The sequence below is a fragment of the Bemisia tabaci genome, chromosome 4, assembly GCF_918797505.1.
Source record: "Bemisia tabaci chromosome 4, PGI_BMITA_v3".
Classification (NCBI taxonomy): domain Eukaryota; kingdom Metazoa; phylum Arthropoda; class Insecta; order Hemiptera; family Aleyrodidae; genus Bemisia; species Bemisia tabaci.
The window spans coordinates 52878395-53022573 of record NC_092796.1 but is presented as its reverse complement, the minus strand read 5'-3'; the positions used below and the strand labels follow the sequence as shown (position 1 = coordinate 53022573).

Below are 144179 nucleotides of genomic sequence, written 5' to 3'. Positions count from 1 at the left end.
TTATTTTTTATTTTTCTGATTTTCATATTTTAACGTGTCTCGCAATTTTCGAACGCACACAATGTAAAAGTGCTGGTCAAAAAATTTTGTGGCCTGAAGAAGGAAATAATTTTTCCGAAATGTACATCGCCTAAGGACAAGGAATTACTGAAGAAAAACCGGGATGAAAAGATAACTTACAGGTAATAATTATTGTTATATCTCTCAATTTATTTATTTTCTTTTTTCAAAGAAAAAGGTTGTTGTATTCTGAAAGATTTGCTTGGTCTCATGAAATATGATGATCTGCAGTTGTTATTATCTGATGTCTCTTAAAATGTTGTTACAATCTTGTCTGCTCTCTATTGCACCTACCAGACACAAATTCACAATCGTGCTTAACTGATTTGGTAAAATTGCCAATCCGTTACGATTAACTAGTAATTTTTAGCAATTAATCGAACTTTTGGTAAGAAGACCGATGGTAACTCCTCGTTGAATCGGAAAGGAATCAAATAGATTACCTATACTTGGTAATTGTTGAGGATTCATCAAAGAATACTACGCGTCTATCCAAAGTAGTATGGCGGTGGTCGTAAACGAGGAGGAAGGGCTGAAAAAAAGAGAGAAGAGTACAAATGTAAAATTTAAGGATGAATTATTTGCTGAATTTACAATTTTGGAGTAAACCCTCAAGAAAGTTGCACAAATTCTGCGCCATTCCCATTGTAAGCCGCTAAAAAATAGTTGCTTCAAGCGCCGTGGTACGCTGCGGCGCTGCGCGGCGGGCATGCAGCCAGCGCGAAACGCGCATTGGTGCCTTCAAACCTAACAGGGATACTTCACGCATTGCGCTAGGCGTGAAGTATCCCTGTTAGGTTTGTAGGCGCCAGTGCGTCGCCGCTCCGCTTTGTTTTAGAGGCTCTAATATTTAATCTCGCGGAGTCAGGTACGTACCGCGTTCCAGGCGGAGTCATTCCAGACGGTTATTGAAAAAGTCCAGCAACAATCATTTCTGAATAATTTTTTGACCAAATTTTTCTCTAAAACCGCGAATTTAGGTGTTTATTTCGTCACATTTTACGTTTGAAAGGCTTATTTTTTAGTGCTGGGAATTTTACTAGAAACCCGGGGGGCTACGTAGAAACGTCGCCGTTTTGCAGTTTTTAAAGCTTCCAAATACGGGGCCGTCCATAAATTACGACACCAATTTTTCATGAATTTTTGACCCAACCCTCCCTCTTTGTCACCTACATGTCACTCACCTCCAGCCCCCCCCCCCCCTCCATCAGGGGGTAACGTGATTTATGGATGGCCACCACGATGTCCGACCTCTTCCATTTGACTCGCTCCGCTGTGAAACGTCTTGTTTATATACGTGTAATGAGGAAGAGAGTTCACCTGAAAAATTTTGAAGGAGTAGTGTAGCAGGGAGGTACTTACGCGGTCGTCGGAATGGCGGTGGCCCAAAAAATCGTGGCGGTCCTAAAGGCGGAGGCTGGCGATGTGGAGGCATGATGCAGAATGGTGCTGGCGGTGGGCCTCGGTGCATCGGATGCACCGGCCTCAGTTGATGCATCAATGGAACAATTATTTCCCTCACAGTATGAGTTTCTCGCTCACGGTGTTGTTGTTGGTTGTTGTTGTTGTTGTTGTTCGTTGTTGTTGTTGGTGTGGTGTTGTTGCTGCTGCTGATCATTTCACGAGTTGTGTTGCTGCTGCTGCTCATTTCACGGATCATGTTGTTGTTGTTAGTGGTGGCGGTTTTGCTCTCTCGTGTCGTATCTTGTTTACGACTAGGAGTTGCATCGTGTGTCGTTGTCTCATTTTCTCTACAGTTCGAGGACCTATGCTCCTTGGATCTCGATCGGTTGGTTTTTGACTGTTTATCCTCATGGTTCTGAAAGAAAATGAAGTAAAAATCACATTTATATCATGATGCATGCGGTCTTAGTTAATAATAATGCGTCTAATGGCACTTTGCATTTAATGTTTCATAAAAATTTAAAATACGTTTAAGGAAATTTATAGTAGTTTTCCTTGCAAAATCGTATGTAAATTTTATCAGACGTGAAGCTCTTTTTGGTTTTTTATGGGTTTTTTTAAAGGTGTTTTCAGGGTATTTTTATTGTTAACGGTTTTTTTAGTTGTTAGGAAGCGCGCTTTCCAACAGCCGCTGCCACTAGGGCAGTTTTCTTAAAGTCGAACTCCGCAAGAATGCAACACACACACATATTTAATGGCTAGAAACCCGAGTTGACACGCTCGACTTTAATCCTGGGAAGCTCGAGCTCACAACAATAAATAACATAACTCATTATAGTGCCCACGGGACGGGAATGACCAACTGATTAGCTGATATATTCGATTTGTTTTAGCGATGAAGCAAATAAAACGTTTTATGAGGGCAGGTATAGACATGGAAAACAACATTGAACTAGAAATACTCACGGAAATCTCGTTTCGAGTCGACGAGGAGGAGGAGACTGCTTCCTCATCATTGGAAACTTTTCTTTTTCTACGCTCAAGAGATTTGCCCGAACATGATGACGAACTACGGCTTTTGCTATAGCTTTTGTCTGTAATCAAAACGAAACAAGCAGTTACACATTTATACATTAAGCCCTTCTTTCTTCACATTTCTCGCTCCCCTTGCACGTAGAGGAATTCTTTTTTTGCGAATTGGCAACACCGGGCCTCCTGCATTTAGATCCATTAAAAATATCCATACTTTGTGAGAGTTGGATAAGTAGAATCTATTCTGCCGTGCTAAGGAAGGACGTCGCATGAACATTCGAAAGTTGCCAGACTTCTCCGGATAAATCAGGTATTTATGACAAAATTTATGCATATTCTTCCTTGAAATTTTCAGATGTTTTAGATTGAATTGCGAACACAATAGTCTGAAAATGTTGAAGAAAAATATTTAAAACTTCCCCAATAAATTCGTATTATATCGGAGGAAATTTGGCAACGCCTGAAGGTTCATACGGTGTTTTTCCTCAGCACGGCAGTATTCCCTGGTAAAAGGTGGCAGTAGAATCTGTGTCCAAAAATACCATAGACCTAAAGCCGGCTGTAAGATTTTCAATAGCTTCTGGAGCCGACGCGGCGTTCTGTAGCGATTTATTTTGCGAGGAAAGCTCCGTACTTTTGAAGGATGCCTGTCATTCTTAATATGTTGGAGCGCCTTCAATTTCTTATGATACTGTGCAATACTTCTGGTGTGAAATAGTTGCTTCAGACGCCGTGGCACGCGGCGCGGCGCGGCGGACGGGCAGAAATCGCGGAACGCGCATTGGCGCCTACAAACCTAACAGGGATACTTCACGCATTGCGCAATGCGTGAAGTATCCCTGTTAGGTTTGTAGGCGCCAGTGGATCGCAGCTCCGCTTTGTGTTAGGCCCTAATATTTAATCTCGCGGAGTCAGCGTTTTTCAACTCATGATTTTGAAATGTTTGCACACTCTGTATGGACTATTCTCACTTTAATTGATGAAAAAAAAAATATGTTTTAAGGAAAATATAATGTGTGTTTTGTAAATATCAAGGTAGTTCCGTATCAAACTTAATGATTTCCGAAGCACAGTTATTCCTGCAGTGGCAACAATTCTTTTTAACACTAATTTCTACACAATTTCTTATAGCTTTTTATAGGCAATGGCGATAAAGTGTAAAGCCCGGCGGTAGGAACTGTAGCCCGACTGTATACTTTTTTATAGCTTCGTATAGCCCGGCTGTATGATTTGCTCCGCTTTCTACAGCCATCTACATGATTTTCAATAGCCTTTTTTAGTCGGTCATAAGAACTCCTATGGTATTTTGAAACGCTGCTCCTATCGCCAATTTTTACCAGAGTTGTTTTACATACTTTTGAATGCAGAGATAACTGTGTTGCCACTTTCGTAAGAATCGCTACTGGACGAGTTAAAAGTTGTTCGTCAATAAGTTAATAAAATAAAAACGAATCTGCTATCGTTGTATAAAGAGGTGTCACAGAGTAAAGCAAAACAAAAAATTTCTTGCTTACTTTGAGAAACTTTCGGACTCTTCCGAATTGTAGTCGAGCACTGGTGTTTTGCGAAGAATAATCGATATTTGTGCCTTCGGTAATAGATTACTGCTCACCCATGCAAATAAATGGCCAAATCAATAGGCCTCTTACCTGTAACTTTAACGACTTGTCGACAGTCCACAATGCGAGATGTCTCATCTTTGGAGTTCTGATAAAGCTCAACTCGATCAAAAATAGGCCGCGAGCCTTCTCCTATAAAAATGAGACAAAAAAATAATATTATTATAAAATATGAAAGAAATTAATGTGTGATGAACGTAAGCTTTCGAATTTTGACGCCGAAAGTTTCGAGACATGTTCATCGGTGGCTATATAAGTCTCAAAATTTCTGCAGGAATTTTATTCCATTCATTTTTTTTAAATCAGAAAAGAAGAACCAATGAATGTCGTAGTTTCATCGCTTCAAGATTCGTATCACAATTTTGAAAATGTTCCGTGAGGGAGGATCATAATATATAAAATGAAAGATGACAGGATAGACCAAGAACATGTATACACGCAAAAAAAAGCGCACGGCGTCACTCCTATCCCGCGGTTGTAATTTTCCAGATGATCTACTCGGCAATGTTACACGTCTAGGTTACCAAGTCACTCGTTAAGGTTACTATGCTACGCGCATCGGTACCTGTGCTGCAACTGCTACACGCACAGGATACACCTAGGTATGCGCTTCATAGTTACCTTAACGAGTGATTCGGTAACCTAGACGTGTAACATTGCCGAGCAGATCATCTGGAAAATGACAATCGCGGGAGGAGTGACGCCGTGCGCTTTTTTTTTGCGTGTACCAACCCCCAACCCTTTGAAAAGAAAATATATATTTAATAATTGAAAGAAGCTGTCTGAAAAATCTGTTCGCATGGTCTGCAACGATTTTTGAAAACAAGCAAGATTTTCTCGAAGATCAAATCAAAAGGTCCAGGATTTCTAAAATTAAAAAAAAAAAAAAAAAAAAAAAAAAAAAAAAAAAAAAAATTACAAACGTCAAGTAGTTTGAGCTACGGAGCTTTTGAATTCATAAAGAAAAAATTAAAGTAAATGAAAGCAGCACAGAAAAGAGAAGGAAGGAATACCAATAATACATAGGAGTGGAAAAATATTTCATAATAGAAAAATCTTTATAGTTTTTAGATGATCATTTATCCTACCCCAAGACAATTCATGACCTGTAACTTACAAAAATAATTCATTAATGCACACATAAAGAACAAAGAAAATACAGTATATGCCGTAATATGTCTTTTTAATGTTTACTTTCTGACGAAGAAGCAATGTAATGAGAAGTGCTCCTGAATCTATACCACTAAAAGTTGAAAATGTAGTTACATGACGTAGTTACTTGATTCATATGGACATGACAGCATAATAATTTTCTCTTTAAAAATTTTGAAAAAATTAAGTGATCCTACCCATTTTCAGGGTTTCTTGTAAATGGATCCATCTAAAATGAGAATCTAGGACTATAGTGTACCTATTCTTACGGTTGATCCTTAAAAAATCAAGGGCACTATGGAACATATCTGCAGACTGTGAATTATCAATTTAAAACACGATTGAAACATCAGCCCCGAAAAAAATAATGTGCGAGACATGTGTGTACATTTAAAAGGAAGTGACACGTCAATTTCCTCGACCGGATTTTTTGCCCGAAAAATGTTTTTGAGGGTTTTTGTAGTTTTATGTTTCAAGAATGCAATGATGAGAAGGAAAAACTCGGTAGTGTTGCATTTGATACCGATAAAACTGACCAACAAAGCAACCACAGCTGCTGCGCTCGTCGACGATTAAGAGCACACAAAGCGCCTTCACTGGATGCCTATGCCTACGATGTAAATGCTGTGATACAACTATTCGTACTCATTGACTGCCAATTTTGCCTACGCGCTCATTTGAAGGCGCGCTGCATTTCATCAAATTTGAGTCATGCTGCGGAGTGCGGCAACGCTTGCGCCTTGATCAAGCGCCTGAAGTTGTGAACAAGACAGTGCTGCAAGTCAATATTATAGCTACCTAACCGCGTATCTCGGTTTGCGACGTTGCAAACTTCCTGCCGTATTAAAATTTTCTGGAGGAAAACTGATCATCGTTTTTGGACAGACTATTTTTGCGTTTCCTCTTTACCCTTTCAAAATTGCTCCCTTACAGTCCCTTGTCAAAATGTCCGATCATTTCTTTTTTAAAAAAAAAAAATTAAAAAAGAGCGGAAATTATGAAACACCGCAACATACATTCACTTTAAAAAAATCATTTTTATTGTTAAAGAAAATGAGTGTAAATACAAAGGGGGGTCTGATTAATATCATTTGATGTAGTTTGCTTACTCCTTTTTTTCTCTCCCCCCCTCCCTTTTTTTTGGTAGCTAATCGTTTATTTCAACCATCGCAGCAACACTGCTATATACATAAAAATTAAATTCAAGAAATAATCTTTTACTTCAAACTCTTAAAATAGATACGTAGATAAATACTGTCATAGAAACTCGGCCGTTAATTTCGTTACCTAATCTGCACGAAAAATTGTGTTTTGACACATTTATTAAAACGGAATTACATCGTGGACTCAGATGCAAAATTATTTAACTAAAGATTTGACAAATGGCTTATACTTACAGTTTTATAAAACTGGGAATTCTTGTCAGTTTCACTTTTCAGCAGTTTTTTATGTGCGTGGAATTCTTCTCTGAGCATCTCTCAAAGTCTGGGCAATCGTTGGTTGTGCTAGTTTCCAGCCTTTTTTGCAGCTCGTCTCACTTTCTAAGCTTTTTCGGCCTCTTTTTTGTGACAGTTTTGTGTTATCAACTAGTTTTACAACGGATGGTCCTCCTGACGAAATAAAAGAAAAATAATATACATCCTAATTATTTTAGAAAAGAGACGTCTCTTACCTCTCAACCTCAAGGATGAGACTCAAATTTTTCATATTTGTTGGAATAAAATTTATAAAATAGTAAAAGATATTATTAGAATTATCTTATCATCAGAAGACATAAAGTAATTCCAGCAATTAGAAAGGATCGAAAAGGTTGAAACACCGTTGCTGAGATGGGTATCTCCGCCAATTCTGCCGTGCTAAGGAAGAACGCCGTATGAACATTCGAGAGTTGCCAAATTTCCCTTGTTAATACATGTACTTTTGACGATATTTATGCACATATTTCTTAGGAATTTCTGATATTTTAGATTAAATTGCGTACAAAATAGTGTGAAAATTTTGGAAAAAAATATTCACAATTTTCCCAAAGAATTAGATTCTTATCGAAAGAAACTTGGCAACGTCCAAAGGTTCGTACGACGTTTTTCCTTAGCACGGCAGAATTCGGCCATGCACGCGTCCACCTCTAGGACAGGTATTTTTGTTACGACATTTTATTGTGCTGTCTCGGTAAAGTTAGAACTGCTCTTGAAACCACCTCTGCTTTTTCTCGTGATCCACCGAACAATACCCCTGTCCTCCTAGGAAAATTGTCGCTGACTTGACGGCGCGATAGCGAGAAAAGCTGCTACGCCTCATCCCCCTCCCCCTTCACGTTACCTATTCAACCGTCCCGAATCCTTGCGTAGGAGAATAAGGGATCGGATGCGAAAAAGCAGTCTGAAACTAGCGATGAAAAGGCCCGCTCGTTGTAATTCTGCGAGATCTGGAGCCCTCTAAGAATCACACATGTTCCACAACTTCACTCATCTTCCCGGCTCAACTTCCATAATGGGGAAGCTCTTTCGCAAGTCGCTCAACTCAGCGGCCGGCCGTATTTGCAGTTTGACCCACGTAGCAGTAACGGCGCCCGGGCCCTAACTTTCCTCCCATCGGATACTTACCCCTCCCTCTCAATCATACTACCGCGCTGGAAAGTTTTCTCTCGGGTTTTCCGTCCTGAAAGTTCCTATTCAAACATCGACATGTCAGAGTGCCCCACCTTTTTGCGAGTATTTTTCAATGTGCAGGAAAGGTGTGCATCTGGATCGGAAGTGCGGACTAAATGGGCGTATTTCTATCAAACGGAACTACCTTTGTGCATTGAGGTATGAGCCCTGAGACCAATAAAATATTTGCATAACAGGGCTCATGTCATAATGCACATAGTTCCGTTTGATAGAAATACGTCCAAATATAGATCGAATGTATACATTTCTTCGCTGCGGCCAGCGATCGTCGAGCGGTAGCTATTAGAGTACCTGTATTCGGGAGAATATTGCATTGCCATCTCAATCCTTTTACTATAAGAAAAAGTGTGCCGCTCTCTGATTGGTTGGCTATCATGGAGCCCCAAAGTTGTCCCCATGTAAACAAACCCCAGCCCCTCCCCTCCTAGTTTGGCCCAATGTTTGTCTCTGAATGTAAACAATGTAAACAAGATGGCGACAAAGTTCTAGACGTGATTTTGGATGTGATAGAAATTTTTTTACATCCAACTTCTGAATTGAGTTCGGATCGAACTTTGACGAATATTTTTCCGAAAATTAAGCTTTGAGTGTGATTATCATTCATTTCTCAGCCGATAACGCGTGTTCCTTCAGGTCGGGTTTATTTGCATTGGGCCAACTTTGGAGCTCCATGAAAGCCTAAAACTGATGAGCCAATCAGAAAGCGGCGCAGAGATGGCAATTAATACTCTCCCGTTTATAGGTAGGTACTCTAGTAGCTATTTCTGAAGAGCTGTTGCATGCAATTTTAACTTGCGTTCAGAGTACGTTGATTATCGGCAATGCCATTCAATATCGGGAGGGACAATTCATTTTTACAATTTTATCTGTTTTCTGACCGATCATCATTTCCTTGTTCTTTTCCGGTTCCGTTCCGGTTCCTTTCCAAAGGAGTTCAAATAAAAACGGAGATTTGCTTCTGTGATGTAGCGTGAGCGCAGCTAATTTTTTTTAGACATTTGTTAATTTCATTCAGTCAGCACATTGCGATATACTTTAAAAATGAATGCAAGAAATCGTTCTTTTCAAACTCTTAAAATGCAATACAGCAGTGCAAAATGTGCATTGTTCCTTGCAATGGAAACTCGAATTTCCAGCTAAGCAGGAAGTTTTCCTTTTCGCGTGTATCACACAATTACAGATCTAGGTATAGCATTTCTTCGCGGGATCAATCGAGTTTTAGAAACAAATAAGAAACACTTAGCACAGAAACAATTTAGAAAAAATAAAAACAAAAGAAGTTTCACCTTGTATCTCCAAGCAGCATACAGATCCGTCTTCGTCGCAATTATTCCAGTTGTCCTTTTACTGTTATGTGGCTAAATTCAAGGATAAAACAACGAAAAAAAATACCATTAAAGGTGAAAGACAGACATGAAGAGAATCATTACCAAAGCCAAATAAAACCAAATAAAAGCTGAGAGCGTTAGTATGAGAACAAATTGTGAGATGGTCATGCTATGACAACTGTCCCGCCTGAATAAATCAACCGCTCGACAGAGACTCGGCGAAGTTAATCGGCCGTTTAAGTGAGGAAGGGTTACGTTTCACGAGAACGCGGGGGTGGTACCAGCAGGTAGCTATCAAAAGAGTAACGTTGCATGGTGACAACGATCATGGTGTCAACAAACCAAAAACCTGATCATGGAGTGAACGGAATCGGTTTCTGTTAGACGGGCGTAAGTCCAAAAACTCGTAAGCCCTAGCGTCCTGCGTGATTAACGAAAGCTAGGGCTCATGAGCTTTTGGACTTACGCCCGTCTAACAGAAACCGATTCTGTTGACGTCGTGCTCAGGCAGTTAAACGCAAAAATGGGCCCTGAGCATGGTGTCAACAAACGGAAAAATATCTTCCTTATGAAAAAAATGACCTTTTGTTTTCTGTTTGTTTTTGTTTTTTGCAAAGTGTAAGAAAGTCCGAAAATGGAAAGTTGCTGTCTTTTAGTTTTCACGTCACTTTTTGTTACTTTTATCTTCTGTTTTGAAATGATTTAGGCAAATTCTTGGAAAATTTTGAGAGAAGCTGTTGTTTGACTGTAAATTTCGAAATTAATTTGGGTCAAAATTAAGATAAAACATGATTTGAGAAATTTACTTCGGCCACAACCCCTCACACTGAAGTACTGTGCGACAACGCGATTAAATTCAGATTATCTAACTTTCAGAGAGGTATACCTATCTCTTGAAAATATTTTTTATGGAGACGCGCCTCTCCTTCGTACTTAAGGTGTTGGTACTTCTTAAACAGTTTCCTCACATAAACTCTGTCGAATCGGCTGAAAAGACTTGTCAATAAGCAGGATGATAGAGTTGCAAAATAAAGATGAGGTGGAAAAGCAGGGATTTTAAAATTGAAGCGGCCGTCTCCCACAGATTCCACCAGGCGGAAAAGCGGCGACGCAAAGTGACAACGTGCTAAAGTTTTCGAAACATTTTGTGCTCTACCCGGTTGAGCACAATTGAATTATAGGAAAATTAATTTCAACATTTTGCCAAGGGTTTTGCATTAAAATGAATTATGAAGGCCCGAGCAAATATTTTCAAAGCGGGTTTTCCCTCCTTTCTTTCATCCCTCCTCTCTTTTCGGTATGACAGAAGAACCCTCAAGCAGGCTCTGACTGAGAAAAAATTAATCTTCGATTAAGGGTTGGTGATCCCTCTGAAAGACTGCCACTTACGAATCCCGTTATAATAATTTAAGTCTTGAATACATTCTTTAAGTTAAAAAAGCCTTAAAAAGATCCACGGCTGATGTAATGAAATCATGCATAGGAGCTATCTCCATTATGACCTGAGCCTTTAGACCCGTGGGCATTTTATATGTATGACAGGGCCCACTACCTAATGGCGATGGTTCGCCTTTGGCTTTGAATAAGCTCATCTTCTCACCGCTTTGAAACTAACACTGATGGAAAAATATAAGTAATCACGAAAAAGTCGATGGCGGCCCAATAATCTCACAGACCCTCCTAAGGCCGTGTCCACACGAGCCCAGTTCGCGGAACTTATTCCGCGAACTGCTCAGTTCCCGGAACTTATTCCTTGAAACGAGGCATGCTGTCCACACGAGTTCGCCCGAACTGGAACCGGAACTTCAATAAAACTATACAATTATTGCAAAATAATAGATTATTACGACCGCCAAAGTAACAAAAATAAATGTCAAGATATGTAAAGGACGTAAAAAACAAAAACAAGCAAATTCACATCAAAAGAAACATATGTAGAAGTTCGGAGTGCTGGGGAAGTTCCGGGTTCTGGAGGAATAAGTTTTAGCTCAGCTAAAAACTTGTTCCGGGAGCAAGTTCCTCGAAATAAGTTCTGCGAACCGCGCTCGTGTGGACAAGGCCTAAATGTGTATCGTTGGGTTGACTGAATATTGAAATTAATTGATGGGACCTATCGCTGGGCGTGAAATGTTACCTGGTTTCCGGGGGATGACGATCCTTTCCGGACAGGAAACGCTGCGTCTGACTAGAGCCAAAGATTGTCGCTCTGGGGTGATCCTCCGTTGAATCCTCACCGTGATTTTTTGCAGCTCGTTCTCGTCGTAGTCCCGTTTCTTCCCCGGGTGACAGTACAACGCGCCCTCACTTCCCAGAGGCGAGGCACTCCTTTTGCTCATCGTATTTTTCCTCAAGAGAACTAGAACAATTAAACATCATGCTTAGACTCCAAAAGAGTAAAGGTAGCTTGGCTCATCATCATATTTTTTCATTTTTCTTTTTTTTATTGTAGTCTTAAAATTGAACAAATTTACACAGACATTTACAGACTGCCTTAGTCTTTACAATTCGGGTTTTATCATGATATTATCAAATATGAATATAGGTCCCGCCAAGAATTTAGAATGCTGAAATTTTTCAATACCGTGCCGAGTAATTGGACGTATTTCTACCCAACGGAACTATCTGCATTATGACGTGAGCCACCTGTATCCTGATGGGTCTCAGGGCTCATGTATTAATGCACATAGTTCCGTTTGATAGGAATACGTCCATACATGAAAATTAGCGCAAACAGCGCACCAAGTCAACACAATAAGACTCATCTCTCCGTAGATCGCGGTCGGACCACTATAAAACGCCTTCAATTGCGCGTGATACTGTGCAACACACCAAAGTCGAAATAGTTGTATTCTTGGGTTGGAACCTAACTCTAAGATAATTGCTGTACCAAGTAAGGCACGTTAACCTGTTAACTGCTGTGTTTCAAGTTACCTTTCATATTTTATGACCATTACCGCCCGTGACAAATAATCTAAGCCTCAATTGACCTTCAAAGAAAGAATTATTGTGTAAATGTGGCCAACGAAAGAGGCTCGCTCTCGCAATAGGGTAGGTACACGTGTAGGTGGGATCAAACCGTGTGCCTCTCAGAAATGTCTTTAACTCAGGAAAGAGCCATTCTATAGCCGAGATCAGAACCGCTCCTTAAAAATTATTCAAAACCCTCCATCAAGAAGACTTCGAAAAGACGATCCTTGTGAAGTGGCCAAAACCGCTGAAGCTTTGTGTTCAAAGTGGTAGAAAATACTTCGAAAAACAGCCGAATGTTGAGTCAGCCGTGTCATCCAACGAAGAAGCTCGGAATTCGTCAATTTTCGTAAGATTTTGCAAGTTTTTTCAATAAAAACACTCAATTCTCATTTAATTTTTTTTTCTTGACAAACATATTTGTTGCTGAAAATCCTGGAGGCGGTCACGCTTCATATATCATTCTTAAAACCCTGTATCTCTGTCATTTTTTAGCTAGAGAGTTGTTCTTAGTCTTGTTTTATTGGCAATTACGTCTACTTTAAGCACATACAAACTGCAAATCGATGGGTGCTTTTGTTCGCTCAAAACCCGGAAATGTGCAAAACTTCTTGAACACCCTGTGTATTAACCCTAGTCTGCCAAACAAGTTTTTTCCACTAGTTTGCCAATACCGGGTCAGTTTAGACCCGTAATTAAAATACACAGGATCTTCTTTTTTATTAGTTTTTTTAATGCATGCACGTATTTTAAACGATATTTTACATCAGGAAAACCTAAAATTAGACTTATAGGCCTAATAGTATCTTTTTCGTCCAAAGTTTAGATTAGCCAACATTCAACATATTCATGAAAAACGCAAATGGCCACGTCGCGTCCGTCGTCTGGCCGTATAGCACCTGACCATTTGAGCCATCGTATAAACCCCTGTTTTAGTTTTGTTGTTGTATAGGATGATCCCTGGCTTCGATTTTACCTTAGGGATGATAGCAGCATTATCATGGGTCGTTGAAATAAAAAAAAAAAAAAAAAAAAAAAAAAAAAAAAAAAAAAAAAAAAAAAAAAAAAAAAAAAAACGAAAATTCCGCAGGAAATGGGAGACTGGTCAAAACTGACCCGGTATTGTCATTCTCGTGGTAGTCGTGTAAAAAAAGCTCTAGCTACTCGAAAGTTTTATTTTTCAGTGGTTTTTCTTTTAAATTCATGTAATTCAATGTTTTTGTAGAGCTATATTTGTGAAGGTAAAGTTTCCAGGGGCAGCAGGTGAAAAATGGGCGTTCTCTTACGAAGCGCCGGGTCAAAAATGACCCATGTTTGGCAGACTAGGATTAAATGTAGATATTTGAGTCTCTGAAAGTACATAAACAGCATTGTCTCCCCTCCCTATCAATGCTGTTTTATGCGTTTACTTATTTGGCGACCGAGCTATAAAATATGTTCTTAGCTCCAAAAAGGGGGGAACAACAGAAGCCGCTAAGATTACACTTAGTTTGTGGCAAGTTGAAGATTTGGATTGATTTCCCCCAGATCCACTCAACACCGAGGATTCTCAAGAGACGAGCATGAAATAAGAAAGGCAAAAAGTAATAAATCCACTCGTGTGGATACAACTCTTGACCAAGGAATTGAGAATAGCCGAATGAATAAATCATCGCGGCATTACTCGAAACTTTTCGAAGTGAAACAAGTATTCCAAACCCTCGAAAGATCTGAGGGAGCGTGGAAATCACGAGCTCGCGTCATAATTTCGCGGAGCCGCGCATCACACGGCGGCGCGGGCGGTGCCGGCCGGCATGATAGTATCATGTCCAGATCGTATTTCATCAAAGGCCCAGAGTACAGAACAGGCCTTTGCCTATCTACGCTGCCGGCTGGTCCAACGGGAAAGGTCGCTGACCTTGTGGCAGAAGTCAAGGCCGAGATTTTCGCGAGAGGGGCGGTGGGGATTATACCGGCCCAGTTTCCCCATTCACGGAGTTGTAAATTCGAGCTCTCCGTTCGATGAATTGTCGATCGGTTCACGTTTTCATTTTTCGATCCATTCATGTCGATCGAATCGACGCCGCTTCTTTTCAAATGAACTGTCAATCGAATCGGTGTCGATGGATTCACGTTTTCATTTTTCGATCGATTCATGTCGATCAAGTCCATACCCTCACCCTCCGAAATGCAGCTGATGGGCGTTTTAACCTTCCCTGGCATGGTGTTAATTCGTAACAACGCATTTACTTTTTCTTTTTTTTTTGATTGTTCAAAGTTTCGTCGATGTTAGCTCTTTTGAAAAAATTATCGGAAAAAATGTGGAATTTGGGACTCTATGTTTTTACGGAGACTACAACACAGCGACGGTGTAGGTTTACAACCACGTGTCTCGTTGGAGGTGCTTGAAAATCTCCGCTCCCTTTTATTTTTTTGGAAGGAGAACTAATCGACACCATTCATTGGGGTTTTGGCGGAATTTTATTCGTACAAAGATACACGGGGTGTCACAAACCGAGATGCGTGGTGGCGGACCTACAACGTCGATAGATGTGTCCTTTAGAATCCAAGATGGAAACTTAACTCATGCCGAAAAGGGTTCAGCGCACTCAGATTCGGTGCCAGATAAATGCATCACCCTTGGCACGAGCTCGAATAAGAACAAATTTTCAATGCTGCAAACCGAGAAAATTGTGTAAGATCATCCCTGAATTCTGCTGCCGTACTAAGCAGGCTCGGACTGGCCATAAGGCCAATCTGTCATTGGCAGATACGCCCCCTTGGTGCACCAAAAACGCGCCCCTCTGACAGATAGCAAAATAAGAAGAGAAAAAAAATTACTACCGAGAATATGTGCCGAAAATTCCTTAAGTGAACGGAAGAAGAGAGTTAGGGGTAAAGAAAGGTGCTTTTACGCATGATGTGGTGAACAGAGGTCCAAGAACTACTTTCTGAAGCGTTAACACTTTCCTGTGAATTTTTCACCTTTTTGTTGACATACAGGCGCTTTATTACCCCCCTCCTCCATTCGCTATCGTAACTCTCCTAAAAGCGATATTCGGTTTGATTTTTAGACATATCCACCCTTTATGGAATTCTTAAGAGACCTTTAAACATATTTTAAAAGTTAAAAAAGAGGCCCGAACACATCTCTCCTACCTTCGGCTGTGTTACTCTCGTAGTGCTTGAAGCACCATAATAAATAAGACAAACGCAAATAAACACAATATGGAAATAAAACGAGGGAAAGGATACGCGTTTACGAAGGCGCAGAGATACAACTATTCGTACTTGTCGGACGTCCGTGCTGTATCTGAAAAATTGAAGGCGCGATGACGCGAGGCGTGAGCTCTCAATGCTCTGCTGCATGCTGTCAATGAGGTGTCGCTCAGATTCGGGGAAAAAGTTAAAAAAGAGGCCCGAATACGATTTTTCTGTATTCGACTGTGTTGATACGCGTTCTTTTTTTTCAGGTTCTTGTCTGATTCTTTTCAGTATGGATTTGCAGACCCACGTCCTAAGCTCGTGTAAACCGCAGCACTGGCTCGCTTTTTTGGAGATAACGGTGCTTGGACGCGTCTAGTGGCTTTAATTTTTCATGTTTTCTATAATTTCAGAAGCCTGTCGGTTACTTCAATACGTTCAATTTTGCAATTTTTACTCCGTACGATTAATAAACGTTGAACCTGAGAATAGCGTAAACTTGTGCCGCTTTGCCAAAATTTTCTGAACCCCGCTCCACGCAGGAGATGCCCTACCACGAAATATCACATTGTGCCTCCTTAGCCAGCCAAGGGTCTACGCCTTCAGATGCGAGCCAGTCCGACCCTGGTACTAAGGGAAAACGCCGTATGAACCTTCAGGCGTTGCCAAATTTCCTGGAAAACTTATGAAAATTTTCCTCCCAATTTTTCAGATAATTTTGTTCGCAGTTTCACCTAAACATTCTGATTTAAAGGCAAAAAACTCATAACTTTCCTCGAAAATAAACATTTTATCAAAGGAAATTCGGCAACTCTTGAATGTTCATACGGCGTTTTTCGTTAGCACGGCAATATGGTTCGTAGTATGGAGTGAGAGAAGTGGGGATTTAGGTTCCTGCCACGTTGCTTAGCGATGTATAGGGGGTGGGAAGTTTGGAGAGTTAAATAAAGCCTCACGTACCTAACAATTGATGCATTGGGTGCAAAAAGGGCACTTCTCGATTGCGGTGTTTCAGAATCTCTATTGCTAGTTAATCCCTTGGAGAAGACTTTAATGGGTGATTTTTCCAGAATTCTTGCCATAGAATATTGTAGAATCATAAGGAATATTCAGTAGAATTTTTAGTGAAATGGATGCATTCACTTTCCTTACAATGAATGAAATATTAGTGGAGACTCTGAAACACTGCAACCGAGAAGTGCCCTTTTCGCATCCAGTGCCTCAATTTTAAGTGCTTTTTTAGGGGCTTAGCAGGAGTCCGCTTGTTGCTCCAGCGATGTTGATTATCAGCACAAATAAATTAGTTGATTATTTTCCAAAATTTCCCCCAATTTTCTACCCACTTCATGTGATAATGCGGACTTTTGCGTCATGGGTGATGAGAGATACGTGAAATTCTTAAGGCAGGGCGCAGGGGGCCCGACGCAGCATTATGAAGCTTTGTTTTGCTTGTAAACAAGAATGTGAGAGGTTGGGAAACTGGAAATCTATCGTTGCATTATTCTGGAATGGCATGATCCGCTGGTTTAGCATTCTACGGATGGTTTCGGAACGAAAAAATTGTTCGATAAAAATTATCGATCTCTGAAGTTAAAAACTCATATCTTCATTCAAAGGTGTGAAGACCTCAGATTGTGCAGTATTCGACTCTTAAATTAAAACCAACCGTAGCATAATATCTCGTATAATGGCTTCAAATAAGAAGCAAAATTCACAGATACTTTCAAAAATTGGCGGATCCAGTAATTTGGCAACACCGGATTTCCTCCATTTAAACCTATGCAAATGTATCGATTCTTGGATGGGCCAGGTACTCCGACAGAACCGATTATTTAGCATAGGTTTAAATTGAGAAAATCCGGTGTTGCCAAATTGCTGAATCCGCCCCTGCCTTCAAGAAAATCTGATTGTAGTTTCCTCCGGGGGGGGGGGGGGGGTGTTGGACACACGAGCAGAGATTTGCAACGTTGCAATCACACATACGCATTTTCAACTAGAATCATCGATAACTAACTTCAGTGCTGTCGTGCTAAGCCAAAAACGCCGTATGAACATGCGAGAGTTGCCGAATTTCCCGTGATGAAACCTATATTTTTGACGACATGCATGCACATTTTTCTTTGAAATTTTCAGATGTTTTAGATTAAATTGCGTACAAAATTGAAAGTTTGGGAAAAAATATTCACAATTTTCCCTGTAAATTCAGTTTATATCGAAGGCAACTTGGCAACATCTGAAGGCGGGAGGCTGTAAACTGCCACCCATTTCCTGGAAACATGGACAACTGCCCCCCGTATAAATTTGAAAACTGCCACCCGACTTGACAACTGCCCCCCGTGTAAATTTGACAACTGCCACCGGTAGTGACAACTGCCACCCGTTGAAATTTGACCAAGGAGCGCGATTGAGCGGGGTCGCACAGTTTACCAAACTTTCCTTCACACTTGGACAGGCTGAGGACTGTCTACTGAAAATCAACACATGATAAGAAATTGAGCAGTGTCTATGATGATTTTTAATAGGCGTGTTTAATAGTTATTTTTCAATACAATTTTTTTAAAAAATTTTAATATGGTGAAAAGAGGTCAATGGGCTCTTAGTTGAAAGTAGTGAAAAATTGTAAAAAGTATTTTTACAGTAATTTACAGTATTTTTATAGTAAAAAATAGTTAAAAGTAGTAAAATTTTAGTAAAATTACAGTCAAAGAGTACATCACTACTAGGAGCTTTTTTCATCATTTGGCATTACTCTTAGTTAAAGTAGTGAAAAATTGTAAAAAGTATTTTTCACAGTAATTTACAGTATGTTTTTTTTTTGAAAAACAAACTTATAATCGCCCCGAAAAATCACGTCATTTCCCCTTTGGCTCCCGCCTTGAACCATAGAATCATCGCACATCTTGTTATGATGCTTGCACGAAACGCTGCACTGACTGTGAGTCCTAACCCACAAACTACTTGTAAACAGACATTATCTTCTTCACTCGGACGTTCCACTGATTGTGAGTCCTAACCCACAAACTGATTGTGCACAGACATTATCTTATTATTTCTACTTCTCCTGGCTTGAGATTCACAATCAGTCTTCCCATAATACCGCTTCGACCCTCTGTGCGCCGAAATTCATGTGGGTGGCAGTTGTCAAATTTACACGGGTGGCAGTTTTCACTACCGGTGGCAGTTTTCAAATTTATACGGGTGGCAGTTTTCATACAAATTTCTTGAAAACTGCCACCCGGGTGGCAGTTTGCCGTCGCCCCTGAAGGCTCATACGGCGTTCTTCCTTAGCACGGCAGTGTGTTACTAGTGCACCGGCTTCAGATCCATTTGACTCTGACCTCACCTGTTTTCTTGCATCGCGACGTTAAGATCAGATTTATTTGAAGGCGAGTTCTTTTGTCGTTTAACTCAAAGACCATGCGCGTGTTTTCCCATTTCCTCAGTAATTTCACGGTTCACGAACATTAACAGGACAAAAAATAGGTATTAAATTTTGAAAAGCGATAAATTGCTGAAACTTTGCGGGAAAGTGCGAATTGACTCTCGACCTGGAGGTTTATTTATTCAGTTTTTATGGTCGAAAGTTTAAATTAGTTAATCTTGGAACAGCTCCGTCCTTTCAGCGGAAAAACGAACATTAGAGGTCATACCCGATGAAGTTGCAAAGTTTTAAGAGCCATAAATAATTATCATTGCGCTCATTCTTTTTATTTCTTGGCATTTTAAGTCATGTAATAAAAACTTGGCGAGTATGAAAACAGCCAATGTAAACGAATGATTCAACCCATCCATCCAGTTTCCGGGCGATGTGATAGTTTCTCCGCGTGGACTCTTGGAGTCAGGAAAAATGAATTGTTCACGTTACGGGTGATTCTGATTATACTCAGACCTCTATTAATATTCATGCGTCCTAAAGTACGTACCTACTGTTGAAATTTCTCTGTTTTTCTAAACTTTCAACTTTAATTCCGAAAGCTTATTCTGTAGGTGATTCGTCAAGCTCAAGTGACGTGATCGAACTGGCATGTGATATATCGCATCGATTAGGTCAAACATCTCGGTCGATTTTGAATTTTTAGCAAAAAACAGGACGACAGCCCCTGCGCATGAGCCTGAAGAATCATTCTAAACCCAAAAATCAGCAAAATTCCGAAAAAATGAAAACAGAATAGTGTTAGGAAAAAACCTCGCATTCGATGGAGCTATCGATTTTTGTATCGAATGAAAGGTTTTTCCCCTAACTCTAATATGCTTTCATTTTTTGGAATTTTGCTGATTTTTGGGTTTAGAATGATTCTTTAGGCTCATGCGCAGGGCTATCGTCCTGTTTTTTGCTAAAAATTCAAAATCGACCAAGATTTTTGACCTAATCGATGCGATATATCGCACGCAAGTTCGACCGCGTCACTTGAGCTTGACGAATCACCTAAGTTGATACCGGAGACATTTCTGCACCCACGCAAGGGAGATTCTAAAAAGAGGGCGCTGAGCCTCAGAGAAACCGAGTAAAATATTTGCTTTATATCACATGGTTCTTTAAAAACTACATATTTTGAAGAGGAAGAAAGTAAACCAAGAACATGGACATGCTGCGATTCTCTCAAATAATCAAAAGATCTAGACGTCGCGATTCACGTTCATTTGAGAGGGTTGGGTATTTTTCTGCCGTGCTAAGGAAAAATGCCGTATGAAGATTCGAGAGTTGCCAGATTTCCTTCAATAAAATATTTATTTTCGAGGAAAGTTATGAATATTTTTCCTTGAAATTTTCAGGCGCTTGAGGTGAAATGGTGAACAAAATTGACTAGTAAAATGAAAGGAAAATACTCATAGGTTTACCAGGAAATTCGTGTTTTATTAAAGGAAGTTTGGAAACGCTTGAAGGTTCATACGGCGTTTTCCCTCAGCACGGTAGTATTGATACACGCAAGATATTTTGTAGTATGCATAGGAAATTGAAGGCGCCAGACCACTTCAAGTTTACACGGGATTTCAAGGGTTCTTGGAATTTTTAAAGTAAAAAACTCTGTTGGGTGACCAGCTTCGCACAAATCTATCGGGAAAAAAGTCCTGGAAAAAAATCGCAAAATACTTCATTTTCCAGGAATATTTTACGCTTAATGCAACGTTGTCGTGAAGGCCTTTATTGCTCAAAAAACAGGTTTTTAAACATTTACAAATCCAAGAGCCTTTAAAACGCCATAAGCCCTTCCTTCTTTAACTTGAGAATTTAATATCTTCGAGGTCATAAAAAATAGGACATTAATAAAAATGGAAAAATCAATTTTTCATAAGTTTTGGTCCGTGAATGTCGCCCGAATCAATAATAAAAAAAAAAAAAAAAAAAAAAAAAAAAAAAAAAACTACGATTTTCCTAGAACTGAGGAAAGGAGGCTAATTATTCCCACTAGGGGTACTTTTAAAGATATCTATAGAGAAATAAAAGAGTTTTCATGTTGGCCAATGAGACATGCTCTCATGGTCTGACTCTATTAAACTTTGGGACAGCCTTCACAGCGAAAGTACCTAATCATAAAAACTATAGACGGCTCTTTTCGACGATTTAGGATGGTGATCCCGAAAATAGATAGGCAGCTCTAGATTAAGGCGCTCTGAAATTCAATGCAAATGTCGCATGTCATATTTTGAAAATTAATAGAGGGAATGACTTTCATTCCCCATGTATCACAATGCAATTATACTATTAAGATAAAATTGCGATTCTTTAAAATAATATATATTTTTTTTACCTTTACATTCCTTGTTTTTACATCATTTGGTCAATAAATGCCGATTTTAAACAAGCAACAAAGTGAGTTCCATGAGTTAGAAAGATTGGCAATATGCAGTGCAGTGAAACATCGTAACATATTTCAATTTTAAGTAAAGTTTAATAAGCCGTGTGCCTTGAATCAGTAGATAAGCAATGTACACATTATCTGACGCAGTAGCTATAATCGTATCATGTAAAGGACACTGATTTCAATCTGTGCTACTGGGAATGAGGTACCCTCTCAAGACATTTTTATAGAATTTTTTTGATACGGGCTACAGTAGGTAATGCATAAAGTTTCGAGTGATTTTAAAAATAGATTGTCACGCACGTGAATTCAATGTTTGGATGATCCCCCCCCCCTCAATTTTTACCAGTCAGAAGCAGTGCAAATAGTTACTACAAATCACTAACCTGATGTATTATTGCAAAGGTCCGTCACATATCCAACGTCCGATAATCCACGATTTTCAGCGATTGTTGAACTTTATTGGGCGAGAGAGCTTGTCCAAGATCACCACACAAAACTTCGAAATAAAACGGACAATCGGCAATTCAGCGATTTGAATCGCAACACTTAACAAAACAATAAAAAAACCGTGGGGAAAGAATGATGTCACTCGGAACAGAAAAATATTTTTCGCACAAACACAGAGACGCACAAATTTTACAAAACACTGCCACAAGCGGGCACAAATATTCAGGATATTCACAAAAACCTTTTGATAAGAGCAAAAATGTTCAAAAAGTATTTGAAGTGATGGTTGATTTAAAATAGCCGAAGATACCGGCGAGAAAAAGCGGACGCGGTGCTGCGCGGTGATTAGAAAGTCACGAAAGACGGGGTGAAATCGCGAGGTGATGAGGAGCGATCAAAATCTCCACCAGCCGTGAATAAGGGTAGTCGAGTACTCGAACTCGAAATCAGTCTGATCGCATTTGCATGAAAGGGGTGTTGGCCTTTGACCGGGGGTTTTCCATCTGGGAGCCAGCCAATTAGAGTGCAGCGCCACCGAGCCGCGGGTCTTCCCCGCAGGCACCGTCGCCGTCGCGGAGATGACACCCTATTGTTTTTGGGCTCCGGCCGCTCAGCCTCACCTCTGGTCACCTGCAACATGGTCGGCCGGCAACTACGCGGCGCAGTGTTGCCATATTTTCTGTACAAATTTGGCGTTTTTAATCCATGCAAAATCTATTTAAGGTGATTCGACGGTTGCCATTTTTTGTGTCGGAGCGACTTGCGATATATCGCATCAATTCGCTCCATAATCTCAGCTACTTGTCATGTTTTTTCGAATTTTGAGATTGCACCTCTGTTTTCATGAGACTAAAGAATTAATGTACCCTTGACGAAGAAACTCAACGTGATAAAGGCAGGGTTCTTTTAGAGGAAAAATATCGCATTCGATACTGATCTCGAAACTGCTCTCGAACACGAGATTCTTCCTCTGAAAAAACCCTGCCTTTAATACATTGAATTTCTTAGTCAAAGGTACATGAATTTTTAAGTTTCATGACAACAGAGGTGCGATCTTGAAATTCGCAAAAAATTACAAGCAGCTGAAATTATGGAGCGAATCGATGCGATATATCGCACGTCGCTCTAACACAAAAAATGGCAACCGTCGAATCACCTTAAACTAATGTTCCTCGGCAGGGAAGTAGGGTTGATTGTGTGTGACCATCCACTTGAAATGGGACCTCAGTTTATAAATACTTGAACATTTTCTGGACGCCAAACTGTCATTTTAACTATATAATATCAAAACAAACCAAAAGTATGACGGATGTAAGTTGGCTCAGTATAAAATTAAGTTTTAAGATAAGATGAGCTCCTTAAAATTGAAGCTTGCGTCACTAACGATACACTTTTATTATACCGTGAGCCCTGTTATGCACATATTCTTATGCGTCTCAGGGCTCATGTCTTAATGCACATAGTTCCGTTTGATAGAAATACATCCATATATGAAATTAACGCAAACAGCACACTAGGTCAACACATTAAGACTCATCTCTCCGTAGATCGCGGTCGGACCATTATAAAACGCCTTCAATTGCGCGTGATACTGTGCAACACACCAAAGTCGAAATAGTTGTATTGCTGGGTTGGAACCTAACTCAAAGATAATTGCTCTACCAAATAAGGCATGTTAACCTGTGAACTGCTGTGTTTCAAGTTACTTTTCATATTTTATGACCATTATTGCCCGTGACAAATAATCTAAGCTTCAATTGACCTTCAAAGAAAGAATTATCATTGTATAAATGTCAACCGCGCTTTGTTGCTCGCCTAAAACCACAGTATACGGAACAAAGCTCTTTCTGCACTTGATGGTCAAATTTAGAAGCCAAGTATCTCCATTGCGGTGTTGCAAAATCTCCAATTATGTTTTATTTTTTGACAGGAGAAGAAACCAAATTATATCATGACAATTTTCTGTGAATATTTGGAATTTTCTGTGAGGAAATTTTGCAGAAAATTTCAAGGAAGATTCATGATTAAGATTCTTTAAAGAGGGGAAATATGGTAAGGAATGTAACTCCATCACTTTCACTTTTTTCCCAATTCTTTTTATGACCACTTCTTTCCAGCATACTTTCCTTGGCATAAAATCGCGCTAATCGGCGTTAGAGCGAGAAAGGATTAAAAGAACGGCTTCCTCAGTCGAAAAATTGATTGTGATGAAACATTAACTTGATTAAAGTATTCGCTGCTCGTATTTAACAACCTATCCTTCTGGAAACTCCTTTCTCGCAAACTCATAAAAATTTGTACAATCTGAAGAAATAAAAATTAGCTTGCATACAGACTTGCTTACCATTCATTCACAGACAAAAATAACTACAACTATCACAGTTTATTGGATCGTAGCTCTCGTGATGCGCTTTTTAATACGGAAATGGAAGGAGGTTTTAGATACAAGCACCCAGTAAAATAATGAAAATAATGCAGGTTTTTTTTTTTTTTTTTTTTTTTTTTTTTTTTTTTTTTTTTTTAATCAGGTATTTGTATTACGATCCACGGAAAGATGGATAGTTCAAAAACGCAAGATAAGTTATAAGACAGCACAGCACAGAAGGGCAAAGATTTCCATTGTTGTCAGAAAGTTTAAGGAGTCATGAATAAGTCTTATGTGAATTCATTATCGTCATTGTTACCAAATAGTGCAGAAACTCAGCACTTTTCGTCCATTGAAACCCATACCGACGGTGAAACTATCAGACCACTTATCTCGTTTGCGGAGTTTGAGAATCTCCGCTTTCATTTTACTTTTTTGAGGGAGAAGAAATCGACATCACTCCTTGAAGTTTTCACAGAATTTTTATCGCGAAGGGAAGAAAAATCACCGAATTTTTTCCAGTATTGACGTTGAGGATTTTTCCAGATTAAAAATGAAGAATGACAGAAAGTCTGCGACGTTGCAAACCAAGATACGTGATTGATAGATACAGTTTCACCAACGATATGATATATTTACATTACATCACATAACCCAGCGACTTTGAATGCAGGCAAGTGCAATGCTGGGCAGCCAAAACGCCTTCACTCCCACGTGTATGCAACACGGACATCAACGAAGCTCGAATAGTTGCATCCAGGAGTTAAAATAACATTTATGTCGTATTCATAACATTGGACACTGACTAGGCAGGGGCGTTTTCGTATGCTGCCGTGCTAAGGAAGAACGTCGTATGAACATTCGAGAGTTGCCAAATTTCCCTTGATAAAACACGAATTTCTTGGTTAACTTATGAATATTTTCCTTCCAATTTTTCAGGTAATTTACTTCTCAGTTTTACCTAAAGATTCTGAAAATATATAAAAAAAATGTTCATACCTTTCCAAAAAAATAAACATTTTATCGAAGGAAAGTTGGCAACTCTCGAATGTTCATACGGCGTCCTTCCTTAGCACGGCAGTTAAACCCCTCGATGCTGGCCGGAAAAATAATGTCCAGGTTTGGGTGATCGGGATCAAGGCGTAAACTCAGTCTTTTTGATGAATGGCTGCAGATCAGCTTCAAGCGCTGAAGCGGGGGAGACCTGTGAGTGAGTGGGGTGCGTTGAGCCGCGGCTGGGGGTGGGGGGGGGGGAGAGGAAGGATTTGGAATCGTAAATACTTCCGAGTCAATCACGTGCGATTTGCATGGGACGGACAACTACACTTGGTGTTATTACTGCCGTGCTGAGGAAAAACGCCGTATGAACATTCGAGAGTTGCCACATTCCCCCGAATAAAACGTGTATTTTTGAGGACATTTTTGCAAATTTTTCCCTGGAATTTTCAGTTATTGTATTAACTGAAAAAATTGAGGAAAACTATTGACAATTTTCTCAGTAAATTCGGCTTTTCTTGACGGCAATATGGCAACGTCTGAAGGCTCATATGGCGTTGTTTCTTAGCACGGCAGTACAATTGGTGTTATTAGGCGCCTTGGACAGATCTGTCCGGTCCGGCTGCCACTCTGCCGGCCGCAATGCCAAAAGCATCCCCGACCCCGGCGCACAGTGGATCAAGTCTGTAGGAGAAGTCGGACAAAATTTGGAAACTTTCGGAGCTTACAACTCGGTTTATACATAACTTGGAGCTTCTAAAAGTGGCTCTAGAGTACCTGTACAGCGAGAGTATGGACAGATCGCTTCATGGAGGTCTTAGGGCCCAAAAGTGCAGCTATCCTTCTAACCAACTTCTAACACACAAAATTTCACTGCCAGACTGCAGCTAGTCTGCAAATTCCAATTCTAACCAAGATGGCCAAGAATATACAGGAATGAGCGTTCACCCGCATATAAATGAGTAAATTTATGCAAAAGCTGAGTCAAATACGTGCCTTATAAACGACGGTTCGTAACAATAGTATTGGTAAATCCTGGATAATTTAAATTTATAGATTGGCTGCATTTCTGGGCCCTAACTTCACTGGCGGATCCAGCAAATTGGCAACACTGTCCTTTCTCGATTTAAATCTATGGAAATGTATCGATTTTTGGAGAGGTCACTAGAGTCCCTTTATACTGAGAGTCAAGACAATTTGAATCCATTTCTGATTGGTTCCCGTATTTTAGGCCTCCACAGTGTCACAAACGGGAATAAAGATTACATTTTCACCAATTGCAAAGATTATAATCTGGAATGGACCAGGGAATTACGGGTTCGGCAAGGAACAAACGGAATGAGAGGAGGAACGGAGAAAGGCATTTGAGAATGGGCCGATCAAAGATTACGAAAAACGTTCAATTTCTGTAATCTTTATTCCCGTTTGTGACATCCATGAGCCGAATTGTCTTGACTCTCAGTATAAAGGGACTCTAGAGGTCACGTGCTCCGACAAGAATCGATTATTTAGTATTGATTTAGATGAAGGAAGCCGGTGTTGCCAAATTTCTAGATCCGCCGCTGCCTAACTTTATTCGCGGAAGCATCGGTGAAGGCCTGATGGATTTTCGGAGTTTCACATCTGTCCATACTCTTGCTATACAGGGACTCTAAGTGGCTCTATTGGTTTCCTCGTGAAATTTTCTTCTAGAGTCACTCCTTCAAATTTAAAACGTGAGGAAATAAACATCAAACTTCGCAGTCTAAGTAAAAAACTGCATGTCCGGCTTCTCTAATTGACTCGGTCCACCGTGCGGTGTGGCCAAGCTCCAGGCCGGAGGGTGACAAGATGAGCCTGAGAATTTTCTCTTCTGCGTATGTTGGTCCGCCGCGCCGATTTCTCTTTTCAAACCGGCGCGGCGTTGCCATATTTAATCCGTGAAATGCAGAGGAGGATAGTACTTTCCCTGATTTTGAGGCAAATCCTCGAACTGATATGGAAATAAAGCGGGCAAATATTGTTGGAATTTTGCTTCAGTCTTGCTTAAGATAGGTGGGATTTAATTTTAGATTTTGACTCCCATCAAGATTTTGGAGCCTCGTTTGCAGATTCACGAAGATCCACGAGTGTATTGATCATAATTTTAATAATGTGTTTTTTCTTCAACGCTAAAATCAAAAATTTTTTCTCGACGAAAAAAGATACAAACATGATTAAGATTAATAAGAAACAATTAAAAACATACGTCCTAAAAAGAGATTCATGTGGGTCGCATATTCTCGCTATCCTTTCGCTGACAGTCGCGAACTAAGAGCGGAGGTACCAAAATTTGAGATACAAATATTTCAACATCTGCGCAGCTCAAATCGTATAACCACAGAAGTGAAGGAGCGCAGAGTTTCATACGATTTCCCATATCGACGGTGAAAGTACCAAACCACGTATCTCGGTTTGCGACGTCGCAGACTTCCTGTCATACTTTATTTTTTAAATGAAAAACTACTTAACGTCCAGTCTTGAAAATTTCCGTGATTTTTCCTCTTCATGCGGAGAAAATTCTGTGAAAATTTCAAGGAATGATATTGATTTGGTCTATATAAAAAAATAAAATGTGAGCGTAGATTTTTAAACACCGCAAACGAGATACGTGGTTTGGTAGTTTCACCGTCGATATACCTACACGTTCAATTTTAGTATCTTAAAATAAAATAAGGAGTAAATTTTAAGGCATACGAGTTAAGATTCACGGTTTCCGAGTTTACAATTTATTCTGAACAGAATGAAGAAAAATTTGTAAGAATTCTAAGAAACGGACTACATTTAGAAATCAAGTCGCATTATAGAAAAATAATCTAGGAGTATAGTTTTGAACGAACTATCCCCGTGCATTTTCTTCTCTCGAAGATTTATAGCCGGAAAAGAATATTTTCAATGTGATAATGAACCTTGAATTTTGTCTTGACATGAGACTCCTATAAAAAAAAATCGAAACTTCTTTTTGTTAGTTCCATTATTACTCGTATGTGCCTTGGACTCCTTTTATGTTTACAAAAAGCTCTGTCCGATTAATGCTCATACTTAAACTTTCTTTTAATAAAATATAAAGAGGACTGTCATGCCGGAAATCGAATCACATTTACATTTTTTTTTACCATCACCATCTAGAGGTTTACGCTGCACTGAAAAGTTCACTTCTGAGGTCCCCTTCTTTTAGACTCCGTCCGTCTTGATTCGTAAACGGTTCATCTGAAGTCAAATTTTCCAGCGATTTTTTTTAATTCTGCATGGTGTCGCGGCTTCATTTATGGAAGGACTGGAAGGGTTCATTTTTAAAGTCTTGTAAAAGTTAAAAACGGGAGAGAACAAGCGTCTCCTGTCTCCTTGAGAGCCAAGCTTTCAGATTAAAATGGGGGAGATGACAATTCAATCAAGGGAGCTGATCTCTTGATCTGCGTAAATTGCACTCGCGTTAATTGCAGCTCCCTCGTTTGGTTTGAAGCGGAGACAATTCGCCAAATTCTATTTACCGGAAAGAGGAAAGATTTTCTTCATGATTGAGCTCGAGAGCTGGAACGTCTTCCCATCCAGAGTGGGACGGTGTCAATTTTGTTGTTGCCAAGTTCCTCAACTTTTGAAGTGTACAAGTTTTTCCACGAATGAATTGGGAACTTAACTTGAGGCTTCCTCATGAGGCTGTCTAGATTTAGTATTTTGGCCTAAGGAGCTGCAGTTCAAGTATTTTTAGTTGGACATTTTGACACTTCCTCCCAATGATTTAGAAACTGTAGATTGGTGGCGGCCGGCGGCGGCCTACGAAAATACGTACGTAACACACATGGAGTGATCAGTGGCGAAGCGTGAATGATCGATTATCGATATTTCCCTATTTGAGCTGTGGTAAAGAATCTTTTATATAGATTCAAATGATAGATCAATTGATACATCGCAAAGCACGCCACGCCATTGGGAGTGGTCGTTCGATAGGCGGGCGGGGAGTGGAACTCTGTCGTGCTAAGGCAGAACACCGTAAGAGCTTTCGGACGTTGCCAAATTTTCCTTGATAAAACACGTATTTTTTACAACATTTATGCATATTTTTCCCTGAAATTTTCAGATATTTTAGACTAAATCGCGTACAAAATTGTCAGAAAATTTTGCAAAATAATATTCTCAATTTTGCCAGTAAATTGGGTATTTATCGAAGCCAACTTGGCAACGTCTGAGGGCTCATACGGCGTTCTTCCTTAGCACGGCAGATCTGTCCAATTACTATACTCGTCATAACTCAAGAACTTGGGATCTTACGAGAGTTTCTATATTAAAATTGAAAAGTATAGCGACAAATCTTTGAAAATCGTTATAATACGTAACCACGTGTAGAATAATGCAAAAAAATTCGAGTGATTATCATTAATACTATAAATATGACCGAAAAATGTGGTGTCTGTTACGGCGACAAAACTATTCCAGTTATCGTGACACCACCCAAGACAACCTCTCGCTGCATTTTGAACTACAAAAGACTCGCCTCTTCAATTTAATTGATCAGAAAATACTGGACATAACCTGAAAAATACCTGTAAAAAATTATTTTCATCAATTTTTTTTCTTTTTTGAGCGAGGGGATTTACGTAAGACTGAACTTGACCTTCCGACCCAGAGGTTCCAAACCTGGTAGATTAGGCAAGTTTTGACCTCCCCCCCGCCTCCCTTCTCAAGCTGTTTACGTAATACTTGAATAGTCCCTAAATCATGGGACCGACACGCGTGAAGTTTCTCTGGAAAGTTGGCAGGATAGAAGACGTTGAGGGGGTAAATCCTTGCACGGCTGAAGTTGCAGCTTGGGTAAAGTCTCTTGGCAATAGCGTGCGACTCAGTGATAAGAAAAAGGCGAGCTTTTTCAATAAACTTTTACGGGGCTCCGTGTGCGTCTCGCGGGAACGCTTCGTCTGCGCCCCGCCACGGGCACGGGCCGTTATCACTAGGCTATCAAGCGCGCCCCAGTAAATTTCCGGCCAAGAAATAAAATTTGCGACACGGCACCCCCCTTACGAGATACGAAACGCCCCGCCACCGCATTGCACCGTGTTTCTATAAAACGCACCTCTCACACCTATTTCATTCCAGCCAATACTTATTCAAATCAAATGCCGCTCAGTCAGCCAAATTGAAGCGGTACACGTGCAAGGAGCCTATTGCTTTCTTCCTCAGAGACAATATAGTCAACTAGAGGGCTATGTCGCCTGGCCGCTCCGCGGCCCAACTCCTTATCTACATGTCTATGCCAATCGCGACTTCTAAAAATCTGTATTTTCAACAGAAAACGAACCAAAGAGAGTCCTTAAAATTATATAGAAATATTTTTGAATAAGTGAAGAAAAACTGCTGGTTAGATTTATGTTGAAAAATGAAAACAGAGATATAGGACGTCACGATCGGAGATGCACAAGTCGCTCTTGTATATTTTTCGGGAAGGTGTGCTGCGCTTTCTTGGTGTCTGCGGCAAACGCCACTGAGAACTAAGCAAATAAAAAAGGGCTGTTTTTTACGTGTCTCTGGTTACTCCGGTATCACCAAGTAAAGGTACGGAACCTTAGGCGCGTCTGGACGCGGCGTCCTGGACGCGGCGTCCAGACGCCGATAAATCTGTCTAATGATTTTTGCGCGGGGACGGCACCTTAGCGGCGAAGAGACGCTGCGGAAAACGCCGATCGAGGACGCTCCGATCAGTCGCGAACAGATCGGAGCGAAGACGCCGAGAAATTCCGCTCAGTCCGCTGCCTTTCCTACCGATTTTTGAATGTGTTTAGTTCGACAAACCCACGAATCGATCACAAAGGCCGTGAATTGATCGACAAAAGCCGCGAATCGATCGAAAATTCCGTGAATCGATCGACAAGAGCCGTGGATCGACCGACCGACCCGTGAATCAATCGACAAAAGCCGTGGATAGATCGACAAACCTGTGAGTCTATCGACAAACCTGTGAATCGATCGACAAACCTATGAGTCGATCGACAAACCTGCGAATCGATCGACAAACCTATGAGTCGATCGACAAACATGTGAGTTGATCGACAAACCCGTGAATCGATCGACCAAGTTGTGAATCGATCGAATTACGTCGATTGGTTCACGTTTTGGTTTTTCGATCGATTCATGTCGATTGACTAGATACCGGTTTTCCTTTTAATTGTCAATCATTTCTCGTCTATCGATCCACATTTTTTGTCGATCGAATCGACACCCGTTTTTTAGTAATTTGTCCATCGATTGGTGTCGATCGATTCACGTTTTTATTTTTCGGTCGATTTTTGTCGATCGAATCCACACCCTCCTAAAAAAAAGCGCGCACAGCCATTTTCGCGGCCCAGAGCATACTGTCCGATCAACGAAAATTCGAGAAATTGACGGCGGACAGAGCGGAAAAAATCCTCGGATTCCGCTCCTAAGGTGCCGTGTTCCAAAATGTGAGCGTCTTCTCGCCCTCGACTCGGTAGCAGCATTTTCCGCCGGCGTCCAGGACGCCGCGTCCAGACGCGCCTAAGGTTCCGTAGCTTAACACCGCTTGGACGCTTGCCGCTTTGCGGTGCCACTGTGCATCGCCGCACAGTGGATTGAGTCAATAGGAGAGGTCGGACATAATTTGGAAACTTTAAGAGCTTATGACTCCGTCTATACAATACTTTGAGGTTCTAAAAGTCGAGCTTCCATTGGCTTCCTCGTAAAATTTTCTACTACAAACACCCCTTTTAAATTGGGACGAACTAAACATCAAAATGCACAGTTTTAGTCAAAAATTTCATGTCTGACGTCTCTAATTGACTCGATCCACTGTGCACCGTCTCGCGATTGCGTGCTCCTTTGCTTCCGTGATTTTTAAATTTACTTCAGGGTTTATGAGAAAGTAAACTGTCACAATCGCAATTGCAATCGCTCGCTGCGAGCATGAACGCTAGTCTCATAGTCTAGTTCCCCTTCTCGTTTCGAATCTTGAGCCGGATGAAAATCACCACCTCCTCCTCCTGGGTTTGTTAAAAAAGCCAACTCAGCTCTCACGTCTTATATACGTGTGTCTGGATCAAGACGCGGTGGTATGGTGCATTCTGCCGTACTAAGAAAGAACGCCGTATGAACGTTCGAGAGTTGCCAGATTTTCTTCGATAAATGTTCATTTTTGAGGAAAATCATAAATATTTTTCCTTGACATTTTCAAGAACTTTAGGTGAAATTGTGAGCAAAAGTATCTGAATAATTGGAAAGAAAATATTCATAAGTATACCAGGAAATTCGTGTTTTATCAAAGGAAATTTGGCAACGCCTGGAGGTTCATACAGCGTTTTTCCTTTGGCAAGGCAGCATTCAACCGAATAGACGGAGGGCGGACATGATGGCGCACCTCAGATTGTGACTTTATAAGTCTCCGCTCAAATTTTATTTTTTAAAACAGGGAGATGAGCGCAGAACTGTTGAATTAGGTCGTGAGGTCAATCTTTCCATCGTTCTGGTGCGCCTGACTCCCAGCGGCACGACAATCTCGGTCACGAAACTGGCAGTTTAAAAAACGCCTTCAAGTGCGGCGTGATACCTCCCGCATTCCGGAAAGTACGTATAGTTGTATCATTGCGCCTTACAAGTGTGACCGACGGATGAGTAAAATTGAAGTAGCCTCCACGCCTCCGGTCCTTGATATGTTTTCAAAGTTTTGACCGCAATATTAAACAGTGTTTAAGTTAGGATTTGAATTAGCGATCCGGCAGTTTTTATAGGATGATTAAAATAAATAAGCGGGAAGAAATAAAAGGGTTGTGGGATTTCAAATCAACGTTTGAATACAGAAAATCCAGAAAAAAGGGCCTTAAAGCCGAAATAAAACGAAAACATCGGCAGGACGTTTTGGCAAAATTACTCGCTCATTCCCAGCAGAAGAAAAAGCTGAAAACAAAAATTTAACGAGAGTCACGAGTCATTTTTGGTTAAATTTGTTGTCTAATCAAATTTTCCGAATCTTCAGCTGTTATTCAAGACCAAGTTTCTAAAAGTTTGATCATTGTTTCACCAATTAGAGTAATGAATAAGCCCCAAGTAGCCCTTCGGCGCCATTCTTAGGTGTATAAAAAACTTTAACAATCATTTAAAACAACCTTTCTTTCACCCGAAGTTACGCTTTTTCCAGGATCTACTCTGGATGGAATTTCAACAAACAAGTTCACAATTTTTTTTCCAAAAACTCAAGAAAATTTCATTTTTTTTATTTTCAAAAATCCTCCTGTTTCCAGCAAAAAGAAAGGATAAGGAATTTAACAAAACAATCATTGAAAATCTGTCTAGTAGAGCTTGAAAAAAGTGCATCTTAGCATCAGTAAATTTTACAGTATAAGGATAAAAACTCATGACTCCCTTTAAAAGAAAACCAACCAACAATCTGTACTGAAATTTTTTGTGAATTTTCCTCGGTAATTTTATAAGACTTGCAAAAAATTTTAAGGAAAACGGACTAGTTTCCCTCGAACAAAATTTACCCTAATCAGAGATTTTCGAGCGTTGCAATAATTGAGATACGTATTTTTCACACTAAGCCATCGATCTGCCTCTTGATGAGAAAGAAGAAAGAAGAAAAGAAAGTCGTTTTATCTTTTTCAGATCATGTCGTTCAGCTCCTAGTTGACGTACTTACTATCCTCCGCTATGCTGTGGAGGAACGAATCAATTCATTCTCTCTCATTATTTTTATGTGTGAACGAACATTTTAAACTAGGTGATAGTAAAGCGCTCGATTAAACGTTATACCTTTGAGGTGTTGGTTCTGAACCCATCACATGAAAAATGGGACGGTAATAATGGCTCTTCCTGCTCTGAAATGTAGTCATGCATTTATATTCGAATATTTGGTTTTCCGAGAAAGGTTCCAATTCTAAATCGCAACCTAACTGGGGTATCTACATTACTATTTTGAAGCTGTGCTATTAATTAATCGCTTTTGACGAGTCTCAAAATTTTAATTGTATAGGCTTTTCTTTGATCATGTGAATCGTCTGTTTGACTGTGGTTCAGGCTCACAACACTCATGTCAATGGGCCGGTCAGTCTCTGGGTCAGATTCAAACTCAGTGGCGAGGCGTGAGGTAAGGCGTGCGAGGCGTGAGGTATTTCCCTATTTGAGCTGTGGTAAAGAATCGATTTTTAGGGTGTTCGCCGTGAACACCCTAATAATCGATTCTTTTCCATAGATTTAAATGATACATCAATCGATATATCGCAAAGCACGCCACGCCACTCTTCAAACCGTGACGAAAGAGGTAACAATCGAAAAAGCTAGCGTTATGAACTCGTCAAAATTGTAACTTGTGTGGTTGAAGCTTGGTTCCAGTTATTTTTGCCTTAAAAATATTTACAGGCGGAATATTCAATATTTACCTCCCGGAAGGCGACGGCGTGGACGTCCTGTGAAAGGTTGGCGACAAGGGGTGGAGGAGGAGATCAGAAGGTGCCAATTGTCTGATGATCTCTGGGAGGATAGGGGGCAATGGCGATTGGGCGTCGCAGAGCGCGAGGCGGCGCTATAAAAGCGACTTTATGTATGTATGTAAAATATTTACAGGACAAAGAACAATTAAAACACGAAAATAAATTGAAAAATAAAGCAGCTGTAATTAAGTTACGTAAGAAAAAAACACGACTTGTATAATGTGTATTTGCCAAAAATTAAGTATACTAAAACGACTTTCACCAGCAGAAAAGATTAAACTGGCAAAAAAACTGACAGATCAAAAACACAAAAATCGATTTACAGTTTTTATAATTTTAGAATTAACAGTGATTATGCACCAGTTTATATATACACAAATTATTCGTCCAGTGTTCAAATATTCAGAGACTTAAATACAAATTAAAAATAAACGTTTCTTGTTTCGTTACCTACTAATACATAATCAATAATGATCTGAAACCTCCTGAGAGCTCAATAATTATTTGTATCTGCGCTGAAGATTTTTGAATAGCGCAAACGAGATACGTGGTCTGGTAGTTTCAACGCCGATGTCCATTGTTTTTCCCCCGATCTTTTACCATGGATGCAGGAACAAAATGCCCTGAGGCAGGAGCTGAGACTGGTGATGGGCTTACAACCCGGTTTAGAGTACCTGTATAGCGAGAATGTGGACAGATCGCTTTATGGAGGGATCAGGGCCCAAAAGTGCAGCCATCCTCCTAACCAACTTCTAACACACAAAATTTCACTGCCAGTCTGCAGATTCCAATGCTAACCAAAATGGCCGAGAATGTGCATAAATGAGCGTTCTTCCGCAAAAATGGGTAAATTTATGCAAAAACTAAGTCGAATACGTGCTTTATAAACGTTGATTCATAACAATTGTATTACACGGAGAAAAAACCTCGTGTGTGGGACCCGAAGTTTAGGTCGTATGGATCTCTGAAGTTTTCCGATTGAGCATCTGAACACTTTAGGTCTAGCTGTCGAGGTTCGGATCACACATCTGAAACTTCAGTTCTTACATCTGGAGTACTTCAGATGTGAGAACCGAGGTTTTTCGGATGTGAAAACCAAATTACTTCAGATGTAAGAACTGAAGTTTCAGATGTGTGATCCAAACCTCAGCAGCTGGACCTAAAGTGTTTAGATGCTCAATCCGAAAACTTCAGCGATACATATGGCCTATAAACTTCGGGTCCCAGGCACGAATTTTTTTTCTCCGTGTAGTAAATCGCTCTGGATAATTGAAATTCATAGGTTGACTGCATTTCTGGGCCCTAACTTCATTCGCGGAGGCATCGGTGAAGGCCCGATGGATCTTCGGAGTTTCACATCTGTCTATACTCTCGCTATATTGGTACTCTAACCAAGATGAAGCTTCAGCTTGGAGCGTTGCCTACGAGAATGGAGAGGCCGTAACTATGATTCTGTGACGTCACACTAGTAGATGAAACTCGGCCGCGGTTTAACACGCGTTCTTATGGGAGAACGCTTGCCGCGCGATGATTTCTCGCCGATATCTTTTTCAGAGTTGATCTGACACAAAATTTCATAAGAACCTTTTCGAAAGAGGATGAAATTTCACTTTCGAAAACTAACTAACCCATTTGTGACATCGTCTAAAAATCGAGGAAATGAAAGCGTAATGCCGAAAATCGTTACTCCACTCAGATTCAAACGGGCCGCTCGCGCAACTTCGGCCGATCGAGGGCCACTCTGATTGGTCCACGCAGCTGCCTCACACATCGATGTACTGATGACCCGGAGATGCTTGTTGTTTTCGGTAAATATCTACTAGCTTGACGTCACACAACTGACTAGTTACGGCCTCTCCATTCTCGTAGGAAGGAGCAAAGAGTTGGAGGCAATGTGATGATTAGGCGATGGGCGGGTGGTTCAGACCCAGGTGGAGTTCTAGCTGCCGGAGGTGGAGGCGGCGGAGGCGGCCGACGGGCAGGGGGCGGAGTGTGAGTGGGCGGGGGTGGTTTTCTCGGAGGAGGTGGAAGGCACTGCGATCATGCTGACGCCGGTGCCGGAGGCGGTGAAGTCGGTGCCGCCGGCCGGCGCCATGGCCTCGGGTCAGTCGGGGTCGTGCACGCAGTCGATCCGCATGATCACCAGCCCCGTGGCCAACGTCAGAGTTGTCAGCGTCATCTCGATCACCGAGAGCAGCAGAGATGTCTCGCTCGAGCTGAAAACCATCCACAATTTTTAGCTTAACACTGAAAAAAAAATCTAGGTGTATTTACTAAGAAAAGGGTAAAATTACCAAGAATTCAGAGTTCTATTTGATCCCAGTTTTTCCTTGGTAAAATTACCATTTATGGAATTGGTAATTTTACCGAGAAATCTCGGTAAAATGATCGAACTTTCTCTGTAATTTTACTGGACCTTGGTAAAAACGCCAATATTTTTTATCGACTGTGGTAGAATTACCGAGATGAAATGGCAAAGTCACCTACCGGGAATTGATTACCAATAAAAGTGGTATTCTTACCTGAAAAAACAGTAAAAATACCGGATTTTAGGTAAGTTTACCAGTCTGTCTTGGTAGAATTTCCAATAATTGGTAGAAAAAGTGAGATAGTAAAGGTACCAACGGACCTTGGTAAAAACGCCGATAATTTTTTTTCAGTGAAACTAACTTTGAGAGCATTTTGACGTATTTCTATCAAACGGAGCTACGTGTAGAGGGAAAAATGGGGTGTGCTCGTTCGTTCTCGGGCTATTAGAATGAATGGGAAATGACGATCGGGGCGGTCTTTAACTCATGAGCCCTGTCCAAAAGGCTCTTGTCACATGCCCACGGCTCATACACCGTGCACATAGTTCCGTTTGACAGAACGTGTAATCCCGCTTCTCCAATTCAGCAAACGGAACTGTGAGCCAACTAAGTGCGGCATCCATGAGCCGCTGACATGTATCTAGAGCCTTGTGGACAGGGCTCATGAGTTAAAGACCGCCCCGGTAGTCGTTTCTCTCGTCGTTCTATCTATAATTGGACGTATTTCTACCAAACAGACCTATGTGGAGGTGAGAAATATGGGTGTGCTCGTTAGTTCTCTGGCCGTAAAAGTGAATGAGAATAATAAAGCGCCAGTGACGTCAGCGGCAACGAGAGGGTGGACTCGGGAGCGCGGCGGCGGGGACATCGTCGTCGGGACGCTTTAACTCATGAGCCCTGTCCACAAGGCTCTCTTGCCATGCCCGCGGCTCATGAGTTCCGTATTCAGTTGGCACATAGGTCTGTTTGATAGAATGTAAAATCTCGCTTTTCCAATTCTTCAAAAGGAATCACGCCCACTTTTACATTGCTTCTTATGCAGCTTCCACGAGCACACCCCATATTTCTCACCTCCACATAAGTCTGTTTGGTAGAAATACGTCCAATTAGACTTTGCGCCGTGGTGCACCAAGAAAACTGAAACTTTCTAAATATTTTTTGAAATACTATCCATTAGCAAGGACGTTCGTTTATTTTCGAAATTTGTGTCGAAGGAGAACTGTCATGTGATGCGAGTGTAACTCATTGCTGAAAGCAAGTATATTAGCTCGGCGATTAACCTAATTGCATACATTCGATTTTGAAGGCGCTACACTGTCCATCTCCTTCGTGAAGTACGCTGCGATTGCACGGAGTCTGAGGAAACGTTTTAATTTGCGGTTGTTTCGAATTTATACGGATCATCTCGAGATTTTTTGAGTTAGCATGGAATTTAGGACGATGATTTGGACGCAGTTCTGTCAAACGGAACTATGTGCATTATGACGTGAGCCCTGGTATGCATGTATTCTTATGGGTCTCAGGGCTCATGTCTTCATGCACATAGTTCCGTTTGATAGAAATACGTCCATTTGGAGTGAGTGATCAAATATTTTAAGACATATTCAGATTTCAGTCAGCGGTGATCGACTAACGGTGATATTTATGGATTTCGACGGGGAATGATCCATCTCGAAATTTCTCAACATTATCACGCCACCTTAATACTAGAGTTTCTAGAAATCAGGTGCTTGGATCAACATTGATGTCAACGAAGATTCAATGAGACATAAGTTTCGCATTTACTCTTTCAGGGGAATATTCTCCTGGCTTGGTTCATTTTAAAAGGTAATTTTCTTTCCCTCACTTACAATAAGATTGATTCTCACAGGAAATATTACACACGAGGAAGAATCTGAGCACTTACTTGGGCTGTTTGACTGTTAGAATAGATTGCACTAAGAGTAATATATTCATAGAAAAAGCAGTGAGCCAAAGGCATGTCAGAGGAGCTGCTATCTGGATGGTAGGGCCGAGAAACCTGAGACTAGAGAGAGCGTCGTATCCCGATGGCGGTCGGTACCCTCCAAAACCTCTGCTTGTGTGAATACTGGCACCTGCCATCAACAGAAGAAAGATTAAACTCATAAATGATGTCAAAAAAGAAAATAATAACATTGAATGCCTAGGTAGAAGAATCTCTGTTACAAATACGTCAATTTTCGCCCTGTCCTTTCTTAACATCGATTAGTTTCTTTATCAATGCATTTTGTACTTTTTCATCTTTTTCCCCGTCCGATTTCACAATAAATTTTTACGATATTTTTTAATTTTTAAACAAGTAAAAGTGTATTGCTGACTTTCGCCGGTGGCCTCTCAGTAATAGAGATCATACCGGAAGTGCCCCCTCTTTCCATTCTGGCCAATGAAAAGAATAAAGCGTACTTATTGAATTTTTTTTTTTTTTTTTTTTTTTTTTCTTTCATTTTTTGATGAACGTAAATAAGTTGGAACCTTTGAGACTAGAACACATTTTTTTTTACTTGCCACCGGAGTTCTATATCATGATCAAATTTCAAGTAATTTTGTTTTGACCGAAGCATGAGCGTATAGTGAGAGATTTTTTGTGGGGAAAGGCGGCAAGGGGGCTAAGAGCTCTTTTGATGATAATGGGCGGTCATAACTAGACAGCATTTTGCAATAAGGAACTGTAATTCATGGCTTGTACACAAAAACTCCTATCTACATAAGGAAACTGATGGCACATATCGACGGTGAAACTACCAAACCACGTATCTCGTTTGCGGTGTTTAAAAATCTACGCTCACATTTTATTTTTTTGAAGTGGACCAAATCAATATCATTCCTTGAAATTTTCACGGAATTTTCTCCGCACAAAGAGGAAAAATCACGGAAATTTTCAAGACTGGATGTTAAGTAGTTTTTCATTTAAAAAATAAAGTATGACAGGAAGTCTACGACGTCGCAAACCGAGATACGTGGTTTGGTAGTTTCACCGTCGATATGTTGTTTCTACAATAAGCTAAAATTGTAGTTCCGTATTGCAAAATGCCGTCCAACTGTTCTGGAGGGACACGAGCCTTTTGGGGGATTTGACCCCGCAAAACCCACCCTGCCAACCTCATTGACTCAATTTTTCGAACTGACGGAACTATTCAAAATTCCAGGATGTGATTCTCGTTATGTACCAGAAGATATTCTCCTGCTTTCCCACACTGAAAAAAAAATTTCGGCGTTTTTACCAAGGTCCGTTGGTACTTTTACCATCTCACTTTTTTTACCAATTATTGGTAATTTTACCAAGACAGGCTGGTAAGCTTACCTAGAAACCGGTATTTTTACTGTTTTTTTCAGGTAAGAATACCGCTTTTATTGGTAATCAATTCCCGGTAACTTTGCCATTTTATCTCGGTAATTCTACCACAGTCGATAAAAAATATTGGCGTTTTTACCAAGGTCCAGTAATATTACCGAGAAAGTTCAACAATTTTACCGAGATTTCTTGGTAAAATTATACCATTTATGGAATTGGTAATTTTACCAAGAAAAAACTGGGATCAAATAGAACCCTGAATTCTGGGTAATTTTACCCTTTTCTTAGTAAATACACCGAGATTTTTTTTTTCAGTGCAGAAGTTCGTGACCAATGCGGCAGCCTGGACAGCTGAGAAAGGGTAACACTCAATATAACACTCGACAAATCTTTGCCAACGAGTCGGAAAAACGAGCAGCGTGTCCTCCACTTACCCTCCCAGCTCTACCAAATATCATCCCTGATATGTGACGGTGGCGGTGAGAGGAAGAGAAACTTATTTAATAAATCCGGACGTGGAACTCAGCCGATTTTCGGCAGCTTCCCACCGCAGTGTTGCCACGGCTCGAAATCGGAATGTAGCACACATCACGTTTCAAATGCGAAAATCTCATTTTCCCGGAGAGATTGGCACCCATGGTGTGACGAAGTAATATCCGCTTAGTCCTCGCTGCCACTTTTAATATCCTTACTACATATTGGCTCAGCGAGGCGATTTGGTACACGATTTTTGTGTGAATCAAAGTGCGAGTTTCATGAACTATCTCATGGAAGGGGAGGGAGAAAGAGGTTCAACAATGGAGAATTTGCACACAAAAATTGTTTTGCTTCATCTGAGAGTGCCTAATGAGCTGAGTTCGCGGTATTTGTCATGATTTTTTCACGTGTGCAAGACACAGCTTTGCGATTTATAAGGAAGAGAGCAAACTCATTGCCAACAACGTTGATATTAAAAATTTGCTGAAAAATTCAATTATTCTGTTGTATACAGGTAACAAGAACAATTTTATTTTTCATTATTGAATTTTCGGAGAGTAAAATACAACAACCCCCGATAGGGACGACTGCTCAAAAAGAAAAAGAAATTGAAAAATTGGAGATTCCAGAAAGATAACTTTTAAAACTACGAAGCTTTATAGAAGAAATATCATGCTTTTTGCACATACTCTTTTGTAAGACTACGAAAAGCGGAATAAAGGAGAATAAAGTGGAATTAAAGGGCGGAAAATTGTTGAAATACTTACTCTTAGGAAAATTACGGTCTTTTTACGTAGATTTAACATAAAAAAGTGTCCAAAAATTGCCTCCTCTCTAATGAATTTTAAAAGCAGATTTTATACATATTTACTTTTAATTTCTTTCTTTTATTATGAGTTTTTGAAAAATACTTCCCCCTATGCACTGCCACTTGACTCAAGTGACTTGAGGAACTCAAGGTGTATAGAGTAGGACTAATAGCAATGCCCTCAGTACATTATTTGATTGATAATTGATAACTATTCTGCCGTGCGAAGAAAGAACGCCGTATGAACATTCGAAAGTTGCCAAATTTTCTTCGATAAAACGTTACTTTTGAGATAAGTTATGACTATTTTTCCTTGAAATTTTCCAGAACTTCAGGTGACATTGCGAACAAAATTATCTGAAAAATTGGATGGAAATATTCAAAACTTTTCCCGAAAATTCGTGATTTACCTAAGGAAATTTGGCGACGCCTACAAGTTCATACGGCGTTTTTCCTTAGCACGGCAGTATCGGCAATAATGTTGATACTGCAAGCGACTGATAACTATTGTTGCACTAAGGCATGGTGTCTAGTTTTCTTGGAAAAGCTCATTCCCTGATTTTTCCCTGATTTTCAGGAGCTCATTCCTCGATGAGAAACCGAAGTTTTCTCCCACTTTCCCGGGATTTTCTCGGGGAAAAGAATACAATCTCCCAGAGTTTCAGATATGAATATCGATTTTAATTAATCTTACGGCCATTTCTTTGGCACACGTCAGATTAGACTGCCAAATTTGAAAACGAAATAATCTCTGGATGGTTAGAGAAGAGATTCCTGGTTTCCAGTGGCGTGGCGTGGTTTGCGATATATCGATTGATCGGTCATTTAAATCTATGGAAATGTATCGATAAACAGGGTGTTCGCAGCGAACACCTTGATAATCGATTATTTACCACAGCTTCAAATGGGGCAATATCGATAGATCTCAAAGCACGCCACGCCAATGCTGGTTTCTGGAACAGATTCCCTGATTTTCCCGGTAACTTTTCACTCCCCGATGAATCCCGGTTTTTAAAAAACTAGACACCATGCACTAAGGCAAAGTGTCGAATGAGGTTTCCTGAAATTCGGCAAGTGTGGCGGGAGCGTGTACTGGTGTGCGGCGTGCGCGGGCAAAGGGCTGCGGTTGCTTCTCGGCTCATTTCAAGCGGGAGACAGAGGCCACGTCGAATGTTGAATACCGATCACACTTGAGCCTCGAGGCCTCGGAACTTTTCCCAAACGAGCTCCTGTCCTCCCGCTCCGTGTGAATTTCCACGGGAACTTGCCTCGACCCGAGAATTAAGATCCCGACCCCCGTATCATACGCGCAACCCCCCCCCCCCCCCCCGGTGTGAGCCCCACCAATCTCGCGGTCGCGGGGGAGAAGTCATCCATCCATGAAATCAATCTTCTCGTCCGTCTTTCGAGTTGAATAAACAAAAGAACGCCCGAGCTACACTGCCGTGCTAAGGAAAAACGCCGTATGAACCGTCAGGCGTTGCCGAATTTCCTCTAATAAAAGCGAATTTTCGGGTAAATTTTTGAGTATTTTTCTTCCAATTTTTCAGATGATGTTGTTTGCAACTTCACCTAAAGCGCCTGAAAATTTCAGGGACAAATATTCATGACTTTCCTCAAAATTAGTCATTTTATCGAGGGAAATTTGGCAACTCTTGAATGTTTATACGGCGTTCATCTTCGGCACGTCAGTACAAGTCGGATCCGAGAAAGCCCAGTCAAGATACCTAATTAATCTCACGGAAGCTCATGTTAAAGTTGCCCTCAAACTTCAACCCGATTTCTTCCCCAATACTGTAGGGATACAGGACTTACGGCTAAAGAACCAGAGCTTCGGTAAATTTCTTGTCCGCGGTTTTTTTTTTTTTTTTTTTTTTTTTTTTTTTTTAATATAAAACATTCCTCTAGACTTGGTTGCTCAACGACTTTGAGACTGTGAGGGAAGAACGCCGTATAAGCCTATGAACGTTAAATAATTTCCTTTAATAATACCGAAATATTTTGGTTTTGTGAATATTTTTTCTTTATTTTTCAGAGATTGTTCTTCGCAACTGGATTCAAAACATCTGACAATTTGAAGGAGAGACATTCAAAACAATTTTCAACAATTATTATTTTATCGGGGAACATTTGGCAACACTCACGTGTTCATACGGTGTTTTTCACACGGCAGTCTTGGGTTCGGTAAAATATTGTAATGGGCCATGGTACAAGAACTAACATACGAGAGGAATAAAACATTCGTTCAAAATAAACCTGAAGAAAAAAACTTCCGAGATCCGAACATCCGAGATCTTCTTCAAACTCAAAGTAATGGATCGTATGTTAATCCTAATATGGAAAAAAGAGGGGAAAAAATCACCCCAGGCGATGACTCTACGGAAAGCAAAACTAAATGGCTGCATCTTCCGGATTCCTAGTTGGACATTGAGCTTTTACCGCCTAATGAGCCGACCCACAGAAAAATACATCTGGAACAGGAGAGTTTGGTGATATCTAAGCGAGATCTATGATATATAGATATCCATATATGATATATAGGTTTCCATGTAGGCGAGCCTCTTTCGTTGGCCACATTAATACAATGATAATTCTTTCTTTTAAGGTCAATTGAGGCTTACATTATTTGTCACGGGCGATAATGGTCATAAAATATGCAAGGTAACTTGAAACACAGCAGTTAACAGGTTAACGTGCCTTATTTGGTAGAGCAATTATCTTTGAGTTAGGTTCCAACCTAAGAATACAACTATTTCAACTTTGGTGTGTTGCACAGTATCACACGCAATTGAAGGCGTTTTATAATGGTCCGACCGCGATCTACGAAGAGATGAGTCTCAATGCGTTGACTTAGTGTGCTATTTGCGCTACGTACGTGGAATGCCAAACGATGAGTAATTTTCATATCTATAGCTCTTGCTCTTTCGTTCATCTGAGAGGAACCGAATCAAGAAGGGCGCAAGTATTTTCACACTGGGGTGCTCTACTTTCCCTCGACACCTCCATCAAGACCATTAGACTAGTGCACTCTCTTATATCAACTCACTGTAGGTGTCTTCGTTTTCACTTGATGTCATTGTTGATCTTAACTTCTCGCTGTTGTATTAGCCTCCTCTTCCTCCTATGTATAAGGTCACTAGCAGGAAACCCGTGCTACGCACAGGAAAACCCCCACCATCAGCAATCACTGTGATTAGTGATCAGTTACTAATTGTGTTTCTGAATTATTATTTACTATTTCAAAATTGGCGAGACCCACTGGTTTGATAAAAATGCAGAGATTAGTAGCATGCTGATTAAAGCTGCTATTTTGGTCTGTTCTGCAGTAAGCTCATAAGATAATTATAATAATCAAAAATACCCAATCAAAAGTTGGTTATTTTCATAAAGATTTGTTACTTTTGTCAGTTCAATGTTTAATTGAAGTTAGCTGGTGAGTTTCAGCCGCGAAAAATTACGGTATTCAACCAGCTGTTTCGTTTAATTCTCGGCAATGGCGGGTTTGTCATCTACATCGCGGAGAAAAAGTGATTTTTCCGGGATTTTGTAAAACAAATTAGAAATTACACGATAATTACCACGATATCACGGCAAATACGTCGTGTTCCTGGCGAATTTCAAAGATTATTATAATTGCGCGTTATTCACATCAATATCGTGGCATACACGTAAATTTCTGACTCAATTAAGGCTACGTAAATGTGCGCATAAAACTCATAAACATCTGATACTTTGGGAAGGACGAAAACGTATGATTTTCCTTCAATTTTGTATGATACCACATACCCACTTAGTTACCATACCCACAGTTCAAATATGTAGTTGCTCGCTTCATTTCTGTTTGTTAAAAGTGACGAATTGCAAGAATCCAATCTCAATTTCAAGAGAACTCTGGGATGTAAGCATCGGTTTCCTTACATAAAATTTAATGTTTTGAAATAAAAAAAAAAAAAAATAAATAAAAAAAAAAAAAAAACATTAGCGATGATCCAAAATTTTGCAAGTGTGACTCATGTGTTTCGGTAAACTTTGATAGAAACAGAAAGCAGGTAGAGAATGTCGAAGCGATGTTCTAGTTTTGCTCCGCTGTTAGCACCGCGTCTGCAGGCGCAGTGTGACCGAGCCGTCATCACAGTTCAGAACGCCTTCAATCTAGCAAGCGGCAATGTGGACATCCCCCGTGGTGAAATAGTTGTATCAAGAGCGCCTTCCACGATCGGAGTCAAATATTGATGAAATGCGCGCGAAAACCCCGCTTCTACTCCGATTGCAACGTTGCACGCCGTCTTGAATTGAATAACCCTGGACGCTAATGTCTAAACGTTCCATTCGACACTCAGAAAGTTTTAAAGTTTAAAAGTAAGAAATTTAAATGATTCATTGAGAAAAATTTGCTCTCTCTCTCATAAGAATAGCATTGTTTCCGACTTTTCTGGTTTTCGCGGCAGTAATGCTGACGTCATGCGCAGAAGATTGTCATTTCGGTTTCGGGAATGACTGATCTATATAGATCGATCTTGTCACAGTCACTAATTGACGCGAACGACGAGCATATCGACGGTGAAACTACCAAACCACGTATCTCGGTTTGCGACGTCTTAGACTTCCTGTCATACTTTATTTTTTAAATGAAGAACTACTTGACGTCCAGTCTTGAAAATTTCTGTGATTTTTCCTCCTCGTGCGGAGAAAATTCTGTGAAAATTTCAAGGAATGATATTGATTTGGTCTACTTTAAAAAAATAAAATGTGAGCGTAGATTTTTAAACACCGCAACCGAGATACGTGGTTTGGTAGTTTCACCGTCGATATGGCAGATCCACCAGATTTTTTAATAACAATGTTTTAGGCTGCTGGGCAACCGTGCGCATATTTTCTAGACCTCATTGTCGTAAGTCACATGAGCTTGACAATAGGGCAAAATAAAGGGATAAAAAACGGTCCCAAGTCGGGCTAATCCTCGGCGGAGCTTCAAGAAATCTAGCCACCGCCGCCGCCAGATACCTGAGCTTTGCTACTTCCCCGGATAGACGCTGGGGAAAGCCACAGGTTCACAGAAAAGAGCTCTAATTTATGGGCACGGGTTGCCTACCCGCTGTAACGCAGGTTGCCTTTTCGTCCTTATTTTCCCGTTTTTGAATAATATCACAGGATTTCCCAGATTTATACAGCCACACTGTAGGAGCAAGTTCATGGGTCATAATAAGACTTTTCTCTTTTGTATATTTCTTTTTAAAAAGTGTCTCCATCCATAGCTCAATCAAATCTAACAGCCTCTGCAAATTTTTGAGAAAATTCTCCTTTACTTTGAATTTTGGTGACGATTATAGACTAAAACTCAGGGATGAAGGGCTTTTTCCGTAATTTTAACCACTGATTTCATGCATGACCTCAAATATATCAACGCGTATCAAGTTCAGAGAAAATTTCGGCGATTCTAAGGGGTTAGGGGTGCAAAACTGAATTTTTCCTTAAAGACCTCTGAATTTGTCCTTTATCTTCAAATTTTGATAGTTTTTAAAGCATCTAAAATTTTAGTGCTTAACATCGGAGGAGATGACCATTTGTAACAGTCTCGGTCCATAATTGGACGGAGTTAAACAGAGAGGAACCAATCCACATATCGGAATCGAACCGAGAAAAATAGGTTTAAAGTTTGACTCCTGCATAAGACTCAATGTAAAAGATAAACTTCAAGTTCAATTTCTACAAAATGTGCTCCAACAAAAACTTTGAATTTATGGCGATAGATAGTAGAGCAGTGGTTGAGTTCAAAACCACTCATAACTCAATTTTTTCCAAAATGTGGGTTGGTTCCTTTCTGCTTAACTCAGTCCAATTGACGCCAAAATTAATGAAAAAGGTGATTTTTACAAAAACTTGGGGGACCGTAACTCCAACTGAGGGCACTTTTGGAAAATACTTTTTTGAAGAGAGGCCTTTTTTTACCCATAGGACACGGACCTACACTGAAAAAAATTCTCGGCGTTTTTACCAAGGTCCGTTGATACCTTTACCATCTCGCTTTTTTACCAATTATTGGTAATTTTACCAAGACAGACTAGTAAACTTACCTAAAAACCGGTATTTTTACTGTTTTTTTTCAGGTAAGAATACCACTTTTATTGGTAATCCATTCCCGGTAACTTTGCCATTTTATCTCGGTAATTCTACCATAGTCGATAAAAAATATTGGCGTTTTTACCAAGGTCCAGTAAAATTACCGAGAAAGTTCAATCATTTTACCGAGATTTCTCGGTAAAATTACCAATCCCATAAATGGTAATTTTACCAAGAAAAAATTGGGATCAAATAGAACCCTGAATCTTGGTAATTTTACCCTTTTCTTAGTGAATACACCGAGATTTTTTTTTCAGTGTAAGTATAGTCTGGCCGTTACACTCGGAGACACCCTGTATGTGTTATTTATGGAACAATCGGGCAACGCTGGTGATAATCTCGCGAGAAAGCCCATCAAATTAAGATAACAAGCCCCTCTGAGACGCACTCATCGACCTTCTTAGGGCCCTATTTTATACATACTCCGGACTGCGGCTTTGCCGATAGTCTGCGTCTGTTTGGCCGGCAGGGACTAATTTATTCGCCTTTTTCGTCGTCTTCCATTGCCTCTTCCCACTCCATTACCAGGAATATTAGCGTAATTAGGGATGTTTAATGCTTACAACTTCCATCGTTAATTACTTATCGGCGTGTCTTTTGACATTGCACGTATTCGTCCGGCCAAAGTTAAATTCAGCTCATAACATTTCAAAGTATTTAGGGCATTCACGGACTAAAATAAAATATTTAAAATCTTCTAGTCTTTTGTTACTGCGCTGTTCAATATAAGCTATAATAAAGCGCAGATGCATGTTAAGATGAGTTTTTATACCGGTATTACCCGCTCTCTGTATCGATCCAGTGGCGTGGCGTAAATGATCGATTATCGATATATCTCCATTTGAAGCTATTATAAAGAATCGATTATTAAGGTGTTTGCTGCGAACACCCTGTCTATCGACCCTTTTCCGTTGGTTTAAATGGCAGATCAATCGATATATCGCAAAGCACGCCACGCCACTGTATCGATCTCTTTCTTTCAAGGTGTCAATGACTTACTTTTCTCAAGGCACCTTCAAATAATTGTATTTACGAACCTGCAACCCACTTCATTACTGAACACTTTTAAAGACATGCAATAATAGCCCACGAAAGGCATTGGTGTGTAGTAAATAACTCCCAGCAAAATTTTAGGGGAACGGGTCTACATTTTAAGTCATCCTACACAACTTCTCATATGAGAACAGTTCAGGAGGCTCGCTAAAATTCAAAAGCGACGGCGCGGCGTTCGGCAAGGCAATAAAATTCCGCGGCTGGCGCTGTTGGCAGGGTGTTATGAAAATACTACCGAAGATGCGTAACACGATATCGCTCTTAGACAAGTTTACCCAATCACAAAGCGCCGTTTGAATTGCGCCAGTAAGAATACACTTGACGCGTGACTCGAATGAAGAGACAGCTTTTCTGGCCCCTTCGCTCTGGTGCCAAGCGTACCATCCCAGTTCTGAAGCTTCGAGCTAATATTTTTGAGCCGCATCTCCTGTTTGTGTTCATGAAATACTCAATACATGTTCATCCTCAAATGTTTTTCTGCCTGTCTCTATTTAATTTAGAAAAGAAAAATATATTCGAATTTTTTGCACTTTTTACAATACTTAGTGAGGGTATGTCGATAGCCAAAGTAAGAAACCATGTATCTTCATTGCGATGTTTCAAAATTTCCTCTCCTATTTAATTTTTTCGAAGAGGAACAAGCGACTTATAACTTGAAATTTACACAGAATATTCTGCTTATAAAGAAGAAAAATCAAGGAGATTTTTGAGAAATTACGTCGACCAGTTTTGCAAAGAAAAAATAAAGTACGGCAGTAAATCTGCATCGTAGAAAACGGAGATACGTCTTCCCACACTTTGGCTATCGATATGTTAACAACTTGGTTATGATCTGACGCCAGCCTCGAAGTACAGGGTTTTAAAAATTACAAAATACTCTGCAGACACTGGAGCTGTTGCATGATTTTCTCCTGATTACTCGCATCGGTGAAAATGTACAGTTATTGTTATTTGGCTCTCAGGCGATTCGACGGTTGCTATTTTTTGTGTCAGAGCGACGTGTGATATATCGCATCAATTCGTTCCATAATTTCAGCTACTTGTCATTTTTTCTGAATTTTGAGATCGCACTTTTGTTGTCATGAGGCTAAAGAATTCATGTATCAAATTTGACAAAAGAAATTCGACGTAATAAAGTAGGGTTCTTTCAGAGGAAAAATATCGCATCCGAGTGCAGTTTTGATATCAATATCAAATGCGATGTTTTTCCTCCAAAAAAAGAAAAAAAACCTGTCTTCATTACGTTGAATTTCTTTGTCAAATTTGGTACGAATTCTTTAGTCTAATGACAACAGACGTGCGATCTCAAAATTCGAAAAAAATGACAAGTAGCTGAAATTATGGAGCGAATTGATGCGATATATCGCACGTCGCTCTGACACAAAAAATGGCACCCGTCGAATCACCTATGACTGCAGATATCCTCCACGATCCTGTTGGTTACAATTCTGTCTAAGCCATAAGCTAAAGCCTAAGTAGGGCATTTACTTGAAAATTCGTTACGTAAGGCTTCTTTTTTTTGCAAGAAAGAGGAAAGAAAATTTTTGATCAGAAATCAAAAATCAGAAAAGATGTGAACTCGCATGCAAAATATTGAGAGTTAAAGTCAGATAATGTGTATGTCCTTCTCAGAGTCGGAAATCTTCGAATTCCTCGTGTTTTTTTTTAAACGAACCAGCGCGTCTCTTCAAAACGTTCTGCGAATATTATTGAATGGATGAGAAACACTCACAGAAAATTTCAAGTTTAACTTTTGGTTTGCTTTCTTTTAAAAATAATAAAACGTAAGCGGCGACTTGCAACGTCGCAATCGAAGCTGCGCATTTTGCAACTTGAGCCATCATTAAAGGGTTCTCCTGTCTCCCTACGATAAGAAAAATTTCATCGTTTACATTATGCCTGAAAAAGTGATTCGAAAAATTTATTTTAACAATGTTTATTATTTATACATATTATAGACTACTGCATTTTAGACCGCTTTACTTTGAATCAGGAATTTTGGAACAATAGGAAGAAAATGGCCCCCTAACATCTGTAGTAACCCCAATTAGTAAGTGCTATAATATACAACTCCTTTGAAAATACCGTGTTTTTCTTTGAAAATCTTGCAACGGTGTCTCCACACCGCCATCTTACGAGAGCGTAAATGTGAGTAAGTTCTGCCAGTTCCTAAGCAATATAGGCATTGTTAAATAAACTTGGTGCTTATCTACTATCTGCGTCTTTTGCGTTTACATTAGAATTCGGGCATGATAACAATCTCTCGTTGTGCTGGTAATGTGGATTTTCCTCTCAGCATAATTAAGCCACCCGTCCTTTTCCCGCTCTCTCGGCTTCGTACTTTAACTTTTGACCAAATTGCAGGTCTTTAAATGGCGCATGAGGTTAAAGAGCGGATCACCAGAAATCGCATGTCAAAATTAACTGAAATAAACTTCTGTCCTTTTGAAAAAGCTAGTGCATTTGATATAACCTGACAGCGAGTTTTCCCCCACATTATTCAATTTTACTGGTATTTCCACGCGTTTTCAACCGTAAATATACAACTTCCGTAATATAAAATTGCAACTTCGAATTAACGATCGTTCGATGCTTGACGCTAATTTCACCGTGAACTCACACAATTAATTTACCGGCCATGCGGGGATCATAATTTTATTAAATGACTTCCTTGGTGGCAATATAAGGACTGGTTAAAAAATATGCTTTAAAAATAATTGTGCATTTAAAAATAAGGAAAACTCCAATAGACTGTTAAAATTTAAAGGAAAAAATGTCTTTCTGACCTCAAGATTACGAGAGGCAAATTCAAGTAAAAAGTTTAAAACAATTTAAAATATTTTCGTAGTATTTCAACACTCAAAATTTGTTAAAGAGACTTTTTTTTGCAAAAGTCAGCGGTTTCTTATAGACCGTTTTACTTGAATTAAAAAAAAAAAAAAAAAAAAAAAAAAAAAAAAAAAAAAAAAAAAAAAAAAACAGGTGGAAGAAAGTTTCATTCATTTACATTTTAGCAGTTATTTTAACTATCGTTTCTAATTTTCGTAACCTATCCACTTGTTTTGGGCCGGTTTCTAGAAGAATAAAAAAAAGAGAATAGTCAGAAAATTTCTCCTCCTCCTCCTCTTCCTCCTCGACTTAGAAAAAAATGAGGGAGCGTTTAGGAAGATTCTCGCTTGCGAATTTCTTAGAGACCCTGAACATACAGCTCTGACGTAATTTGTTAAAAGCTAAAGCCTGAGTAGACAAGATGTAAATCCAGTACGCGCCTAGGCCGCAGCCCTGTCACAGTTCCCTCAACCTGGAGATGGGTCCCTTGGCTTTCCATCCTTCACTATTTGGATCCGTTATTCTTACCAGATAGAACTAATAAATTACTAAGGAATTTGCAGAGCTTCAGAGAAAACCCGCTTGTCTACTTGAATGCTAGGTGCTAAATAACTATGATAATGAAATAAAGACCATTTTAAATGACTTTTCAAGCTCAGAGCCAATTTAACCGGATCAAAAACTAAATAGATACATAATCAAACGAATGAGTAAACAAGGAGTTTCCACACATCAGTGTTGGAGAGCGCGCCCATATCAAGGTCTGTATCGACTGACGGAGAATTCATTTTGAAAATGAACAGAGAATAAATACATATCTTGATTGCGAGGATAAATACTTTTGGCAAACACGACTTGATGCAAATTGAAATTTTTTCCAAAACGGATTATAAACGACTTACTTTTATTTTTTACGCTATGGCCAACTGAAACGTTTTAGTCACCTAAAGATGGGCGGCCCGCCCGAATGGCCATCGTGTAAAAAATAAAAGTACGTCATTTATAATCGGTTTTGGAAAAAAATTCCATTTGCATCAAGTCATGTGTTCATATATATAAAGCCGATTAATTTTTAACAAAATAGTGCGTTATGTTACAACATCCAATAACATCCAACAAACAATTGGAAAATCCAATACAGCACTTTGGGCCACGTCCACTACCTTGGATTTTGGAATGTTGACAAATTTGACTGAAAGTTCGAGTTCCCCGTCAAAACATACCGCGGGATACTGAGTATCACAAAAATCGATCGAAGAGGAGCAGAGATAGCATTTTAGGCCGTGTCCGCCATTATGGATTTTTTTTAATGGATTTTGAAAATTTGACTGGAAATTCAAGTTTTCTGTTAAAAAATAGCTCCCATTATATACCGGACACACTTAAAAACTAGGAAAGTTTCATGAACAGGTTTCCGTTTAGGCGAGCCTCTTTCGTTGGCCACATTTATACAATGATAATTCTTTCTTTGAAGGTCAATTAAGGCTTACATTATTTGTCAGGGACGATAATGGTCATAAAATATGAAAGGTAACTTGAAACACAGCAGTTCACAGGTTAAAATGCCTTATTCGGTAGAGAAATTATCTTTGAGTTAGGTTCCAACCTAAGAATACAACTATTTAAACTTTGGTGTGTTGCACAGTATCATACGCATTTGAAGGCGTTTTATAGTGGTCCGACCGCGATCTACGGATAGATGACTCTCCATGCGTTGACTTAGTGTGCTATTTGCGCTACATACGTGGAATGCCAAGCGATGAGTAATTTTCATATATAAGGGTTACAAAGAGCTGAAAATGAAATTTTCAGTTTAAATAAAGTATTCAACTTTATTTTAAACGGATACTTTATTTTAAACGAATTTTGAAAGTCCGAAATTGTTATACCGAGAGGTTTCTTTTCCATCTCATCTTGTCAAAAAGTACCCTTGATACCGAGTTTCACAAAAATCAATCGAACAGGAGCCAAAATGGTATTTTAAGGTTAAGCATTACTTACTAAAGTTTACTTCTTGTAAATTTTACTTTGAAAAAAAAAAAAAAAAAAAATCGAAAAGGATTTCCTGAATGTAAATTTTAAAAGTTTTTTCGAGATTTCTCTTTTTGAACTTGCGACGAGCTTCTAAAATGTTGATTTAAGGGTCGTCGCTACTGGGACGTTCTTCCTTAAAACTTTTTCCATCGCTACAATCGAAATTCCTTCTGATCACAATGCAGCTGCATGATTAGGAATTTTCACTATAAAAGACATGAAAAAGCCGGCGACCTTTCGTCTGACTCCTGGCAACCTCGCAAAATCCTCCAATTCAGAAAGGAGGGACGGATAGGGACAACGTATTACGCAACAGGGTAACGACCCGTATTTGCAGGGTTATCATTAAGACGATCCGTCTCTCTGCTCCAGATTAATTGCAGTTGCGTGGAGACGAGAAGATATGGGTCCTCAACACCCGCTAGAAATTCGCAGGTTTCTAACTGCGGACTTGAAGATTTACCGCAGATGAAGTACCTATTTATAAAGTTTTGTATCGTTCCGGTCTTTAGTCGGATATACTCTGATATCTCTGGGGATGGATGACGTTCTCTGAAAGGTCCTATTTTCCTAATTTAACTCCCGTTAGAGGTTTCTTTACGCAGTGACTTTTTATTAGTGAATTGCGCCTTGCGTGAAATTTTAATGAAGTTGAGGCATTTAAGTCAGGGTTGCCACGGAATTTAGAAAAAGGAAATACCTGACATTTCCCTGATCCCTGACACATTCTGGTGAAATTCCCCGACAATTGAAGATCTGACGGATGGTTAAAAAATGCATAATTGAAAATAGTTTTCGCGCAAAATTTCTTGTTCAAAATCTCAAACCCATTCTAGCAAGCAAATGAAGGTGATTTAACAAATTTTCCCTGACATTTTCGTCATTTCCCCTCTTTTTTCTTTTCCCTTTTTTCTGGCCCGAGGAGGGATCCCCTTGGCCGGGAACCCGCCACTGTAGCATGTGGCATTCGCGTGGATCAGCTCCAAATGAACAATTTCTTGGAATATAAATTATTAATTTTCCATTTTTACATTTTTGAGGTCTCTCAGGACAAGTGATGGAGTATTTAATAGAAAGTAGGATTTCTCTTAACTATTCTAGTTGTTAGAGATGTGACAAGGTTACACATTTGAGTGGCAGTAATGAAAATCAACACTCGTCAGCTGGAGCGGAAGTGCAATCTAATATGAAGGGGGGGGGGGGGAGGGAGAAGGAAGCAGAAGCTGCGTCTATACTCCAATCGACTGGCAGAAGTGGCAGACGTACGGAATCTTTAATTTCAACCTCAGGTCGACAGGCGTTCACGCTCGCCAAGTCTTCGCTCCCTCGGCCATTTTACTTCCAAAATTAATCAGAGCTTTATATCTACAATTCATTTTTCTCGCTACATACAATTACTGGGCATACAATAAAAAAAGGAACAGGGCTGTGCGCCAGTTAAATGATTTGTAATTAAAGCGTCGAAAAAAGATTCTCTTGTATATTACATTGTCAATGGTATATTTTAAAGCAAGGGCAAGTTTACAGTACTTTCCAGTGTTTCACTCCCCTCACAAATATTATAATTATTGTTAAAATACTGTTAAAGTAATTTAATAAAATTATGATGTACTCGCGTGAGTATATTGAGATTCGCATTTTACCAATTTAAAAGTTCCGTGTTTTCCCGCAAAAAAGAAAATTGCGGGGGAGGCTGACAAATACGACGAGCACACAACGGCACATACACCACACGGCGATCGGATGCAACTATTCGTGCTTCAGAGATTTCCGTTTTGCGTAGGCATACAATTGAAGGCGTCCTGTCTTTCCTTAAGTCTGCAGCGCTGACCATTTTCAAAGATTCACAGTCGTGAGAGGTGAAATCTTCCTATTACAGCTAGTTGGAAAATGGATCCATCCAAGTTTTACCACGTAACTATCAGTCTATTTTCGCAGCGTAAGAGCGCTGAATTTTATGACAATTCTTTGAGGGCTTCCATTTTTTGACCGCCATAGTCCAGTGTGAAATTTAGAAGCGAAACCCTTCAAATCCGTTGATTTTCGATGGATTCGGAGCTACACTATTTCCCTTGAATTTTTGAAAAAGCTTTTTACCCGGAATTTCATATTTTTCGGGCATTATCATATAGAAGTGCTTCACGTCCATATGCTGCTAACTGCAAATTCCAATGTTTTCACTCCGTCTATCTACGACGCGCGCGTTCAGTGCGCGATTTTTTCTCAAAAATAATCTCCTGTATCATTTCGTTTCAATTAATTTTTATTTCATAAAGAGGAGAATTTAAGCATAAAATACATAATGCGATCATTTTTACAGCACTGAGATATGATTTCAGCCGAAAAAGAGATAAACAAATTACCTGCCGCTATGACTGTGGAGAGACCAGCTGGGATTCCAAATCCAGGTTCGTAAGATCTCCTCTTTCTTCTATGCATGCGACACATCCCATTATAACCACTAAAATACCGCACACTATCTGTCAACAAAAATTCAGAACACATTAGAAATCATTTCATTGACTGGGTTCATTTTAAGCACCAAATTCTTGGGACTCTCTGACCTGCAAATCGACGGCCAAAATGCGAATCCAATCAAATTTGTTTGCGCCGTTGCAGACTTCAGCTCTGCCGTGCTAAAGAAGAATGCTTCTGAACGCTTAGGAACCTTCGAGAGTTGCCAAATTTCCTTTGTTAAAATGTTTATTTTTAAGGAAAGTTATGAATATTTTTCTGTGAAATTTTCAGGAGCTTTAGGTGAAATTGCAAACATAATAATCTGAAAAAATTGGAGAAAAATATGCATAAGTTTACCCAGAAAATTTGTGTTTTATTAAAAGTAATCTGGACACACCTCAAGGTTCATACGGCATTTTTCCTTAGAACAGCAGAGCTGTCATACGTTACTTTTCCTTCAGAAAACTAGACCACGCAATTTCTGGAGAGCTGCCTTGTGTATTCTTCTCTGTCGGCAGTGTATTCTGCACGAATTTCAAGACGTGTTTGCTACTTTCTCTTTGAGAAAATAAAATAGGAGCGGAAATCTTGAAACACCGCGATGGAAATACGTGGTTTCGCACGTTGGCCATAGTCATATTGCAATTCAGAAGTTAGCACATGGATGATAGGTTACCGCAATCCAAAGTTAGGATTCAGAGACTGCTCCATCGAAAATTAAATAGTGTATTTTCTTCGGAAAATACACTAAAAACGCAGGGCGTGAAAAGTGCATCCCTCCTAGTTTTTACAAAATGCATTCTGCTCCTGATCTTTCTGATAAAAAAAAAAAAAAAAAAAAAAAATCCAACTATGCCTGTATGAACGGTCAGATTATCTACCCATGTGGCACGTGCTATGAATGTTCAGCCGTAGCCCCATTTGATACTTTTAAATGGTATCTTGTGCAAAATCGAAATATTATTTGTAAATCTACAGTGTCATTTAAGACTTTTGCGTGACATAGATTTTTGCCGCGATCGCGTTCGCGCGATAGCATGTTCAAAACACGGCTGACGAAGACTACAAAATGCCCATCTTGTTTTCGGTGTCCCAAAATCTCCAATCTAATTTTATTTTATGAGAAGCGGTTTAACCACTATGACTTGAAATATTCATTTTCACGAAGAAGGCAAATCAGGAAGATTTTCAAGAAATGACCTTGAGTATTCTTAAATTTTAAAAATGAATTATGTCAGAAAGTCTGAAGCGTCTCAAACTGAAATACGCGTTTTTGTAGTTTCACCGGCCATAAGCGAAGAGTTGTTGGGGTCCGTAAGAGTTCAGTGCTCAGCTGAGACCCTCAGCTGAGTACTGTGCTTTTGGAGAGTCTGAGAGAATACGAGGGAAGTTGTTGGATTTTTCTTTTTGTTTGCGGGCGGCGGGCCCTTAGGGCACGGCTCTCATTACTTCCTCGTCTGTTCAATTAAGATTGAGAGTCCAGCTGCCACATCGTCTCCGCTCAGAGAGACACCTGCTCACCGTGATTAGAGCCTGGGCCTGGGTGCCAGGAGTCTCCTCCCAATCGAATCCACGCATTGAATTTCCCAGCAGACCTGAATTACGTTCCTTTCACTAATAAAATGCCTTTCCGTCCGTCATAGAAATTCAGATCCACGGTTCAGCTACCAAACTACGCAACTCGGTTTCCGAAGTTTCAGATCTGACAACGGAGATGTTGCATTTTTGAGGACTTTGCGGTTTGACTGCTGATTCTTACGTAAAAGTTCGCGAGAAACACGATGGTTTTCTCTGAAATAAACTCCCAAGCTCAGAAAAAGCTCTCAAGTTGAGGCAAAAATGGAGGGGATATCCCACGCCATTCTGAGAGTCCACCTCTACATCAAAACAAACTCTCCGTGCAAAGATAGGGAGCAAATACATTGACAGGGCTGCCATTTTATTTGGGGACTCTAAAACTGAAAACACGGCATCACTGCTAATGTATTTATTTGCTTTCCATCTTTGCATGGAGAGTTTGTCTTGACGTAGACGCGGACTCCCAGGATAGCGTGGGATATCCCTTCCATTTTGGCCTCAACTTGAGAGCTTTTTTGAGCTTGGGAGTTGATTTCAGAGAAAACCAGTGGCGCCATCGTGTTTCTCGCGAACTTTTACATGATTATCAATAGTCAAATCGCAAATTCCTCACACATGCAACATCTCCATTGCCTTCCTAATTAACTAATAAAACGCCTTTCCGTTCGTCATAGAGATTCAGATCCATGGTTCAGCTACCAAACCATGCAACTCGGTTTGCGACGTTTCAGATCTGACAATTCGCTCTTTCTCGTGGATTCTTTGGATCACATCAAGGAAAGAGGAATGTATCAAATCACATCAACCATCATCGGGTGATTTATTTTTTTTTTTCACGGAACGGTGGTGTAGATTCTTTTGAAAATTTCACGGAATTTTCTCTGACAGGTAAGGAAAATTCCCTGAAATTTTTAATATAATCTATGGGGCCGTTCTCCTGAAAAAAAGAAAAAAAAAGAAAACAAAATTGTTTGATGAAAGGTAATGGCTAATGTCCATGGTTCCGTCCTGCTTAACGCGGGCCATTTTTATTCATCAAAATCTTGAATGAATTTAGAGATACTTTTTCCCAATAAGTAACATCTCAATTAAATGCTAAAAAGATGGAGACCCTTGGTTTTTTTTATTTTTTATTTTCTATTTTTTTCTTTTTTTTTTGTTAAAAAAAAACTCGCAGAGCCCAACTCTGTGCTGGGAATAATGTGACATAAATAGGAAAATCGGTCGGAAAAAAGGTTAATCTCCCAAAGGTTGTGCGACTTTCTTAGATTTCCTAGCCATTGGAAAAGCTTATAAAGCTCAAGTTTGCATGATGATGCTAATCCAATTTATTCAAATCCACGAAAGTGAGGCGTGGAACTGCCACGGAAGACTCTAGGTTGGGTTACATTAGGTCACGCAACTAAACTAACTCCGCGGTAGTGCGAGGAGTGTCGCACGGAATTGAAGGCGCGCGGCGCCCCAAAAGTAACCTGGGCAGCTTTCCTCGGGGGCTGTAAACAGACGGGATGTCTGGTACCATCGTGAGATCAAGGCTCATGTAAAGATGGACAGATTTTTTTTTCTTTTCTTTTATTGTTTTCTTTTTTGTTAAAAAAACTCGCAGAGCCCAACTCTGTGCTGGGAATAATGTGACATAAATAGGAAAATCGGACGAAAAAAGTATAATCTCCCAAAGCTTGTGTGACTTTCTTAGATTTCCTAGCCATTGGAAAAGCTTATAAAGCTCAAGTAGGTATTTGGGAACCGTGACGGAAAAGCGGGTGAAGATTTGGCGCGACATCTGGAGGCACACCGAGGGCGGAGGGGAGGGGAAGAGGAGAAAGGGAGAGGAAGAGGAGGAAGGAAGAGGAAGAGGAGGAAGGGAAAGGGAGAGGAGGCTCATGATCTAAATTATCAAGACTAATGACAATTCTTGTGCGGCCGAATTACACACTTTCCCTTTTCACAAGGTCCCGGGGCAACGACAAGCAACGGCGGGCAACAAGATCATCCTCACAAAAACGTCACAAATTGCCATTGCGAAATTCTCCCCGCGCTGCCTTCTTAAGAAAGAACGCCGTATGAACAGCCGAGAGTTGCCAAATTTCCCGAGATAAAATGCTCAATTTTGAGAAAATTTATGAATATTTTTCCTTGAAATTTTCAGGAACTTTAGGTGAGATCGCAAACAAAATTATCTGAAAAATTGGAAGGAAAATATTCATAATTTGACCAGGAAATTCGTGTTTTATCTAAGGGAATTTGGCAACGTCTGAGGGTTCATACGGCGTTCTTCCTTATCACGGCAGCGCTCTGGTTAGTTTGAAAGCGAAACAGCCACCCGTGACCGGTTCAAGTCTTTCTAATACGCACAAAAGCCTAGACGCCGTGTCATTTGGGGAAATTGCTTCTTCCTTTACGCCGGCAATTCGTAGGCGAAATTTTAATTAAAGAACTCGACCGAGTCCTCTCTGCCAGCTGGGGCAGAAGATCCTGCAAAAGAGCTCGTTGGCGATGAGCGAAAATTAAAAGTTTCAAGGAGACGACAGAGAAGCAACTACCGCACCTGACCCGATTCCCATTGTAGGAGTTAAATGGACGGGTTTGAACGTTCCGTAATTCGTCGTTAACTCGATTCGGCTTTCTTGCCTCATTATCACTCTAAATGAAGGCACATTCATGATAATTTAAAAAACAAGGCTCAGATTTACGAGTCATCTTCACGAAAGTCTCTTCAAGGCGGAGCTCCAGAAATGACGGTATCTTCCTTCATCATCCCTTAAATATCTAAGAGTGAGCCTCTTGATTCTTTTACAGACTTTCGTTAAAGACGGACATTGAAATGGAGTGCTGTTTTATTCTTTAAGAGGAAGAATCTCGAAAGATGGAACAAAATAACTCGGGGCGACCTCAAAGAAAATCTTACACGTATATTTATTTGATATACTAATTTATGTAGCACAGAGCAAACCTGTTGCTCGCTTTCCCGGAAATCGAAACGTAAAGAGAATTTTGCTCAAATCTTATCTGGGAGGATACAAATAAGATGAAATAAATCAACATACAATCTCTAGGAAAACTTCCTGAATGGAAGTCTTCGCAGACGGACAGAATAGCAAGATGACACTGTTTTAGTCACAAAAATTATAACGAGTTCATTGAGAGATAATTATTCAAACTTTTACGCAATTATAATTGCATACACCCGGTATGGAGGCGTTTCGCTATGATTCTCAAGACTAGTCAGTCTCAAGACTCTTACTCGGACAAAGATAAAACCAGTCGGTTTACCATACTTGAATGTGAAACTTTAATGACAATACTTTGGTGTCCATATGAAACCAATCACTCACGTCAGTGACTTTATCAAAAAAATCACAAAACAATCTTTTACGATCGGTTGGGACGTATTCAGACTTTTTTTTTTTTTTTGTCGGAAAATTATATTAAGCTTTCATTGCAAGTAGAAAGTTTTGTGACCCACATTGAAGGATTGATCAGAAGTTAATTATTGCTCGGTCCAAGCATTGGTTTTCTATAAAAATCTCACTTTTTAAAACTGGAGAAACCCTGAAAAGGGTGTCAAAACTTTTGCGTAACTAATTGAATCATCTCTCGAGTGAGAAATGGAGACAAACACTTCAAAACTTTCTCAGTCTCCTTATTTAATTTGCCGTCATCATCGGGAAGGTAATCTTTTAAATATTAATTTATTTTAAAAGTGATGGGTAGCTCCTCATTTCATTTCCACAAAATTTTTCTTTAGTGCCTAACTAAAGTTCGAAGTCAGCTCCTTGCAAAGTCAAAATAAAAGTCTTTTTGAGCTATATACATAATGTGATTTTATGACTCCTTTCATTTATAAATGGCTGAAATAATATGATAAAACACCGGTTTGATAAGCGAGGAATGATGTATAATTATTATTTCTGCTTAAAGAATATGTAACGCAAGAATCAAAATACAGGATTCATATCCATATACAAGAGAGATAAATTACTAATTCAGTGGCATTTTTCTCCGCCTTAATGTCAATATTCAACAGGGGTTTATTTCCTGAATTTTAGGAGTACGTAATACATATTTGCACATATTTTGCAATTAAGAACAAATATAACCGAAACACCTACCGGTTCACCTACCGAAGTACAACTAATACTGCCGTGCTGAGGAAGAACGCCGTATGAACCTTCAGGCCTTGCCAAATTTCCTTTGATAACACACGAATTCCGTGGTAAACCTATGAATGTTCCTCTTTCAATTTTTCAGATACTTTTGTTCGCAATTTCTTCTAAAGTTCCTAAAAATTTCAAGGAAAAATTTTCATAACTTTTCTCAAAAATAAACTTTTTACCTCGGGAAATTTGGCAACTCTCGAATGTTCTAATCGGCGTTCTTCTCCTTTAGCACGGCGGAATAGCATTTTATGTTGTTTTCTAAATGAGCCGGAAATAGTAGTTTCTCATTGCAAATTTAGTCCGTATGTGAGACTATATTTAGGAAAAATCCTAATTTTTGCACTGGGACGTGGTCATGCTTACACTGGAAAAAAAAAAAAAAAAAAAAAAAAAAAAAAAAAAAAAAAAACACATTGGATCTAGAGTCCAGACTCTTGGAAAACATTGACAAGAAAAATACACTTGATTCAATCGGATTTTTTGCTTGAATCAAAACGAAATCCGCTTAAATTAAGAGGCTTGGTTCTTGATTTAAGCTAGATTCTGATCGAATCAAAAGTACTTTTTCTTGTCGATGTTTTTGAGAGTCTGGACTCCAAGATCCAAAGTGTTTTTTTTCCAGTGTAGATAATGCAACCTGAGATTCCTCAAAGGATGCTGTAGAGCGATTTCTTGAGGCCGTTTAAATTCTGAATGTTGAATTGAGTGAAAATGTGAATTCTCTTCATCTTCTTGAAAGACCGCGAGTACTTGGCGGGTGTGGAAATATCGCTGGACCCCGCTGGACAATGCAGTAAAATATTTTTATTCCGATTCCGATCCTGCTATTGGCATATTAAAGGAGCCCCGCTCAGCGCCCAGTTCTTTATTTATCGCTCTTGGAAGCGCCTCAACCCTATGCTACCCGCGCTACCCGCTAATCGCTTTCCCATTCTGCCGTGCTCAGGGAGAACGCCGTATGAAAATTCAAGAGTTGCCAAATTTCCCGAGATAAAATGTTTATTTTTTCAGGAGTGTTATGAATATTTTTCCTTGAAAGAACCCCGCACAGAACTTATGGGAAATGGCTCTCTCCAGAATCTGTTGAAACTTGGATATGTTGCTCTGCTAGTCATTCTGATCGAAAGTTCTCATGGGCCGAAAAATATCTCACGAGCGGTTTTCGAGATATTCGCCGTTTTATGTGCGTAAATTGAGGCTTCGCTCTCCCATAAGGTCTGTACGGGGTTCTTTATATGAATATTAGCGAAATGCCCGTGACTGGAGTCACGGGTCTAGAGGCCGCTAAAATATCTATAACCCCGAAAAAATGGTGGTATGGGGAGCAGGTAGAATAAATGATCGCAAAAAAATTAGAACTAACCTAGCAATGATTTATTAAAAAAGAAAGAAAAAAAAATGAAAAAAATAAAAAAATAAATTGAAATAAAACATCAGCTGATGGCAAACAAAGGTTACCAAGGAAACCAAGGAATGGAACTTTCATAAAAACAGTTTAGTGGAAAACAGCGTAGGGCACTTACGTTAATTACCGTTTATAAGTAAACGGTAAATGCGATTTAACCAAAAATTTATACAGTTCTTCATAAGACCAAAATGGACAAAATTGCAAAATTTGAAAAAGCTAACGTAAATCTAACGATAGTTATCGTGAACGAAAGAATTGCTGACATAGGTCGGGTAACTATTATAGGTGGGATTGTGTAATGAATATTTTTCCTTGAAATTGTCAGGAACTTCAGGTGAAATTGCAAACAACATTATCTGAAAAATTGGAAGAAAAATATTCAAAAACTTACCAGGATATTTGCGTTTTATCGAAGGAAATTTGGCAATGCCTAAAGGTTCATACGGCGTTTTTCCTTAGCACGGCAGCATTCGCTCAGCTTGAGGAATTCCGAGCGTTGTTGCGCAGTCATCCATAAAATACGCCTGCATACCTAATCTCCATGGGTACCATGCAATATACCCCCCGAGAAACTCGACATCTTGATTGGAAAGTTAGGAGGAATCAGGGACGGGGGACTTGAGACATATCGAAGGTGTAAGTCGGCAATCACATAACTCGGTTTGCGACGTCGCAGACTTCTTGTCATGCTTTATTTTTTAACGGAAAACTACTCAACGGTAATTCTTTAAAACTGCTGTGATTTTTCTTCTCTGTGCGAAGAAAATTCTACAAAAACTTCAAAGAATGATGTCAATTTGTTCTCCTTTAAAAAAATAACATAGAAGCGGAGATTTTCAGACACCGCAAACGAGATATCGACGGTGAAAGTCGGCAATCACATAACTCGTTTGCGGTGTCTGAAAATCTCCGTCTCTACGTCATTTTTATAAAGGAGAACAAATTGATATTATTTCTTGAAGTTTTTGCAGAATTTTCTTCGCATTGAGAAGAAAAATCATGACAGTTTTAAAGAATTGCCGTTGAGTAGTTTTCCATTTAAAAAATAAAGTATGACAGGAAGTCTGCGACGTCGCAAACCGAGTTATGTGATTGCCGACTTTCACCGTCGATATGTGATTGCCGACTTGCACCGTCGATATACCCTATACCCTACATAACAGCACACTGACAAAAAAAGGTGGCTCATTTTAAAAACAACATGTGTGCCATTCGTTTGCCTGTACGATTATAGGTGCTTCTGTAAGCGAGCCGAAAATAATAGTTCCTTATTGCAAAACGCAGTTCATTGAAGAAAATTCTACCTCTTGCTGCTTCTCAGTATTTATTAACCTCATGAGCTCTTCTACCGTGCTAAGGAAAACGTCATATGAACATTCGAGAGTTTCATAATTTCCGGGAATAAGATGTTTATTTTTGAAGAAACTTATGAATATTTTTTCTTGAAATTTTCAGACACTTCAGATCCAATTACAAACAAAATTATCTGAGAAATTGGCAGAAAAATATTCAAAAAATTTATTGAAAATCAATGATATGCCAGAGGAAATTTGGCAATGCCTGAGGGCTCATAGGGCGTTTTTCCTTAGCACGGCAGTGTTCTGGACGCAGTAAGTCGCTAACTTGAGGGCGGGAGCACTTCCGGTTCTCAATCGCGAGAGTAATTGGACTACATTTTGCAATTTGGAACTATAAATTCTAGCCCGGTTTAAAAACAACGTATGTGCCATGAGTTTCCCTATGCACATAAGTGTTTTTCCAAAAGAGCCAGAATTTATAGTTCCAAATTGCAAAATGTAGTCCAATTATTATTCGAAGAGATAACCTCCTCCACTGCTCCAGCCACCTTCTATGAATTTCTCAACAGATTTGCCAATTCATGCAAGAGTCTATAACTTCTAGGGGTTAAAGGCAACATAATCATAAACAAAAATTGGCAACAGCGCGTGTTGGCTAAAGAGCAACGAGCACGGTGTTTAAGCCCCTCCCGGCCGATGATCGGACTAGCCGGTGGTCATCCCCCTCATCCTGGATCGTGGCCTCAGCGGGGGTTGAAATTAAGCTCTTAATTACTCGATACATTTGTGCTCCCTTGGAGCTAATTTATCGGAGCCCTCCACTCCCTCCAGCCGTGTCATTTGCAGTGGAAACCAAACGGATTTTTCCCCCGCGGAGGCTCAGGGAGAGCTCAAAATGCAACTGAATAACCAAGTTGTTGCAATGTATGAATCGTCTCTTGCTTCATCGGTGAAATAGTAGAGGGCATTTGTATTCATATAGTAACTCAACTAATTTTCACCTCCAACGTAGCGACAATATATTTTAGAGGCTTCGCAGGCACTAACAGTTTAAGCAATGTAATTAAGAGATGCAAGAGTGAATTTGGAGGTCACCGATATTTTTTGCCCGACGATGACCGATGAATGTCGCGGTGAGCATTTTGCAAGGCGAGTTTTTGCAAATTAGGTGGGGATTGCCGTACCAGTTACTCAACTCTTTGATCATTGGTCATCATTACGAAATTTAAGAGTTACCTTCCGAAAGAAACTTAAGGTGATTTGACGGTTGGCATTTTTTAGGTCAGAGTGACGTGCGATGTATCGCATCAATTCGTTCCATAATTGCAGCTACTTGTCATTTTTTTCGAATTTTGAGATCGCACTTCTGTTGTCATGAGACTGAAGAATTTTTCATGTGCCAAATTTAACAAAGAAATGCAACGTGATAAGGGCAGGGTTTTATCAGAGGAAAACAGTCGCATTCGAGTGCAGTTTAGATATCAGTATCGAAAGCGATATTTGTCCTCTAAAAAAAACCCTGCCTATATCACGTTGAATTTCTTTGTCAAATTTGGTACTTGAATTCTTCAGTCTCATGACGACAGAAGTGCGATCTCAAAATTCGAAAAAAATGACAAGTAGCTGAAATCATGGAATGAATTGATGCAATATATCGCACGTCGCTCTGACACAAAAAAATGCAACTGTCGAATCACCTTAAACACAAAAGGGAAGATAGCATTGCGGGCAGGGACGTAACTAGGAACTTTTACACACCCCCCCCCCCCCCCTCCCTCCAGCCCGGCGAGTGTGGCAGAGGTGATAGTTACGCCATTGATTGTGGGGGTCTCTAAAATATATTGTACCTGGGTGGGAGACACATATCGACGGTGAAACTACCAAACCACGTATCTCGGTTTGCGACGTCGCAGACTTCCTGTCATACTTTATTTTTTTAATAGGAAACTACTCACTGTCAATTCGTGAAAACTACCGTGATTTTTCTTCTTGGTGCGGAGAAAAATCTGTGAAAATTGTAAGGAATGATATTGATTTGACCACCTTCAAAAAATGAAATGTGAGTGGAGATTTTTAAACACCGCAAACGAGATACGTGGTCTGGTAGTTTCACCGTCGATATGAGACAATTTGTGGGAAATTTGGCATCTACGGACACGACTCTGAGTGTTTCGGACATGCATGGATTTCGGATGACAGAGGGAGAGAAGCCAAGCCGTCAAATTTGCTATCGAAGATGGGGAAAGCATCAGGAAATCAGAATGTAGCTTGAGATGAGCGGTCGGGGGAGACCAAGTTGAAGGAAATGCAGCGGGTAATCATGAAACTACGGAAGTAGGGCACGCAACTCCAAGTCTTGTTACAAATCTGACAGAGCCTAGTCGGGCTGCAACGATGTGTTATCTAGTGACACGCGGTGTCAGTTCTTATTTTCATATGAGCGAATATCGAAACGCGGGCCGACGAAGTATACTGTCGTGCTAAGGAAGAACGTCGTATGAGCCTTCAGACGTTGCCAAATTTCCTCCGATAAAGCCCGAATTCACTGGGAAATTGTGAAAATTATACTTCAAAATTTTCAGACAATTTATTACGCAATTTAATCTAAAATATCTGAAAATTTTAAGGAAAAAGTACTAAATATAAAAGTACACGAGAGCAGATACAAAACCCCTCCGTCAAAAGACTCGTGCGTCAAATTGCGGTTATGTTGCTCAGGAGCTGGGAAAATATTGAAATGAATAGCCTGATCAGGTAACTCCCGCATCGCTACAAAAAGTGACAGTTTGGCGGTTTCCATGTAATGAAAAGCTCGTATTAGCCGCCGAAAGAGCCTACGACTTGCTTCGGCCAGCCGCAGATTGTCATGACGAGAATGAGTTATCGCCATATAATTGTCGGATTACATCCGTATGATTTGTAATTTTGGATAGTTGCTGTGAGCCGATCCACGCCAACGTGCAGATTCAAAAAATTTCAAAATAAATTGTTCGTTCCGAACGGGCGTCGAAGAGAATCCTACTCCTGTCACAATAAATCGTCATTCTCCGCAGCCGGATGCTCATGTCGACAATGGACCACTGCACAAGGTACGAATTTCAGCATTCTGATGCATGTTTTGTAACTAAAATTTTACGTAAAACACGATGCGCACAACAAAAATTACCGAAATTAACTCCTTACGAAGATATTTAATGATTCTTGGTGCATGAATTGAAACCATCCGCTCATGAAAACTCAATGGTCTGCGTGATTCACATCGCGCGCTAAACGTTATCATGACAGTCTCTGCGATATAAAAATCTGGCAACCTCAATTTTGACGCTTTAGCTCATAGCTATGGCAAATTGCTAATAGTTTGAACAACACAAGGTTGGGAAATGAACATTGCTTGATTGAGAAGCTTGCTGAAACCGTTGTAGTGCGCGGTTTGACTCACGTAGAGCTTACAATTAGAGTTTCTTGTGAGCGGGCAGTTCAAATTCCTCGTAACCAATGTGAAATAAAAACGTTAATGTCGTAGTTAGGAGTTGGGTTCAGTAATTTTCGTTGTGCGAATCGTGTTTTACGTAAAATTCTGGTTAGTAAACATGTATCAGATTGCTTAAATTCGTACCGTGTCTAGTGGTCCATTAATATTTAGCGCTTCCCCCGTAGCCCTTCTCTTTCCAATCACAGATTTCCAGGGTCGTTCGTCTCACTTGATCCTTGTCTAACGCTCCTCGAAACGAATCAAATATTTATGACAGTATCCGATAAAAATACATTTAATTTTACGCAGGGAAACCACGTTTAGTTGCACGCGTTATGGTTCTATCCAATATTATTAGCCCCATTATTTTGCTCATTTCCTGAAACCTTACTCCTTACTGTAGCTTATATAAAAAGGAGACATTTAATTCTAATTTAATTTACACATTTTATTTCATATTTAAAATCAAACATGTTGTGCGAATATCACACCTTACGTTTACCTTCGTTTGATTCTCCTAAAAGTTTATTTAATTCAGTTAAAGGAAAGGCAAGCATGAGCAAGTTCGGGAAAACAAGGCTAGTTTATGGAAAATACTGTTTGGGGGTATCGGGGTGATTTCAGTTTCATAATTAAATGGGGAATCAAAATCAACAAAAAAAAAATGGTGATGAAAATGGATGACTTGTTGATCGTCAAATCTATTCTCACGTACTAGTTTGGGGGCACCATCAAGGAAGGTTTCGTCAAGACTTTCACCAGTTTCTTTCTCCTCTTCATTGGTTCCCCATTTCTTTGGAAAAACTGCGATGGTTTAAAATTGAACTTCTAAATCAACTGCATTGGTAAGTATTCCCTCGTGCGATTATGTACGTATATTTCCATTCAATTCAATGATGTTATCGTCATTTTTGGCCCCTTATTAGTACTTTTGGAAAAAAATAACACCTTGGTCAAATATGAGAGGGACTTGCGGCAATTGCGGTACCTATACATTCATTCATACATGGGCACTTTAAATTGGACCACATTAAACAGAAAGGAACCAAGCCACATCAGCTATTGCCAAATTTAACAGGGGAATTAGATTGTTTACGAGAGAACGCTTGTGCGGATTCTTTTGAAAATTTTAAGGAATTCGCTTTGTATTGTGGAGAAAATTCATAGAAATTTGCACAAAAATCCGCACAGCCGTTTTCATGTAAAAAATTAAATTGCCCGATTATATTTCGCAATAGCTGATGTGGCTTGGTTCCTTTCTGTTTAACGCTGTCCAATTAATGTAATAAAAAAAAGACTCAGGCATAACTCGACGACACCATCATGCTAACTCGGTCGAAAGGGAACCGACATCTCTGCTGTTGCCAAATTTCTTTGAACAATACTTGAATTTTTCAACACAAGAGAATAGTGGTAATATTTCTCTTGGAAATTTTAGGGAATTCGGTTCATACCAGGAAAGATATTCCCTGAAATTTTGGAGAAAATCCGCACGATTGTTTTCTTTTTATTAAACGAAATTGTCAACAAAAGTTAGCAACTTCCATTGACGGATCCAGCAACTCGGCAACACCGGATTTCCTCCATTTAAACCTGTGGAAAAGTATCGATTCTTGGAGGGGCCAGGTGCTCCGACAAGAATCGATCATTTAGCATAGGTTTAAATGGTCAGGAAATCCGTTGTTGCCAAATTGCTGGTCCCGCCTCTGGCAACTTCTGATGTCGCTCGCTTCTCTTTAGAGGAAAACTGCCCCAGTTCGTATCACGATTTGACAAACACGGTACTAATAATTACTGACGCGCCCTCAACACTCAACACTCGCAGAGTGGAGTCAAGTAACGAGAATATTATTGTGCAACGAATGGGACCAGACACAACTGGAAATGTTCCGGTCTCAACTTCGATTGTTTGAAGAGGAGTGCGTGCTGCGTGCAAGTGCGCATATTCATGATCTTATTCATTATTCATTAAAATTCAGCAGTGCCGATCGTATCCGATTGAAAATCAACCGCTATACAGTTACTCCATGAGACTGAAATTGAAATGCATACGTCGCAGGCAAATAATCAAATCAGGCATTTTGTCAAATGCCTCGGCAGATAGTAAAATAATCTTACTTGAAGTGAAATTCATTTTGTAATTTTCCATTGCCCCCTTTGGAATTGGAATCATCCGAGAATGCCCCTTGCGACACCCCCGATGCTTCTAAGTGAACAGCAGTAGCGTGGCGTGAATTGCGATATATCGATTGTTATGCCATTTAAACCTACGGTACAGAATCGATTATAAAGGCGTTTGCTGCGAACACCCTATTTATCGATCCTTTTCCATAGGTTTAAATGGCATGACAATCGATATATCGCAAAGCACGCCACACCACTGGTGAACAGAGAAAAGGCATTGAATACAAACAAAATGACGCGATATAAACCAACTGAGTTATCTTTCCGAAAGACAAACTCGGCATTTGAATAATGCGCGGAGCTTAGAATGATAGAAGAATATTCCAAGTTCAATTTTTTTTTTTTTTTGAAACTAAGCATTTATTGTGAACTTCTGCACATTAGAATTTTCCACATTGTAACTTTTAAAAATAGAGTGGATGTTGCAAACAACAGAGTAGTTTACATCATTTATTATATGTTAAGTTCAATTTCCACATAAACAAATCCCTATTATTCCAAGTGGGGTTCGGACCCAATGTGCAACTATTTTAACTCCGCGGCGCGGCGGGCCGGGTTTCATACGATAGATTTTGCGCGTACAATCTGAGATCTGCCCACGGCTTTTACAATAGGTACAATTTCAGTGTTTTCCACGAGCGTGTCACGGCTATTTCGATCCAAAATTTAGACGCTCCTGTGGCAAGGGCTTGTAACGCGACTCTAACAAATTGAGATGCTTTCCGAAAGACGAACTCGGCATTTCAATAATACACTGAGGGTAAAGTAATGAAATAAATACCGAATTAGGTTGTGACACAACATGCAGCTACGTTAATTTCGTGGTGAGTCAGGTTGCACATGCCGGAGGAAAACACTCATCCCAACTACACGTGTACCCTATTGCGAGAGCGAGCCTCTTTCGTTGGCCACATTTATACAGTGATAATTCTTTCTTTGAAGGTCAATTGAGGCTTACATTATTTGTCAGGGGCGATCATAGTCATAAAATATGAAAAGTGACTTGAAACACAGCAGTAAACGGGTTCACATGCCTTATTTGGTAGAGCAATTATTTTTCAGTTAGGTTCCAACCTAAGAATACAACTATATCAACTTCGGTGTGTTGCAAAGTATCACGCGCAATTGAAGGCGTTTTATAGTGGTCCGACCGCGATCTACGGATAGATGACTCTCAGTGCGTTGACTTAGTGTGCTGTTTGCGCTAATTTTCATAAATGGACGTATTTCTATCAAACGGAACTGTGTGCATTATGACGTAAGCCCTGTTATGCATATATTCTTCTGGGTCGCAGGGCTCCTGTTAAAATGTACACAATATTTCAGTTTGATAGAAATACGTCCATTTACGGGCGCGCGTGCCGTCGGCCGTGGGCTGATCTTACATTTCGCGGGCGAAATCTAGCGTATGCATTCCGGCCCATCTTCAAGTTGAAAAAGTCGCATGTTAGGTTTCAACCCAACCTTGTATATTCTTCTATTGTTTATATTCGATTATAGTTATATTATAGTCGTCGATTATAGTCGTTTATAGTTGAGTCGAAATAGCGTTCCCCTACCCACGATTTTAAAAAAAAAGGCTCCGATTTTTTTGAAATGCTCACCCCCCCCCCCCCCCCCGATCATTCACCTGAATCATAAACTGACAGAAATGAATGTGACATAAAGCAAAAGTCGGCCTCCTATGGTGTAGTGGTTGTAGCGCTAGGTCTATGATTGGGAGGTCCCGGGTTCGATTCCCGGCCAGGCGACCCGAGTTTGATGGTCTCAAACGATGGTTGTCTGGGACTGGTTGTATGGACGGAGAGGGAACGGGACTAATAGTCAGAGAGCCAGACGACTTTGAGTGACAAACTCGGGATACATGTTTTGACCCCCTAAATCGATAGCCTTGCATGCACTGAGACGGAAAATTTTTGTCTGCCGCCCTCTAGCCTGTGCCATCACCCTCATCTAGGCCCTCAAAGTGGTCCAAAAAACACCATCTGGTGACAAACTCCTGACGCTCGGCAGACAAGTCTATTATTAAAGATCATACCCAGGGTGATTAGAAAAACTTTGTCTGCCACCCTCTAGCCTGTGCCATCACCCTCATCTAGGCCCTCAAAGTGGTCCAAAAAACACCATCTGGTGACAAACTCCTGACGCTCGGCAGACAAGTCTATTATTAAAGATCATACCCAGGGTGACTAGAAAAACTTTGTCTGCCACCCTCTAGCCTGTGCCATCACCCTCATCTAGGCCCTCAAAGTGGTCCAAAAAACACCATCTGGTGACAAACTCCTGACGCTTAGTGCGGTTGCAGATGTACTCCTGTGTGCAGCTTGTGTAATAAAGTTTGAATGATACATCAGTCTCTTCGTTTTTTCGTGTAGAATCCGATTTTCGATGTTGTCAAGTCCAAAAATGATGCTGGTGCCCCCAATTCAAGATGGCGCCCAAAATGGCCGCCCCGGGGGTCAAAATTCCATAATTTGAGAATATTGTCGAGTTTGGTATCTATTTATATGTAATTTTGGTCGTAGAATTCATATCTGGTGTCAAAAAATCATTTAAACCCCTTAGGGACCGTCAAATCCAAGATGGCGGCCAAAATTTCAACTTTAATGATAATTACCCAAAATGCACCTTTCACTGTCGAATGACGTGTCTTCATTCATGTTAATTAGGTCAGAAAACCTACAAGGGAGGTCTACAATGCCACTGCACCCTATGGAGGGCCAGGGTTCACCCCCTCCTACCCCCAATATGGCCGCCGCGGAGGGCATAAATAGTGACATTCTCTCAGAACGTCATAGTAGGTGTCGATTCCTATGTAAATTGAGGCGTAAATTCCAAATTTCAAGTCATAAATCGCAAATGTGAGACTTGCAATGGCTTATCCCCTATATGGGGCCAGGGGAACCCCCTCAACCCCCTCTTCTTTCTAATATGGCTGCCATGGGGGGCATAAATAGTGAAATTCTCTCAGGACGTCATGTGAGGTGTCGATTCTTATGTAAGTAGAGGCTTAGATTCCGAATTCCAAGTCGGGTTTCGCAAATTAGAGGTCTGGAATGCCATTACCCCTACGGGGAGCCAGGAGCAACCCCGTACCCTCTTCAAAACGGCCGCCGGGGGTACATAGTTGCAGTGAAATTCTCTCAAAGCGGCATGTGAGGTGTCGATTCTCATGTAAGTTGAGGCGTAGATTCCGAATTCTAAGTCGGAAATTGCAAACTGATGGTCTGGAATGCCATTACACCTTACGGGGGGCCAAGAGCAACCCCCTTTTCTCTCCAAAACGGCCGCTGAGAGGGGCATATAATATATTACATATGCGAAAATTTCAAATATGGTAGGTAGATTCTTGTCCCTGGTATTTTATTAGCATATAAATATGTTCTACTCCTATTTTTTTGGCCTTTATATGAAGAAAACACTTTTTCCGAAAAACAAACATTAAAAAATTAGCTAAAGTTCTTGTTTTTTGGTAATTTTTACCCTTTGAATGAAGTCAAACGCACGACTGTCTCCCGCATTGCGACCACAGACATTCCGACACTACATGGGGTTCCTAGCTTGCACTGTTACATTTCAAAGAGTAAACCGTTATTCGAGAACTTGCACATCATGAAATACTGTAATACGTTTCTTCATTATAAATAAATAAATAGAAGACAATTATAATTCATTCACAAGCGGATAAGAACGTTCGAAAAAGTTTACTCACGACCGTCACAGCTAGACTCTAGAGATAAATGCTCCTACCAAACTGTTTGTAAAACCGGAATCTGGTCGGCGTCGGTGATGCCCAGGGATGCCCTGAAGTGGGACGAAGTATTTATCATTACCAGGTTGAAGTTTTTGGTGAATCGCAATAATAATAGTTGGCAAGTAATAATTCTGTTTACTTGGGAACTCACGACCGTCACGCTAGTTTTTTTATATTTGGAAATGTTTTTCATTAAAATCATGCGTGCCATGTGTTGAAGGGCATATCCTTACCTATACCAAGATAGAAACCAAGATACCAAGATAGAAATCCAAGATAGAGATCTGGTGCTCATATGTTCGTTTCCATAGATGACGGCTCGTGCAGCATTTATGTTGCGAAACTCATGACTGTCACATGCTCATAACCGTCATAAATAGCTGGAGTTTGTACAGGAAAAACTGTATTAAAAAAAATATCCGATAACATTGGGACCATATACGTTTTCAGATTCCAGAAATCGTCCAGAATTAAGAAAACACATAACTTCCAAGGGAAAATATGAACTTGATTTATCGACTTTTTTCACCCTGAAATGTCCGCTATTCCAATATTCGCCCAGATAGGAACAGTGAAATTCTCTCAAAGCGGCATAGTAGGTGTCGATTTGTTTTTAATCTGAGGCGTGGATTTCGAATCACAAGTCAAAACATGTAAATATCCCATAGTGACGAAAATACTTAAATATATGGCAACCGCTTTGGCCTACATTTTGGACTAAAAATGCTGCTTGGGTTCATTTTTGTCGAAAGAGCTGGAAATGAATTGGTGATCTTAATGGTAATTGACAAATTTCACGCGTATTCTTTTTCTATGTACTTACGCAAAGGACTCAGGTGGGCTTCTGTTTTTTTCATTTTTAAAAATTCCCACAAAAATATAATTTTTTTGCCGACGAAGTGTGTATCTGCATTCAGAGTTCCTATGTTCTTGTTTATGAACGCACTCAGTTTAATTGCAATTAAAACAACTGGACAATTGGAGTGCTTTTTGTAGCGCAGGGTTTCGTCTCCTAGTGGAAGCGACACCTACAGTTTCCTGCGTTATCTGCAACAAAACGCACGCTCCTGCTAGAAGAAAATCGATTACAAAAAGAACCATCTATTATCCAGTTATCTAATAATGAAAGAACCAGAAACCAATAAGAATCCTCTGTGTACATTTGAAAAAGAACACCGGTGAAATATGTCAATCACCATTAAATTATCCGATTCATTTCCAGCTCTTTCGACATAACTGAACCCAACCCAAGATGCATTCTTTATTCCAAGATGAAGGCCAGAGCGATTGCCATGCTTAAGTATTTTTGTCACTTTGAGATATTGACGATTTCTAACTTAAAATTCGGAATCTACGCCTCAACTTACATGAGAATCGACACCTCACATGCCGCTTTGAGAGAATTTCACTGCAACTATGTACCCCCGGCGGCCGTTTTGAAGAGGGTACGGGGTTGCTCCTGGCCCCCCGTAGGGGTAATGGCATTCCAGACCTCTAATTTGCGAAATCCGACTTGGAATTCGGAATCTAAGCCTCTACTTACATAAGAATCGACACCTCACATGACGTCCTGAGAGAATTTCACTATTTATGCCCCCCATGGCAGCCATATTAGAAAGAAGAGGGGGTTGAGGGGGTTCCCCTGGCCCCATATAGGGGATAAGCCATTGCAAGTCTCACATTTGCGATTTATGACTTGAAATTTGGAATTTACGCCTCAATTTACATAGGAATCGACACCTACTATGACGTTCTGAGAGAATGTCACTATTTATGCCCTCCGCGGCGGCCATATTGGGGGTAGGAGGGGGTGAACCCTGGCCCTCCATAGGGTGCAGTGGCATTGTAGACCTCCCTTGTAGGTTTTCTGACCTAATTAACATGAATGAAGACACGTCATTCGACAGTGAAAGGTGCATTTTGGGTAATTATCATTAAAGTTGAAATTTTGGCCGCCATCTTGGATTTGACGGTCCCTAAGGGGTTTAAATGATTTTTTGACACCAGATATGAATTCTACGACCAAAATTACATATAAATAGATACCAAACTCGACAATATTCTCAAATTATGGAATTTTGACCCCCGGGGCGGCCATTTTGGGCGCCATCTTGAATTGGGGGCACCAGCATCATTTTTGGACTTGACAACATCGAAAATCGGATTCTACACGAAAAAACGAAGAGAATGATGTATCATTCAAACTTTATTACACAAGCTGCACACAGGAGTACATCTGCAACCGCACTAAGCGTCAGGAGTTTGTCACCAGATGGTGTTTTTTGGACCACTTTGAGGGCCTAGATGAGGGTGATGGCACAGGCTAGAGGGTGGCAGACAAAGTTTTTCTAGTCACCCTGGGTATGATCTTTAATAATAGACTTGTCTGCCGAGCGTCAGGAGTTTGTCACCAGATGGTGTTTTTTGGACCACTTTGAGGGCCTAGATGAGGGTGATGGCACAGGCTAGAGGGTGGCAGACAAAGTTTTTCTAATCACCCTGGGTATGATCTTTAATAATAGACTTGTCTGCCGAGCGTCAGGAGTTTGTCACCAGATGGTGTTTTTTGGACCACTTTGAGGGCCTAGATGAGGGTGATGGCACAGGCTAGAGGGCGGCAGACAAAAATTTTCCGTCTCAGTGCATGCAAGGCTATCGATTTAGGGGGTCAAAACATGTATCCCGAGTTTGTCACTCAAAGTCGTCTGGCTCTCTGACTATAAAGCGCATTAGCCCTTGTGAGCTATTTGAAGTAGCAAAAAAAAAAAAAAAAAAAAAAAAAAAAAAAAAAAAAAAAAAAATTGGAATTTGAATTTGAATACCTATGGCATTGTAATGGAACCTTGTATATCCCAGTGGGTTTTAGCAGTGTAGAATAAATGGCTGCAGTATAGTGAGCAGAGGGGAAAAAATGGATTTGATTGAAAGAATTTCGAAGTCTTGTCACTTTAGACATTTAAAGTGAATGTTCATGGATGCGTTTTATTCACGCTTTGTTTGTCGTCAGATCAACTCATTTTCCTTCCTTCTCTAATAATAAGTGCCTATGCTTCAAGATTTCAAGGAACATTCATTCCATCCTGTTATCAATATTTGAGGGATATCTATGCATAAATCTGCGACACCTGAGGCATGAAATCAACAATTTAAAGGCATGATCATCATGTAAAAATCAAACTTTGGCTGGCTCCTAATAGACGGACAGTGCTCAATAGATTCGAATCTGCGTTTGAGTGAGACCTTCCATAGAATTATTTCTGAGAAAGAGGTACTTCATCTCTCAGCTATGAAAACCCTGTTTGAAGTGACTCAGAGTATAAATTAATTGGTATGAACGCTGACATTAAAAAACACTTGGAGTAGGTAGACCGTAACATGAGAGTGAATCCCTGGTGATAAATATATAGTGACAAATGAAACAAAATGGTAGGTCTGAAATTTTATGGAATTTGAAAGCCACAGTAATCAAACAGTACCTACAGTGCTAGAAAAACTGGGAGAAGGAAAAAATCAACTATTAACAAGAACTTACAGATGAGAGCACATCACTGCTAGCACACCTGGAGTCGTTGGAAATTGAACTGGGAACACCGAATTGAATATTCTTCGGAGGGATATGGCTTGCATATGAAAATAGAAACTACTCTGCACCTATCCAAAAAATCAAGAACCTCGGGCAACTTTAAATATTCGCATTCGAGGACTTCTACTCACAAAACTCACGAGAATATAGAGAAGAAAACCACGTTTGTTTACGTCTTGGTTATGTACCATCAATGCGAATGTAAACAAGTCGGAACTTCAATAGACCGTATTCGATAACGGTTCGATGTATCGTTTGGTTCAAAACAATAGAACATAACCTCAAACCAAACTCTAAGGATTTTAATTGGAAAAGCTGAAAATGAGAAATTTCCTGACAATTTCACTTTGCATTGGCATTTAGTACTCAAATGTATAAAAAATCTGTTTCAAAAGATCCGTTCTCTCAGATTTCTGAATTTACTTTTGAGGCTATGTTTATGTTTTGAACCAATCGATATCGATACAATCTCACCCGTTTGATGTATCGAATACGATCTATTGGTTCCCGCCAATTCCAGTGGCGCGCTCGGCAAAAAATACAAATTGACGCGCCACTTTTCAAATCAGCGGGGAGTCCTGTGGTTGCGCGCACGCATCGCATTGGCACCGTGCCAGCCAGGCTTTTTTCTTGGTTGTTTAAAGTCGAAGGCAGTAACAACTGCAAGGTTAGACAGGGAATCGTCCTCAAGGAATCTGATTTTCACGGTCTCGAATATAGACCTCCGCCCCCCCGCCCCCCAGCTCCCTGAGGAGGGTGGAGGGGAAATTTCCCCTAATAACTTGTATTCCATTGAGAGAAATTTAGTCTCGCTCGAAGGTTCATACGGAATTTTCCCTCAGCTCGGGAGCTCTGACCGCCGTACAGGGCACATGAGAAATGTTTGTGTGTATGGCCCGTAGTAAAGTCTCTTATTCTGCCGTGCTGAGGAAGAACGCCGTATGAACATTCGAGAGTTGCCAAATTTTCCTTGATAAAAAATGTAGTTTTGACGACATTCATGCATATTTTTCCTTGAAATTTTCAGATATTTAAGATTAAATTGCGTGCAAAATCGTCTGCGAATTTTGAAAAAAATACATTCAGAATTTGTTCAGTAAATTCGGTTTTTATCAGAGGAAACTTGACAACGTCTGAAGGCTTGTTCGGCGTTTCTCCTAAACACGGCTGTATTGTTAGACTTGGAGTGTTTTTCAGAGCGCCCTCTACAATTTTACATATTATTCACCCTGGCTTGTCTTTTATCCTTGATTAATTCTCTATTTATTATTACATTTTGCATTGTCGTCTCCCGGACAGGGAAGTAACTCCATTACGAGGTTGCCAAATTGACTCAAACAAGAAAGTTATTTTAATAGAATGTACTAGACCAATTTGTATCCAAATTTATTCTGATTTTTGCATGGCGTCTCAGGAAAAACCCAAGACAACTTACGCACTACTGCAAAACACCGCGACGGATATGTTGCTGTAATTCGTACCCCGTTGCCTGAAGTCAATGATTCGCCTTCAAATGGCCGGGTGTGCAAAATGACTGCCGTGACGCACGAATAGTGGTATCAGAATTTTTTATTAAGTTTATGGATTGATTTGAAGGCGCTCTTCTGTATCCATTGTGAGTGGCCTTGTACAACGATGTTGACCAAAAAGTTCATAATTTTGGGTTTTAAATCGAGCCGCACATTCGAAAAATGCCGAGGAATATTATTTTGAAAAAATAATAAGATTGTTTTTGGTCTCTACGTCTCATTTCAAAGAAGAGAGCGCAGGCGGCTGGATCAGATTGTGTATTTTAAGTCCCTTGGTTCGGTCATCGTATTCTGAGGCGAAACTGAAAGAGTCGCCGTTTACAAGATCGCAATTTACTCAAAAGTGGTTGTGAATTTAAAAAGTTTCGCACGGATAAAATGAGCTTTCGTTGATTAACTGTGAATAATCAAAATTGAAGAAAAGGTACTTTGTCCACTGGTCCATTAGGAAAGCGTAAAGCATAGATGGATGGAGCATCGATAACCAAATAAATCTTATCTGATAAGGAATTTTAAGTGTGAAACCTTTTTTTTAGTCTTTAAATGATTCAAATCCTCCAACAAGTTTAAAACACTAATTGCAAAAGTGCGTATCTCCTGATGAAGTGTCGATTCTTAGTGCCAAAAACGCGAATCTCGGCATTTCTGCCGTATTTTCTAACAGTTTGAGATTTATAATGTGAGTTCGATATGTGAAGTGTAGAGTAGAGAATAAAAAAAAGCGAACTTCATGTGGCTTAAGGCACTATACGATATTTGTACATCCATTTATTCGCAGCCATCGAAAAGCTTATCTGAAACAAACCCTGGCAGAACGTTTTTCCAGTTCCCGGAGCGTCCAAATGAGTGATGCATCCAGTCTCATTTTTAGCTTTGCCACTTTCCTGTGAAATCCTATGAATTCATGTTAAAAGCGAGAGAAAAGTTCTCAGGATCCACGGCGTAATGCGACAAAATCTGCCAGCTATGATACTCCCGTCTCGGATTCGGATTCTCCCGAACTTCGGTGCGCCGTGAAATATGATTGATGAGCGCTCAGGGATAAATACAATGCACTGCGCTGGACAGAAAGTTCCATGAAATCGGTAGGACGATTATTTGTACTTGAAATTGAGCTGATTCAGGACGAGATCGCGCTTTCTCAATACTTAAGTTTACGTATTTGTCAATGACAAAACTGTTATTGTTTATTTTCGCGATGTAGGAGAAAGTTCTCGGAACAGGTCCGACGACGTACAAAGAAAAATTAGAAGAGAAGCAATATGAGGAAGATCTCTGAAGTTGGTACTTGACTAGTAATATGGGTTTATTGGTTGCTTAGTTTGAAAATATATTCGTTTCTGTTGAATGCTTCAAAATGGCATGCGAATTGAGAGGAGATCTATCGTGCCGAACAAGAGAGCAGAACGTCAATTGGACTGCATTTTGCAATTTGGAACTATAAATTCTGGCTCATTTGAAAAAACACTTGTGTGCATAGGGAAACTAATGGCACATACGTTGTTTCTAGACCGGGCCAGAATTTATAGTTCCTAATTGCAAAATGCAGTCCAATTGACTGCATTTGATCCGATTGGATGTATTTCTGCTAAATAAACTATGCTGCACGCGAATTCTATACACATAATATTTTTTTTTTTTTTCTAGTATTTTTACGTCCAAGTGGGTCATTCTCTGTCTATGGTTGAAGTCGGTAAATGTGTTCCTCCGGTCGCAACGTTGCAAATTACTACTCATGTTTTATCTTATTGAACGACAACCAATCAATAGTTTTTCTCGAAAAACGTTGAGAATTTTTTTCACTTACTCAAAAATATCAACAAAAAATTGTTTAAAAAAAAAAAAAAAAAAAAAAAAAAAAAAAACATTAAACATAACCGGAACTTTTGATACGTTGCAGTGGGAGTATGCAGTGAAGTTAGAGGGGTAGGCCCATGATATACGTAGTCTAAGTAAATAGCTGATGCGAAGCGGACTGAAACTGACGCAGGAACCATGGTCAGTTGTATTGGATTTTGAAACTAAAGGATGTTTTTACTTTCATGCAGGATCTTATTTCAAATTTTAACGATTCTCTTGAAAGTCAACATCAGAAGTAAGATCACTATCCTGAAGGCAAGTTGCATCAAATGTAATATAAGATGAGAAGCCAAAAAGCTTTTTGTGCATCCTGTACCAACTTCCCCCCCCCCCCTCTTTTGCCTCATTCCTTTCATTCATAGCCTCTAGCCGCCGTCTACTGTTGCTTTGATTAAATTTCATCAGAAGGAACCACAAACGTGGTTTCACATGCAGATATGAATGTGGAAAGAGAAAACACCTGATCACATCTTGGAAGCTTCCTCCAGGAAAGTTGTATGGGGAAGATTCGATTTGACACTTTGGGATAGTGAATTCACTCTACCAGAGCTCATGCGACGACTTTGGTGGGAAGTTTCTTGTTATCAGAGTTGGTGACAATGTTGTCGACTGTGAGTCTGGATTTTATTCTCTGGAAAATTGCATAACCGTTTGTCTTATCACATCTTGTGCTGCTCCCACTTCCAGAAAAATTCCCTTTTCTACCACTTTCATCAGCTCAAGAAAACAAGGGAGGCTTCAATGTTTGGTGGTCAATAGGGAGAGAGTAAATGAGATGGAATTAATTTATTTTGTATATATTCTCAGCAGCAAAGTTTATTAAAAAATAAGAATAATTTATTAATAAAATATTTTTAGAGTATTTATATGCATTTATATTTTGTAATTGAATCGGTATGAAAGTGTGATTTTTATACATATGCGATGCATTTTTATGATAAATATTTAATTTTCGAATACGAGATAGTTATTTAACACCCCCCTATTTAGAATTATGAATACAGCATTTAGGATTATTTGCACAGTGTACACCGGAAATCTTCGCTGGATCCAGTTTCCATCGACACTGCTGCAAACTGCAAATAAAGCAGGGCTCGGAAAATAGGGCTCAAAGTGCAGATTTTGAAAAAATTGAGATGTTTATGAATCTAACTTCAAATTAGTCCTAAATTATATTCTGAGAATAATTTACGGATAAAATCCAAATTTTTAAGCCTCAAAAAATAAATATAAGCTTTCTTTTAGCCATAAGGATATTTTTGAAACCTTGTTAACATGTTTCGTAGAATAGCAAAAACTGCACTTTTGCACCTTGTTCTTCAAGCTCCTCAAATTATAACCCTTATAATCGATAAAAAAATCGACTTACATAAAAATCTAATTTTTTTAAAACAAAAATACGTTATTTTTTACGATAGATAATTGAAGACGAGACGAACAATTCTAGGAGTAATATTTCCTGGTATTGAAAATACCAAAGACAAAAATACTTAAACCTAATATTCGCAGTTTTTATGAAATTGCTATTTTGAACTATTTTCAATCGCAGAACTGCTATCTCCAACTTCCACGGCTACAAGAATAATACGTTGCTCTCGATTCATTCTTAAGTTCGTGGATTATCTGCGTTACCTTCGGCCTCAAGCATGGCAATAACTGAAACTTTGCCTGAGTCTCCTCATCAAAACCAATCTACACAGGTCAGTTATTATTGCGCATCTTTTTGAAATCCACTTCCCCGCGCGGCTCGGCTATAACTCTGCAGCAGCCAATCTGACGTCTGGCTGGTCCCATAAGAAATACATTGCAGGCACCAGGCAGCCAATTATACGTCATTGCGTAGTAGAATTCCAAAACTCGTCGTCGAGAATGACTGACCTGCGCAGTGCGCAGTTTGGTCTTGCTTCTCGTGTATGATGTGGCACAAAGGCAGGTATATCTTCGAGCAGGAAATTGATACACCGCTCTGGAGATCACATGCCCTTGATTGTCGGACGTAGGAGCGTAATGATCGGGTGCCTCAACAAATCCCTCATAAATTACTTCATCTGCTCTCACAGTGTATCAAGTGATATCGACAGGTATCAGCAGCTTCACTACACGAGGGGATTCTCAAGGATCTTCGAAAAATGTTCCATCGCGTCAATATGGACGTTTTGAATCGCGTCCCGCAGGTATCCACCGAATCTATTGATCGAAATTTGCGATGTAGCAACACAGGATTTGTTCCTCTCGCAAAATATTGAAACCTGACGTATTGATGACAAGACGTTTTCCCGGCACTCTCGGATTTATACGTTGATACCTCGAGGAAAGGGATATGTTCTCCTCTCATTATTTCCCGCGGTGAAATAGTACACTGTTTCAGAGGGCTGGTTCCGGTAAGTAAGCTCTCCTTAACCTTCTATGGCATAGTGTTGCCGATACGTAACGACAAATTTCTTTTATGTTTTTTTTTTTTTTTTTTTTTAATCAAATATTATTCAGTAGAACGATGTTGCAAATTTTAAATCTAAATCTTAATTTTTTTAAAAAAAAAATGAATACCGAAATGTTATGGGAAAAATTTGGGACTGTGTTTTTTTTTACGCAAGCTATACAGTGAAGATTTGTGTCCCTAAAATCCGAAGCCCAAAATTAGTCTTTGCCATAGAAGGAGGGTCAAACAAATCAAATTTTACGACATCTCAACTATGCAGGGTGTTCTGAGATTTAACCGCCAGACTCCAGGGGCGTGTTCTGCTGTTCTATGTACCAAAATAAAACTTTTTCGCCAAAATTGTTTCCTTAAAAACGTGTCAGAGCTTCAGCCCCTCCAAATTTTTGGGAAAATTATCAAATTTTCTGAATTTCATAACCTGGAAAATTGATTTTAATACAAAAGAGAAAACTTGTGGTCCAATATCATTTGCAAAGGTTGACGTATTAGGCTGATTCAGGTCGCCTCATTTAAGACCGTATTTTCCTTGGATCCGAGACCCAACACCCAATTTTTCAGACGGAATTCAGACATTTCAGTATGAAGACGTCTCTCACGTCATTTCCCCCACCCCTACCATGCATCAGGCTCCATTCAGCATCTTTACTCCCGGAAATATAGTGTTCCGCTTCCTCGCAATCTCGGTGAAATATACGCAATTACGTCATGTTCGTATCTGCGCTTTCTTCCTTTAAATTCAACTTTACGTAATTCAATCCGTCCAAAGAGACTGCAATAATGAGTCTAGCCTTGCTCCACGCTTGTTAGGGATCATTCAAATATCCCGCATGAAAAGACAATTTTTGCGAATAACTCATGTTGATCTTTCATATACAAGGGAGTCTCTATTTCCTCAAAGATCTTATTTAATAAGATACGTCATGGAGCGCAAACCTCTTCATATTTGATTGAAACATTAAATAAATTGTTCATCCTACATATGCATTACTGATGGAAATTAAAGCCACTATTCGACTAATTACACGATGGATGACACCATATCATTATTGTAATTTGGATAAATTTAAAGTTTTCCACAATAGTATTTGTCGATCAGTAGCGATTCCAGCAAGATGACAGCATCGTCTTTCCTCCATTTAACTCTATGAATAACAATCGATTCTTGATGAGGCAGCTTGCCTCACCTAAAACCGATCTTTTAAATGGATCTAAAAGGAGGAAAAACAGTATTGCCAACCTGGAAAATTGCCATTTTTATCGATAGCATAACTTGGAGGTCGAAATTTTCCAAGTTTCCAAGTTTCTCCGGGATAATTTGAAATTGTAACCAATTAAAAGGAAATTTGAAGCATTTTTGCGCACATTATGATAGAATGCGAGAGGGGATAATTTAGGCCGAAAAATGCATAATGATAAATATTTTGTCACATAAACCAACTCTTTCGGTCTGCTCATGGAATCATTGGAGTCGATGAAGGTGGAGGTACCGTTACATTGGCTGATTAAAATTTCTTGAAAACAAAACTTCCTTGATTTCTTTCTCCGTAAAAAAATTGTTCTGTATTTCCAAGCTGTTAAGTAAGTTGGCTTGCTTCTCTTGGAAAAAATGAAATAGTAGCCGGTCGACCAGCAACTGCATGTGAAGTGAGCTCTTTGTCGGGCCGAACAATCGACTGGTCGACGGCCGCGGCCGGCGAGGAAGTGCCTTTAGCTAGTTGATTATTAGAGCCGATAAAGTGCTTTTGATGCGGTTGACGATCGTCCAATTGATTCGGTCGACCAATCACATTATCCAGTTTTCTATAAAATTCACTTTGTATTATAAATAATTTTGTGATGCTTGAATGACCATCATACTGCGTTTTTGCCTAGGAAGGGAGTAAATCAGTGTTCGAAACTCACAAGCGCCAACGCGCCAAATGCGCCTAAAAAATGAAGGCTCTGCGCAAACTTGGCCCCTAAAAATTGGATAGCATTTTGCAATTCGGAACTATAGGCAGAACGGTAGGTTTTCAGGAGAGCAACTTTTGCAAAAACCATTGGCGTTTTTCATCAAAACGATCAATGTTGCGGTTTGATGGTTCATTTTATAGCTATGGAGTTCCTTTAACACCCTGTGTTGACAGATTCGTCAAAAACATCACACTGTTGCCAATAATTACAAAAAAAGGCTATAGTTCCTTATTGCAAAATGAAGAATCCGGGGAAGCTCATTTTGCAATTAGGAACTATAGATTGTTTTAGCACTGACTGCATAGGGGAGACGACCCTGGTGCCACTATTACAAACTGGAGGGTTAACCCCAACAGAGAAAACACCCCTTCCTTCCATCATACGAGGAAGGGGGGAGGTGCATTGTCCCTGCGGAAAGATATTCTACAAAAAACAGGGTGTGCCAAAAATATGGATACCTACCGACTTGCTAATATTTCGAGAATGGTGGCACATGCAATTTGGACGGGAGGGTTTATAGATTTGATCGGCATGAATCGATCAAAAAATGAAAGCATGAATCGATCAACACCGACTCGATCGACAAATTATTGAAAAACCGGTGTCATGATTCCGACATGACCGACATGAATCGATCGAAAAGTTAGAACATGAACCGATTGACGTGATTTGATCGGCACTGATTCGATTGACGACCGTGAATCGATCAAAAACCAGCGAATCGATCCGCAAATCCGTGAATCGATTGACAACCCCGTGATTCGTTCGAAAAATCCGTGAATTGATCGATAAACCCTTGAATAGGTCAACAAACCCGTGAATCGTGAAATTTTGAAAATTCGAAAATCCAAGATTAAGGATGTGGCCTATAATGCTATCTCGGCTCCTGTTCGATCGATCATGCTGATTTTCGGGGTTAGGGGGTATTTTTCGACGGGAAACTCGAATTTCTGGTCAAATTTTGAAAATTCAAAAATTCAAGATGGCGGATGTGGCTTAAATGCTATCTCGGCTCCTGTTTGATCGATCTTGCTGATTTTTGTTACCTGGGGGTATTTTTGGACGGGAAACTCGAATTTCTGGTCAAATTTTGAAAATTTAAAAATCCAAGATGGCGGATGTGGCCTAAAATGCTATCCCGGCTCGTGCTCCATCTATCGCGGTGAATCTTGGTACCAGGTAGTATTTTTGGATGGGAAACTCGAATTTCTGATCGAATTTTGAAAATTCGAAAATCCAAGATGGTGGATGTGGCCGAAAATGACCTTACTTGAGTAAGTATCCCCTGGGGGATCTTTCATTCCTCGGACACACGTTTAAAGGGGAGCTCAGAAGACGCAACCTCAAACTTGTTTTTCGTGGATTGAAATGCGAAAAATATCGGAGAAATTATTTGTGGCTTATGCGTAGTAAATACTTCAAAAAACGCAAAAATCAAAAATCACTGAACAAGCTCAATGTCAAAATTTGAAAAATTTCAATTTTTCGAAACTCGGCTAGGAATTTGAGTTTCCCGGCCAAAAATACCCCCTATACAACCAAGATTCACCACGATAGGTCGAGCAGCCCGAGATAGCATTTTAGGCCACATCCGCCATCTCGGATTTTCAAATTTTCAAAATTTGACCAGAAATTCAAGTTTCCCGTCCAAAATCCCTAATAGCACAGTTACCCAATGGAAGGTTTTTAAAATGTTTCAAATTCTGTCAATCTCGGATCAGTCATTGACATATGTTTCCAACAAATTTTCAAAACGAATACATGAAATGGGCAAGTTGGCCGTGTCTTTGAAACGTATTGAAAACAAATCGAAAATGTTTCTAATTGCGGTCATTCAAACTTTTTAAAAATAAGTTGGAAACGTTTCAAACTTATTTCAAAAAGGCATAAATAACCCACCCAAAAAATGTGTAAGAATTGTGTCAGCTATATGTTGTCAATATATTGCAGTCCGTTCAATAAACTATATCAGAAAGGTTTCAAAAACATTTCAAAACTATTGCCACAGCTAAGCCTATGATTGAAACACATTTACGGAACATTGCTGCCAAAATTTATATGAAAATCAATGAACCTTTATTGACATCTATCGGAAAAAATTTGTAATTGTGTCAATTTTTTTTTTAACGACCCAGGCACAGATTCATATTAGATTTGTGTACGATATGTTGGGAAAGGAGATCAACTAAATATTTTGGAAACATTTCTAAAACATATTTAAAACGTTGCTGCAGAAATTCTTGGAAGTTCGAAGTTTCTGAGAAATAAACATGACATTTAAAACTGACTATTTCTGACACAATTTAGCAACGTTTCCAAGATCCTTCAAAAACATGTTTCAGAAACAACTGACAGATATTTCGTATTTTTAATCTGATAAGGTACAGCTATATGTTGAATCTATGTATGAAACGTGACAGAATGGTATTTGAAACGCCTTCAGATTTTCGTGTACGAATTTCCCTCATTGCTCTCCAGTTGAAATACTCGTATCACTCTCATTTAATTGATCCGCGGCGATCGTACGTCATAACCATTTATAAAATTAATTTAAACGCATAAGGGTAAGGAAATTTATTTCAGAAATGTGTCAGGAATATATCAGTTAAACAAAACAGTGCCTTGATTGTCATTAAAACCTGGTGAACACAAGTTGAAAACATTTCTCAGACCTTTCTAAAAATTTTCCTAGATCAAACTGAACCCACCAGAGAGCGTTGACGTTTCATTTTCCAATTTTACCAAATTTTGGTTTATTTTTTTGTCTCAAGGTTTACTTTTTGGCTATTTAATTATGCAGAGTTAAAACTAGTTTTAAATTCTTGGTATGCATCGCATTTATCTCCATAAGAGCTTATAAGTTATGGATTATCTAAAATATTGAAACCGTACATCATGCTTTGCGCATACTTTTCTAAAGTGAGGACGTCCTAATCCCTCTGATAGTTCAATACTGATGGAGTGAACCCATAGTTCCATACTCTCCTTAGACATAGTCTGTAATCAGGCCGCCCAGGCACTTGATTTGATAGCTATAATGCCTCCACGACATTTGCTAAAACAGATGTCTGAAAATTTTTTTATGGTTAAAAAGTAGTGACATGCGGATGTATTCAACACAGAGTGGGCTCGTGTTTAACACTACATGGACTGTAGTGATTATACCGAAAATGTGTCATAAACATTTGGAAAATCAGAGGAAAATCTGAGTTAAAGGCTCATTGTTTTACAAATGTGTCAGAAATGTGTCAAAAATGCACTGACAACGGAGACCTTTGCCCATTGTGTCATTGAAATATGTAAAAAATGAATTCGAAACATTTCGGTGACACAATCTGCAAATGTTTCACAGACACATAAAATGTGGTGACATGGGAATGTGTTGAACACAGAGTGGCTTCGTGTTTGACACTTCATTCGGGTTATTAAAGTATCACGTGAAACATTTCAGAAATGAGGCTTGGTGTCATTGACACGTTTTAAAAACATCTCTAAGACTAGGTGTGCTATTACGGTACCTCCTGGTACCAAAAATCAGCAAGATCGATCAAACAAGAGCCGGGATAGCATTTTAGGTCACATCCGCCATCTTGGATTTTTGAATTTTCAAAATTTGACCAGAAATTCGAGTTTCCCGTCGAAAAATACCCCCGGATACCAAAAATCAGCAAGATCGGTCGAACAGGAGCCGAGATAGCATTTTAGGCCACATCCGCCATCTTGGATTTTTGAATTTTCAAAATTTGACCAGAAATTCGAGTTTCCCGTCGAAAAATACCCCCGGATACCAAAAATCAGCAAGATCGATCGAACAAGAGCCGGGATAGCATTTTAGGCCACATCCGCCATCTTGGATTTTTGAATTTTCAAAATTTGACCAGAAATTCGAGTTTCCCGTCGAAAAATACCCCCGGATACCAAAAATCAGCAAGATCGATCAAACAAGAGCCGGGATAGCATTTTAGGCCACATCCGCCATCTTGGATTTTTGAATTTTCAAAATTTGACCAGAAATTCGAGTTTCCCGTCGAAAAATACCCCCGGATACCAAAAATCAGCAAGATCGGTCGAACAGGAGCCGAGAATGCCGAGAAAGCATTATGCCGTCCTGTCTATAGTTCCGAATTGCAAAATGGGAAATCCGAGTTTCGCATTACGCAATAGGGAACCATACTATAGGTCCCAATTGCAAAATGAACTTCGCGTGATCCTGCGACGGCAAATTTTTGCGGGGTCGCTGAAGCGGGATAAAAATTGTTTTTGAGGATTTTCTTTTTCTCAATAGTAAGTAAATACCCTCCTGATACGGAATTCATCATAAAAAAAAAATCGAAAATTTGACCCTAGTTCCTTATTGCATAAAGCTGTCCAATTGCCCCTAAAAATCTGAATTTTCATATCAGGTGATTATTCGAAATTTTCAGCACTACAAGTGAAACTTTGTGAACTAAAAGTGAAACAACACTTTTTCTATTCTTCACGATTTCATCCTTCGTGCTTTTGCCTTCCCCAAGTTAGAGCTACTTACTAGTTCTGTCACGAAAACATCTTGCATCTAACTTTTTACTAAATGCGCCGTAATATATGGGCAAAAAGCCAGTTTGGCCCCTAAAAAATCTTCAATGGCGCCTAAAAATTGGGCTTAATGCGCAGCTTGGCTCCTAAAACTCCAAGGTGAGTTTCGAACACTGGAGTAAATACGGTAAATACCCATGATTCGGGAATGTCGAGGATGGTAAATCCTCACCTCCTTTTTCGCGGTAGTAGTGGTTTGATAGCCAGGGCCCCAGGGGGTGGGTGGTGGTGGTGGTGTATGATGTACTTACAAAGGCAGGAACATTACTTTGATTTCCTCCTCTGCGTCTTGGCGTTTTGCGAGCTTGAGCTAATTACCGCATTTCGCCCCCCGGCGCGGCGTCTGATTCCTCACCGCAGGAAATTCTCAATTAACCGCGAGCAACAGTCGCGTCAATGGTGTTGCCTCTTGCCTCACTATCCGAATTCCTCCTGGAACGATTCCAGGTTGCTCGAGATTGCCTCAAAATAGGGATCTTGAGCCTCTTGAGGTAGATGTTCAACTTTTGCGCATGCATACTGGGTACGATTGAGCAGTGGAGTGGCGTTACTTGCGATGTATCGATTGTCATGCCATTTGGACCGCGTTAAACAGAAAGGAACCAAGCCACATCAGCTGTTGCCAAATTTAATTGGGTAATTTAATTTTTTACATGAAAACGGTTGTGTGAATTTTCGTGCAAATTTTAGTGAAAATTCTTCGTGGTGCGAAGCAAATTCCTTAAAATTTTCAAAGAAATCCGAACAACAGTTCTCTCGTAAAAAAATTAATTGCCCAGTTAAACTTGGCAATCGCTGATGTGGCTTGGTTCCTTTCTGTTAAACTCGGTCCTTTAAACCTGTGGTAAAGAATCGATTATTAAGGTGTTCGCTGTGAACACCCTGTTTATCGATCCTTTTCCATAGGCTTAAATGGCATAACAAGCGATGTATCGCAAAGCACGCCACGATACTGGACGATTGATGACCAAATTCTAACCGTTCGGTGGATTCTTTTGGGAAACCAAAATTTCAGTTTCTAGATCAATCATTAAGGATGATGTTCATGAGGAATATCATCTTCCAAAATTTTGAAACAAAGTTAAAAGTACATTCCAATCGATCATCCATGTGGTTACACTGAAATCGGCTCCAAAACATAATCTTAGAGTTTCGAAAGATAATTTTCGGCACCAATATTCCTTGCTGGTTCATCTAGAGAGAAATTTCGATTTTTCCAAAGTAATCTTCCTAATGATCAGAACTGGAAATATCTTGCGTTCCTGGAACATTGCGCAAAAGCTGAGGATTCGACTTAATAGCGTCGTCTTTCCATGCTCCCATGTGGGGGTCACTCAGATATGACTGAAGTCTTAGGACTGTCATAAAACTATGATGGTACGTTTGAAAAAAGAGTTTTTCGCTGCATTTAATACAGCAAAACGCTGCTGAAAAATACTTCTGAAATACTTCTAATACTTTCTAATACTTCGCTTCTAAAATTCTTTTCAAAAAAATTAAATTAAATAAAGACCTGCGGAGAAAGGACTCGACACACCATCGACTGCAAATTATTAAAATTCTCTGAACTACTACTCCCCTGATTAACCCTCTTTTAATCCAAGCCAGCTGCCTACTTCGCAAAGCCTGACCTGTGAGCCGATTTTAAATTGAAATAGATAGACACAGCTATAGAAAAAGAAGACATAAGGAGTATAGAGCGATCCTATTTGTTGAAATGGGTGGTTCTTATAGACTAAGGGGACTAATAATGATGGACCAACTAAAGGGTCTCTCGTGGGATGCCGTTAGTTAGCCTACCTATCTCTTTTGTCCATTACAACCACTCGCTTCCACCAATAGGATCCCTCCATATTTCTTGTGTCTTCATTGTCTATTGCTTTGTCTATCCATTTTAACAATCAGTCCGCTGTCTCCATAGTTAATTTGATTTTTAACGAATATGCACGCTTGGTTTTGCAACCTCCCTCGAATGCCTTCCATTACCACCGAAACGCTCATCCAATCTTTTATACGCAAAGAGTCACTTTGCATTCGCCAACACTATTTACGCTTACACTTTTTTCGTCGCCATTTCCACAGCTTTCATAAATTATGCAAATGAGAGATTACAATGAAGCTCACCGCAAGCCAAACTTTAAGCTTTATATAATACCATCCGCTTTGAGACCCCTCCCCCCTTACCCTAGTTCGCTATTACTAGGTTCTCAGACTGTCCTTTTTGTCTCTTACTCCTTCGTTTCTGTGCTGACATTTGCTGTTTACTTTTCCTCGCGGGTAGAAGGAAAATCAAAAACTGTTGCGAGACTTAATAAAAAAAAAAAAAGAAAAAACAGGAAACCACCTCGTCGCAAAAATCTTAAGTATTATAACATTTACGGAATGAGCTGCCCGTCTGCTATTTGAAGAATCGAAAATCGGAAAATGATCGATTCCACCGTGCACTGAGGTAAAAACTTCAGCGGCAGGGACTCAATTTCGACTCATATTGAACACCAAAGTTTTTTGGTTTAGGTAGCCGAATTTTAGTTACCTGAATAAACTTTCTATCTAGAAGTTTATTCATTTGGCTGTATCCCTCACGTGCAACAGACCTTTTTTCGATCAAAAGAAACAAAAAAAAAAAAAACAAAAAAGTGTGAGCGATAAACTTTTTGATTAAAATAAAATGTATGCTGCTGTAAAAGATATGGGATTTGATCGTTTGAAACTCCATTTGGAAACCCTGTACGCCTGCGGAAGGAAAAGCCACAGAACCGTCGCTGGCACCTATTTTTCCTCATATTTTCCGCATCTTGGAGGAAAAACTCGGAAGAAAGATGCGGAGAGAAAAGCGAAAGCATGACGCACTGGACTGAGAATTAAAAGGGAATTAGGAAATATTAAATCGTGTTCAAATTATTCATAATAAAGTGAACGTGACAAAAGGCCCCAGTCGGAGCCTTTTTTAAGGAACTTTTCTCTCAAGCAGCCACGGTTGCCAACTTGGCAGAAAAACTTCGGCATTTTCTGATAATCGTGGAATGTTAGGTGTGTGATTTGGCTGATGACGGTCGGCATGGATCAGGCTATCAGCTGCGTGGCGTGAATTAAGATATATCGATTGTTATGCCATTTAAACCTATGGGAAAGGATCGATAAACAGGGTGTTCGCAGTGAACACCTTAATAATCGATTCTTTACCATAACTTTAAATGGTATAACAATCGATACATCGCAATTCACGCCACGCCACTTCAGGCTATTCCCGTCCGAGTTCATGAATAAGTTTTAATCAGATGTAGGCGTATAAGTTGGCGGAATAATGAGGCGGAAAAGTTGTTTATCGGTGGTGATCAGCAAAGCATTGAACTGGAGGATGGCCAGAGAATTCAGGACTGTGAAGGGTATAAATATCTAGAGGTTGGGTTGACTGAAGACGGAAATTTGGATCGGGCTAATAAAGATCGGAATGTGCAAGGCTGGAAAGCTATCGCGATGCTAAATGGGGTTCTCTGGGACCAGAGTATCTCTAAAGAGACTAAAGAAAATGTACAACGTCATCGTGATGAGTGTCGTAACTTACGGGAGTGAGGTGTGGCAACTGAAGAAAAGGAGAGAAGACATGCTTAGGGCAACTGAGATGGACTTTTGGTGGAGGTCCGCTGGAATATCGAGAAGAGAGCGTATCCACAATGAAAAGGCACGCGAGATAATGGGTGTGGAGAAGGACATCGTGCACTCAGGTTCAAGCAGATGGTCTGGTATGGGCATGTGCAAGGATGGCAGACGATCGGTTGCCTAAGCAGGTTTTCGATTGGGTTCCTCCCGGAAGGCGACGGCGTAGACGTCCTGTAACAGGTTGGCGACAAGGAGTGGAGAAGGAGATCAGATGGTGTCACTGCCTCTGATGATCTCTGGGAGGATAGGGGGCAATGGCGATTGGGCGTCGCAGAGCGCGAGGCGGTGCTGTGAAAGCGGCTCAATGTATGTGTTTAGACATGTATAATTTCAAAATTTCGTAAGCAATTAAAAGTCATCAGAAGTCAAAGAATCAACTTTCGGATGGGAAGGGGGGGGGGCAGAGAACTAGATTCTTTGAAAACTCTCAAAAATATCATTATTAGTGAAGCTAATTATTGCGGATTGTTTTGCTTTTCCTTCTCACAATTTGTATTCACCGTAACCTGCACGATTGAATACCTACTATATAATGAAATAATACAGAATAAAAATAAGAAATATGCAATAAATAAAAATAGATATAATGAAAATTACAAGGAAAGGCGAGATATCTAAACGTTTGCAAAGACTAAAATTATACGCAGAACACTGAACAGTATTCATAATTATGTACATATATTATCAACTAGGAAAATAAAACATAAAAGGACATGGACTGACTTTCATTCAGAGAAATGAAAATTCGCGAGATTCCTTGAAAATTGGCAATTTTAAAAATGTCGTAATCCACAAGAAAAGTAGATGATAAATAGGTTTGAAGTTTCGTGCCGAGATTGAGAATTCCTCGGGAAGAAACAAAGAGATCCGTGGAGAAATTTTTTCCTCCTAATGCTCCTTATTTGTTGCCACGGAACTGCGGCAATATATTCTAATTTTGGCGTGATGATCTACGGGTCAAATTTGTGGGGTTGAACGTGAGCGCGTATCATGAGAGAAAAATTACCTGTTCCTTCAAAAAAATACAAGTTATAAGAATTATGACAAAAATGCCAAAAGGAGTAATTACTGTCAAATTTAAAAATGTTATTTTTATATATTATATGTTTGTAAATTCAAAAATTCACGGTTTTTAAATATATAATAACTGAACACCAGTTCATGGAGATACATTAACCATTTCATTTAAATTTGCGAAACTTGCACACTACATGGCCAACATTTCTGAGCCATGAAGTTGGCAACGCTGTGTACAAGTTTCGTAACTTTAAATAAAATAGTTGATTCATCTCTTGAAGCGTGTTCAGTTATCATATTTTTATATTTACCCCGGGGGACACCCCCACATCGCAACACCTCCCCCCCCCCCCCCGAGGGCCCCTCGCATCCTCTATAGTCCTATTCGCGGATCTATCATGGGTTAATCTAACATGAGATAAGACAAAGCTCTAAAAAAAACAATTCATCGGCGACTATATTAATGAGTGTGGGGGCAAAGCGGTTCATTCATTTTTGGAATTTCCTACGGAGAGAGAAGAAATATTAAGGGGCAATAAAAAAAAAAAAAAAAAAAAAAAAAAAAAAAAAAAAAAAAAAAAAAAAAAAAAAAGGTAATATGAGCTCAAAATGGACCACTAGACAAGGTACGAATTTAAGCAATCTGATACATGTTCCTTAATCAGAATTTCACTTAGAACACGATTCACACTACGAAAATTACCGAAATCAACTTCTAACGAAGATATTAACGTTTTTATTTCGCACTGATTACGAGGAATTTGAACTGTCCGCTCACAAGAAACTCAAAGCTCTACGTGAGTCAAGTCGCGCACCACAACGGTTTCAGCAAGCTTCTCAATCGAGCAATGTTCATTTTCCACCATGTGTTGTTCAAACTATTGGTAATTTGCTATAGCTGAGCCAAAGTGTCAAGATTGAAGTTGAAGATTTTTACATCGCAGAGACTGTCATGATAAACATTTAGCGCGCGATGTGAATCACGTAGAGCATTGAGTTTTCATGAGCGGGTGGTTTGAATTCACGCATCAAGAATCATTAAATATCTTCGTCAGGAGTTGATTTTGGTAATTTTCGTTGTGCGTATCGTGTTCTACGTGAAATTTTGGTTGAGAAACATGTATCAGAATGCTGAAATTCGTACCTTGTCTAGTGGTCCATTATTGAGGAAATCAAAAATAATGCTACTTTATTATGAATGAGAAAACACTTTTGTAAAGGGTACGTCACAAATCACTGAATAAGTAAACAAAAATAGAAATTAAAGAGGAAATTCATTGAGAGCACAGAGGAAAATGACCTGGAATGTTCTGGGAAAAAAGTAGCATAAAGGCAGAATGGAAATGGCCAAAAAACTAGAAGGGAAAGTGGAGATGGAGTAAGAATAGGAATTACGGATTGAAAAGCGCCAAATGCGCAGGTAGCGCTTTGTGCTGCCAATGAGGTGTCTTGAGAAAATTAAGAAACGAGGCTCGATTATTACGGCTCTCCTATTTACGGCTGTATTGCTCCTACAGTCTTTTAAGCACGTTACAAATACAAATAAGACAAACTGAAACAATCACAGTATGAAAATTGAGCAAAGTAAAAGGAGGCGCGTTGATGACGGCGCAGAGATACAACTATTCGTACATGATGGATGTCCGTGTTGCATCTGCAAAATTGAAGGCGCGATGGCGCTAGGCGTGAACTCTCAGTGCTCCGTTCCATGCTGCCAGTGAGGTGTCGCTCAGATTCGAGAGAAAAAGTTAAAAAACTAGATTTATTTGTTCCCTATCTTTGCATAGAGAGTTTGTCTTGATGTAGAGGTGGACTCTCAGAATAGCGTGGGATATCCCTTCCATTTTGGCCTCAACTTGAGAGCTTTTTGTGAGATTGGGAGTTAATTTCAGAGAAAATTAGCGGCAATATCGTGTTTCTTGCGAACTTTTACATAAGAAACAGTAGTCAGCTCGCAAATTCCTCACACATGCAACACCTCCATTATCGAATTGGTATTCATTAGTAACGTTCATGATCAGTAAAGGGAGGTTTGAGGAAGATACGAAAATGATGAGAAGCGTGTAGCGTAGCTGATGATGGTTTATCTCTACGTAGAATGTACCCCCTTCCCCTCAGGATTTCCTCTGTGATTTTATGCTCAGATGTAGAGACCCGCTTTAAAGCTAGGGCAATGCTATCGTGATAAGAAAGAACGTCGTATGAACATTCGAGAGTTGCCAAATTCCCCTGGATAAAACATGGATTTTTGAAAACACCCATGCACATTTTCCCTCAAAATTTTCAGATATTTTAGATTAAATAATTGCGTGCAAAACTGTCTGGAATTTTTGGAGAATAATATTCTCAATTTTCCCAGAAATTTCGGTTTTCATCGGAGGAAATTTGGCAACGGCTGAAGGCTCATACGGCGTTTTCTCTCAGCACGGGAGAATGGCAAAGGTATTTTTACGAGCGGGAGCATGTTATAAGCCCATTGATCAAAGCCATCACCGGCACAACCTCCTTCACCGCCCGTTCTTTGTACTACCTCATTATTACGTGTGCACTTTTTCGGGAGGTCTTCCAAAAAGCGGTGGTCCCAGCCATGTACTATTTTACGCTAATGTTCTTTTAAGTACGGTTTTGCGCCATGAAAGGTAGCTTTTTGACTAACGGGCGGTGATATATTTTCAAATGACCCCTGAAAATGTTTGAGCCCTCGTTTATCTACGGTAAGCGTTTTTCAGAATTTCGCTAAGCAGTTGGATCAAATTCTATGTCCTCATGATAGATAAAACTTAAAGGTCCTCCTACGTCCTTTGGAAATTTATGTAGGCTCCCAGAAATCATCATGAAGCGCCATTATACCGGGATAGTAAGTCTTTGAGTGATTCAGATGCAGCTCAAAGCAGGGTTTTAACGACCCATGCGACGCGCAGGGCGCACTTACCCAATTTTGATCACCTGGCTCGTGTGAATTCCAACATAATTGGATTCGTCTCAAAGACTGATGTCTAGCCTCAAAGCTTCCCCTCTCGGCTCGTAAAATCTTTGAAATTCGCCGTTTCCTAGATGAAGGAATGTAACTTCATTCCAAAGTTTTAAGCAATTCAAGCGTAAGCATAAGCGCTTCTTCCAATCAATTCACTTCTCTTAAGATCTATGGTTCACCCGTTTGATCGAAGCAAAAATATCGCGATATCGCATACTTCAAATGGTTCGTTTCCGTTGAAATACTTCTGGACGAAAGAACCCTGGTAAAAATTGGCAGTAGAATCTGTGTTCCAAAATTCCATAGACCTACAGCCGGCTGTAAGATTTCCAATAGCTTCTATAGCCGGCAACACAATTTCTTATGGCCTTTTATAGCCGATGGCGACTAAGCAATTGCCTGGCGATAAAATGTATGCTGAACGTTACTAATTACGGATGCTAGGACTTAGTGAGTTTTTGGACTACCGCTCTCTTTTTGGGCCGTAGTATCTTGATTTATTTTGCGAGGAAAGCTCCGTACTTTTGATGGATGTCTGCCATTACTAATATATTAGAGCGCCTTATTCAGTTTCGTATGATACTGTGCAATACCTCTGGTGTGAAATAGTTGCTTCAAGCGCCATGGCAGGCGGGCAGCCAGCGCGAAACACGCATTAGTGCCTACAAACCTAACAGGGATACTTCACGCATTGCGCAATGCGTGAAGTATCCCTGTTAGGTTTGTAGGCGCCAGTGCGCCGCCGCGCTGCTCCGCTTTGTGTTAGGCTCTAATATTTAATCTCGTGGAGTCAGCGTTATTCAACTCATGACTTTGAAATGTTTGCACACTCTGTATGGATTATTCTCATTTTAATTGATGAAAAATAATATGTGGTAAAGGAAAATATAATGTGCGTTTTGTAAATATTAAGGTGATTCCGTACAAACTTAAGGATTTACAAAGCACACGAATTTCTACACAATTTCTTATCGCCTTTTATAGCCGATGGCGAAAAAGCAACAGCCAGGCGATAAAGTGTAAAGCCCGACGATAGGAACTATAGCCCGGCTGTCTAATTTTTTATCGCTTCGTGTAGCCCGACCGTATGATTTTTTCCACCTTCTACAGCCAGCTATATGATTTTCTATCGCCTTCCTAGTCGGCTATAAGAACTCCTATGGTATTTTGAAACGCAGCTTTTATCGACAATTTTTACCAGGGAACAGTTCAAATGAGCAATTTTCCAAAATCCGAGCTCATTTCAAGCGCATCTCATTAGACTTTTGGGTAATTATTAATGAAGGAACAGTTTTCATACGCGTTCGAAGTATTATACGTCGAATCATCAATTACTCGATTGTGAGGTTATGAAAAATCTAAAAAAAACTCAGCTGATTTTAAGCCGTATTAATTTTTGCTCTCACGGCATTGCCATATTTCAATTCGCCTCAGGTCGACTTTTAATAGATAAACTATTCGAGGGAACATTGAATCGCTTATTCGGCACCCGAGGGCCGGAGATGTAAGCTTGTTTAAGTTGACTCGAGGAAATTAGTTTTTCATAGGAATATAGCTTTGTAATTTTTTTTAAACTCTCGCTGATTTTTGCAAGTTTTGAAAGTGCTCGGACAAAAAATTGGTGAAATTTTCGGGTAGAAATCGCTGGTAGTTCCGTGGGTAAAAATAAGATTCGCAAGTGGAAATTTGGCAACGTGGAAATGTAGTTAAGTTTTTCCGTCGACGAACCGAGCACAAGATGTTTCGAAAACGATCTCAAAGCGCTCAGAAAACGCATCAAAGTCCCTAAAGCCATCTCGCGAGTATTTATGCCCCAAAACGCGCTGGAACCAGGATTTATTCACCGTCAAGACGCTCATTGCAAAATTACAAGCTCATGAATTTCTCTCGGCCGGGGAAGTGAGATAATTCATTTTAATTAGACGAGTTCAACGAGGCATTAAAAGTTTCAGTAGGCGGCGCCGGCGATGGCAAACAAATATGCCACACGCCGAGGATGACACCCAGTGCCAGATCTCCGACTTTTCTTTTGAAAACAAACACGGAATATCCTTCTACCCCCCGAATTTCGGCAAGGGTGGAAATGGTTGATGGGTTGCGTAAGTGTGGTAAAAGTTGATGATGGCGTTATGCCCGGGCTTGGAGGATACAAAACGGTGGCATAGCGAGGGGAGAGGGTGAGAGGGTGAGAAGGGGGAGGGAGAGAGGCAGGAGCGAGGGGCGGCATTTGTTCAACATGTCACTTAAACACCACCGACTCACTCAAAGTCAACTGTTCTCACCAGACCCAGATCTGGCTACCCAACTCAGAAGTATCACCCGTGCCGTTGTCTGTCCTCGCTATTCGAGGTTGACGCGAACACAGAGTTTTAAAATTTCCAACATCACTTTATCTTGTTTACGAACGCAAAAAAGTTTTAGAATTTAGAATTTCAGATACCCACCAGGCGCGAGAGATCATGAGAAATTTCCTAGAACTCGATTAGGCTTTTTCATTGAATATAGTAAGACGAGAAGTTTACAACGTTTAAAACTGGAATAAAATGAGTTAAGGTTTGTAAATTAGTTTGGGAGACGGAAGTTTGCCTAAAACTCCCGGATGAGGGACATGTAGAAGTTTGTGTCCCTCACTTTCTATCGCTGCAACGTGTGTATAAGATGGAATGGGGGGGGGGGGGGTGCTTCAAATGCTGTTGTACATCCTTAGTAGATGAAAGACATGCACGAACTTTTAGGTCTCAGAGACGGGAAGTTTATGTGGACTCATATTACCTAAGCCTCCGCAACCTGTAGGCGTCGGCTCATTTTTTATGTGAAATTCTCTTGTTTCAACATCAATAATGATGTATGATCTCACTTAGTGTGTGTTCATAGTGTGTTTCATTTCTTCAATCATGAAACTACACAACAAGAAAAAAGGAATCGTTGTCCGTTCAATGCTCAAAAAGGTCCTCCCTACTTTTCTGGTTAAAATTGTACAATGTTACTTTTTTCGTGTTATAGCAATTCATTCGGTGCCGGTGTTACACTGCTGACCTGGACGGCATTGTTACTGACAATGAGATCAAAACAATAATGGGCCATTGGACAAAGTACGAATTTAGGCTGTTTCTGCTCAAAAAGTTCACTTACAACAGGATTTGCGTAACGAAAAAGATTAAAATAGCTCGCAGCTGAGATATTAACGTTTCTATTCAGGATTGGTCAGGAAAAATGGTAAGTCTCTATCTTCGTAGTAAGTTTGCTACCTCTGCTGAAGAAAATCGCACGTTGGCGCTGTAAAACCAATAACTTGCGAGGTCAATCATCAGAGCAGGGTTATTAATGCAGAGAAGTAATATCCCTCTGTAAAACCCACCAACGTGGCAACACCCTTTCAAATAGAGTCACGATTAGTCCACAAGCTTGAAAAATATGGAATTTTCCCAACGAAAAAAGCAAGTCGAGAAATTGTTTAGCACCGGTTTTTACGAAACGACGACAGTTATCGCGCTGCAATGTACTGCCCTTCGATATTTCAACCGCATGTGAAGTCTGCTTCCTTCGGATTAGGTGCTAATGCCACCTTCGCAGAAAAATAGTAGCTTTTTCGTCGGATATTCTCAGCGGACCGCCATGTTGTGAATCGTGACTTGCAAACATGCACCAGAGGTCATTTTTAAAAGTTTTCATCAAGCTCCACTGAAAACTTGAGTAGCCTGTGTCACACTATCAAAACTAGCCATCAAAATATAAAGGTCAGGTGTTGTGATTGGCTTATTCGATGATTTGGACCAATCACAGCACTTGACCTTGAAATTTTGGTGGAGTATTTTGACAGTGTGACACAGGCTAGTGAAATTTTGATAGTGTGACACAGGCTAGTGAATACGAAAGGTTGCATTCAAGAATCAACTACTTAGTTGCTGTGTTACCGAGAGAACAATAATGCCCAAATTTTCGAAATCGAATCGTGAATAAATCGTTAAATTGTTTTAATTGTTGTATAAATTGTAAATTTGACTTGTGCCAGAGCTTTTTACTATCTATCTAACAAATCACGGATTGTTAGGTATACTGCAATTTGTTTAAGACAACAATGCACAAACGACGATCTGGTGTAGAGTGTCGATGAAGCATGAAATGTCAAGTTTCAATGCTGCTTAGTTTTCCGTATAAAAAATGAGACTTCAGTGAAAAGTAACTAACGCCTGATGCAGTAAGGTTGTTTCCAGCAAAATCCGCTCATTTTATCAGCGAAGAATGCATCCAAAACTCAGGACGTTTTTCTGAATAAATGGAACTGCTTCCCCGTCCTTCAGGCCTTGAAGGCAAAATTTTGATATTCAAGTTTTGGAATACGATCTCAAATTTCTGGATGAATAGGTTTTATGAGAGCAGAAAGTGAAGTGAAAATGACACAGCGACCCTCATAAAATGAATGGACCCTGCAATCTTTTCAAATATAGAGAACTTTACCTGTAGAACCCGCAGTCGTAGAACTTGTGAAAACGGATACAATGTTTCTTTGTACTGGTGTGTCCAGAGGGTGGACATGCGATCTTTGCTAAGTTTGGTCACGTACTGAGGAGCTTCATCTCCCAGTATTAAAAAGTCCGTCTTCACTGACTCCTTCCTCTGGTTCATAATTCTTCCTGAAACACATTTGAGAACGTCCTCATTACGAGTGCAGGTGCAATACTTCTCTAACAATGGGGGAAAAAAGTAGGACATCGTAATGCGGTATTTGAATATGTTCCAGAATAAAATCTGGGTTAACGTACCAGAAATATTTAAAATTTAAGAGCTTACAATGTTATCTCCCGCGTGGAATATTCTATAGAATTTTCTATAGTCATTAAAATGATCCAAAATATTACAAGTCTAGGTGGAGCGGGAGAATCACACATCCCAAGTTGCAACGTTCCGGACTTCCCATCAAACGATTTTTCTTTTTAAATTGAAAAACCAACAATGATAGTTTAGTTAGAATTTAAGCAATTTTTGAATTTTGTTTGAACAATTTCTGAGGGTAAAAATAGTTCAGTTCCTTTCGAAAAAATTGAATATGAGCGGAATAAATGTTGAGATATTAATATAGTGTAGTATGGCCATCGATATTAAATTGCTCCATAAAAATCTAAATTTGGCCTGTACTTCCAAGTTCAAAATTTTGCTCTTGGAATCAGAATAAATCGAAAAGTTTGCTAAATTATAATGTTCTTATTGACATTTTTTTTTTTTTTTTTTTTTTTTTTTTTTTTTTTTTTGGGTAGAAAACTTTGTTTAGACTATCAAAAGTAAAAAAAAGAAACGTATTACTATTGCAATTATCAGTAACTCCTATGAAAGCCTCTCGTCGAAAACGGTTGATCTATACTCACAACAATCACAACATATCTCCTATCTGATCCCTGTTAGACTCTACGGAGATATGGAGAAGTACTAAAACTGAAGATACAATTATTTTAACGCCCGTGTAGCTCAAATTGTTTAACCACCCAGATGAAGGCGCATAGGCGTTCCACGCTGCTTTCACTTTCACTCTTTGACACGCACCGGTGATTTGATTGTTTTTTGGCGGAGGAATATTGTTTGCTACTTCACAATCACGTCATTTGTTTTTTTCTTTTCGTTACGTATCTTTTACCACACATTTATCATTACATCTATCATTATATTTACATTATATTTATCATTATATTAATCATCATATTGTATTTATCATTACACGAGCAGTTTAAAATACATATATACAGCCTTACATTTGTTAAGAAAAAGGAATTCATTCAGCACCATTCCAATCGATTACTAACTTCAGTGGAATGGAACACTAGACAAGTAACATTATGCACCGCATTTGTTTAAGTTTCTTAGTTAAAATTTCGAGTAAAATAGCCGGTCAGCTTAAAAACTTACGAATTTAATCGGTGAGAAAATTTAATGAGAACATCTTAAATTTTCTTATTAATCGAATTTCGCCAAAGTCCAGGAATTCTCCTAGACATCAACGTATATATGGCTACAGTTGCTGATCGTCTTATTTAATCTATCTATATAATTAAAACTCTAAGGCTTGTTTTGTCCTCATTCAATCTCGGAAACTACTAGACCGATTTACCTCGGGTTTGGTTTAAATAGATAATCTTAGGCTCTAAATTTGGCAGCACCCGTCAGTTTCTTTTAATTTGCGCCGGAAGCGAGTCGTTTAATTCATTTTCTCGCCAACATGATTACCTACGTTCGGAAAATGTGTATTCGTAATATGAATTGATAGGTTTTCTTGCATGAGGTGCGTTGCATCACATGATGGTGACCAAATTTTCATTTCATGCGATGTAAAACTGGGAAAATTCTTCTCAAAGCGGCAACGCGTGGCTAAACCCGCTTTCCGCTCTTTTATCAAGAGCTTTGACACAAAATACCGGCATCATTCAAAGCTTGCGAACATCCGAAATCTGTTCGCAATATCTGAAGCTCATACATTGCACGTCCGTCAACCTCGCTCTTTTGATAACATGGAAGCTACAAACACTTTCCATAGTTAGAAATACTCCAGCGGGGAGTTTTGAATAAAATATGTGTGTATTAACGGTTCACCCTCCTCATAACACTTTCTACTTTCTCTCCTTGACCATCCTCCTTTCTCGAAAAGGGACGACTCTTTGTAACTCCATGTAGAATTTCATGAAACATTTAGGATGAATTAAAATGGGCTCATAGTAGCGCATACATTAATGTACAACAATTGAAACTTACATTTAAAATGTAATTCAATTTAAAAGAATGCAGGTAAATCCACAATTATTCAGTTAGTGTTCAGGGATTGAGGAAATTCTCATCGCTTTTGAAAGTTTTCCTCCTTTCTTTGTATTCATTCTCCTCCCTCCCGTGCATGTACGTTCATTTTAAGGATGCACTTCAAAATTGGAAGGTACCTGGTACCATTGGAGAACGATTAGAATGATATTTTTTTTATTTTAGGTAGGGATAATTTGCATAAAAAAACTTTGTGAAAACTAATACACAAATTAGCTCTGTACTCGAATGCTGAAAAGAGAAAATGAATATTATTTTCCGCAATTGTTCATACCTACATTTAATACTCCGAAACAAGATTTACTCGTAGCGCAATCTATCCTCTAAACTTAGTTTTATTTGCGTTACCTCCGGGTTTTAAGCCTTGAATCTGCTGAAAAAGAAAGAAAATTACCACCTAGTGCGACACATAAACACACTCTCCCCGTTCACCCTTTCTCACACACACACCCTCACCCTTGCATCCACATACAAATAAATAAATAAAAAACATAATGTACCGACATTACCTGGATGATTCCACCATTAACCTTATTTTTCTTCATTCCTTGCCAATAATCGATATTCTAGTGAGATTTAGATATTCTGTCTACTTCAATTTCTGCCATTATTCCAGTATGTTATCTTGGGCAAGTAATCTAAAACGGTTTAAAAACTTACTTGGTAGCTTTTTTCCCCTAGAAATTAATTCGAGGGATTTTAAGAATTTAAATATTTTGGGTAAAATATTTTAAATCAAATCGTACTCGAATTGAAACTCAGAAGCCCCGATGATAGAAGTGGAGAACGCGACAAATTTAATATAACTGAAATTTAAGAAACCGATCCTTTAGCAAAATATTTATGTTTACTATGAACATGGGTCAAATGTTATTTATCGATTAATTTATTTCTTAATTTCTTTTGAAAAAAATAGTGAAATGTCACTCCACGTGTAAAAAAAACCTATTTACCGCCGTCACTATCATTTTTCACGTGAAATATTGGAGAGTAAGCGCGTGTAAAAAAGGCTCACTGATTCAAAGCTCTCTGCTGCCCCATTAAATAGAGCGATAAAGAGGGATGCGCAGCGTGATGGAAGGTGACGGGTGCGGTGGTTTTGGAGGGTTAGCCAAGCGTCAACGCTTAATCCAGGGCTTCGGGCAACGGTCGGTCGGTCAGTTCCTGCGCCGCACAGTGGATCCAACCAATCAGAGAGCTCGGAATTCCATGTCCGACCTCTCTGATTGATTCGAAAAATGACGCCTGAAAAACTGCAATTTTTTCTATGTTAATTTCGTTACATGCTGAATTTAAAGAGGTGCCCCTGGGCAAAATCTCACGAGAAAGCCGATAGAACCACTTTTAAAACCTAAAAGTCTTGTATAGACGATGTTATGAGCTTTTAAAGTTTCCAAATTTTTTTCGGCTTCTCTCATTGACTCGATCCACTGTGCGCAGCGCCGCGCGCCGCACCGTGCGTCATGCGTCATGCTAATGGCAGTCCTCTCCTCTTATGAAGATAAAGTAAGTAATGAGCTTAGTTGTAATGAATCATGGAACACGAAGCCTTAAAGCCTGTATCGTCTACTCCGTGGATTATCGTCACGTGTGGAATGACTAGTGTGCTTTTTGAGACTTGCTTTAGATCTTCACTACAATTTTTTAGCCCAGTTTATGGCAAGCAAAAGACTCAAAGACACTCGAATTTCAGGACAAATTATCATTGAAATGATTCATTTTTTCACGGCTACTCAATTGCATTTTAGCTTGATCACTGAGCAATTATTATTCATCAGTGGGAAAGTTCTGTGATACAACTGTTGCTGCCCGTAGGAGCACGTTTTGCCTATACCAGCAGATGAAGGCGACTCTGCTGGTGAATACGCTGAGGCAACTTGCGGTCCTTTTCGGCTTACATCTGTGTGCTCTATTCAATATATTTTCTTTCGGATGTGATAATCTGTGACCGGAGGGGTAAAAAAGAGACATCAAAGACTGAGTATAAGGATATCTAGCCAGTAAGAGAATTCATTACCGGCCGGTTAATACTGGAAACCTCTTTTAATTAATCCTATTAATCTAAATATTCATGTATGTATGTATGAGCCGCTTTTATGGCGCGCTTGGGCGCTCTGCGACGCCTATTCTCCACAGGAATCTGTCATGGTAGAGATCCTCCGGAAGCTGGCATCTCTCCATCTCTTCATGGATGCCCTCTACCCACCGTTTGGCTGGACGCCCTCTCCGTCGCCTACCTGGGGGGACCCACTCCAACACCTTCTTCGGCAACCTGGTATCAGCCATTCTCTGCAAATGCCCATACCATACCAATTGCTTGGTCATGATATCGTGCACAATCGTCCCCTCAACGCCCATTATCTCTCGGACACGTTCATTCCTGACACGTTCTCTCCTCGAGATTCCAGCCGATCTTCGCCAGAAATCCATCTCGGTCGCCTTGAGCATTTCTTGGGTCCGCTTCTTCAACTGCCACACTTCACTACCATAGGTGATAATAGGCTTGACAACCGAGTTATAAATTCTCTTCTTGTTGTCTTTGGAAATCCTTTGGTCCCAAAGGATCCCATTAAGCATGGCGATGGCTTTCCTTCCTAGAAGATTACGGTCCCGAATGGCCTGATCCAGCTTCCCATCTGAAGTCAGCTTCACCCCCAGGTACTTGTATTGTTCGCAACTTTCTATATGTTGACCATCCTCCAGGACTATGCTTTGCTGAGCACCTCCGACTGACATCTTTTTTGTCTTACGGACACTAACCTCGAGGCCCCATTTGCGGTACTCCTCCACCAACTTCCGGGTCATATACTATACGGGTATATCTAAATATTCATCCGTTTCTTAATTTGAGGACTCAAAGAAATACATGCAAAGGAAATATTTTTTTTTTTCAGGTAGGTAGTGTCAATATAATGAAACTTTTACAGGCGAGGCATATTAGCCAATAATGGAAGTAAACATTTGTCGCTCATTAGGTATGAGTCACCGAGTTTTTTAAATTATAAAAACAGTGGTATTTAACTGTCGCCTTTTCATTAAAATGCTCGCCCTATTGGGCCAAAATCTAGTAATTTTATAGAATCGTTTTATTTCTTTATTTATTTTTTTTTTGGGGGGGAGGGGGGAGGTTAAACTTTGTACATTTTTTAAAACAATCAGAACAACACATACAATCAACCACAAATATGCGATTGCCCGCTCAATCGCTCAACGACGCGACGCGCCATCATCGCAACGTGATAATTGATAAGGAAGCGACTTCCACCGAGGCGCTGCATACAACTATTCGTACCCGATGGATGTGCGTATTGCAGGAGCATTTAATTGAAGGCGTTTTAAATTTCCTCGCGCTCACAAGTTTCGACCGCGGGACGCGTAACAACTAACGACCGTATTTTCTGCGTCCATGGTGTGCAATCGCACGTCGATAACCAAAACGCGAAACCACGTATCTACGACAATGCAGACTTCTTACCATTCTTTATTCATTTATTTATTTATTTATTTTCATTTATTTTGTAAAAATGCGGATTTTAAACGAAACCGTTCGAAAATAGAGCAGAAATTCTCCCAGATTTCACACGATTTAACTCGAATATAATGATCTGCGAATATTGTCACAAGATTCGTGTATAATTGCTGGGCAACGTAGCGAGGACGTCCCCATTCCCATGCCATGAAAACTTGACTTTGGAGTAGCAATATTTTTGCAATTCCACGCACAGTTTTTTATGTTAATATACTCAATGGCAGGTATCAGGACTACACTTATTTTTGGTGCAGTCTCGCAACGTTGACAGGAATATTCCTTCGCTGAGCTTCCAATTTAATAGCTTTGAAACCGCAAGATAACCTGAATACAAACCGCTGCGGTGGAGCGCGGGAATTGCTACAGAATCTCTCGGCTTAGAGATTCTTTTGTCGCTTTCCAATCCATCTAAGTCTAGATTTTCTGCCTTCCTCGGGATAAAGTTGACATTGCTTCAACGGCACGCACACCAAGAAATGTTAGAGACTGACAAATTGTTATAGATACAATATTTTACGAATAGAACTAAACGAAACAATATTGCAATGTATTTTGAATAACTTCCGATTCCATCATGTTACTCGTATTTTAGGTGTCAAGTTCAGCCCAACTCTTCCTTACCTAGTCTGAGAAGTAAAAGTCCGAGAGGTCCAAATTTTCCCCGGGCGATCGAAAAAAGATAAGAAACTAACGTATACTCCTATATATGTTCCTTCTATTCGGTGACATTTGCCATGTGTTGTTATAGTGAGAAGCCTTTTTCTTGGGTCTGAATCTCGTAGCGTTCATTGTGCGTCCTCAATTCCTCCTTCCTTAAGTGATGTTCGAAACGATGCCCAAGTCCAACCCACGGAGCCTCCAAGACAATACAGTTACTTACGAGGGACTTACGGCATCAATAATTGACCCCAGTGCGAAATCAGCGGAGCAGAATTGCCTGATAGTGAGCTAAAATTCATCGCCCCGCAACTGTATAATGCTCACAGAATTTATGTATTTATTTACAAGGATCTGGCAAATTTATCGTCAAAGCGCCAGCTGGAGTAACTGAATTAAAAAGCAGACTCGCCGTATTAAACCTCCCTTATTAGGACTCCTTCGCCTTTTTTCTGTTTTGTCTCTTCGATGTTGATTGAATTAATCAAACACGCCGGCGACCGGCAACTTTATCACCGATGCCCCGAGCTCTTCCGTTCTTTTCTCGAGCCTTTTAAGCCTTTGATGGAAAGGGATCATCACTGGTCGAGCAGTCAACTTGCTGGCGCCTTTTGTCCAGTCTCCTAAATTTGATTAACATGAAACTTTAAACGCTCAAGCTTTGAATGCCTCATGCTTAGTGAAATTCTCAAGTTCCGCAAGTTGATACGTTCCGGCCCCACCAAAATGTCTCGCAAAAAACATGCAAGAATTTTCAGAGTTTCAAGAGTTTTCAGAGTAAAGCAAGTTTGCAACCGTCTAATAACGTATACTTCCAGATAACATTTATTGGCGTCAACATGATACCATGTCTCACCCATTAACATGTTTGTTTTCGGTAGGCTTAATTCGTTCTGCAATTATCAAAGTTAAAGCTAAATCATTTTTCTGCTCTGATATAGTTCGTCTAAACGGGTGTTGAAACCTTCCACGTCTACATCAAGACAAACTCTCCATGCAAAGATAGGGAGCAAACTTTGACAGGGCTGCCACATTATTTGACGACTCGAAAACTGAAAACACGGCAACCCTGCTAATGTATTTGCTCCCTATCTTTGCATGGAGAGTTTGTCTCGCTGTAGAGGTGGATTCTCAGGATAGCGTGGGATATCCCCTCCATTTTGGTCTCAACTTGAGAGCTTTTTATGAGCTTGAGAGTTGACTTCAGAGAAAACCAGTGGTACCATCGTGTTTCTAGCGAACTTTTAAATAAGAATCAACAGTCAAATCGCAAATTCCTCACACAGGCAACATCTCCATTCAAGGGACTCAAGGGGGTGCAGAGCGCTGCGACTCGATTTTTGAAACTTTAACTGGCTTTGTCGGCAAGATAAGACAAGACATATCCCTATTTGCGCTGTGTAATATATCGATTTTTGATTCTTATTGTGCCGACATACCTTTCAACAATCAGGCTGCTGTAGATTAAAAACGGGTCTGCTGTGAAGAGCTGAAATCCAGGAGAGCTGAGATTTGCTGAGCCAAGAATATATGCCCTCCCGTCAAAACCGCGGTCTTCCTCGACAGTAATTTATGTCGGAGGGTCAAAGGTAGCTCTTTTACACGACTCCTCGTTGTCACAGCAACAATAACGGTTGAGCGATCGCGCATTCAAAAACTCCTGTCGCCTGATTTCAAAGCGACGACCACACGTTAAAAGCTTCACGTCATTCGAAAGCTAACGCCACTCTCAGGTCCATCCCGCATTCCCGAATGAATGAAAGCTATGCTCCTATCGTTCCTGTTGTAAATAACTTGAACAAACGGGATGGCAAAATCGCCAAACGGATCACAGGTAAAATAATGAATATCACCAATTCCATAGCTCTTTAAAAAAAACTATACTTAAATCTAAAAAACTGGTAATTTATACGAGTTTATTGAAAGTTGTCGGTATTAAAGGGTGGTTTCACGATAACTGGAATAATTTTGTAGCCGCCGTAACAGACAACGCTGTCGGTCATATTTTTAGTAGTAATGATAATCACTGGATTTTTTTGTGCATTGATCTACACAGGATCACGTGTTATAAAGCTTTTCAACGATTTATCGCTCTACTTTTTGCTTGCTGTTTGCTTGTTTTTCGTTTTGTTTGTCTGGTCTAACGGAGAATAATATATAGTTGAGAGTTTTGGTAAAAATGGGGGAGCGTCAATTCCATGAGACAAAATTCTCTAAAACTCTCTACAAACTTTGGTGTAACAGGACTTAATTATCCTTCAAGAAATTCTCACCTTGTTATACCTGAACCAGATAAACCTCTATATTTGCCTCAGCTAAAGGCTCTTAGATTTTTCCTGTGTACCATAAGTATCTTGATTTATTTTGCGAGGAAAGATCTGTACTTTTACAGGATTTCTGTCATTCTTCATACGTTCAATTTCGTATGATACTGTGCAACACCTCTGTTGTAAAATGGTTGCTTCAGGCGCCGCCGCACGGTGGGCGGGCGGCCAGCGCGGAACGCGCATTGGCGCCCACAAACCTAAGTGGATACTTCAAGCACTGCGCAATGCGTGAAGTTTCCACTTAGGTTTGTAGGCGCCAGTGAACCTCTCGCGCTGCCAGCACGCCGCTCCGCTCTGTTCGGCTTTAATATTTATACTCGCATAGTCAGCGTTTTTAACTTATGATTTTGAAATGTTAGTACACTCTGCATTGATTATTCTCATTTAAATTGATGGGGTAAAAAATATGTCGACGGTGTAAGTCGGCAATCACATAACTCGGTTTGCTACGTCGCAGACTTCCTGACATACTTTATTTTTTAAACGGAAAACTACTCAATGGCAATTCTTTAAAACTGTCATGATTTTTCTTCTCTATGCGAAGAAAATTCTGCAAAAACTTCAAGAAATAATGTCAATTTTTTTCTCCTATAGAATAATGATATATAGGCGGAGATTTTCAGACACCGCAAACGAGTTATGTGATTGCCGACTTACACCGTCGATGTATCAATTTATCAAGGGAGAAAAATAATATAATGTGTGTTTTTTAAATATTGGTGGTTCCGTGTCAAATTTAATGATTCCCAAAGCACTTTAATTTTTTCCTCTACATTTTGTGCTGCAGCGAGGTGTACGCGCAACCAAACGGTCAAAATTTGACGTACTTGACTCTAAAAAATCGATGTACAAATGGGTTAAAACTATAAAGATTGCGTGCTTCTTGGTTTTTTCTCCTTTTTTATTCATTTTTGCAGTTTATGTCGGCACAACTGCGGCCCATTGAGGCTAATTTCGCTTGGAAAAGGTTTTACAAATATTTGTCACATTTTAAAAATATAAATGTTTTCAAAATGAAGTAATAATTTCGTAAAGAAAAAATAAAAAAAATTACCTATACATATATAACGTATATTGTACATTCAATATTTCAAGGATAGAAAGTTTACAAGAAAATTCGTGATGTATCAATTGACATTTGGCAATGCCTGGAGGTTCATACGGCGTTTTTCCTTAGCACAGCAGCATAGGGATCCTCCGTTATATCCAGTTATATCGAAATAGATTGAAGCGATAAAAGCAATATATATCGCTATCCTGTGACGAGACACTAATAGCGATTATTGGGGACTTGTGAGCTCCAAGCAGAGGCGCACCGACGATGATCTACAGATTCACGTCCTGTCAGGGGAGGGTAACAAACATATTAGATAACTGACAAAAACCATTATTCACAGGACGATTCTGCGAGCCACTATTTCGGAAAGCGTTTATTCGGTCATAAAACTGATCGGCTCTGTCATCTATTTCAAAAAGATTGATTCGATTTTGCAACGCAATTGATGCTCCAACGTTGTCATATTTACATTGAGAAACCGCAATACCAGTGCCTCCCTTTTCTTCGTGATTTCTTCTGCCCCTCCCCCCACCACGGCCCCCATTTATCACTAAAACGTTTTATGATACAGAATTCCTAATGAAGTTTGCATTACCGCAAATAGCAACCAGGCTTAAATAATAACCGGGAAAATTGCGAGGAAAAATATTTGTAACTTTTCTCGAAAACAACATTTGTTGGCAAACGTTGCAATGCATGTACGGCGTTTTCGAGAGACAGAATTAGAGAGGAGTGGCTACAAAAGTTCACGGAACTTTGCGCGAAAGTTAAGTCTCGTCAAAAAAAAGTTAAGTCTCGTAGGCAACGGGTCGTTGCCTACGAGACTTAACTAGCGATAGGTTTACCGTAGGCAACGGTAAACCTATCGCTAGTGGACAACGCTTTCCATTTATAAGAAATGAACGAAACAATTATGAAAGAACAAACATAAATGTGGCTTAATAATCTTAACCTCCGCCGCCGCGCCGCGCTGACCTCACTATATTTTGCGCAATGCGTGAAGTATTCCTACAGTCTTGTAGGCGCTATGCGTCTCACGCCGACCGCTGCGGACCGCACTGTGTTTAACGCAATGCGTGAAGTATCCATGCAGTTTTGTAGGCGCTAATATGTGTTACGTGCCGACCGCCAGCCGCCGGCTCAGTTTGGTCTTCTCATGCTACTTTCACTTTCTATAATTTTCCATTTTTGCTCTTGGTTCTCATTCTTCTCGGTGCGGAGGGGGGGGGGGGGGTGTGCCGGCTACGGGATGCCCTCTCTGGATCTGCCATCTGCGACTGGGTGTAGAAGCAATGCATTCTCATTGGCGAAAAATCTGCCGATCCTGCCCGGTCCGACAACAGTCGGGACGCGAGGGGCGCGCGCCTAGCTTTGCGATTACTCTAATTAATATCAGCGAGCGTAATGAGCCGGGCAGCGCGAACAATGCTGACAACCGGATGACCACGGGGCTAATATCCAGCCGATCACGGATGTTGCCAGATCTCCTTCCGCGGCGGACCCCACTCCTCTAATAGCCAAGAGAGCAGTAAGTGTCAAATTGTCGAAATCCAGTTTCCTTCAAAATTCGTCGCATCTCTTCAAGATGAAATCACTGAAATAGCTAAAACAGCAAAACTCATCCTAATCGTATGACAAACGAGACGTATGAGAAAGCCGCAAGTTTGCAAAAAATTACGCAGTTTCAGGCAAGACAGCCGATATAAACAGTGCTTTCAACTAAAGCGCCGCCCTTTTCTGCCAATTTCTAACCTGAAAATGTATTAGCTGTGTGGCCGAAACGCAACCACGACAGCATGCAGAAGATAGCTTTTACGGCTGTCTTGCCTAGCAATAGCCCAGCATGAAAATGAAAAATACCATTTCCATGTAATTGAAATAAAATGAGTAAATTTGTAATCATCCAAACGATTTCTAGGAGTCTTTCGGACGATTGGTGGCAATTTGACGAAGAACGGAGGTTTTTTTCAATACAATTTTCCGCTCAGAAAGTTTCTGCGCCCTTTTTCTCAAAACTTCATTTTTGCCCTTACCGCTATCTTCGCTATCACAGGAGCGGCAGCTCACTCCCCCCCCCCCCCCCCCATCCGCCGCGCCTCCAACATCGCTATGGGTTTGAGTAGAGTCCCGTTATACTGAGAGTTGAGACGAAGTGTATCTATTTCTGATTGGTTACCGTATTTTAAGCCTTCACAGTGTCACAAACGGAAATAAAGATTTCATTTTCACCAATTGCAAAGATTATAATCTGGAGTGGACCAGGGAATTGCGGGTTCGGCAACAAACGGAATGGAAGAAGGAACGGTGAAAGGAATTTGAGAATGGGCCGATCAAAGATTACGAAAAACTTTCAATTTACGTAATCTTCATTCCCGTTTGTGACTCCAAGAGGGTGGAGGGGGTTGTCTTGACTCTAAGTTTAAGGGACTCTACGTTTGCCAAGAACGGCAACACCGCATTTGTCGCTCATTTATCCCCGATCTGCGACTCGACCCCCGGGCCCCGGCCCCGGTTCATAAATTCGCGGTTGTCGCAATCAATCTATTCCGCACGCGGCGCGGCCGCGGCCGGCGCGAGGCGTCACTATCGAAAGCGCCCATTTCCCATCTCCTCGGTTCCCTGGCCATCTCTGATCTCACCGAGCGTCGCAATTCAAAGATTCCTCTATAGAAACCATCTTCGGATTAATGACCAGAGGAACTATCCCCAATAGCACACCGGACAACTATTTTTCATAAACATTTTGTTGTGATCTTTGTGTGGCATGGATACCCACATTAGAGCAGTTTTCATTGCGCTCTCCTGATTTGCGACACCTAACCGCTACAGTGCCCTACCCCCACAAATCTGCAGGGAGTCAGCGGTCAGCACTCCAGCTCGCTTCGAGAAGCAAAGAGGTACATGCATCTCCCACACAAACTGGGTCTAGAACGGAACCTTCACCTTCACCTTTTGTAAAGGAAGGTTAATTCGATAAGCCATAACTTTGCCAAAAATTAACCAATTGTTAAGTTCTCATAATCGATAAAAAGGTCTTTTTATATTCTTTCATTTAAAAAAAGTTCACTGCAACCGTTCAAAAGTTATGCCCAAAAGTTGATTTTTATTAAACCTTTTCCCCCGCCCCTCCAACTCCCGGGTGGCTGGATTAGAAACTCTGCCATTTTTTAACTTCTGTAACCTTCCTTTACAAAAAGTGAAGATATGACCAGATTCCGTTCTGGGCCCAATTCTTATGAGAGATGCATATACCACTTTTTGAAAAATAATCAATAAATGTTTTAAAGCAAGATAACAATTTGGGTATTCTCAGCTCTGAAAGACCTCTTTGAAAGGTGAAAAAGAAAAAAGTTTTAAGTAATTTAAAAATATTACTCTCAACGACAACTTTAAAATGCTATGGAAAAATTATCTGCTAATTATTTTTATAAACGATTAAACAATTATTTCATTGCACCTTTAATGATGTTTTTAAAATGATTAAGAATTACCTTAAAACTTATCATGTCTCTTTTACCGTTTTAAGAATGTCTTTAACATGATGAAAATATAATTGGCTATGTAATTCCCCTCAGAACATTTATTAACTGATTGGCTGGAATATTCATTTAAAATCATACCTATTGATGTTCGAGAGGGTTTCAAATGAATCGTTGCGAAGGCTGGCAACACCGCCGGAAAACTTGGACTTAATTTTTCTGAAATTCGCAATTTATCATTTCAAAGATTTTAAGTGCTCTTATAATCTGATTACTCTTTGCACCAAATGATGTAGAATTAGCTCATTTAAGCTGCGGTTTGTTTATCTCGTACATTTTATTTGACCTCAAAGGCCTTTTCTGCCTGACTCCACCCTGAAAAACCGGGTTAGAGATGTTGAACACACGTCAGCCCTCGCTCCTATCTCGCGATGTTTTCTTGTCAAAGTTTGAAAGCTTTGTTGGCAGGATTATTTTGGTTTCCATACATCTTCAAAAAAATAAAAAAAAAACACGCAATACCGATCACTCGTTTCTTCTCGAGTGAAATTACAAGCTAGAGACTAAAAACCCCTTCATATCAGCGACTATGCAATTTGAGCAACTTGGAAAGTTGTATTGTTCAATTTGATCTCTCAGCGCCAATATTAAGTAAAAGAATCACGGATACTTTGCGAAAACGTAGAGTGCACGTCATTGATTATTTTCAATTAATACTTGTGTATCTTGGTATTATTATGAAACCAAGGTAATTTGATTAATTTAATTACAATTTTATCACGCATTGTTTCTTTGTTGAACTCCTAATGTGAAGGACAGGAAGGATGGCAGGGTGGAATCTACTTATTGACAGCTTGGCTTCTCTTTAAAAGCACAGGACAGCGAAACTTACACTCAGATACAATTCGTGCTGACTGAAACAGTTGGATTGCTCTCTCTCCAAACTCCTTGACAGGCGAAAAGAAAGGCAGAAGCCAGCCAATCGTTAAAATTATGGATATTTGCCCCCGGAGCCTGAGGAATTTTCTCAATAAAAGCTCGGCTAATCCCCTCGACTGGAGATTTCGCCATCTCTTGTTGTCTTTTTTTTCTCTGCTCTCCATTCTTTTCTTTTTATGTTATTTGCCACCCTGAATATTCTCTGCCGAAAATATATTTCAATTAGAAATTCATCGCAAAACGATGTTTCCAGTGTGGTCTTCCGGGTTTACCTACACACTAGGCTATCCGAGTAAAAAGCGATAATGCAAATCAAAAAAGGGGAAAAAGAATAAAAGGAAAACAATTCTATACGACAGCATTTTGAAACATCATATCCATCTACTGGCGAATGAACATTATGCTTTGGAATTCTCAAGAAGTATTCTGTAGGTGTTGGTTGAAGAAAACTGAGATGATATTCTAAGAAATTAATACTCACTCGCTTTTTATCTTGGAAAAATAAAAAACGGCAAGAAAACTACAATATGGAGCATTCAAAATTAGTACTCGAGATAATTGTACATTTGATTTTCTCGTGCGAATGTTAGTTAGACCGATGAAAAAATTCACTGAAAAAAATTGTATGCTGTTTTAGCACCTGGGATGTCAAAAATGTGTCTGGTGATCCTAAGATGCTGCCTTGATTGCCCACGCAGTTGAATTTGCATTCACAGGATGTAAAATTAACTGCGAGGGCAATAAAGGCAGCATCTTGGGATCACAGACACATTTTTAACATCCTAGGTGCCAAAACAGCATATTATTTTTTTCAGAGTTGATCTGGAAAATGACGCGAATCTTTTGAGTGTTCCCATATCACGTGAGCAGAAAAACCTCCTGTGTCGAATTCGGGAGCAAAGTCTTAGGATTGTTTTTTTTTTAAATTTTTCTTTCAAGTATCAAAATACGACAGAATGAAAATACTTGCCTTCAAGGAGGCCACATGGCCACACCTCCCCTATCACTCACGCACAAAAATCGCGGTCCCAGTTATTATGCGATCAAAACATTACAAGGCCTTCCTTTAACGTAAAAATTATGACCCACGACAGACGCATGCTTTGTAGAACTGTGCAAACTAATTACATTCATAAAAAATTCAAATCATGGGCGCTGGTTGTTTGTATACGTTTTTTGGAGCAGAGGGCTGGCTTATTTATCTGACGTTTACATGCAAACACCCTCCCAACACGGTTTTGGTTTCGGAGCCTAAGGCACCACGTCGGCACTGAAACCGCTGCTGTTCCCTGTCCAGGATTGCAGAGGGCGGATGGGGAAATCCGAGTTGAACAGCTTCAAAAGAGGGATGGAGCATGGCCGAAGCCACGCAAAAAATTGAATTTGCATCGATAATTATCGATATAATTTGTAATTTCGACACAATTATGTAATTTCGACATAATTATAGTTGTGTCGAAATTACGAAATGAAGGAATTTTCTAAAAACGGGAACACGTCCCTTTTTGGATTGTTACACAATTTAGGGGCGGCCCCTAATTAAATCATTTTCAAAATCCGGTGGAATTCGAGCGAAAATCTCGCCGAACTCAGCGACCCTTGCATTTTCTACGCTCAAGCTGCGGTTGACGTAGGGTTACACGAGCTACTTACGCATACGCCCTGCGTTTATTAAAGAGTCGAGCACATCACTTAATAAAGATTGAACCGTTGTTACCGAATGGTGCTGAAAAATAAGCACTTCCCCCATTTAAACCCGTTCAAAATACTCCCCTTTAATCGCACAACCTGGCGACCTTGGATTGAACGCGACACCCACTTCAGTGCAATGCGAGCGACTGTGAGGGAGCAGACTATGATTACACGGGACAGCGAATTGCTCGGCGCTGAAATCCATTGCTCGTGAGGGCTATATAAGTAATGCGATGATTGAATCCATGATTTCGGGTGTCCGGTCAATGCTCCACTGTTTTTTCAACATTACCTATCGATAAGCAGAAGCCACCTGCCACAGCCGTAATGGGTATTACTCGGTCGATCCACGTTTGAGCCTTAAAAGTGTTGCTTTTAATTGAAAATCGAAAAAGAAGTCGGTAAAGCAGCAGGATATGTTCGGTATCAAGATACTCGTTTACTTCCGGCATTGATTCACTTTGCATGATGATGCTAATCCAATTCAAATCCATGAAAATGAGGCGTGGAGCTGCCACGGAAGACTCGAGTTGGGTTACGTTAGGTCACGCAACTAAACTAGCTCCGCGGTAGTGCCGGGAGTGTCGCACGGAATTGAAGGCGCGCGGCGCCCCACAGCTAAACTGGGCAGCTTTCCTCGGGGACTGTAAATGACGGAATGTCTGGTACCATCGTGAGATCAAGGCTCATCTAAATATGGACAGATTTTTTTTTTCTTTTTTCTTTTTAGAAATTGCTCGTTTAAATTTCTCGAAGATACAAAAGCAGTCTTTATCCTCGATTGTAGTTCATTTAGTAGAAAAGCATAAAAATCTGCTTCAAAATCGGAAAGACTTATGTACAAACAAGGTGGAGAATTGTTGCTGGGTCCACACCATTTTTTTTCACTTATGTACAAATAAAGTAGGTAACATAGAGCTGCGTGCCTGCAAGAATTTTAGTACCTCACAGTTCCTGTTGATTTAGTTCATTTACAAAAAGTGAGCTGAATATTAAAATCGATAGACATAATGAAAGGCAAAGAAGACTGTGAGAAAATGAAGCGATCCCATTGGTTGGAACGGGTGGTGCTTAGGTAGAGACTAAGGGGGAAGTGGTGGACTACTTATGGGGTTTCACGTAAGTTTCCGTAAGGTTGTGTATCTTCATTTGTCCATTACTACCAACCGTTTCTACTGATAGCATCGCTTCATTTTCTCCTTACTTCCTTTATCAATCGCTATTACTATTGATTTGAATAATCAGTTGGCAGTTCCTTTCAGCATAAGGGTGGCAATTCGCATACGATAAATACAAGACGCGAATACTTAAGTAGGTATATAAACAAGGCTGCATAGAAGATGTTTACTAGCCTACCTTGAAAATTGGAGACGAGTTAGTAATGTGAATAACCATCGTACCCTTTTCGTGTCGATTCTTTTTGGGTGGTTTCACGGTAACTGGAATAGTTTTGTCGCCGTAACAGACAACACATTTTTCGGTCATACTTTTAGTAGAAATGATAATCACTCGAATTTTTTCGCATTAATCTTCAAAGGGTTACGTATTATAACGCTTTCTAATGATTTATTGCTCTACTTCTCAATTAATATTATGTAAATTCCAAAAAGGTGGTGACTGTTACGCGGTAAAAAGTCATGCAGCGTAACAGACAGCACATTTTCGGCCATTTATATATTAAAATTGAAAATTAGAGCGATAAATCTTTGGAAAGCGTCATAACACGTAACCCTGAGTAGATTAATGCGCAAAAAAAATCGAGTTTTTTATCATTACTAGTAAAAATATGGCCGAATAATGTATTGTCTGTTACGGCAACAAAACTATTCCAGTTTTCGTGAAACCACCCTTTTGCTCAAAATGTCCACTCAGGAAACGCCAATGGAGGATTGTAAATGATATGTCAGGGAAAGTTCAAGGACTCGTCGAATGAACACTGCTTGAAATACCATAATTAAACGTGGAATGATAAACGAAGTGAAATTTCGGACAAAGCAGGGTGGCTCTTTAAATCGCGGAGATAGGCCTCTGCGCGGGGCCCCCTGGCGACAAAGCTGTTGGAACAATAAACCCATTAACGTCCCATAAATCAAAATAAGCGAGAAAAGCTCTGGAGACTGTAGCCTCAGCGCAGCGCCATATGACACTTCGATACGTTTTTCAGGAGGCCTTCCGATATATCTGTAGATTTTTCAATGAGTTCCCATCTATGGCGGGAAAAGTATCGAAATTCGACCCATCGGCGCCCAATATTCACCCGTGTTCTCTGCTTAGCACCATTATGGTCGTAATCCTTTTGTAGCAAATTCTGCGGAGACTTAATTGAAATCTCAGAGGTTCTAAGACGACGCTCTTTAAGATTATGTGAGAGACAAAAATTATCTGCTTCTATTTGAGTAACTTGAGTTTGCAAACTTACGGAGGCTTTACTCGTGAAATATAATCGGCCACGATTACACTCACACATATATGTAGATTGCCTTTCAAAGGACTCTGAGACGTCTGAGATACGGGTAGGTAACTAACCAATTGAATACCAATTGAACTACGAGCTCAAAAAGAGAACGGCTAAAATTCAAGAGTAACAAACACTCCCAAGAGGTTGTATGAAACTTTCCGAATGAGAGATTACAGAGCCAATGTGGCCGATCTTAGTCAAATGCCCTTGATAAACGAGGAAATTTTGTTCGGACAATAATCTTTCAAAGCTGACATTGATGAGTAGATATCTGAGCCAACCGGCTGAAAGTGTTCTATCTCGACCTATTTCTCGTTCACAGTATTTCTCTGAACGCGACAAAGTTCACCTCACTAACTATATTAAAAAGTCTAAGAGAGTAGGCCTTTGCCTCGCTGTGTTAATTACAGCGACAGAGCACAGGGGAGAATTACATGAGCCACCCTGCGCCGTCCGCAGCGCGCATGGCGCACGACCTGCCTTTATTCATCTAGCGTTGAGAGTTCATTCATTACTTCACACAACAAGTGTGTAATTTTAAAAGCCGAAAATTTAAAAAAAAATTACACCTAACCTAACTCGAGTTTCTCTGCTAGGGAGCTCTCCACGCAAGAAATCGTCCAACACCCGCCCGCCGAGGGAGCCGCGGGCCGCGGCATGCTGCCAGCCCGAAACGCGCACTGACGCCTACAAACCTAAGGGGCTACTTCACGCATTGCGCAATGCTTGAAGTATCCTCTTAGGATTGTAGGCGTCAGTGCACGTTTCGAGCTGGCAGCACGCCGCGCCGCGCCGTGCCGCAGCGTGCTATGAACTTGACCACAATTAATAGGTCAGGGTGTTAAAATGTAGGCAATTTGACATCAAATTCGAAATTCGCGACTCAAAAAACATCAGTCGCGAAACTTTCGTGATCTTTCAGTCATTATCCGGCTTATTTCTTCCTATTCTTGAGTTTTGGACCATAGTGCGCAGGGGGCGGCGGCGCTCATGAAATTCTCCCCTATACTCAATCGTAGTTACAGTCTTATTTCGATGGGTTACAAATTCCTCGCTCTTTTAAGTCCAAATTGAAGTTGGCTCAATGATTACTGGTAATGGGCAGGTTATCAACGCACGCGCGTGTTTGTCAACTTTGATGCAAATTTAATCCAGTGGTAAAAAGTTTTCTTCGCTGACGGACTTAACATGCTTTACCTCCCTTTCAGCAGTAGCCAGTGGCATGTACAAACATTTGCGGGAAGACTCTTTAATTTTGAGGATTTTAACTTGTAAAAAGTAAAATAATTTGAAAGCTGCCAAATTTGCTAATTCGGAAATCCTTTTTCGGGTAAAATTAATACCTAGCATTTTTATGAATCTTTTCTAGCTAATTTTCGTAACTTTTTCAAAATTCTTAAAATCGTTTTGTAATTTAAAGATTGTAACGCATTTTACTTCATTTCGCTTCGCAATTCATTTCAATATGATCAATTCTTAGAACATCACAAAGTCCTAATGATAACTTTTTTGCTTCTTCCGCACTCCCCTTCGTTTTTTAAGTAAGTATTTTTTATTTTCAATTTTCCCTCTTCCATTTTATTTATTCATTTATTTTTTTTTATCCATCTATCCATTTATTTATTTATTTATTTATTTATCTATTTATTTTTTTATATATTTATCATTTTTTTTGGAGGAGCAGATATCGTTCCACTATCTTCTTCTTATACACCTTCGCATTTGTGTTGGATTTTCAGGATGGGAATGCCCACAGAGTAAGAACGGAGGGATAACCTCTTCAAAGGAGCGTGATGCTTGGACATAAATCATAGACTATGGCAAGTTAAAGCCTTAAAAGAAAGCCACGGAGTGGGAGCTCAAAAATAAAAGCGACAGAGGGGCGTTTGCGCCTCTGTTATAAATCTCCTTTCGATCATTACAACTTCGTCGCCAGATTCAGTAAAAACCAGAGAACTTCTTCTTGAGTACTGTTTTCAAAAACGGGCAATGCAACAATGCAAACACAGTCAAGTTTAGGTACTTTATTCAGCCTGACACTTGAAATTTAACTGTTCCCTTCGACAAAAAAAGAAAGAAAAAGAAAGAAAAAAAAAATACGAAACAATTAAGCGAAAGTATACTCCTTACTTTCGCGAAGGCTAATTTGAGAGATATTCATTTTTGCCTAAAAAATATTTGTAACATAATCAATTTTAAAGGGAAGTTTTATGGAGGTTTCTCAGTAGAATTGTTTATTTTTTAGGAGAAAGATTGTCGAACATTATTTTTGGCATTTATATTTATTTATTCCATACACATTCGATACGTGTGTGTTTTACATAAATTTGACATATTTACAATAAAAACAATTGATTTCTGCCCTATATTCTCGTGCAATGGATACCCGTTCTCCTTTTACTTTTAAGTGCGAAGGATTAGATCGTATGATACAACTATTTTGACTTGTAAGTCGCTCAAATTGCATAGCTACTTATATTAGGGAATTTCAAGTTCCTTATTCATACCTTTATTTACATTCCTTCTGCGCGTTGCCTCTGCCAAAGTACGTTTTGCTGTTGACAGCCGCAAAACCTATCTCGATCTACAACGCCGCAGCCTCCTTAACACATTTACTTTAAGTAGACAAACGATGAGCATTATTCCTCGGAATTTTTATTAATTTTCCCTCAGAAAAATAAGTTAAACATTTTTCTTCCCCCTTTTTCTCTCTGCCTCTTTTAAAATCCTCTCGATTCTAATAAAATAATTTTTAAGATGCTCGATGGACGGGGTGAGGAAGGGGAGTAAGACGTTCGATGGGCTGTAGTGAGGGAAGGGAGTTTAAAGCCCGTAAGTGGGAACCACGGGTGTGGGTGGGGGTGGAGTGTTGGGGGTGTAGTAACCCAGTGGGTTTCCCTTTGCGTTGTTGTTTACTCTAGCTTCCGTCCTCTGTTTCTCTTTATTCCCTTCATAGTTGGCTTGAGTTCTCTGTTTTTCAGTAATTTCAGTATCGTAAATGAATGTCTGATATAGATTCATTCAAGGCTACAATCGTAGTCGAGATCCAATATAAAAAATTAGGACTACTTCGATAAAATACACTAAACGTAACGCCTCTAATCCTGTATGTAAGCATCATTCACTGAAGCAGTGGCGTGGCGTGAATGATAGATTATTGATATTTCCCCATTTGAATCCGTGGTAAAGAATCGATTATTAAGGTGTTCTTTGCGAATACCCTGATAATCGATCCTTTTCCATAGGTTTAAATGACAGATCAATCGATATATCGCAAAGCACGCCACGCCACTGCGTGGCTGTCAGCCCTCCAATCTTGTACAAACATGCACAAATGGATGTCACCTTCATTATGTCCTATTTCCGTTCAGCTCTTCGTAAAGGTTGACAAACCAACATATTAAGCATTGATGACAGGTGAAAAAACATGAGCCTGGATTCCAATCGGAAAAAAATATTGATGAAAGGATAATCAGGGAGATGCTCAGACATGCCAATGACGTGTTCATGTGTATTGTTAGACGCACGTAAGTATATTTTTTTATATTTCTGGTTGCTAGATCCAAAAACGATCAAGGTTTTCATCATCATGTACCAGTTTCTTGAAACATCGGATTTTTTCTGGAAAAGTAAGTACAATTTTTATGTAGGAGTACGTTCATTTAGAAAAAACCCAACATAGTAGGAGGAAAGTGTTATAATTTTTGAACTCGAATATGCCAATGATAGATTCAGAAATTTAAGTAAATCACACCTATCAATTTTTAAAAAACCGGGATTTTTCAAATACGAAATTTAATAACGCTCGTTTTTACATAGGCTGCATGGGTAATTTTGAAAAAATCTAGCTTAATCGATGTTGAAATAAATCCGCAATCCAATAGTAGCACTTTGATGGCTCGACCGAAAAAAAGGAGGAAAGACTTGCAAGGGCGCTCATCCAAAGGTCTACTTTAGCAGTTATTGCATCATTGATATGCTAAAGAGACGGAGGATGACGCGGCTGGCGCTCGACGACAGGTGACCAGAGCGTGAGGTTTAATTGTTCCTCATTCTCACGCTCTCGAGTAGAACATGTTTACACGTAGACGGGACGAAAATAGACGCGCCTCCCAGAATAACCCGAGTATGTTTAATTCCGGTTATTTCCTCTTTATTGACTCCCTTACTTTTCCTTCCAATCTCATTGATGCGCGCATCGGTATTTACTCCCTTAACTCGACGACCCTTGACGCCCCCCCCGAGGGGGGGGGGGGGGGGTCAGCCCCTTCGATGGGATCAATTTTTGCCCTCAACTCCGTAACGACGTATCGATTGAAAAGTTGAACTCAGCGCCGATGGCCGATGGGTTTAACACGCTCCGCTTAACAGTTCGCACTTTGAAATTTTCGTGACTGTTCCTTCCATAAACAAAGTACAGGGAACTACACTGCCGTGCTAAGGAAAAACGTCGTATGAACCTCCAGGCGTTGCCAAATTTCCTCTGATAAAACGCGAATTTCCCAGTAAATTTATGAATATTTTCATCCAAATTTTTCGGATAATTTAGTTCGCAATTTCACCTAAAGATTCTGAAAATATGAAGGAAAAATATTTATAACTTTCCTAAGAAATTAACATTTTATCGAAGGAAATTTGGCAACTCTCGAATGCTCATACGGCGTTCTTCCTTAGCACGGCAGTACAGGGTACACAGCAGCGGGTATCTTTCTGCGTAATACCTATTTTCTTGTCCTTCAAATTTTCTCAAGGGCTCACGGAAAATCACAATTAGATGTAAATTTAATTACACTAAAATACTATGCTCAAATATAGTCCGTAATTTAATATTTAATGCTTAATCAAACAATGCGTCAAATAACAAATGATGAATTTCGTATTTCGATTCACAAGACATAGCTCTATCTGCAGGTAAGAATGGGGAAACGCAACACTTACGAGTGGAGCATTAAGTTTCCCCTCTGTATAATGTATTAAGATCGGTAATAATTCCACTTCACTAGGTCAACGAAATAATCACCCTTAATATTTATTCTCCTGATAAAATTACCTTTCCTGCGAATGATTTTTTCCCAAAGTTATTATTTCCGGTTTCCATTCATGAAATAGCGAAGGTCGAGGGTGACACGTTACTTGCTGATTACATTATATTGTTATTGAATTTCCCGGTAGCTATGCAGTTCCCTGAGGTATGAAATGTTTGTTTAACAAATCATTCTTGTTTACAAAATTTGTAATTACAAGTTGTTGCACAGCTCCCCCAAGTCCCCCACACAGGCTACTAATTGAGTTTTATTTTACCGCAATGGCCGATCAATTGAATATTTCACGAGCCTTGGCCCGTTATTGGCGTTTGAAGAGCCAACACCGAATTATTTTCTTCTCTGACTGATGTTTCATTAAAAAAAAGAGTCTTTTTTACGGAATAATATTTTGAGAGCTAGAGACCACAGACGAAGGGGCATTTTGGTGCACTAAATGGTGTCTCTGAATGAATTGTAATAGCGAGCCATTAGACATGCAAAGTGAGAATTAAAGTTCTTAAAATGCTGGCTCCTTGATGTAATCACTGACTGCAACGATAACCAAGACCAAGACCAAGACCAAGACGAAAGGACGAAACCCTGAAAGTGCATTTCCGAGAAGACACGGCAAAAAAAAAAAAAACTTTCAACTACCCCTGAGACTCATGGGTGGCTCATAACTGGAAGTGGGTGGTGGAAAACTTGGGATGCTTAATTAAAATGCAATTTCCAACTTCATACGCTTTCCTTATTGCAGCTGACGCAAGACCAAAGGGCGTCTTTTGGAGAAAGAGGCTTCCCCAAACAACCCATAGCCCCACACTTCTCTCTCTGAATTGTCGATTGAAAAATAATTTTATAAAGGACTTTTTCTACTGGCCTATTGTTGCATTGTTAAAGAATATTCAATTAAAATTCAAGGAATGACGTCGATTCGCTCTCCATAAGGAAAAATGAAATAGTATAGAGAATATTTTGCAAATCCGTGATCAAAATACGAGGTTTGAGAATGCCATGCTCCGGCGATTAGTAGGGCACTGGACTAAATCCTGTAATACTGCCGTGCTAAGGAAAAGCGCCGTATGAACACTCGAGAGTTGCCAAATTTCCTGGGATAAAACGTTTACTTTTGAGGAAACTTATGAATATTTATTCTTGAAATTTTCAGACACTTTAGATCAAATTACAAACAAAATTACCCGAAAAATTGGCAGAAAAATATTCAAAAAATTTCTTGAAAATTGGTGATTTGCCAGAGGACAGTTGGCGTGAAACATGTGGTCCAACTTGCATGAACGAGCATTGCCAAATCCGGCAGCGCATTATCAAGTTTTCGGATCTCAGCATCGAGAGAGGTTCTTGGAAAATTCATTAAAGGCGGGACGGCAGGAGTGGCAGGACTGCAGGACGCAGATCCTTCCCCGCTGCGCATCGAACTTTGATTAGCTCGTCTTACTTCGAATAGAACTTTGAAAAACAATCATTAGGCTTCGTGATTTTGCATCGTCGTGAATTATCGTGTGAGCGCTGCGGCTGCGGCTGCGGCCGGAATTACTCAACGCGATGGAGTTTCATTGTAAACTTACCTATTTGTTTTTATAAACTTGAGTCTTCAAATGGAACTGACGGTGGAGAGAAACCAGACGAATGGAAGGAAAACTGTTTCGTTGTTCAGTTTCGTTGTCACGACAATCTCAATGATTCGGCAGATGGTCAAATTTTAGATGCACATTTGCCGACATTTTCAAGACGTTTTACAAATATTTCCAGGGCCGCGGATTTACCTACTTGCCGCACATGGGCCGCCAGTATTTTGCCGCCCTCTTTCTCATCCGTTTTGAAACATCGACTTTAACCAACAGGGGGAGGGGTGCATAAGACGCGTTTACTCGTGTTGAACACATTTTTTGCGAAGGCCCTGTCAACACTACTAGCAAAAGTTCACGGAACTTTGCGCGAAAGTGAGTTCCGTAAACCTATCTCTGTGTGACAAGGCCTTCCATTTATAAGAAATGAACGAAAAAATTATGAGAGAACAAACACATACGTATGGTTTAATTATCTTAACTTCCGCCACCCCCGCCGCCGTGCCGCGCTGATCGCATACTGTGTTTGACGCAATGCGTGAAGTATTCATGCAGTCTTGTAGGCGCTATGCGTTTCACGTCGACCGCCGCGCCTTGGCTTCTCCTTTTCATCACAAGTCCTCGTCATTATTGCTCTCTGCACCGCGCCGCTCCAGGCCATATTGCAAGTTTGGTTTCTCTCTTAACTCGACTAATTAAAGGTGCTGTCTCTTGTATCACCAAAAGACGGAAAAATTAAAAATTACTATACTATTAGGAAATAAGAGATTTTGTCGCCGTTTCTCGTTTGTAATTTTTTTTTTCGGAATACGATTTTTTTTTTATACCTACATTTAAATAAATTGTAAAAAATTGATTTTTTGATTTTTTTTAAATTTATTGACATAATCAATAACAGAAGTGTCACTACTACCGTAACAGAGACATCGGTGTATCTATTGATTAGGATTAACATAAGTTTGAAGTTATAATTTAATGCGAACATATAATGGATAATGATATCTATTATTCTGAGTTATGATATGTAATATCATACTCGTAAATTTAACTTAAGATGTATAAAGTAAGAAAATACAGTATTTATGAGTAAGCGTTTCATCTTCGAAGACTCCTTTTCTACGCTGGGTTGGAGGTTGGAGTTTGGAAGTTGGAATTTACTTGGAATAAATCTCTATAGCCGGCAACTTCTTGTCCCTTTACTTTTTCGCCTTTTATTTGCATGCATTGTTCCAATGTTCCACGCACCGCTCGCGCTCCTCGGACAAATGCTCCTCGTTGGCATAGCGCATAGCTCGTATTCTCGCATAAATAGCTCGTTCCGAATTCTGTCCCTCAGAATCCAGCCTCATAATAACTTGGAAACGGTAACCACACCAGAGTTGCCTGTCTCCCGATAATAAGGGCTCTTTTCGCCACTGACGGTGACGAAAGTTGACTTCACATTATCTGAGGCAAGTTGAATGAGGGCTCAAAGCTGTCACGGAGAAAAATTTTCTGTTGGATTAATAGAAATTCAAATCAATAATTCCCGGAAGGGAATTCTCGTAACGTCAACAGAAAATCTCTTTGTTTAAAATGGCGTGTCTGTTATTTTAGAGATATATTTTAAAGAGATTTCAAGTTTACTCGACGAGGATTCTCGTCCAGGAACTATTCGGTAACTAAAAATTTTTCACAATTAAAACAATTATATCTCCAATAGAGTTGCAATATTAATACAACATATCGCGGTTTCTTCGTTGATGAACGTTACATGAATGGTGGGTAAAAGTGACTGTTTTCTAAGAATTTGATCAAATCATGAATAATTTACGAATAAAACAGTTTTTTTTGGCTGCGCAACTTTCCATGAGTCCCCTCTCCTCCCTTTGAAAATTCCTTCCATTTTACAACTATGAAATTTAGACGGATGAGGGTTACGACCAACTTATAACCATGCGCCGTCTTTACTTTACCGCGTATACCTACAATATTTAGGTGAGATCGCAAATTAATCGATGGTAGTTTATTAGTTATAGCTTATCAATGGCAAGGCAACAGGTCGGTGGAAGTTTGCATGGAAAAGTGATCGGTCATTCTATGTAAAGCATCATTATGTGTGAGTTGAACTAAAACGTAAGTTGTAACACCGAGAAAATTGCATGGTTTTGCAATATTTGGACGGAGTTAAACAGAAAGGAACCAAGCCACATCGGGATCGAAGCGAGAAAATGAGGTTTAAAGTTTGGCTCCTGCATAAGACTCAATGTAAAAGACAAACTTCAAGTTCAATTTCTGCAAAATGTTCTCCAACAAAAACTTTGAATTTTTGGCGATAGATAGTAGAGCAGTGGTTGAGTTCAAAACCACTCATAACTCAATCTTTTCCAAAATGTGGGTTGGTTCCCTTCTGCTTAACTCAGTCCATTTGTAGAATTGCTTTGTTTTGCATGGTTACCAAGACAGGAATGTTAAACATTCACAGTGAAGGCAATTATGTCGGTAATCGTTACTGTTCTCAGTTTTGGAAAAAGGGAGACTTTTGCAATTAACATTCTCGATTCCAAAAAATATTTTTGACTGCATGAAAATTAAAATCACTAGTTCTTCAGTGTTCAAGAGTGAGTTGACGCTACGAAGTCCTGGAAATACCTACTCTGATTTTGAGAACCGTTTTTACGTAAAGACTATCAGTTTCTTAAGCAAGTGCTTCCCCTCATTTTTTTCTTCTTTCGAAAAATGTTAAGCATGAGGATACATGTTTGCGAGCAATGTGGCAACCTGCCCTCAAAACTTGAGCAGAATTACGTGTTCATGAATATTTTCGCCGCAGGCCGTCCCCCCCCCTTCCCGAATTCAAAACAAGTGCCGTTCCTCATCCGCTATATCGGATGCCGCTGCTTATATTTTTCCTCCTTAAAATTGATATTCATCGGGAAGTTATAGCATTTCCAGTTTATTTTACATTTATTCGAGTTGCTGCAATTTTTAGTCAGTACTACTCCCGTGTGTAAGGTAGTTCAGTGGGATCGATTTGAATTTGAATATTAAGCTAAGATTCAGATAAAGCTCCGCGGTGAAGCCGGCAATTACCTCCGCTTTGCATGCTTTGAATTTTAAGTGTTCTGTAGGTATGCTCTTAGGCTGAATTACGACTTCAATGGCAGTGACAATAGATATGAGTTGACGCAATAAAAAGCTTGCCTCGGAGCGGATCCTCTAAAATGACGGACAAAATAAGTTGTTGTTGTTGTTTTTGTTTTTCTTCTTCTTCTTCTTCTCTCTTCCTTTTTATCTCCTTACCTCAAGCCATTTGGAGAAGAGTCGTTTAAAAGATTCCTTGCTTGATGTACCAACTTGCGTATCGGTATACTGCCGTGCTAAAGAAGAACGCCGTATAAGCCTACAGACGTTGCCAGGTTTCCTTCAATAAAAAACCGGAATTACTGGGAAATTTGTGAATTTTTTTCCCAAAATTTTTAATCTAAAATTTCTGAAATTTTCAAAGAAAAATATCCATGAATTTCGTCAAAAAAAACATGTTTTATCGAGGGTAATTTGACACCTCTCGAATGTTCATACGGCGTTTTTCCGTAGCACGGCAGTATAGAAATAAAAAGGAGGTGAAAAAACCACACAATTCAACAACAATAAGCCAATTTGAGATGAGGCAAGGAGCAACATACCAACTCTATCTAACTTGCAATTTTCCACAATCTTACACATTTTCCAAATTCAATATTTACCAAAGACTTTAAATTAGTTTTTATCCTGCTCTCGCACGCTTTTGAGACCTAGACTTGCGAATCCAAGTTCAATCTTGGATCATCCTAGAACACAAGTAGCATAGATTGTAATGAACTGGGATTGCGTAAAATTATTGCTGCGGCATCGAATTGTTGTGTGTGTTGCCTACCCACGGATTGAAGGGGAACTTCGCGTTGAAATTGTTTCGCATTGAAATTGAACAAGTAGCCTAAGTAGCCATTTTTCATTGAATTGCAAATTGCCTATTTTTAAACACACGAAACTCATGCAGGGCCGGATTTAAGGGGTTGCCACATGGGCCGCAGCCCATGGCGGCAAATTTTGCAATTTCTTTAAATGTAGGTATAAAAAAATCTGATTCAGAAAAAAAATTACAAACGAAGAAAGTGGCAAAATCGCTCATGCCCTGAGAGTATACGAACATAGTAATTTCTAATTTTGTCGTTTTTCGGTGATACAAGAGACAGTACCTTAAAATTAGTCGAGTTAAGAGAGAAACCAAACTTGCAATATGGCCTGGAGCGGCGCGGTGCAGAGAGCAATGATGACGAGAACTTGAGTTGAAAAGGAGAAGCCCTTGGCGCGGCGATCGGCGTGTAACAAATACTAGCGCCTACAAGACTGCATGAATACTTCACGCATTGCGTCAAACGCAGTGTGGTCAGCGCGGCACGGCTCGGCGGCGGAAGTTAAAATCATCAAACCACATTTATGTTTGTTCTTCGATAATTTTTTCTTTCATTTCATACAAATGAAAGGCCTTGTCCACACAGAGATAGGTTTACGGAACTGAACTTCCGCGCAAAGCTCCGTGAACTTTTGCTTGTGTTGACAGGGCTTAAATAACAGGGCTGAGAATGTGTGTGGTATGTCACTTCTTACCGATTTGATTTACCTCTTTTCGTCCGGAATATACGAGGTAGGGAACCTTACTTTTTGGATGACCCTCGTATTTTCTTAGTGTTGAGAGCGCTCGGAGAAATAGAATGGAACGAGAAAGAAAGAATCTCGCGCATGTTTAGAGACCGATACAACCAACAAATATTCATCTATCACTACTTAAATGAGCAAGGCCTTGGACCAACATTTCAGGAACCTAAATTACCCTCTGGTCCCTATACTTCAGTTCTTTTTCAGCCACACGGCGCGGCGCGGCGCAGCGGCGTCTTATTATATGTTTTTTTCTCCAACAGGATCTTGCTTCTTATAGAGATATAACTCAAGTCGGATTTATTCGGTACGAAATCATTCATTGTAGGATGGAGATAAAATACTAACTTTTCAATGCACCAGCCGTGCACGATTCACGCAATATACACAGAGAGTGATGTATGTAAAAAAACTTTTGCTTGAGTGAATAATCTGAACGATAACCGGGATTGGGGTCACAGGCGAAACTTCCCCCATCTCATGACATATGTTGGTGATATTCCTACGGCGCGATTCAGCGATTGATTCGGAAATATTTCTTCATGAAATTTATATGGTGCTCACGCATTTACTTTATGAAGAAAGTTTTTCAACCCATAAGTCACTCGCACACTTCGCGAGGGCTCGACGAATGCGTTAAACCCCCTTCCTCCCTCCCCTCTCCACCCTCGCCTCAACCCCTCACTCATTCGCTCGCTATTTCTTGCGTTTTATGTTCTTTATCGATTCGTACCTTTTTATTTACTGAGAAAGCAACCTAAAATCGCGACATACTGTGTGCAATAAACTTATCACGACGCATGGCTCAACTTATATCAGAGCCGGATTTAGGATTTTGCCGCCCGGTGCCCACAATAATTTTGCCCCCCCCCCCCTCCCCACGACTGTGTAATAGCTTAAAGGAACGCGCGTTGCGCGCGATATGTAAGTTTCGAAAACACGGCAAACGCGAAATCCGACTCAAGAAAGATTCCGAAGAGCATCCGATTCCGAGAGGGTCAAGAAATAATTTCTTATCAGGCGGCAAATTTGCCACCTTGAAGTTGCCCACTTGGTGCGTTTCTGCGGGCTGATTATTGAAATCGATAGACAAAGCTACAGACAAAGAAGACATAGGGGGTAAGGAGCGATCCTATTGGTTGAAATGTGTGGTTGTTATATATAGACTAAGGGAGAAATTGATGGAATAGCTGTCGGGTTTCTCGTGGGTTGTCGTTAGTTAGTCTATTAGCTACTGCCTTTGTCCATTGCAACCACCAGCTTCCACCAATAGGTTCCCCCCATATACCTTTTGTCATCTTTGTCTATGGATTTGTCTATCAATTTCAATAATCGACCCGCTGTTGGCGTAGGTCCGATATGTTCAACCCGGAAACTGAAATGAACGTCGGTTTCAGTTTTCAGGGGTAATTTAACTAAATATTCAAATTAGATGGAAAACAGGGCACGGACGCCACCACTTTTGAGGCGCTTGGACTTAATGATGTTATCAGTATTCAAACGTTACACACCTGTTACACGAATGCTTTGCAATAAAACCCTACAAGGTTTCCGCAAAAGGCGTAGCTCTTGTAAGTTTTTCGCTTACGTCTTCGTCTTAATTACTCCATCACGTGTTGGCGAACCACCATCAACTTTGTAGCGCACTCTGCATACTGCGGTTGTAATCATTTCTATTTTCAGCATTTCACGTTGGATTTTGTTAATGGATGTCGTCAAATTGTTTCGAGGCGTCCTTCAGTTTTATCCGAGGAAATTGAAAATTGACAACAGGCCTCCGGACAAGGCATGACATAGAGATTGAATAAATGAATTGTCTTAACGGAATGTCACGACAAAAACGAATCGCGCAACAGGAGGTCTAAATGTCAACTTCTTAACGAGGTATGTTTGCAATTAACATTGGTTAAATGACAAATATAGAAATGACGTCATTTTTATCACGTAACTTCCGATTGAACTGTCCTCTGCAATAAGTTGTTCTTTTCATTCGGAGAGGAACCTATCTGGCTACTAATCTGACTACCTATCTGAACTAGTTTCTACTAATGGCACCTATGGTGTTTATAAAATGGCTCAGAAATACCAGTTCCCTATTCTGCAGTGTCAAGGAAGAACGCCATATGAGCTTTCAGACGTTGTCATATTTCCTTCAATAGAAACCTAATTTACCAGGAAAATTGTGAATATTTTTCTTCAATTTTTTGGACAATTTTGTTCGCAATTTTATCTAAAACGTCAGAAAATTTCTACGAAAAATACGCATAATTTTCTTCAAAAATACATGTTTTCCCTGGTAAAAATTGGCAGTAGAATCTGTGTTCCAAAATACCATAGACCTACAGCCGGCTGTAAGATTTCCAATAGCTTCTATAGCCGGCAACACAATTTCTTATGGCCTTTTATAGCCGATGGCGACTAAGCAACAGCCTGGCGATAAAGTGTATGCTAAACGTTACTAATTACGGGTGCTAGGACTTAGTGAGTTTTTGAACTACCGCTCTCTTTTTGGGCCGTAGTATCTTGATTTATTTTGTGAGGAAAGCTCCGTACTTTTGGAGGATACCTGCCATTCCTAACATGTTGGAGCGCCTGCAATTTCGTATGATACTGTGCAATACCTCTGGTGGGAAATAGTTGCTTCAAGCGCCGTGGTGCGCTGCGGCGCGGCGCGGCGGCGGGCGAACAGCCAGCGCGTAACGCGCATTGGCGCCTTCAAACCTAACAGGGATACTTCACGCGTTGCGCAATGCGTGAAGTATCCCTGTTAGGTTTGTAGGCGCCAGTGCGCCGCCGCTCCGCTTTGTGTTAGGCTCTAATGTTTAATCTCGTGGAGTCAGCGTTTTTCAACTCATGACTTTGAAATGTGTGCACACTCTGTGTGGATTATTCTCATTATAATTGATGAAAAAAAAAAAAAATGAAGTAAAGGAAAATATAATGTGCGTTTTGTAAATATTAAGGTGATTCCGTACAAACTTAAGGATTTACAAATCACACGAATTTCTACACAATTTCTTATAGCCTTTTATAGCCGATGGCGAAAAAGCAACAGCCAGGCGATAAAGTGTAAAGCCCGACGATAGGAACTATAGCCCGGCTGTATAATTTTTTATCGCTTCGGGTAGCCCGGCCGTATGATTTTTTTCACTTTCTACAGCCAGCTATATGATTTTCTATCGCCTTCTCAGTCAGCTATAAGAACTCTTATGGTATATTTTAAAACGCAGCTCCTATCACAAATTTTTGCCAGGGTTATCCGGGGCAATTTTGCAACTCCAGAAAACCAGTGGCACCATCGTGTTTCTCGCAAACTTTTACATAAGAATCAAGAGTCAAATCGCAAATTCCTCACACATGCAACATCTCCATTGCCGTTGAGTAATTTTCCGTTTAAAAAATAAAGTATATGACAGCGAAGTCTGCGTGCGCGATGTCGCAAACCGAGATACGTGGTTGCGGACTTACACCGTCGATATTCATAATTTTCCTCACATCGAGGGAAATTTGGCAACTTCTGAAAGCTCATACGGCGTTTTTCCTTGGCGAGGCAGTGTAAAAGTGTGTCACCCATAATTAAATCAGGATTCTCCACTCTCCGTGGAATCACATAACTCCGTCCGATTTAATTCAAATTATTGTCGAAATTAACACTTTTGACGGTGCAGGATTCCGCACAGTCGCCTCCAATTTATACAGGGATCCGTTTTGCTTGGATCGTGTAACAGGCTTGGCGACAAGCGCTTATCAATAGCGCTTTAGCTGCCGTGCTAAGGAAGAACGCCGTATGAACATTCGAGAGTTTCCAAATTAGCCAAAATGAGACGTGTATTTTTGAGGAAAGTTATGCTTATTTTTCCTTGAAATTTTCAGATATTTTAGATTAAATTGCGTACAAAATCGTCCGAAAATTTTGGAAAGAAATATTCACAAATTTCCCCTTAAATTTGGTTTTCATCGAAGGAGACATGGCAACGTCCAAAGACTCATACGGCGTTCTTCCTTATCACGGCAGCGCTGATACAACGGTACCAATTATTCTGGTCGGTCTCGATGAGGAGGGGAGCGGCGATTTTCAGGGCTTGTGTTTGCTTGCTCAGCAATCACCAGTGGTTCCGTTTACGAGCTCGAAACGTTTTACAATCGCCATGACCAGCGAGCCCATTTCCAGCACGTTCCCGAATAATTCATTTGAGAAATAATTGTTTCCCTATTGACTCTGGGTAAACCCAAACGGGGTGGATTTCAGTTGCTGTCCAACAATAACAAAATTAAATTGGAGAACATGATGCGAAAGCTGGCGACGGAAATGCTCATCAAACTAGGTAAACAAACTCTCCAAGACGAAAAAAAAAGTTCTAGAGGCCCCGCGCTAGTTATGCATCTAACCGGTTGCAGCTGAGAAGAAGCAGAGGAAAGGGTTGAGATTGAAAATTTTCTACTCGAAGCAATAAACACTAACCCTGCACTAGAAAAAAAAACACATTGGATCTGGAGTCCAGACTCTTAAAAACATCAACAAGAAAAAGTCCTCTTGATTCAATCAGAATCTAGCTTAAATCAAGAACCAAGCCTCTTAATTTAAGCGGATTCCGTTTTGATTCAAGCAAAAATCCGCTTGAATCAAGATTACTTTTTCTTGTCAATGTTTTCAAGAGTCTGGACTCTAGATCCGATGTGTTTTTTCCCAGTGTGTGAATACGAAACTTTAAACTAAAAATCGCCCAGTTGTTAACTTAATTGCAACAGTAGTGCACGTATTTATAATTTAACAAGCTTACTCACTTAATTCTAACAATGGGGTGTACGCATTTCATTTTTCCAAGGTTTCATAAATGGGGACTCTTCTCGAGCTATATGCGTGCGGAGAGATATTTTTCACGAGTTAAGCACCACTTTATGTAATGAATTATACAAAATATTACGGTGAATCTACTAAAATATATAAACCACCCCACATGCCATTACATGTATTAACAGCACTGAATCAAATTTTGTCGTCGTTTTTATATCATGCCTCTAATCATAGACGAAAAATGCGGATCCCCTAATATGCTTTATTCAATTGTAACATCAAGAAATCTACCATCATATTTCATTCTCCATAAAGAAAAACTACAATCAAAATGCATCGTAGCAATTTTGGGTAATTTTTTGGGGATGAAAAAAAAATTAATAAAAAAATTCAATAGAGACTGTTGGTCAGATTTTTTGAGGAAAAATTAAACATGAGCGAGAACTTACAACAATGCATTTTGGGATCCATATTTTCCATCTTTAGCTATCGTCATCCGTTTCCTAACCAAAACGGACTCAAAGCTTCACCATTGGAGAATTTGCACACAAAAATTTTATTGCTTCACCTGAGAGTGCCTAATGAGCTGAGTTCGCAGTATTTTTCATAATTTTTTTCTGACATGGGAAATTGGAGAAAAATAGATTTAAAAGTGAGAAAATATGCCGTCTTGTGACGTCATCTGGCGGCATTTTCCATTTAAACACATGTATGTGAGCAGATTAGGTTATTTTGTCATATTTTTTCCAGTATTTGTCCAATTCAGAAACCAAGGATATCCTCGTGCTCAGTTTTCCGAGTGGTACCATTTTAAAGATGTAATTTTCAAAATTTAAGACACCTGCAAATTCTCCATCAAGCGTTGGAAGCGTGAACATACCAGACAACAACCAAATTACAACATAACTTTTATTTTCAGTGCGATGGTCATTTGTTGGAAAACTACGGCTGAAGAAACTATGAATAGGGCGCGATGAGCTCGGGGAAAAAAAATATCCGTTTATTGAATTTATCCATCGATTAGCAAAGAGATAGGATTTGTATCCCATCATTAGATGTGGCGAATCACGCACATTTCTAGGTATATAGCTTAAATTTTCTCTGATTAAGGAGCGAGAAGAGGTAAGAGGTAAAGACGAACGAAACACTGCAAATGTTACCATTAACGTGTAACGTGGAGCTCGAATGCTTTACTCCAAGCCGGGTGTGGTGTAACTTTGCAGACAAATAGGAGTTTCGTACTAAGTACATCAATTAAAAAGTTTCATGTTAGTTTCGGGCGAGTTGACAACATTAATAATGCGAAAGTTTCCTTTCGCCACTTGAAAACCAGGCTGTCGTTGAAGCTATTTCCCCGATTACTCCCGTTTGAGGGTACTTAAATTCCCAAATTTTCGATTCAGCTTCCACTTTTGGACAAAGGAAGAAGGAGAAAGAGGGTTTGTGAGGTACTACTTAACTTTTAAAATAATCACAGCAATTTTTTTCTCATGAATTTGTAAAATCATCGTATATGTTTGAATATTCTTGAAAGGAAGATCAAGAAAATATATTATCTTGATGAGCTTCACCTTATACCTCCTTACAGTTGAAATTTGCGATATCTCACTCAGTTTGTTTTTGAGAGGAGTGAAGGGCAAAGACGGAGGTTGAACAGTGAGCACTGCCTTTCATGCTTACGTGTCCTCGTTGAATCGCGGAGCCCCTTCAAAAAGCTGTGATACCGCATGTTGACACTAGAGTTCGAATAGTTATCGACCCGCGCCGTGCCGTAGGCAGGTAGAGAATATCTTTTTATTGAAATGTCTGCTGCTCATTCGCTGGTTTTCAGAAAATGCAGTTTCAGATGAAACTTCCGGAGACTATCGTCTTTTACTTTCATCATATCAAAAAAATTGCATTTCTCAGTGGAATCTGAATCTCATTACCACCCACAAATCGGATGAGAGGGACAGAAAATAGAGGGGGCAATGATCCAGCTTTGACAAAGAAAAACTAATCTCGCCTCATGGCGCCACTGCATGTCATTTGAAAAATTTCCCATTTACACTAACGATAGCGTCAATCTGACGCAAAAAACAACCATTTTTCCTTTACCATCATTCTTAGACAACCTTTTCAACAACAACAAAAATAAATAAACAGACAATAAAATAAATTATATGTATTGCGCCTTTAGCAGAAAAATCACGATATACGACTTAATGCATCTTTGTCAATATTAAAATTATAATTTCAATACCTTTTTTTTACCCAAATTTAGTTATAAAAGCTACCATAAAACTGTCAATCCTTTATTTTTCAAATCAAACGTCCAATGTTTTAATCGACTGAATTAATTCGGGTGAAATAAAAATCCGCACGAGAAAAATAACACGGGACAAGTGGAGAAAGCACAGGTTATCGTGCGATAAATATCCTGAAAATGTAGAAAAATGGAAATATCATTGCTCAGCTTCACTGGAAAAAAAAACACATTGGATCTAGAGTCCAGACTCTTAAAAACATCGACACTAAGAAAAAATACTCTTGATTCAATCGGATTTTTGCTTAAATCAAAAGGAAATCCGCTCAAATTAAGAGGTTTGATTCTTGATTAAGCAAAAATCCGATTGAATCAAGAGTATTTTTTCTTGTCGATGTTTTTAAGAGTCTGGACTCTAGATCCATTGTATTTTTTTTTTTTTTTTTTTTTTTTTTTTTTTTTTTTTTTTTCAGTGTAGCTTCTCATACATTTGCGAGGGTACTTACTTGTCACTGGGAGCGTTTCAACTGGTTCCCACCGAGATGCATGAATATTGAATATCAACTCTTGGAATGGCTACACGTTTCACTGGATGTCTCACGTGACTCGCTTTACGGATCGCGTGTTTTTTCGGCGAGTTCGACGCACGAACGCAACTCGTGGCACCGCCGTTTCAAACGCGTCCAACGATACTGACTCGAGTCCCGCGGCCGCTCTCCATCGTGACGGAACGCGACGCGGACGTTTGCGCAGAAAAGGGCTCAAACTCAACGGCCACGCACGCGATCTGCCCTTCTCGCGCCACGCTACATCCCTTGCTCCGAATTTCAAAATTAGTCGACCCGGCGCAACAGGTGAACGAAAATTTAAAATATAGGGGACATTTGGACCGCGTTAAACAGAAAGGAACCAAGCCACATCAGCTATTGCCAAATTTAATTGGGCAATTTAATTTTTTACATGAAAACGGTTGTGCGGATTTTTGTGTAAATTTCAGTGAAAATTTTCCATGGTACGAAGCAAATTCCTTAAAATTTTCAAAAAAATCCGAACAAACGTTCTCTCGTAAAAAAATTAATTGCCCTGTTAAACTTGGCAATAGCTGATGTGGCTTGGTTCCTCTCTGTTAAACTCGGTCCATTTCAGGGTGAAAAACGTCGAAAAATCAAGTTCATCATTTCCTCTTGAAGTTGTATTTTCTCCATTCTAGACGGTCTCTGGGATCTGGGAACATAACTGGTCCCAATTTTTTCAGCATTTTTTTCTTTATACAGTGTCCCCTATTCTAATTTTAGCGGGTCAGAATAATGTTCACTTCATTTGCTGACTGTAAATCAACCAAACGCAAGCTGTGATGACAGATGTTGCTTTGAACTAAATATCAATACATTTTAATGGATTTTTTAATTTTATTTTTTTTTTCTGTATCATGCCGTAGATCCCCAATCATTTGATCGCATGCAACTCCAAGTTACTCGATAAACTGCTCAGGGTCCAAATGCATTGATCGCTGCTGTCAATAACGCAAGTCAATGCCTTAAAATGGCATTTTGATGTGAGAACATGCAAGACATAAGCCGCCGGTTTATCGATGGTCAAATTGGAAGTTGTGTTTCCCTGAAAATCTGTGTCAAAAATCAATGCGTCGCCGAATCCTTTCTTCAGAATGTTAAGCTGATCTTCTGAATTCGCAAGGATGGTGCATTTGGATGACTTTATGTTGCCCTTCACTAGCAATGCCATACTTTCAATTCTTTAAAAGCAAAACTTTTCCGAGGAGAACCTATTGAAAAAAAGAAGAAAAAACAGCCAGTTTAAGAACCCGCTTTGCCTTCACTTTATGTAGATATATTTATCGGAGCTATCGAGAAAATGAGAGAGAGAGAGAACAGCCGGTTTTGAAAAACCTGTGGCGCCAATACCTCAAAAGGCATTTTAAACCACATTCGGTCCCTGATTTTGAACACTTTTAAAATTATTATTAATCATGACTCAAAGATTCGTCGGATCTCGCTTCGCAACCACCCTTGATACCTTTTGATTTTTTCTTTTCATTCAAATATTTTTTTCATTAATGTATATGACTTTAACATGACAAAATTCTGAAACTTTTCACCTCTCTTAATTTAAAAATCTAAATTTTCGTATATACTCCCATTTTCAAAATTCTCTGTAAAGAACGTTCATAGCCTGTGATGCTGAATGTCTTAAAATATACTAACATACTAACTAACTAACTAACTCGCCCTCGAGAAAATACTTAACGTTTGCGTTTAATGAGATTTGACTACGATTAAAATGAAAATGGACTCACAATTTTTTCATTCAGTTAATAGATTCACAGGGGATTCGCAAAAAATATTCAGATCTAATTAAAGCAAAAAACATTTTTTTCACACAGGAGATGAGCGTAAAATTTGACGTCATTTACTTAGTATGATACTAGATGTGTGATCGGGCGAAAGGTGGAAAATGACTGGTCTATGGGTCTCTCCTTATTTTTTATTTCGGCATCGCAGTGCGTCGCCAGTAAGAATCGGCTGATGGCAATCGGATTATTCGCTAGTGGCATTATTGATGTGACGTTCAGACAAATGAAGGATAAGCGAATGGTAATTTACCCGTATGAGTCTGATTTAGAGAAGTGATTAGATTAATGGATTCCAATTAATTAGCTATGATCAATGAACAGATTAAGTCGGTGAAGACGATATAACGGCGTGCATTTATAGGACTTCATGATGAAAAAATATTAGGAGCAGGGACTCTATACCATAGTTGTGATGAAAACTAATTTGTATCCAGATGTTTTGTTTTATTTTCGTCAAAAAAAGGAAAAAATAATCATACAAATCTTAGGAAGTATAAGTTTTCTTAACACTTTTTCAATTGAAATTACTGCCAATTAAGAAAGAATTTGAAAGAAAAATCATTTTTAAGGGTGTGTCGTCCTGCCTGATAAGTGATTTTTATATCAGCTGTTCACATGCACATGTAATTTTATTTGTTCAGAGGGTACTTTTTCGTTGAAAGAGACACCTAATGCCCGCGCCCGCATATTCAAACTTGATTCACAAATGTCTTTTAAGATGCAATTTTCTTCGTTTCTTTCCTGTGCATCAAAGTTTGTGCGGGTGAGGAACTTTCCCCTTAGGATCATGAAAATACTTCCGAGGACACAAGAAAAGAGGGAGTAGAGAGGGGGAGAGAGAAATCTTATTGAATGGATGCGTGGTGAGGTAGCGTGGTTATTAACGCCTTTAGTGATACGACTATTCCTGCTCATCTGCTTGCTAAGTTGCATGTAGAAATAAATGAAGGCGCTCTAGCTTTTCCGGTGCGCAGACGAGTGCCGAGCTGCGCGTCACGTAACTGATAATATTTATTTATCGGCCAGTGATTTGCCGGCAACTGGCCCAATCAGCCAAATCCTTATCAATTACTCGACTGTACAACTTGATCACTCGTACAATTTTTGTGATTCACATCATTCCTTACATTTGCAAACTCAGTACCTAATAGCATATATTTTACTCTCTAACTCGGCAAAAGCCTCAAAATTCGGAGCTATATAATGGGAGCCTGATCAATCCCCTCGCCCAAGCGTTGATCCAAACACTTGTCAAAATATATAGGGATCGACTCTTCTTCATTGAAATAAAATCTTCACTTCTTCATCATCAACGAACCAACATTTAACCCATCATAAAATCAAACTTTCACACCTTCTTGTCAATGTTGAATGTGAGCCGAGAACTTGACCTGTGGGCATCTTGTTTCTTGGCCAAGAGTTATCACAAAATCAGAAGCTAATCTCATTTTTTCTCCTGGAATCTTGTTTGAGACCCTTTAGATGAAAACTTTATGTTTTAGCACTTGCAACTTGTGTATAAACTGAAAAACGACTTAAACTGGCTAGACTTAAAGACTGTCTCGGTTCAAGTGAAACTCAACGAGTGGACGGATTTATGGTTTGGACTGTAGGTGATGTAAGTCACTATCTTGGAGGAGACACCTGACCTGACTGAAGGAGTTTATGCTTGCTTTTTCACTATTATATGTATAATACTACTGAAGTTTTATAGATTATAATTATACATTGAGTTACCTCACAAAAAATTGAAGAGGGATGTTTCTGTCAGGTTGAATAATTTAAGGTCCAGATGAGTGACCGATTGGATGCTTCGCCACTGGAGGTAGTGCAAGCGGAGGATTTGTAACCAAAAGTGGCCAATCTGTTGATAACATGTGGTGCTGGTAGATCCACAACCAAATGAGAAGCACTTCCCAAGAGGCTTGTTCGCTTCATCTCTGTACCAGGGAAGGCAGTTGACAGCATCATCCTTTGCTGCTCATTCGCTCCGAACACTTTACATTCGCTCCCGTCCAGTTTACCTTTCACTATCAACGCCATGATAACTGTCCTACTTAGATTTCCCTTCAAAAAGTATGTATACCGCCTGGAAGAGAAGAGAAAAAACAAACATTATTTGTCAGCTGGATTAGATCCATTTATACTGAAAATGAAGCAGTAAGCGCGCTAGGAACTTTCAATTCGAGAGAATTTAAGAAAATTCAAGTTTCCAGTAGAAAAAACCCCTCCTTCTATCAAGTTTGACAAAAATCAATAAAACGGGAGGCGCACGTCGCACGATGAGTAAGGCTCTCACAGTGAGAAACGATAGCAGTCAATTTACAAACGTTGGTGCGCCTTCATTTTCGTGTATATGCAACACCTTTGTAGTGGAATGCTTGCTCAGAGCGCCCTCTACAGTATGGAATGAACTTGATGGATGGGCTGACAATGAGAGGATCGCGATTGCCGCTGATATTTTGCCAAGCTAAGGAAGAACGCCGTATGAACATTCAAGAGTTTTCAAATTTCCCCGGATAAAACATCCATTTATGAGAAAAGTTATGTATATTTTTCAGTGAAGTTTTCAGACATTTTAGATTAGATTGCGAATTAAATTATCTCCAAATTTTGAAGGAAAAAACTCAAAATTTTGCCAGTAATTTGGTATTTTGTTGATGGAAACACGGCAACGCTAATGGTTTATACGGCATTTTTCCTCACCACGGCAGTATTGCACTCTGGCGCATGTGCAGTTACACATTAAATGCATGCAGTAAATTAGGTAAAACAAAGCAAAACAAGCAAAAAATCTATCAAAAACTTAAAAAGAAACTACAATAATTGTGACATTTTTAAACGGCCTGTTACCTTATTAATCACACTAGATCGGGAAAAGTTGTCGATTACGTTCGATTCAAATTTCTCTATTTCACAAACTAGCTTCACAAAATCAAACTAAGTAATATTAATTTCGGCACTTTCCGCTCACTCAAACCGATGTGCAAAAAAATAGAAATTGAAGAGAGATTGCAAACAAATGTTTGATACCAACTCCTAAGACCACTGAATGAGGAACATGCGAGTCTTCAACAGTGGAGAGGCGTGAATGATCTATTATCGATATTTCTCCATTTGAAGCTATGGTAAAGAATCGATTATTAAGGTGTTGGTTGCGAACACCCTGTTTTTTCGATCCTTTTCCATAGGTTTAAATGACAGATCAATCGACGTATCGGAAAG

The 144179-nt window shown here is 39.8% G+C and overlaps 2 protein-coding genes across 2 annotated transcripts; both read right to left on the bottom strand.

Annotated features, from left to right (window-relative positions):
* Nucleotides 1-1658: 1658 nt before the first annotated feature.
* On the bottom strand, nt 1659-4452 carry LOC109034085 (uncharacterized). The gene is made up of 3 exons (XM_072299095.1): nt 4146-4452; nt 2431-2558; nt 1659-1879 (listed from the first exon to the last, which is right to left on the bottom strand). Exons 1-3 carry the CDS (start codon nt 4191-4193, stop codon nt 1717-1719), a joined length of 339 nt encoding a protein of 112 aa, XP_072155196.1. The 5' UTR covers nt 4194-4452; the 3' UTR covers nt 1659-1716.
* A 30182-nt stretch (nt 4453-34634) lies between these two features.
* On the bottom strand, nt 34635-141114 carry LOC109034084 (uncharacterized). Its single transcript, XM_072300048.1, is given in 7 exon segments — nt 34635-36691; nt 38691-38880; nt 55782-55826; nt 55829-55898; nt 101779-101954; nt 139090-140366; nt 140830-141114. Coding segments are annotated over 5 exon segments (585 nt in total). The 5' UTR covers nt 101947-101954; nt 139090-140366; nt 140830-141114; the 3' UTR covers nt 34635-36579.
* Between the last annotated feature and the right edge of the window lie 3065 nt (nt 141115-144179).

Excerpts from the sequence above, each read along its gene's own strand:
- LOC109034085 (XM_072299095.1), bottom strand. The coding sequence starts at position 4,193 with ATGAGACATCTCGCATTGTGGACTGTCGACAAGTCGTTAAAGTTACAG. Across the intron at positions 2,559-4,145 it reads ACAAGTCGTTAAAGTTACAG|ACAAAAGCTATAGCAAAAGC; the intron begins GTAAGAGGCCTA and ends TTTTGATTACAG. Across the intron at positions 1,880-2,430 it reads CGACTCGAAACGAGATTTCC|AACCATGAGGATAAACAGTC; the intron begins GTGAGTATTTCT and ends ATTTTCTTTCAG.